The sequence below is a fragment of the Lygodium microphyllum genome, chromosome 19, assembly GCF_053477565.2.
Source record: "Lygodium microphyllum isolate KBCC chromosome 19, Lygodium_microphyllum_v1.1.10, whole genome shotgun sequence".
NCBI classification, from domain to species: Eukaryota; Viridiplantae; Streptophyta; class Polypodiopsida; order Schizaeales; family Lygodiaceae; genus Lygodium; species Lygodium microphyllum.
The window spans coordinates 6,135,801-6,279,979 of record NC_141153.1 but is presented as its reverse complement, the minus strand read 5'-3'; the positions used below and the strand labels follow the sequence as shown (position 1 = coordinate 6,279,979).

At 41.2% G+C, this 144,179-nt stretch overlaps 1 protein-coding gene across 2 annotated transcripts; it reads left to right on the top strand.

Moving 5' to 3' along the window:
- Nucleotides 1-32,728: 32,728 nt before the first annotated feature.
- On the top strand, nucleotides 32,729-128,177 carry LOC148019525 (uncharacterized). Of its 2 annotated transcripts, XM_087701018.1 has the most exons (6): nucleotides 32,729-33,213; nucleotides 33,292-34,120; nucleotides 34,220-34,319; nucleotides 123,528-125,064; nucleotides 125,289-125,357; nucleotides 125,443-128,177. In XM_087701018.1, the coding sequence occupies exons 1-6, from the start codon at nucleotides 33,042-33,044 to the stop codon at nucleotides 127,869-127,871; spliced, it is 5,136 nt and encodes a 1,711-aa protein (XP_087557144.1). In that variant the 5' UTR covers nucleotides 32,729-33,041; the 3' UTR covers nucleotides 127,872-128,177. The 2 variants fall into 2 exon arrangements, with proteins under 2 accessions (XP_087557144.1, XP_087557142.1); XM_087701016.1 differs by having other exon boundaries at nucleotides 32,730-34,120.
- Nucleotides 128,178-144,179: the final 16,002 nt, after the last annotated feature.

The following is a 144,179-nucleotide window of genomic DNA, read 5'->3' as shown; positions in this document are numbered from 1 at the left end:
CAAGACATTAGAGCTGCTAAGGATAGGCAGAAAGCCTATGTAGATCTGAATAGACAAAAGCGGCTCTTCAAAGAAGGAGATATGGTTTTTATATGTATATGACCCGAGAAGAGCTCCTTATCATTGGGAGGGTTTAAAAAGCTAAGTCCAATGTATTGCAGGCCCTACAGTATCCTTAAGTGCCTAGGGCCTAATGCCTACAAACTCCAACTCCTCGAGAATGTAAAGGTTCACAATGTATTTCATGTTAGCCTACTAAAGAAATACGTATCCAATCCTAGCCATGTACTCAATGATCAACAAGTTGTAATGCCAAGCCAAGGAATCCTTAAGCTCTAGCCTGATAGAATCTTGGACATTCAGGAGAAGTGATTGAGAAGTAGAACTCTCATAGAGTACCTCATCCAGTGGAAGGACTATCTAGAAGAAGATGCCACATGGATTGATGAGAGTACTCTCAATCAACAATACCCCCAATTCCTTTTGAGATGAGGACATCTCGATCCCTTAAGGGGGGAAGGATGTAATAACCCCCCCCCCCTTTTTCATGTCATAGGACCCCCCCAACATAATTAAAATTATTTCAATTTTTTTTACTCCCCCTGTTGACACTGCCAACTAGCAGGAGGGAGGGAAAGTAGAAGACGACGATGAGGAGGAGGGGCACACGTGTGCCACCTCCCTCCCCCACTATCCCTCCCCCAACTTGCATTGGTCTACATGACAGCAGCCGTTCTAGACCGCCCAGGTGGAGGGTGGGGAGAAGGCCACTGTCACCCCCCCATACCACTCCTCCTCCCTATAAAGACCCCCCCTGGAATGGGGGATACCCTTCTCTCCCCCCCTCCCCCTGTCAAGCTAGGCAGTGAGAGAGAGAGAGAGAGAGAGAGAGAGAGAGAGAGAGAGAGAGAGAGAGAGAGAGAGAGAGAGAGAGAGAGAGAGAGAGAGAGAGAGAGAGTGAGAGAGAGAGAGAGAGAGAGAGAAGAAACTCCTAGAAGTTTCCAAGTTTTTTCCCTCCTTGAGAGGGGTTCCTATGCACTATCTCTCGTAAGGAGCAAGCTTCCATAATAGTCAGTGCGCACATCTGTTGAAGAAGGCCCGAGCTAAACAATTGCTCGAAAGTGAAAGAAGGTTCAAGAAAACTCTAATCCGGCATCAAATGATGGAGCTACAGGTCAAGGAACCGCAACACTTAGTAACCAAGTGCATTCAATAAATTTTACTCTAGTAGAAATCATCTTAAAGAAATAGTAAACACAGATCGATTACATTAAGTAGAAAAAATTTATTCATGCAAAAAAATCATGATAGCAAGCCACCAATCATGTTGCATTAAAAATCATGTTGGAGATTCTATTTATATTCACCTTAGCAAAAATTATGGATTTTATTACACTAAAGGCATATTATAGAATTAAAAAACTTACATGATAGACTTCGCATTGGTGCACACAGAGATTAGGGATTTTGTATTGGCTTTTTGTTTATAGAGCATTAAGTTTTATGAACTAGCATTGGCATGCATGAGAATCGATAGATGTTTGCACTCGAGTGTGTAGAAAAATGATACGGACTCAGGGATTGACGTTTTACATCAAAAATATCATGAAGGAGACTTGCATCTTTAAAGTTGCATCTTATGATTGCAAGGCAGGAACCTAAGCATCTTAGTAAATAAAGAAAGATTTGCATCCATTTCTGCAAGAAATAAATGCATCCATGAAAAGCATTAAATTCTTGCTTCACTGCATGTGCAAAGAGTTAAGTTCTTCTTAGCTTGCATAAGTAGTGTATTCAATTTCCGCTTCACTTGCAAAGAGGAAAGAATTGAAGGAGATAAAAGTGTTCTTTCTTTTTTCCACAAAATTGTGTTTACGCCTGATGATTGGAATGTGCATGAATTAGGTTAATTGCATTCACTGAAGCATTAAAAATGTATCTACAATAATGAATACTTGAAAGACATACAAGCTCTGATATGCTTGAGATAATGACGCAAATAATTAGACTATTTAAAATTTTCCAAATAAGAAGGTCAACTTACTTAAGTTATCCCAAGGATTCCCGATCAATAGGTAAACCTTAGAGCGATAGTTATGATCCAACTATCAAGATAATGGAAACACTGTGCTGACCCATAAGACCACTGATTTCTCTTCCCACACTCATTGGCAAGAGTATAATTGCCCACAAATATCTGACTATTCATAGCAAACTAAGGTTTGCTATCGTGGAAAAATAAAACCCCATGATAGTGGAGGTCATCCAAACTACGGAAGAGTTATTCTTATCATACATGAGGTAGTGATTTCTACAAAGTAATCAAAGGAGTGGGATAATGACAATAGGAGGGACCCTAAATAGAGCAATCTAGGATGACTTAATGTGAATTATACAAAAACTCTAATCCTAGAGGATTGGGTAGGGTTACATGGGGATAATAATGGGGATGGTAATGCTTACTAAAGGCCAATTGCAATTCCTATTGCAAGGATAATCAAGGGTGAAGCGTAGATTACTCATCTAGGAGTAAAAGGACTTGTACCTAAGATACCTCTGTCACACAAGAGATATGGATAATAACATCAAGGATTCGATGCTAATGCATCATGGCCAATCTCACCGAGGCAAGAAAAATTCGAAGGTTGAATGATAAGCGTTCAAAAAGAAATTCCACCTTAGCAGGTATTCTAAGCACCCACCCACATTATTGTTTGTGCTTGTAATTTTTAGGAGCATTGTTTGTGAATGGATTGTTAGGCCAAAGCTCTCATAATAATCTTGTATAATAAATCAGGTTAAATTCCTAGAGGGGTGCGCCAGGCCACCACCCCCAATTGTCCATCGACCCTATCCAAGGGGTTCTAAATAACCGTGATGGAAATGTGGACCGAACCCACTATGAGAGGTCTCTCCATGGATTAGTTTGATCGTAGGAGGACACTTGGATGTCATGGGGCGCTCTGGCTATAAATTCCATGCCTCCGGGTACTACTCAAATGGTCTATGTGATTGGAGATGGATTGTTAAGGCCATGTTACTAGTGCAAGGGTGAAAACTTGGAGGAAAATAAGACACATCCTTACATATTGTGGGAATTGTTCTATGGATGGGATTTGTATCTCAGTTGAAATTTTAATATAAAGCTTCTTTTCAAGAAATTTGTCTAAACTATTTTCATGTCAGTGCACAAAATTACGTAAAGGAACGTGTGACTAATAGGTTAATTAAGGAAGCAGCTTGTATGTGTTACCACTAATGTGCCCTTAGGTAAGTAGAAAACTAAAGCTATCAAGGGAAGTGGGTGGGCAGAACCCCCGACAGGTTCGTCCTACAATAGGGTGGTCCCAGAGAACTGGGAAGCTTCTCAACATTCAAACCACGATGATGTATTGACCTTAGTTAATGTAGGGTAGAACCCTAGCTCATATCGTTTTAGGGGACTGGAATGGGACTTTACCCTATGGGTAGAGAGGTCGAGCGATGCATCCCTCTTGTTTTCCCATTCTATTTGAACCAAGTGTAATATGAGTCCGCTTCGGTTCAAATGCTCTGCACAAAGGAGATCGTGTGAAGAAAGGATTGTTTTCAGTGCACTATTATGCCTACTTTATGGTTTTGCTTACAAGTTAATAAGAAGATTTAAAAGGACGTGTGGCTGCTAGATTTGTGGGACCAATTGAAGCCACAAAAAGTTGGACTTAACTCGACCTCTTTTTCTAGCAACTATGTGCATAGGGACCAATAGATGGTGCATTATAAGGACTTGCTTCAAATCTGATATCTTTCTATTAATATAGTCATTATGGGTTGATCCAAAAAATGGAGATCACTAAATTGTAGCTTCTCTAGTCATACAATTTAATGATCTCCATTTTTTGGGTCAAACCATAAAAATGGAGATCACTAAATCTGATATGGCCCGTTCAAACAGGTAATAAGAAATAAATTATATTAATTATAATGTAGATTTATTGGAAATGGAAATTCATATAGTTAATTCTACACCAGTGGCTTCAACTCATTTAGAATTTTGTGAAGCTTGTAGCCACCAACCACTACTGCATTATTTTTGTAAGGGAATTTGTAAATCAAACATCTAGCAACAATGTTCTAAATCTTTCTTGGACTACTACATCAATTGACCTAAACCACAGACTTAATAAGGTTCCTTACTTTTTCAATGGCTACCATTGATGTTCCTAGTTGCATGTTGTGCATGTGTGTTCATGCATAGAGTATCAAGTGCTCCATGGAATACGTAAAACAGAGAAAATAATCTTTTCTAAGACCTCTCCTTTATCCTTCTATGCATAGAGATTCTTACTATTGTCTTTTCCATTGTAAAAGTTATTGGCCATATTTGTACCATGGGAAAATGTATAGTAAACCTTACAAGCACAAGTTTCAAAGCACATCACTACATCCTTGCAATAGTGGCAAGTGATAGAAGTTTTCTTCACTTGCAAGAAACCCCTTCGAGCTATACTATTGAGATGCCATTTTTATAGCACCATCATACGTGAGTAGAAGGATGGAAATGAGGCATCTATTGTATTCCCTTGGAATCTCATTAACATAAAGAGGTCCATGACTACTTTGTAAGAGCACCTTTAATTTATTGCCTTCCAAAATCTTGATAATCCATGAAGTATCTCCTTTCTCTCATAAATAAATCTCACAAGATTTAAACAATCAAAAGTAACTCGAGGAGACATCATTGAGCACTAAGACCAATTATCGATCTCCAAGTCAATGATTGGGCTTTACTTGAGTTTTTACACATTATCAAATGCTCCAAATCCTCTAATGATGAACCTGAGAAAAACACAAAGCTTTACTTGAGTTTTTTCACATTATCAAATGCTCCAAATCCATGATTCTCTAATGATGAGCTCAAGAGAAACACATAAGCAATGTCCACCATTAATGCAAGTAATAATGGAATGCTTACTATAGCATGTGTTCATTTGTTAATATTGTTACATGTATTTTTATTAACCTTTTATGTATTTAATGTAAAATATTACATTTTATAAGTGTTTTAGACATTTTTAAAATTAGATATTACGTAAAAATATCTATAATTTCAAACATAATGTAGTAATGGATTTATTTTCTTTGATATAGGTTTCATATTCTTAACAAAAGATAATATGAGCTTGCAAAATTTCTCTCAAATTTCAAGGTATGATGTCATTTTCTTTGATGTTTCTTACATAATCTCTCTACTTAAACTCCATATAATTCAAGCTTGGACCCCTACCCTCCAAAGTTGCAATATAATAATTAAAAAATGTGGTAAGTAGTCTCCAGAGCCACATGGCCTGCCTCTGCCAAGCCCCATATTGGCAATGGGATGGGGCCCCCTAACTAGATGATGGGGCTCAAAGCCTCCCACCTCCGATCTTGATTTTGTGATGCCAAGGTGAGGGACCATAATTTTGAGTAGAGGAAGAAGGCACCCACCCAAAGATGGGTGAGGGGTACCATAGGGCCCCTTGCCCCATTGTGTCACTTCTACCACCATCAACATCAGCCATATGGCAAGGAGATTGGGGACTTGAGGTCCCCCACTTGTCTATACTCAAATAGATGCGTTAGGATCCTTAAGGCCCACTGTGGCACCCCTTAGTGCCATAGCATATATGGCTAGGGATCATCTCCCCCAACCCACGGTGGCAAGTGGGAAGTCCATAACATTGAATGGGCATGGGGTGCAAGGGCTCCTAGTAGCATTAGGAGAGTTTTGAGGTCTCAAAAATGCCATGTAAGCGATCCTAGAGAAGAAATATATTTTAGAAAATAAAATATTTTTTTATTTTTAAAAACGTTTATATTTTGGTAAGTAAATATATAACAATTTGTTAATAAGTCATTGTTGTGATATTCTCGTGGTCACATCAAACCTAGAAATCTAGGCCGCCATAAAGGTAACAAAGATTGTCATAATGAAGATCTTACTCATCCTCATTAAAGTGAAAACTAATATTCAATTTAACCTTCTTTCGACATTTGATTACTTCCCTCCATTCTCACTCTCTTCTTCCTTTCCCATCCTTATTAGTTTCTTCTTCATTTTCCTTCTTGTTTCTAATTCGTATACTTTTTCAATCCAATCTTCTAATCACATCCTTAGTTATGGATTAGTCATCCAATGATCTCTGTAGCTCTAGTAAAAGGCATCTCTATCATCTTCATATTGAGTTTGATAGTGAGTATGAACCAATAAGGAAGAGAACAAAACCCATTACTATTACAAAGTCTACGAAATATATACTCAGGTTTGAAGTAAAGAAGAATCTTGATCTTTGGTTAGATGGCAGGCTATATCCCAAAGATCCTAGCAAAAATAGCACTCTGTCTTTCTATAATAGCTCTTCATTGTTGAGGTTCATTGGTGATGGTTATAATGGGTTTCTAGGCTATACACTCAACTTGGTTGCAGAAAAGGATGTCCTCAAATTGGAGAACCATCTTTTATCAAAACATAACAATGAGTTACTGTAGAAGCTAGAAGGCTATCAAGAAAGGATTCATTTGTTGGAGAAATGCATCAAATCTTATCAATGAAAGCAAACTATTTTAGAACTTTGAAATCGACAAAAGACTCTTAGAAATATTGAGAGTCTCAGACAAGGAGGAGGTGGTTGTAGTAAAAGAATCCAAGTAGCAAGGTACATTTTTTTCCACTTTAAAAAAATGACATGTGGCTTTGTTTATAATTAATTGTATTAATTTGTGATGTTGATTTTGTTTAGGCCTCTTCTTCAACCGAATGTAAGTGAAAGAGATTCTTTGAAAGCATCTCAGTTTTATTATCATCTTCTCCCTTCAGTAGTTTCAAAAGATATTTTGGAGAAGAAGAAATTTAAAAACGAATAGAAACAATGCTTGGAGTCATTTATAAAGGATCTCTCTTTGGATACTGAGTTAAGGCAGAAGACACTAGATAATATTGGTATCAGTCAAGATGCTTATATACAACTTTTCCAGGTTTTATAGTCAAATATAAAGCAAGGATAAGTACATAATTGCATACTTCCAAGGCCATCTGTGATTAGAACTATTAGACAAAGAGTGAATAGCAAGGTAATGGAGATTTTGGGTGAGCATTTCAATATCAAGGCTAGCTTCAAGGGCAAGAAAAAGGAAGTTGTATTCAATGAATTTAGCAATATTTTCCTTGGCTTGCCCACCCTACAATGCTTAATGATTAGATTCTATGACTTGTCACTAGAAGAGGCACAAGGAGTGGCTAGATTTATGGTTAAACTTGATGAAAGTGAGATTCTAAAATGCACAAAACTAGAGAGGTCTCTATTACTTGATTAATAGAGCACTTTCATCATATCATTGCAATCATTCAATGTTATTTAGTGTTCAATTGAAACACAACATCTAGTGGCTAGGAGCATTTGAAGAAGATACATAGGATTTTGATATATTGTATTGGGTTTTTCATCGGACACCAATACCTAATGTTATTAAGTGACAATAAGCAAGAGAAGAACTATTTGTTGAAGGATTTAAGAACTATAAGATTGAGTGGCACATAGCTAATGACTTAAAGGCACTTAAATGTATGTACAATGTATCAAAGGGAGCCAACTCTAGATCTCCTTGCCTATATTGCATGTCCCCAGCCATAGAGTTGAACTCAAGCAATTGGAATAGAGCTCCCTCTAGGCACAACAATGATCCACAGTTTAAGCTACTCCTAGATATTCATTCAGTGAATGCCCATATCTGTACACTTCATGCGTTTTGTAGGATAATTGAAAAACCTGTTCATCTTTATATAGGATTTGCATGGAAGCTGAAGCCATTATCAGCTAAAACAGATGCTATAACAAAGATTGAAAAAGTCTTATTTGCAATTGGTTTGAATGGTGGTAATGTTGTTATTGAACCAGATCTTCAAAAGTCGAAGGATGGCAATTGTGTCCCCAAAAAGCCATCTATTGGTGGAGTGAAGGCTAGAAGATTCCTAGACTTTCATGGGAGACTTTGTAAGATAAACTCTAGGAATGGTGGCTCAACTATTAGATACAATTAATGGAAGTGCCTACATAATGTAGTTAAGGATCATGTTGATAATGGACAAGCTCGGAATAGAAAAGCCAATGTTTGGGAAACACTAGACAAAGTGTTCTTTTATTGTGATAAAATAGAGTGGAATGATCATGATCTCAAATACTTCAAAAACCAATTGAACCTTTTTAAAAAGGCAATGATAGAAGCTTGGAGTAATTAACACTTCACTTACTAGATGGTGAGAAGTTTGCATATGTATGTCTCTTTATTATCTTACTCGTATAGGGTTTTCTAATTGAATTTTTTTATTTGTTAACTATACATCATATTTTATAAAACCAATGCTTCATATTTTATCAAGAAATATGGATCTCTATCTATTTGGTCAACCAAAGGTATGGAAAAATCACATTATCAATCAAGAACAAAATACTTTAAACACACAAGACATGGAGGTGGAAGATACAAAGCAAACAATTTATTAGAGGTCTTTCAATGGTTCTATAGACAAATTTGGCACAAATTCAAGCTCAAAGACACAATTGCATCATGTAATATATCATCTTTGGCAAGGACTATATCCACTATTACCCAAAGAAGAAAAGAGGGATACTTACACTCTTATACAAAGCAAAGATATTTTGAATGGTTACGAACTAGACAAAGACATGGAAAAAGATGGATTTCAAAAAACCCTTAACATCTTTTAGTCTGACTCTATTGCCAAAGAGTCTTTAGTTTCAGGGAATTCACTAGGTCCTCTAAGGGAATCTTTTATTTCATCCCACTCGATGAGACCTCTACATTTTAGGAACTCTTGTTTCCTATAGCCTGGAAGGAGCTTCAAATTCTTGGCATCTCCTACATGGGAGGTAAGAACTCGAAAGTATCCTACCCTAGATCCATTGTATCTAGGCATGAAGCCAAAAAACTCTTACAGCTTCTTCCTTCTCCACCAAAATTATCTTGTTTGAACCTCTATTGAAAGCTTGGGATCCAATCACCTTGGAGATAGCTTTCAAAGCCATTATTGGTAAGCTTGGAGAGCTTTGCAACCTACTATGATAAATTGCAACTGTTTGATTATTTAAGCTTCCAATATAATGACCAAGGCCTTGACTTTTGCCAATCTTCAATGGCCTTGAGCCCTTGGCTCTTCCAAGAAAGTTGTCTACATCTTCAATTTCTATCTGCACAATAAACCACGATAGTATAAGATGTCAATAGATAAATATCCAAAAATATTTGTCTATAATGCATAACATGCTCTAATATAAATCACAATAGATATCTTAGAATTATCTTTCATACCTTAGGGTTTTCATATTCTTGAAAAAGACTATCATCATATAGATTTATTGAACTTTTTGGTTTCTCCTCTAATGGAGACTTCAATTTCTCTCATACCCCATGTTATCAATACCAAGTCTCTGTTGAATTTGTAAGTATTCTTCCTCTGTAGGTATCCCCCCATTTTTATATTCCATAATCTGATTAATATAAGAATCCAAGGCTACAGAATTGTCTTGAAATTTCTCTCCCTCGACATCAAGAGTTGCTAGCAATTCCTCTTCATAACCTATAAAATTCTTATCATTTTGACCCCATGCAGCAAGAATTGCCAAGCAGTAATCTTCTCTAAGATCAAAAAGGTGTTGAATATCATTTAGCAATACATATCTCTTTTTGTTGATGAGATAATTGGGAAATGTTGTACACATTCAAGAGGACTGTTTCAATCTCTACACTCAACTCTGTCTCATTTTCTTTCACTTTTGTAATGTTCTCACTTTTAAACAAAGCAACATCAAATCCCTATACTAACTAGTTCTCAATGTCCTCCTGAAACATTTCACCCTTCTCTTCAATTTCTTTGTCTTTGCATACAATATCCTCCATCTTCTTCTCTTATATTGTATCTGAAGAACAACTATCCATATATTGAAGATATACTAGAAATCCAACATCTTTCTGTACAAGAAGACATTGTTACTAATTCTGATGAAAAGAACAATCTACTTTTTACTTCTTGAATTCTTTATCAATAAGGCTAAACCTTGTTTGCAAAGTTATTCTAGCAGCATTGGAGGCTTCCATTACATCTCTATATTGGACAAATCCCTCAATCTCTAGGCCTTCCATATGTCTATCATAAAACTCCCTGAAATCCTTCAATTTATCTTCAAGATACTTCAAAAGCTCTTGCAAATCAAAGGGAACATTAAGCATATCTCTGATGTAAATAAATCTAGATGAATTTCCAATTGCATGAAGAAAATCAAACAGCTTTTCATCACATGTAAACAAAAATAAAAATAAGGGGCATAATATAAATCCACATTTTCTCATATCTAGTAGACTAAAGAATGATTGCTAAAAAAATTTAGGACATACAAGATGAAAGAAATGAATTAAAACTTTATGTAGTAGAGAAAGCATGAAATTCCAAGTCTCATCGATCAAACTTTGTTTAACATTTATGACTCATGAAATGTGAAAACAATGATTTAGACCCTCACAGTTCACAAAATCGTGTTTCACATATCACTTATAAAAAAAACTTGACGGACTCGTGTTTTATACATTCGAAAAAATTGAACAAAACAATCCATCAAGAACATCAAAACCCCATTGTTTAACATGTGTACCACACCAATGTTGATAGAAAAACAAAGTAAAACCATTACATAATTTCTAAGTTCCTGATGTATCTTTCTCCTCTTAAACCAACTAACAAGATGGATCTTTCTCCTCTCAAACCAACTAAAATCTTCAATGCCTCAAAATTCAGGATTGTAGAGAAAAATGTTAAGAAAAGTGTGATACCTGGTATTTGCAAGCCTTGCTCTTGAGAATAAATGGTTTCTTGTAAGAATATGCTTAGTTTGGCTTGTGATGCTTACAAGATAAATAGTTGGTCGAAGACAAGACAAGATACGTGAAAGAAATAGTAACCAAAACTCGAACATGAGTGTTCATATATATATGCCAACAATCATCGCACGTTTGATCAAAAAGAACGTTGCACTAATTCAGAGGAGGTGCACTTAAAATGAAAAAAACTTAAAAATCGAAGCCATAAAAGCGTTATCATGCCAAAAAAAAGTGACACATGGCACGACTTCCCAGGTAAAAACGGTATGCAATCGCATATGTGAAATTAACTACGCATTACAGTAGCCACATGTGTAAACCAACATCCTTATAAACTCGATTTCTGAACTACAAAAGAGTTTTTTCGATGACAAAGCTCTGTCTATACTCAACCAGGCCAACACTAATTTGATCGTAGTGCAAAATTATTCTTTAGTGCAAGGCTACTAAAGAAGGCTTCATCACCTAACATACACACCAAACCCTCGAGAATGTAAGTTTTTTTCTAAAATATAAGTAAGCTCTGAATCGCTTGTTGACAATTCCTACCAAATCATCCCCAAAAATGTTGAACGTATGAAATGCGATGGGTGCTAGGTTTCTCTTGTCCATGTGAGGCCTCCTCACGTTTCATACAACTAAGGCTTGCATTGTTTCTATTGTGACGTGGGTGTAAGCTTTCTCTTATCCATTTAATCCATCCTCGTGTTTCATATGTCATGCACATGCACATGCAGGTTACAAAACTTTGAATATCCTCTATGACCTTTTACTTCAAGCTTCAAGTAAATAAATAAGTTGAAGTGAAAGAATCTCTTTGAATCTTCCAAATGCATGTGTGTCTGTTAGAACAACATATATTACAAAGTCGAAATGTTTAGGGTAAATAATGTTGCCCAAAAAGTAGTCTAAAAGCTGAGTCGAACAATAAAATTTCAAATATAATTTCCTTGAAATATAAATTTTGCTACCTGATAATGAGATGGAAAATGTTGCTAGAAGGTACTAGGTGAAGGTACTAAGTAATTGGATACCACATATTGTTCTTTGAATGTTATAGCGAGAATATACACGTATGAAATGTGATGGGAGTTAGGTTTCTCTTGTCCATGTGAGGCCTCTTCGCGTTTCATATGACTAAGGCCTACCATTATTCTGCTATGGTGTATGAAACGTGATTGGTGTTATGTTCACTTTTACAAGTAAGGCCTCCTCGCATTTCATACGACTTGAGCCTACATTGTTTCCCTTGTGTCGTATGAAACATGATATGGTGTTAAGTTCCCTGGTCTAAAAGGCCTCTTTGCGTTTCATACGTCTTGTGCATTGTTTTATTGAAATTGGATTTAGACTATGTGATTAGTGTTTGCTTGCTACTTAGTGATTGTATATAAATTGATATAAGGGATTAGGAGATCTTTCCTAATTTTTTTGTATTATTTGTTTTTTTGGATGTTTCACATGGCTAGAACTAAGACCACTGCAAGGAAGCAAAAAGTTAATCCTAAAGGTCTTGCTTCAAAGATCCATCACTCCTCCAAGCCTTCCAAACTCACAAGGAAATCAAAGCCAATAAGAAAGTTCTCCCAGCATGTGAGGTGCCTTAAGGAGATAAGAAGTGCAATGAAGGCTCTGGATTTTGCCTTGAAGGTTGAGCCTATGGCCCAAACATGTTCCTAGAAAACACAATGCCATGTCCAACATTCATTGGTCACAATTTACCAAGATAAAGGGTTGATTCTTCTCCTCTAGTGTATCCAAGTTGTAAGGTTAATAGTACAAAACTTGATTTTATCATTTTATTTGCATAGCCTCTAGGATCATTGAGCTCCATCATCACTTGTAGCTAACTTACATGTCACATTGTTCCTTCCTAAACCTTAAGAAAATTCTATGTTTAGTTCAATGACATCAATGTACATTTTGTTTAGGTACTACTTCAATTGGCAACTTGTAAGACATCAACTACATCTCCTTTAAAACTTAAAGTTCACTTGACCCATTGCCAATGAGTGCTTGATATAAAGGGACTCCTTAGACACACATCTTCATTGCATGTCATGCAATTTTGCACATTGAACAAGTTCTCCATGCAACTCTTGACTACTTGGTGCACGAGCAAGTGATAAAAGTCAACTTGTAACCCCTAGGACATAGTCCTCATTCTCCCCATGCACAACAATGGAAGCATGCATCTCACCTATAGTAGGATTGAGACACCACCTTTTTAGATTATCTACACTTCTTGGATATCTATAATTTTTATAGATCCTCATCATCCCATTTGGATGGTCATTAGCAAGCTTGAAAACAAGCTCGCACTTGTTGGAGGAGAAATTGGCTACAGATCCATAATAATGAGATAAACTAAGGCATGCACTATTTAGTCAAAAGATAAACTTGGGCCACCAAAGGCACTGTGTATGACCAAACCAACGTAAACTATGCACATATAGGTTTGAATGACCTCCACAACATGTACATATAGGATGCGATGCTTCTAAAACCGGTGAACCACTTTTCTTGGATAGTTACAATTGTATCCTTCAAAGAATGGTGCCCATTAGATAGGGCTGCTAGGATTGTGGCATTGCAATCCTCCACACATGAAACTTAGGGATTGGGAGTGTTCAAGCTACCCCATAGAGCTAGCCACATAGCCACTCTTGGTTACACACAATATAAATACCACCTCTTTAAAGATTGATTAGCCCTTGATCCTCGTATTTTATTAGCATGTCCATGTTTGTTTCCTTGTTGAAGGAACACTAGTTTGTTGGGACAAAGGGCCAAGAATTAAGTACTACTCAATGCATAATTGCAAGCATTGTCTATCCTTGAATAGATTTTCCATCTCCATGTGGTTGCTAGATGCTTTGTCTTCATTAGACCTAGTGGATGATTTGCCCCAAGCAATACCACAAGTGTGCATTACATCACATTATGGGCTGGGCACAACCCATCTCTGATACTTGTCATACTATTTCTTCCCATCTTAGCATAACTCATTGAGATCCTATAGCTAAATACAAGGCATCATGTAAAAGCACATTCAACATAGTTTGGTTATTGTTGACCCAAGACACATGCATAAATTCTAACAAGCACATGCGAGTAGTTGGACTAGTGTAAGTATTGAGAATAACTTTCTTTTTATTAGGAAAGTCAACATGAAGAATACTAGTTCTAGCACACTTACAGTGTGTCTAATGCTAGGGGAATCTCTCAAAAGAGAAAAGTCTAGAAGCAAGTTTCTACATGATTCTTATATGTTTGTTGTAGATTCATATGTATGATACTTTGATAGTGGTGCCACAAAGCATATTTATTATCTATGCAATTTGTTCAATTCTCTTAAGCTTTCCCTTGAGGTGGCACTATAACGTGCCAATAACTTCTCTTATTCTATCAAAGTTGGAAAAACTATGTTGACTACTATTAATAGCAATACTTTCACACTTATGGATGCATTGTATGTATTAGAGAATTTAAAAAAATGGTTATCAATTTCTACACTTACTAAGATTAGCTTGATTGTAATGTTTCTTGATGACATATATGTAATTCATGATCTCTCTTGTGGTGATACAATTATTACATCTATTTCACCATGTTGTGGGTTCGATTGGCTCAATAACTATCATAAATGTGTGAAAAACATGTCATACGTAGTTGCAAATTCAAAATGCTATTTCAGAATTGAAACTTTGGTGTATACATTTTGGTCATCTCAATTTTGTTGGTTTAGTGTATATGTAGAAATTTGATAAGGTATCTTCATTACCTAATTCTTGAGGGACCTAGAGAGCACATTTGTGAAAGTTGCATATTGGGTAGAATGCATCGTGCTTCATTTCCAAAATGCAGTTTAGTGAGAGCCACTCACAAATTGTAGCTTGTACATAGTGATGTTTGTGGTCCAAGGCAAACACCCTGTTTTGGCAACTAGTATTTGTGACTTTCGTTGATGATGTTGAGCCAAACGCACCAAGAGTCAGACTTCTATTGTTTTAGAAGTTGCAACTCAATTTGGCAACAATCTCTCACCTTGTCTCTCAATACTCCACTCTAACTAACCAAGCATCCTTCTCTCTAAACCAAGAAAGCAAGTACACAAGAGTAGCTTCAAGGTGTAGTGAACTCACCAACTTACCTTCCTGCATTGTAGTCCAAAAGCTTGAAAACTTGAAGATGGTTCCATGATCCAAGAAACACGATCCCATACCATCACTCCTTTGCATCTGCCACCAAGCACACCAACGAGTTGAGAAGCTAGTAGAGAAGAAGGGAAAAGAAAGAAAATGACAAAGAGCTTCACTTGGCTCAGTCCCTCCTCAATCAACACACATCTCAATCACTCTCTCTCATTCAGTCTCAACCATGGAGGCAAGATAATAGAATAGAAAAAGTGAATAGAAAACTTCCATAATTACACTACTAGAGCTTCCGTAACATGGATGCACCTAAAGGATGAATACCACTAAGACCTCCCACCCCTATGTAGACACCAATTAGGGTTAGGGTGGTTAGGTCATCTCTCTAGGATGGCACACCTTTTTAGGGTTAGGGTTTGCACCCCTTTTTGTGGTTTAGGGTTTGTGTCTCTTTTATGTTTTAGGATTTCCACCACTATGAATCAGGGTTTATGTCCTCTTTTGGGCATCCTACACCCTTTGTGGGATCTAGGCTAGTCAATCCTCATATCATCCTTGTACCTTAGTCTAAATAAACCAAGTGTGTGCCAATCTAATCACAAGTACATGTGCACAACCCATGCAACACTTGTGGTGCAACAAATATGATATGGGAGATAAATATAATATGCACAAGAGTGAGCTCAAAAAAAATAATATAACTATAATAATGTGATGTGAAAAAATAATATACAAGTGCCCAAAATAATATAATAAAGCTTCACAAAATAATAATCTACCATTAAATATATTCAACACTTATATTATGACCTTGCTTTGACTTTGCTTGACTTTAGCCTTTAGAAAATACTGTTAACATTAGCTCCCTTCCGAGAGAGGAGTGCCGGTCCCATGGTACTCATGTCAAAGATAGATGTGGAATGCTAGAAATAGTCAGTAATAAAGTACTTTGGATGGAGAAGTGATTAATGTTGCTAACAAAGAATTCTGGATGATGAGAGTGATATGCATATTGATGTGAAGAACTGGTATTAAAGAAGATGATGCTCCTACGGATGCTATAGATGACAACCAAAAAGATGTGGTGACTGATGGAAGATGATGTCTGCATGAAGAATCACAGATGGCACTGTAGAAGAAGAGAAAGGAAGCATGAAAGGATGAGGATGTAGAGGCCATCAATGTTGATAGGTCATCAATGCTTCAAATGATCTTCTATGAAAGTCTTGTAAGCCAACTTGTGCTTTCCCTAAGGGGTGTGTCTACTTACTTGTGTAGAGACTAGTGCATATGTAGGTGGAATCAGAAGATGGGTAACTCCAAGCAAGCTTGAAGTGTTGTCCCACACTTGAGGACCCAAAGCCGTGAATAGGTTATGGTGCAAATATTATGTGAGTGCATGTGCATATATAATCTAATACATAGTTAGAAGACTGGTCCATGGACTCTTCTCTTGATGAGGGCTCACAAAGGAATCTTGCATTATTGAAGATGGAAAAAAGTGCCATTGTTGCTGAGAGAAAATGAAGTTATCGAAGAGACATCATTGGGGAGATGGACAAAAGGTGGAGTCCAATCCAATAAGCTCTTGAAGCACATGGCTCTCCATAGAATCAACACAATGGGGAGTGGATGAAATTGGTCCCTTTTTGAATGAAGTAACTTTTCCTTCTTATTTGAAGTTAAGTGAGTAGCACTGGGATGAATGAAGTGGAATGGAAAAAGTACAAGTGACTTAGGGGGATAAGTCTAACCAAGGCAAGCTAAGACTCCCTAGGTATGTCGTGAACTTGATGTGCCCTAGGTAAATGTGGGGAAAAATGGAAAAGGGGCTAGGGGGTTAAAGACGAAGCCAACCAACTGAAGCCACTGGATGCATCCGACTTGAGGACCCCTAACTGCAGCATAGTGTATGTATCATTTTATTTTCTCTTTTTTTTTTGTGTTTTTCCTCTACTCCCCTTCTTGAATAATACAATGTCACAAAAGTTGGCTAGCAACCTTATAAAATCAAAAGTGGAATTATGAGAGATCTAAAGGCTAATTGAGAATAGTAGACTTGGATCAAAGAATGGAGTTTTGCACCAAAGTGTACACTTGGAAATGGAAGATTGAGCCTTGACCCTTGAAAGCACCTTACCTCATTGTTGATATAGAGTTGGTGAAGAAGAACTAGTAGTAGGTGATGAAGACTTGCAGTATTGATGAAGTAAGCATGACTGCCCCTCAAGAAGTAGATGACCATTGTATGTTGTAGTCAAGGGCTGTGATGGATGAAGGAATTGGGATGTCGATATCAATGGTGCTCAGATATCTTTGTCCTTGTTAGAGTCTCTCAGATGATCTGGTTGTCATGATATTGCCATATCTAGGAATCTTCAATGAAAGATTCTAGTAGATGACGTTGCCTTAAAATAGGAAGTGCATTACATTGGTGTGTCACCTATTATTTTCCTACATTCACTTGGTGAAACCTTGAGAATACCATGTAGTGTATGCGAAGTCAAACGATATAAAGAATAACAAAAACTTTGTGTTTTCATATCACTAGTGTATTGTGAGCAAAAGTTCTAATCTCATACCTTGATTGTCAGTGCAACAAAATAAAATTACATACAAGGAAATAGAGGCTACAAAAAAAGCATCCAAGTCAGTTTGCTTGGTAATGAGTCCACAAATGTAAGTAATTAGATCTTCAAGCAAAGATGGTCCTACAAAGCAACTGTCGATGTGTAACTCCTCTTTAATCAAAATCTTATTGAGTAATGGGTGATAATTCAGCCGTTGTGATAGCATGTCTAGATTTTGAGCTCGGATGATAGAGTGCAGTGAAGTGGTCTTAGAGTAAGTTGGATTATATTGAAGTGTATTGATTGTACGACATTTCTCAACTAGTGTCATAAGGTGAATACCATTGCAAGCAATCTCAAGTTGATGAGAAAACTAATTCTATAAGAATGGACTTGAGAAATTGCAAATTTGTCGAAGCTCATCAAGTATTGTGACTGGTCATTGATTCTGTTCATAGCAATATAAGAGGGAATAAGTCAATATGACTAAAATTGCTTCTAAGGAAGGGTTTTAGCATATTCATCTTGAACCAAGAGGCTTTTATGGTAGAGGTGTTCACTCTCTTCCTAGTGGGATTCCATTTGGAAGCAACTTGTAGCATCTCACCATCAGCACAACGCCTAAATTGATCATTGCAAATAGCTTGGCAAAAGTAGTGAATATGGCATCAAATTGGAGTAGCCATTTTGTTTCAAAGGAATTGAATTTCTTGGCCAAATGAACATCCATGATGTTGAATGGTTGACAAACAAGCAAAGGCTAGAGACCAGGAGGATTGCGTTTAGTAGGGTTGATTTGGAGGTGAGTCTAAGTAGCCTCCTCTAGAGCATCTTGCAGTTCAACTAGCTTAACTTGGTTGAACTGGTGGTGTGGATTATTAGAGACCTTAGTAGTTTAACGTTCAATATCTAAAGTCTTAACCATGCTCCTTTGAGCCACTATGTCTATTGTAGTAGAAGGTTTATGTACAACACTCTACTTCACATCATGGGATGAAGAGTCATTATGTGTGATACTAGAAGCAAAGGAAAGATGAGGTGTTGCATCATCCACCCATGGGATAAACTAGTCAAATAAATTGGGATTGTGTTGTAATGAAGCATGGCCATCAAGAAGTTATGGGTCATGAGTGAAGTAGAAAATATATCTAATGACATCAATCATCGTGTTGCTTTGTTCCAATCAACTTGGAATGTGTAGCTCTTCCTCTAAAAGAAGTTTTTCACATAAAGGATCTAGTTTAGCAAGTTTAGAAATGTTGACATCGTGGATAGTCACAAGCACTCTCAGAGATATACATGCTACATATGTTGGATCATGCATGGAAGTCTAGAGTTCGTTTCTCTAGTCAGTAATAGTCATTAGATGGCTGCCATACCTTCTAACTAAACCTTGAGTAGAATACCATTTCCTTTCAAACTCACTTTGTTCTTTTGCTTTCTTGGCTAATGATGCAACGTCTTCCTTACTTGCCATGCACTATTTGAGGTGGAACACATGATTCAAGCAATCCTTCTCTTGCTCAGCCTTGGTCATTTTCTTCATGACATCTCCTACAATTGTTGGATAACACCAACACATTTGTGATTGCTATGATAGTGTTGGAGGCCTTTCTAAAAGCTTCTCATCCTCAAAATTTCGAATTCCAAATTCGCTATGATCGTGAAGTCAACAGTGTTTCATCTAGTTTACTAGAGCTCGTAACCTTGGATTGATCCTTTTTTTGCCCCATATTTTCTAAAGTCTCCATGAGAGGTCTCTTAACTAGCTTTAAATGCAATGGAGCTTTTGGATAAGAAGAACAAGACTTGTGAATCATTTGATTCATGATACTATTTAGGCTAGAGTTAGTATTCTGTTGTGAGATGGAAGTACTAGAGGCTTGGTCCTTAGCTAAAGTGACAAGTTTGGTCATAGTCAAAGGCTATGCATATGTGGGCTTCACCTCAAAATTGGAAATAGTAACTTCTAAGGTAGTGGATTGGTCTATCATGTTAGTTAAAATGATGCCTAGCACCTCACTTGCACCATCTCATTCGCATCACTCATTTGCACCATCACTCACTCCCACCACCTCATTTGCATTGCTCATTTGCACCACCACTCACTTGCACCACCTAACACCTCACTCACACCACCTTGCTTGCACCACCTAGGCTTGCACTTGCACCACCATTCATTACATCTCACTACATCTAAGAAACTAGCCTTGCATTGTGTAAGTGTTCTCTTGCATTGTGGCTGTACAACTATACCTTGCTTTGAAAGGAAAAAAGGCTTCTTTTGCACCCCCTCACTTCTTTTTTGGAGTTTCAAAGTATTTTAACGTGACTTAAGTGCTTGAGTGTTTTAAGCCCATCATTAGAAGGAACATCATAAGTCCCTTAAGATTTCAACAAGCCACTTGCATCAAGTACACATCAAAACACTTTCTCATATCACCTGAACCAAATCGTAGCCAACATAGTCCTTCAAGGCCTAGGCTATAAGATCTAACTAATTTCATTGTATGCACTTATGAAACGACATGGTTATCTCCTCTCCTCCTCAAGAGTAGACCCCCTAGTTTTGAATCCATCAAAACAACATCACACCTACATTCTCTCTTGACACAAGTTCAATCCTCGAGACCACACCCCTCAAGGATCTCATTGATCAAATGATTGACCTAGTCAATTGAGAGACCTTAGGTCCCCAACCTAACACAATGGACGAGGCCACATTTCTAGACTCTCTTCCACGAGATGTCCAAGAGTCCTTGGATAGCTACCAACAAGCTGCATGCTTTGATCATGATTGACTCTCCCCTATAGACTTAGAGGAAAAATTCATGGCCCTTAAAGACCAAGGAACTAATACTTTTAGTAAGATCCTCGAACACACAATGGACACAAAGGAAGAACTTTTAAACATAAACTCCAAATAGGATGGGATCAAGCACATGTTGTTGAATGTTGGAACATCAAGATCGTCCATTGACACCCCAATTGACCTCGTTCAATGTAGGCTCTTTGATCACACCAACTTGATCACTATGGAAGCACACATGTCCCAAACATTACTAATTGGGATGGGTGATACATTGCCCAACGAGACCAAGCCAAAGTACCCATAATGTCCAAGCAAATTGGCAAGTATTGTGTTGGAGATGACCCATACAACTTCATAGAGAAATTCAAGAAAGTTTGTGAGGCCAATAACCTTATGGAAGATGCCAAGTAGTCTCAAGCCTTTGGGCTTTGCATAGGCAGAAAGGGTCATACTTGGTTCACTGGCCTCCATGTAGCTGAGAAGGCTTCCTTTGCAGCCCTTAAGACTCTCTTCATTAAGGGATTTGCAAAAGCAGGCTACAAGGACAATTTAATTATTCAACTCATGAACATAGAGCAAGAGGGTGAAGAGAGCATGTGAGACAATGTGTTTAGACTGATAGAACTATACAAGCGAATCCCATTGGCAAAAAAATGAGTTTCCAAAGCAATTACGAAGGCTTTCATCAAGGGTATCCATGATGAAAAGATCTACGAGGTGTTGGTTGGCAATTCAATGCTAAATCAAACAAATCTCAATGGCGTATTAGATTAAGCAATCCAAATTGAAGAGCTACATGAGGAGAGAATTCCATACAAGAAAGGAAAAGGCCTAAAATTAGAATCCCGGTCAAAATCTCATTGATGCAGGTTGTCTTGCTGGTTGTACAATAGCAAGGGGCTCCTCTTGAAATATCACCCTGCATACCTCAACAGCATGCTAAAGCTCCTTATGCATTTTTCTCCTCATGGCAAACAACATCATACCTATGGATAACCTTCTGAGCTTATAGATCCCATAGTTGATACCCCATCTTACCTACATCTTCATAACTAAGAAAGATGCATTTCCTAGACTTAGGATTCAGCTTATTATGCTTGTCCTTGGGAACATGGCAAAAAGCCTCACAAACCAAAGGCAAACAAATGAGCATATGAGGGAGGTTTTCCTAACCATACCTCCTCTGCAACCTAATAGTCAAGAGCAGTACATGGAGACCGATTTATCAAGTGTATGGTAGTAGTAATTGTCTCAGTCCAAAAATGATGTGGTAAGCTTGCGTGGCTAAGCATACTGCAAACTCGTTCCTGAATTGCCATTTTCATGCACTTAATCATACCATTCTAGGGTGGGGTGTAGGGGGCGATCAATTGACGCTTAATACCCCTCTCATCATAAAACTACTCAAAGGCTTTAGTGACATACTCACCCCCATTATCTAACCTTAGGCATTTCAACCTATACCCAGACTGGTTCTCAACCACAACAAGCCAATGTTGAAATGTAGCCAGACTGGTTCTCAACCACAACAAGCCAATGTTGAAATGTAGCCAAGACTTCCAATCTCTGCTTAATAGGATATGCCTAGACCTTATGCGTATAGTCATCAATGAAGGTAATGAAATTGTTCAGGCAATCTAATGACTTGCAAAGCATGGGACCACATACATCTAAATGAATAATAGCCAAAGGCTCACTCATGCGTGTCATACCAAACTTTTCATGCATATTAGATGCCAGCCATATAAACAATGATTACAAGACTCAAATCACTTATAGTTAAGAGGGACAAAAGATATTGCAAGCCGGTAAGCATTTTCATTTCTTTCAAAGGCATGTACCCAAGGTGATGATGCCAAAGAGATACATGTGGAATTGCATCCATTGCCAAAACATGGTCAACTAACCCAAACACAAGCAAGGTACAGAGAGTATTGGGCTTAACACCATGTGTAATGACAAGATGTCCACGAGTAATCTTCAAGAGTGACTATCACCTCTACACGTGGCCTCATCATAAAGTATCACCAAAATAAATTACACAATATGTATCTTCCAAAGTGTCAGCAAATATAAGGCTCTTCATGAGAGTTGGTATATGACACTTACATCATGAAGAGTAAACATGTTACCTGAAGCAAACTGTAGCTTTGGAAATTACAAATACCAATGATATCTAATACCAGGTCATTACCCGAATGGACGGATCCAATCATATTGTGATAGAAGTGGAACCACTCTCTATGAGGGGTCGCATGAAAGGAAGCCCTTGAATCTATCAACCAATACTAAGTATATCCTAACAAAGCATCAATCAACTATGAAGTATCAAGTAAAGAAGCTGTAAGTATGGAATCATCATTAGAATCAGTTTGCATGATATTAATCTCTTCAATCTTAATGTTGGACTTCCTAGGGACAATGTTGTGATCATCATTTTTGTCATGTACTTTTACCCTTTGAAGGAAGAAGCCTAAGTAGAAGCAAGAGAGGTGTGAGTTATGGCGAATGGAGTAGAGAGCAAGAGAGAGAGAATCAAGATGTGGGAACTTCAACAATCATAATGTGTGATTGGCCTTCCCTTGATTCAAATGTTATTGAAAGAATAAAGAATGAAGTGATAATGATAGGCACCCATCGCCTATACTGTACATGTGCAGATACTATCAGTGTAATAATATATGGACGACTAGGCACAAGCACCTTTACCCCCAACAACCTCCCACTTAAAGGCAAATGTGCCTCGAGTGAAGAGGAAACAAGAAAAAATAAAAGACAAAGTACAATGTGTACAGAGAGGACAATAGGATGAGGAATAGAGGCCATCTCATCCAACACCCATCAACTTCCTAAGGAAGGTAAAACACTCTATTGAGAGACTTTTCATGAGTAGACATGCAGGATTTTGGTTAGTTCAGATCTTAACAAGGTCAACAGACTTGTCCTCAATGTCCTCTTTGATAAAGTGGTATTGCACCTCAATGTGCTTCGTCTTCACATGGAAGATTGGATTTATGGCTAATTGGATAGCACTCATAGAATCCAAATAAAGTGTAAGGACCAGTCAGTCATACACCAAGGTCTGCAACCACCAAATGGCCTAACCACTAGAGAGCCTCACTGGTGGCTACAACATACTTGGCCTATGCAATAGAGAGGGCCATGCATTTCTACACCCTGGATATCCAAGAAACAACACCCCAGCAAAGGTAGACACATAGCAGAGGTAGATTTCCTACTGTCTACATGTCTTGCATAATCAAAGTCTGTGTATCCCATGACACTTGTATCCTAGCCACCATAATATATGCATATATTTATTGTGCCTTTTAGGTATCTCATAATACCCTTGACAGTATCCCAATGCCACGTGCCAAGTGTAGCCATATAGTGTGCTACAACTCCCGCTGCAAAAGCTATGTCAGGATGAGTGGCTATCATGGCATACATCAAACTTCCCACTACGGATGCATAAAGGGATCTTGGCCATCTTGGCCTTCTGCTCATCAGACTGCAGACAATCGACTTGGCCCACCTTCACATGAGAAGCCAAAGGATAGCCAATATGCTTAACATCCTGCATATGAAACCGCTCAATGGCCTTTTGGATATAGTCCTTTTGTGACAAGTAAAGGATCCCCCTAAGAACACGTAATGCGCATCCCAAGAATATGTGAGGCATGTCCCATGCCTTTCATCTCAAAGCTCTTCTTGAGTTAACTTTTCAAAGCATCTAGCTAATTAGGAGCTCTCCCAACAATCAACATGTCATCCACATAGAGTGCCAAAATCAAAAGGTTATCACTGTGAGCCTTTTCCATGTATAAACATGGATCCATATCACTGCGTGTAGAGCCCTGTGAATGCACAAAAGCATCAAACTTGTGGTACCATTCCCTAGGTGCTTGCTTAAGGCCATAAATGCTCTTTCTTAATCTGCATACTAAGTATCCCCTGCCTTTTTCCTCAAAGCCCTAAGACAGCTACATATAAATCTCCTCATGCAAGTCCCCATGTAAGAAAGTCGTCTTAATATCCATTTGGCAAAGGTCGAGATCTAACTGAACAACCAATGCTAGTACCAGGCATAGGATAGTCATCTTAAATATAGAAGAAAAGACTTCCTCGAAGTCAACACCATGCTATTGTTTAAAACCATTAGTGATCAATCTAGCCTTATAGGTAAGCTTGGGGGTTCCAAGGGTGCTCTTCAACTTGTACACCCACTTGCATGGCAATACACACTTTCCACTAGGCAAAGGAACCAACTCCCAGGTATGATTTTTCTATAAAGAGTCGAACTTTAACTGCATGGCCCTCACCACAATGCATGGCCATATCATAAGCGAGAGGCTCACTTGCATATGTCACCATCACATAATCAACAGAGGTCTCAAAATGCTCAAGAGAACATTTGGCTCTAGCAGGAGCATTAGACTAAGGAGCCTACACATTCTATCTAACATCATGGTCATGGGCACTAGAGCATTAGTTAACTGTTGTAGGCTATCTAGTTGGATGTATGGGAGCAAGAGGCTCCTCTTGAAATATAACCCTACATATATCGATTATCCACTCGAGCTACTTATGCATCTTTGCCTTGTGGAAAACTACATCATGGTTGTGGATGATTTTTCAAGCCTGTGGATCCCATAAGCGATAGCCCATCTCACCTACATCCCCATAACCAAAAAAAAATGTATTTCAGAGACTTAGGATCCAGCTTTGTGCGCTTGTCCTTGGGTACATGGCAGAAAGCCTCACAACCAAAGACACACAAATGAGCATATGAGGGAGGTTTTCCAAACCACACCTCCTCTACAACCTGAAAGTTAATAGTACTACAAGGAGATCGATTGATCAAGTGTATGGCAGTAGTCACTACCTCAACCCAAAGCTGCTATGGTAAGCTTGCCTGGCTAAGCATACTACAGACCCTTTCTTGTATTCTCTTGTTCACGTGCTCAACAATACCATTCTGGGGTGGGGTGTACGGGGTGGTCAACTTACGTTTAATACAACTCTCAATGCAAATTTACTCAAAGGCTTTAGAGACATACTCACCCCCATTATCTGATCATAGGCATTTCAGCCCCTATACCCAAATTGGTTCTCAAGTAGTGCAAGCCAATGTTGAAAGGTAGCCAAAACATTAGATTTCATATGTATGGGATATGCCAGACCTTATGCGAGTAAACATCAATGAATGTAACAAAGTACTTGCATCTCCTAATGACAATTGACATGGCATAGATCCACAAACACCAGAATGAACAAGAGCCAAAGGCTCACCCATGTGCAAAGTGTCAGACTTCTTATGCATACTGTGTGTCTATTTGCCATACAAGCAATGATCACATGACTCAAAACACTTATAATCAAGGGGCGAAAGATATTACAAATGAGTAAGCATTTTCATTCCCTTTAAGAACATGTGCCCAAGGCAAGATGCCAAAGTGATACATGTGGAACTATAGTAAAGACAAAACATGATCAGTGGATCCAGATATAACCAAGGGATATAAAGTGCCAGACTTGGCACCACATGCCAGAACAAGGTTTCCACATGTGATCTTCCAAGAAGAATCCCCAAAGGAAATAAAGTAACCCTCATCATCCAATGTGCCAATAGAGATCAGACTCTTCATGAGAGCCGGTACATGTCAAACATTATGCAAAGTAAACATATTGTTTGAACCAAACTACAGTTAGATATTACCAATACCAACTATTTGCAATGCCAAGTCATTCCCTAAATGGACAAATCTAGTCATACAATGATAAGAGTGGAACCACTCTCTATGAGGGATCACATGGAAGAAAGCCCTCGAATCCATCAACTAACACTGAGTAAAACTTAACGAGGCATCAATCATCTATGACTCATCCAAAGAAGAAGTTGCAAGTATGTAATCATCATCAGAGCCATGTTGTTGCACAACATTGATCTCTTCGATCTTAACATTAGACTTAGCAAGGGCAATGCTGCAATCATCAAACTTATCATTCACTTTCCCTTTGACCTTTTTCCTTGTGCTTGTCGCGTGTATTTTAGGGCAGTGAGTCTTGATATGTCCTACTTTCCCACAATAATGACATATCAAATCAGACTTATGTCCATGGGACTTACTATGAGATTGTCCACATGGCTTAGAATGAGACTTCTGCATGTCTCTACCACGGTGGTCATTCCCACTCTTGCCATCATGACAACCTCAAAGAGTCAAAGCATGAGAAGTACGAGAAGCATCCACCTTCTTCCAATTGATCTCCTTTGTTAGGAGTGTATCCTCTACATCAAACAATTTCAGCCCATTCTCGGGCATACTTGCACACATAGTAGTATGGAATGTGTCCCAATATTCAAGTAGTGCGACAATAAGAACAAGATGGAAGGTTGTCCTGAAAGTCGATACCCTGTGATGACAACTGGCCAATGATAGTATGAAACTCTCTCAAATGCTAAGAAACACAAGTACCTTCCTTCATACAAAAGTCCATAAGTTGCTTTAGCCCAATACATTTGGCAAGCAAGGCTCTACTTATCATAGAGATTACATATTTTCTCCCAAAGATCCCATGCAAACTGCCTATCTGTGACACCATTATAATAAACCTAATTGTTGAGGGACAGGATAATCATGGACCTACAAAGATCATCTAAGTCATCCCATATATCCTTATCTTGACCTTTAGGCTTAGAGAGCATTTGATTGACATAATCTAAGATTTCTGCACCGAAACCTACTAAATTTGGGTCTTCCAATAGCCATAATTGCTGCCATCCAACTTTTCAATGTTGAAGATAGCATTGTCATTTGAATGACCAGCCATATTGAAGGAAAAAGAGGCCTAAATATGCTGTTGTAATACCTGCGAACAACCCCAAAACCACCATCAAAATAAGCTAAAAACAAGAGGTACAAACCAAATAACGAGCTGTCGACAAACAATGACCAAAATAGCATCAAATGGAAGGGAGTAATCTCATAAATAACACAACAGACTACAATTACAACATGGTGAAAATGAGGTACAACTGTAAGAAATCAATGTCAAACAAGGGCAATTATTGATACAAAACAACATGCACCACGCGAGCAGAAGTTGAAGTAGCCCAAGCTCAACTATAAATAAAATCCAAATCTCAATGTAACATCCAAGTGTCAAGTAAGTGGCTCCCACTAGAACAAAAGTCAAGTGCTAAATGAGCAAACAAAGCTTAAATCCTCATGTGAGTGGCATCCAAGCATCCAAGATACATCAAGTACATAGTCAGAATCATAAGACCTAATAAAAGCTTCAAGTCCTTAAGGTCATAAACCTCTAAAGAAGCATCCAATGAAGTAACTGACAACCAAAGCTTCAAGTCTGCGAGGTCATAGACCTCTAAAGAAGCATCCAATGAAGTAACTGACAACCAATGTCAAATGTCCTAAGCTCAAATGCATTCAATAGTATAACCAATCACAAAGCTTCAATGTCATGCACCAATACATTTGATAGAATGTCCGAATAGCATGAAAGAGCATTAGGCATAGTCTGTCCTTGTTAAAAGCTTGTTGTCCATTGTATGTACAACAATAAAATGATAGTCAAGTTTGAGCAAAAGTGAGCTCAATCGAAGTGCAAAAGCATTCTGGGGGCATAGCCAAGCATGTCCATTAGCCATAGATATCAATGTATCATCCTAAGTAGATGGGAAGTATCAACAAGCAATAGGCATATACTTTAACCGATAAAATAGCCTTTAGTCCTACTTATTACAACAGTAAATATGAGCCAAATATGGGCTCAAATAAGTCCAAAAGCATTCCAATACGTTGGCCAAACATTCATCAAGTGTCCAGTATCAAATGAGCATCCCAGGAGCATCACATAAACCATGAGCATGACATTTTTCAAACAAATAACATTCAGCCCTGTTATGACAATAGTGATATATATGAGAAAGTTGAGCTAAAAGAGTGCTCAAATCAGTCCAATAGCATCTCAAACAAATGACATATGATCCCCTAAGTATCCGGCAACAAAACATAGGTATACGGGCATCCCGAGAAGCATATATGAGCTCCAAATATTGAAGATATGGATGTTCCTATTTAATGACAACATGCTGCCCTGTTTGCATAGCTAATAGTTGAAGCTCAATGACTCAAAACCAATGCTCAATGTTAATGGTCAATGCCATGAGGAGTGGAAAACAATGCCAAAGCCTTTATCCAATGCTAGAGAGTGGTTTAGCAAGCACAAGTGCTTCAAAATGGCCAGAGCTAAAAAAACGTTTTTGTATTTTTAGCCCTGGATATTAAGCTAAATACTCTCTAAAATAAGCTCAATATAGGCTTAAGAATGCCCTGAAATAGCCCCAATAAATCTTAAGAAGTCCTAGAGCAATGAGAGCTCAATATGAACCTCAAGAGGTGGAGCTATGGCTGCCAATGGTGAAACCCTGCTATAGGTAACTCGAATGAGAACTAAAGCAATGCCAGATTGAGCTCGAGCTCATGGAGAAGAAGGCTTTGATACTAGTTGAAGGGAGAAGCCCAAGTGGAAGCATGAGCAAGCAGAAGCAAGAGAGGTGTGAGCTATGGTGGATGGAGCAAGAGAGCGAGAGAGACTCAAGATGTGGAAACTCCAACAGTCACAATGTGTGACCGGCCTTCCCTTTATTCAAATGTTAGTGAAATAATAAAGAATGAAGTGACAATGATAGGCGCTTGTTGCCTGCAGTGTGCAAGTGCAGGTATGGTCAATGTAGTAATACACGGGCAGCTAGGCATAGGCACCTTTACCCCCAACACCCTTGCTCTTTTCCTTGTGTTTGTCCTTGTACATTTTTATGGCACTGTGGCTAAATATGTCATGCTTTCCCATAGTAATGACAATTCAAGGAGGACTTATGGCTATGAGACTTATTACGAGATTGTCCATGTGACTAAGAATGACACTGTTGAGAGTCTCTTCCATGCCAGTCATTATCAGTGTTACCATTATTGCCTCTAACTGTCAAAGCATGGGAGGTGTGAAAATCATTGATATTTATTAACCTCTTCATTCAAGAGTGCACCCTCTATAGCCTATAACTTCAGTCCATTAGTAGGCATGTTTACACACATAATAGTATGGAATGTATCCCATGGTTCAGATAATGTAACCAAGAGGAACAAATAGGGGAGATTGCCCTTGAATTCAATCCCTTGCGAAGACAAATGGATGAGAATAGAATGAAACTCGTTTAAGTGGGCTGACATGGAAGTGCCCTCCATGCAAAGGCCCATGAGTTGCTTCAACCAATACTTCTGAGAAGCAAGGCTTTGCTTCCTAGACATTGTGAATCTAATCCCATAAGTCCCATGTATTCAAATAATGTAACCAAGAGGAACAAGTAGGGGATATTGCCCTTGAATTCAATCCCATGCGAAGACAAATGGCTGAGAATAGAATGAAACTTGTTGAAGTGGGTTGACATAGAAGTGCCATCCATGCAAAGGTCTATGAGTTGCTTCAATCAATACTTCTGAGAAGCACAGCTTTACTTGTCAGACATTGTGAATCTTATCCCATAAGTCCCATGTGGACCGCCCATAAGAGACAATATTATAGAAAACCTACTTAAAGAGCGACAAAATGATGGTAAACTTATATAGCTCATCCAATTCAGCCTAATCCACTCCATCAATATGTCCGGGCTTGAAACCCTCATGTTTCAAAGGGCTTAATTTGCATTTTCTACACTAAAGCTTACCGAATTTAGGCCTTCCAATAGATGTAGTTAGTACCATCCAACTTGTCAATATTAAAGATAGCACTATCATTGGAACCACTAGTCATACTGAGACCAAGCAAATGCACAAAAGGACAAAATAGGCTGCTATAATAACATGCAAATTAGTCCCAAAAACATTACCGGATCAAGCTAAAAACAAGGGATACTGACTAAGTAATGAGCTGTCCACAAACTCGGTACAAAAGATTGTTATATAGCTCGCATAAACAATGTAGCAAACTACAATTAGAGCATGTTGAAAATGAAGTACAAGAGTAAGAAATCAATTCCAAAGAGGGGCAATCGCTGATATAAGATAAACTACAACTACCAAGGAATAGTTGCAACAATTGGCAATGAGTGAATATACGATTGGCACTGAGAACAATCAAAGAATATGTGATTGGCACTGAGAATTGTGAAAGGGTCAATGTGTCAAATTGAGATACATCCCATAAGCATAACCATCATGCATAGAGCAAGTCTCATTGATAACAAAAGAGATCGACCAAAGCCACAACAAAGTGAGCCATGTAACAGAAGCTCAATACATAGCCAATCTAGATGCATAGGTCACTAACAACATCGTGACTGAGATAGTGCCCACCCAAAAGCCATGTTAGATTAGCCCACTAAGTATCAACTACATACATAAAGCATGATGAGAGCATGTACATGTCATCAAGTCCTATGATCTCACTGTAAGACCTCAAGCTTAACTACATAACCAAATGCTCAATGTAATATCCAAGTGTCAAGTAGCAGCTCCCATTGTGAACAAAAAATCGAATGCTAGATGAGCAATTGAAGCTCAAAACATCATGTGGAAGGCATCCATACATCCAAGATCTAAGTAGTATATATCCAAGAGCATTCAACCCAAGTAACTTGCAAAGCTCTTAATGTAGTATCAAATGACCATGCATAAGAGTGAATGATAACTAATATCAAGAGTCAAAGCTCCAATCTCAGCTCAAGAGCATGTAAAGAGCATAGCCAAGCATGTAAGAACAATGGTATACCCTAGTGTAGCATCCAAATTACTCGAGAAGCATCAATAAGCAATGGCATGAAGTTTGTATGATAAAATAGCATTCAGTCGTGCTTATTACACCAGTAAAAAAAACCCCTGTAAAACTGAGCAAATGAGTGCTCAAATCAGCTCCATAGCATTCCAACTCATTAGCACAGTATCCCCGTATGATCCAACATCAAATATACATGAATATGCGCCACATGGTGATGTTGGAGATGTGATGTAAAGAACCCTTCGAAGAAAACTTGCCAATGAAGCAACTTCTTTGCCCAACCATATGGGGAAGGCTTGAAATGTAACTCTAGATGAGTATTCGTGATGGAGGACAACTTTTGGGGAAAGTCATAGTTTAAGGGGAGACAAGACGCCAAATTGCCATTGTAGCCCGCTATACAATTTAAGGTTTAGTCTCTCTTTGAGGTTGAGTTGAGCAAAGGCATGTGAAAGCCCTTTTCAACAACAAAATGGAATTGTTGTAGTATTGCTTTTCTTTAGATGATAGCAAAGAACTAACACTCAAACTCCATTTCATTGGGGGTTTGCCCATGAAGTAAAAGAAGATGCATCTAGTAAAATTAGCAAAGTGCTATTTAATGCGGGTGAAGGACAAAGTAAGCTACAGCCCCATCTTGGTGTGCTCACATTGATTGACCCTCTCTCACAATAGATTGCCTTCTTTGCTTGCACCAAGTCCAAAACCATGCCTTTCACGTCCATTGAATAGTACATCTTCTAGCACAATGTTTTCTCTCAATTGGCCATTCTCACTATCCAGAGAATAAGGTTATTTGCCTATAGATCCACCTTGCATGGATGTAGAGGGAGGGGGTGCAATATGGCAGCCCCTCAAAGTCTACATTAGAGCTAGAACACGCTTAAGTCGATTGAGTGGAGAAAGTTTGCCAAGTAACTAGTTCAATGGGGTACCACCTCCATTTTTGGAGGTACTTCATTGACAACTGCAGATAGCTAGTGGCATGTGGCAGCTTCCAATTTGTTATTGCTACAAGTTTAATGCTTCTCACTCCATTTCAAGCATGGAAGTGTATTGTCTCTTTCATCACTTTTCCTCCTCTCTCGTTGACTTGACATTCGATACTTATGTATGGCATTGAGATGGGTACTTGATGAGGTAGGGCTCTCAAATTCTTCCACTTGAGAGGGGCACGACTCTTAATGGTCCTTAAAAAAGAAAAGCAGTCTCCCACAGTCCACTAAGTAAGACACGTCCACCTCCCTTTACTCCCTTAACGAGAAACCACCACAACCATTTCTCCTATTCTTAAGATTTGTACGGTTTTAGGTTTCTAGTATCCATTTGTGGGTGCAAACACTGCCATGGGAACAGCTCGTTAAACTCTTCTCCACAAAGCAACAATCCTATCTTATAATCATAATCATTATCATTATTATTATTAATATACATCGATAATTGTCATCTACAATTACTGATCAGCATCATCATCCATCACGATCTTTCTTCTCTCTTGTGCGACTCCTCTCTCTACGGCGTTATTCTGCGGTCGCTTCTCTTTTATCGCTGTCTCTTCCCTTCTTTGGAAGCTTCACGTAATCATTGGATGGAGTCTGTGCGTCCGCTTTTCCTCCCTCCTCCCTTAATACTCTTCCACTTTTCCTCACCTTCGGCTTGAGGGCCATGACTGCGTCCGGCATGCGCGATAATCACAGAGTCTCGAACTATCACGATCTCAACCACAGAGCTTCGCGACGGAAATCGACACTACAGATCGCCTTGTCATTCACCGATTCGAATTTCTAGAACCTTGCCATGTTTGACCTGAACGAAGTTCCCGGTCAAACTCGACCAGCAACAGAGAATGGCGGGAATGCTTTCGCCGCATCGGAGGAGAGAACGGGAGACGGCGTTCTGGACACTGTCGCGGAAGAAGTTGCAATCTGGAATGGCAAACTTTCAGTGAGAGCGGAGAATTTGTCGACTGGTAGAGAGATCATAGCATCTGTTTTATCAGAAGCAGCAAAATCGGGTAATGATGTCGATGATGGTGGCAAATGTGCAGGCGATCGGCAGTCGATCTTCACAAAGTGCCATAGCTTGCTTGCGTTCGAATCACTCTCGAGTAAACGCCAGAGCGTCGCCGGATCTTCACACTGCAAGGATGCAGGCCTTGAGACCAAATCACTTCTAGCACGCCCGTCGCTGCTTTTGCCTCCCACGCCTGCACAGAAGGAGGAAGCTGCTTTAGCATCGGTTTCCTCCCCTACTCCCCGTAGTGAAGAAACAGCCGTTAACACACATCTGCTTCTCTCCCCGGCTTCATCTGGTCCCCTTAAGAAGAGAGAATCAAGTTTGGTCGGAGGACTACTGCCATCCTCCAAACAGAAGCAACGGGACCTCGAGGTTTTGCAGGAGGCACACACCTTTTCCTACGAAGAAATAGATTATCTTAGAAGGGTTGACAGGGGCCAATCAGCCAATGGGCCTTCTGTTGTTGACCAAGAATCTGAGGATCGATCAATTTCTTTTTCTCCATCGAAAAAAAATTCATCTGGTCCTCCAAATCATCTTTTGATGGATATAAATCGATCATCAATTGACGGATCTTCAATTCTCACCACACTGGCTTTAAGGAGCAGCTCTCACGATCTAAAATCCTGCAAGTCCATGAATGATTCGTCTGAACTTGCTCTATTCAGCAAGGTCACTGATTCTGACCCTTGCTCGAAGAAAGTCACAGATCTGTCTCCATGTTGGCAGGGGAGATTACGAACAGATGGTCCTTTTTTGACTCCAATTTCAGCCTATTGCCTCGGAGAACTCACACCTGTGTCAACGCTAAGGAAGCTTCCTACCATTTTGAGGTTGCGGAAGCATGTGAAGTTGGAGGAGTACGTTTTGTGCTTCTTTTTGAGTTTGGGGCTGATGCTACCTTTGCAAATACAAATTTGTGCTCATAGCAGAAGTATAATTTAGCTCTCCTGTTGCAGGTTAGAGAAGGATTTGCAGCATGGATTGACTGAACCTGTGCTAAGATTTATGCCCTCAACAGAAGCTTCTATTGAGGAAGTCGAATTGTTCAACTCTTTGGTAATCAAGGGCGTTACCATTAATGTCTGGGTTGTGCTTTGTGTAGGGTTTTCTGCAGTTTGTTTTTTGTTTTGTTTTTTTTCTGGAAGGACTTCAAAGTCGTTAGACTAGATATAAATATTTATATCAATTTGAGGGACCCAGCCCTTTTGAAAAAGATATCCCTAACTAGAAGACCCTGGTTTTCGAGCTAGAGCATATACAAAACACCTAGTAGAGCAGGCATTAACCCCTCTTACAGTGGTTTTTACGGTTCTATTCCTGAAAAGAGGTTGCTAACTGAGGATAGCTTTCTTGCACAAAACCGTTCCATGGGAAGAAGGCTATCGGTTCTGTTTAAGCTTGAGCAGGCTCCAAACTACTACTTCCTCTTGGCTAGCCATGAAGTTGTCTCCTTGTTCTTTCCTCAGGTGATCTGTGTGCAGCAGATCATGGGCAAGTGTTGGCACCTGAGAAAATACCTCAGAAGTTTGTGTTGGCTAAAACGAATTTCCTTCGTATTAAATGTCAAACAGGTTCAGTTTTTCTGCAATATGTTGAGGTGGGATAAGAACGAAAATGGGGAAGACAAAAAAGGGGCATAACTTTTGGGCAAATGTCATGCGCTGTTCATCTGTACCCTAAACCATAAATTCTAGGTGAGCTAGGCATGCATAGGTTAGGCTCAGCTGGTGGAATCTCCATGTTCCTGTAAGATAATTTAACATTACCTCTTACAATTAAGTGGATCGTGTAGCAAATCCGCTACTATCTGCTACCATGCATTTGAGTTGGAATATATGTGCTAATGCTGCCTTATTATATGACCACAATGGGAGTGGAGGGGCTTCAAATGCCATCCTTTCTTGATGGTTTACCTATTAACCAGTTTTAACATAATGGACAAGTATTGAATGAGTAAATGTAGATCCTGTTCAACTGCTTTCACGGTTAGTTTAGAACTTACCTGAACGGAAGTTGTAAACGCCTGAATTGCAATCGCCTCATTTTCTGCTTTGATTAATGCTCCTTTGTTTGAACATTTTAAATAGCTGTTACTTGTGTTTAAATAAAAGGTGCACCTCCAAGAGGATATTCGTGTACTTGGCCTAGGGTTGTACTCATATACATTTGACGTCATGTCTCATCTATCTCCCAAAAAGTGCTCAATAAACGACTTTGCATTTTCAATGTCCTTTTTGTTTTGGTGAATGTGATTACTCCTTGTATTTTTGGGGAAGAAATTGTTAGCTTGTATTATTTCATCCCTGGTCATCTCCTGGTTGTGAGCTCCATTTGAGTTTGACCAAAACGGAGGAGCTCTGATTGTTTCAATCCCTTGCATTAGTGTGCACTACTGTTTTAGTCAGTTTTTTAGTGTGGTCACACTAGCTGCCAGTTGTCCAGTTTAGTGCACATCAGTTTTAGCTGCCCAGAGGTGGCGTTCACATTGGAGGAGCCGGTGGTCAGCTTTTTGTGCAGACAAATGCAGCCACCAGGATGCAGTTGGCCATATTTTTGGCCTATTCGATGTAGTCAGCCAGTTTGGGGGATGCACTGCTATTTATAGCAACCCCCTTCACAATATCAGCCCTCTTGTCTTGCAGATTTGCAGCACTCTGTTTGTCAGCCTGCATACTCCTCCATCGTCAGCCTGATCTGGTGCTCTCACTAATGCTGGGGGTTATGTGTAGGGACTGATCAGTCCACATTGCATTCAGCATTCCTTTTTCAAATCAATGCAGATTTCTCCTTCCATTTTCTGCCTTCATATCAGTCTCTATCTTCTCTCTTCGTGTTCATGTTTTTCTTTTGTTGCATGTGTTCACATGGTATCATCACCAAAAGAGAGGGCCCGGATGTTCTATGAAGAAGAGACCACATATCCTTGCTATTGTCTACAGATTTTACACGTCAATCAACCATCCAACTGTGGGCCACTGCTGATCACTATCGGTGACAGCATACTCTAGCCTCAGCTACAGATACATCTATGATCTTCTCTCAAAGTTTGGGGTGAATTAGTGTAAGCCCATTTTATGCCCTGTGGACCCAGAGTCCATTTCATGCCCCACGGCTATAGATACATCTACGAGTTTCTCTTGGAGTTTGGTGTGAATTATTGTAAGCCCATTTCATGCCTGATGGACCCAGAGTCCAAGTTGTCTATTGCAAATGATTCCCTTCCAGTTGCAACTCTTGTTATAGGTGCCTTGTTGGCTTGTTGATTTAGCTTAGTCACACGAGCTCCGATATCTCCTATGTGGTGCCACTTTTGTCTTCTTTCATGAAGGCATATTTGTAGAGGCTCACTAGAAGGCCACTTTGCATGTCTTGCGCTATTCATAGGGAATGAGATCCTACAAGTTCATGTATGGAGAGGGAGCCATTCCAATAGGTTGGAGTTCCAATTGGGTTGAAGATATTGACATTCGATGCTTCACTATAGGCTTTGCTTTCTTCTTTGGATTGGGAGCTATCTCATTAGTGGCAAGAAGTAGCCTAATGTGGCTTTATCTTATATGGAAGATGAGTATCATGTCTACTGTTCTACTGTTCAGGAGGTAGTTGGGCTTTTGCTGGATGCTGGCAGAGATTGGCTGTCCAACTACAGATAGGATCCATAGAGCTACATCCATGTGGATAACCAGAGTGCCTTGGCTCTAGCGAAGAACCTTGTCTTTCATTTCCACATGAAACACATAGAGATAGTTACATCCACGTGGATAACCAGAGTGCCTTGGCTCTAGCAAAGAACCTTGACATGAACTTTCATGTCCACACGAAACACATAGAGGTTCAGTACCATCATGTTCAAGAGTAGATTGTTGATTTTGAGCTAGCAGTGGTCTACTATCTCATGGAGGACAATATATCAGATCTCTTCATGAAGTGTGCATCTTAGGCTTCTATGCTCCATTACATGAGAATGTTGGTCTTCAAACACTCCCTTAGATTTAAGAGGGGGCGTTAGCCTGTATTATTTTATGTTGGTCATCTCTTGGTTGTGAGCTTCATTAGAGTCCGATAGAGATGCAGGAGCTCTAGCCCTTGTACCGGTTTCAGTTTGATTCAATTTTTTATTCTGTTCGTGGTGGCTGTCAATTATCTAGCTAAATGGAGGAGGTGGGGATCAGTTTTTTGTGCAGGTGGCGGCATTAATTGCAGTTGGCAGGATGCAACCAACCTTATCAATGCAGTTGTACAAATATGGTTGAAACACAACTATGACAGTAACGCAATAAACACAACGCAAAATGCAAAAACGCAAACATAAATAGAGAAGAGAGAGAACTTTGAAGTGAACGAATCAATGTCGTAAATGACTGAGAGAATGTACAAAATGCTCAAGGGCAAAGCTGTCCAACAGTTGATGCCTCTTGTGGGAGCGCGTTGAGGGAGTTGTCGATGTGTGCCATCCACCGGAGATGGATCTCGAGTGCAATAATCATGAGTCAAAGCAGAGGTTGATAAAGGAAAGCGTTGAAAACACAAAAACAATCTATTGTAGATGCAAACACAAATCAGGCTGATGTTGGTAATAAAAGGGTAGCAGGCTGGAAACTGGAGCGCAATAGTCTTCGGGGTTGGAATTAGTAAACACAACAATGTAACTGCTTGAAGATGATGGTAGCTAATCATCAGCATAGCAGTGGGAGATTGGGTGACAACTGTAGACCATGTAGCAGTAGTCGTTGGTTGGATAACTAATGGAAGAGGGCTAATGGCTGAAATTGCAAGGCAAGGATAGGCTGAATGATGGACAACTTTTCTATTTATAGATGTAGAAGGAACCTCTCAGATTAGGGTTTTGCTTATGGGAGAGAAACTCTCTAGGAGCACACACCGTTTAATGAAACTTTTGGTAAGTTGTGTGTTTTGGGGCTGTTTTAAAGAGTTAATCAATTTGTAATGCATTTTTAGCTCAACACCCTCTCTTAGGCCCATAACTGGAACCAAAAAGGGACTAGAAGAAAAGTTCAAGCCTGTTTTACCCCAAAGCGTCCTACCCCGAAGTAGCCAAGGCATCGGACAAAGGGTGCATGTTGGCTGCCTAATTGTCTACCGAGACTATACAGGGGATGGTTATCTTACCAAAAGAGCCCAAGTGATTACCCTAGAGAGGCCAAGGCATCGATAAAGGGTGCTCATTGGCTACCCAGTGGCAAACGAGGACTTGCAAAGGTGGATGGAACCGCATCAAAATTTATTTATTTTTTATTTTGTTAAAATAAAGAAGATATGGTTTGTAGCCGATCAAGTAACTGTGCCTCGAGGGAAAAAAGGGATGGTTAGATCCAACACATCACAAAACAAACAAGCTATCCTAACCACTTGTGTGTTTCGATGACAAGGGGTGGAAATAATATGATGATGTGGTGGTAAGGTGGTAGAAGAACCGTCAGTGGAGGTAGTTGAAGAGCCGCTCGGGGTGCTTTGCACAATGAGATGCAAAGGAATGTGCTATATGATGAGAATTTGCATACAACAGGTGCCACTTGGATAGTGTCTCTTGTGGGGAAATTGTTCACTTGCCCAAGTGCCCTTTTACATATGATGATGATTGTGCAATGCAAAGGGGAAGGGATATCGGTGCCGATGGGGGAAGAGGAACCTGATGTCAGTCTTTGTGTGGTGTTGAGAACCATGATGAATCTGATGATGAAGATAGGCTTAACATCCCTTAGCCAAAAATCAACCATTTGGATATGTAGAAGATGCTCGTACTCCATCAGGACAGAGTGCTTCAACATTGATCAAGTGGTATAGGCAAGCCCGAATCTTAACCTCAGGAGATGGCTCCATGATAGTCACAAAAGTGCCAGGATAGCAGGCCACCATGCAAACAAATCTAATGGATGAAGGAGGAAGACCTGACCCTCCCCAACTAGAAGAGCATGGAAAAGTTAGTTATTAAGGTAGTTGGAATGTGCTCGTGCTTGATCTTGGCAGAGGGTTCCAATGCTAACCAAGTGTCGTAGACATGCTTTGAACTCGACCTTGGAAGATGGCTCTGATGCTAGCCAAGGCACAACCACCAAGGTAGTACTCCACTTGTCATGGAAAAAAAAAACTAGAACTATAGAAAATGATGGTGAATTGATAAAAACATCTCAACTGAAAGGAAAGAATGACGGATGCCAAGATAAGGGAAATTGATGCCTGATCTCGAGAGAGAAGATACTATCTTCGTCTCCATGTTGATGAAGGTAATACTCGCCAAGGAAAAAAGCAAAAAAAAAAGATTTGAGAGTGAGATGCAGTAGAAGTGAATGAAAAAAGGAAGTGTGCAGCGGAAGACATGGAAAAAAAAAACTAGAACCATAGAAAATGATGGTTAATTGATAAAAACATCTCAACTGAAAGGAAAGAATGACGGATGCCAAGATAAGGGAAATTGATGCCCGATCTCGAGAGAGAAAATACTATCTTATTCTCCATGCTGATGAAGGTAATACTCGCCAAGGAAAAAACCAAAAAAAACAGACTTGAGAGTGAGATGCAGTAGAAGTGAATGAAAAAAGGAAGTGTGTAGCAGAAGACGTGGAAAGGTATAGCTAAGCCTAAAGGAAACTAGCCTAAGCTTCCTAAGAATGACTTGGGACTCCTAGGAGGCTAGCCTAGGGAAAGATAATGACCAAACCAATCAGAGATGTTTTGGGGCATTGATTGAGGGGGAGATTCAAGATCTTTCACACTAGTGGCCAGCCATACTAATGAACATGGATACCAAGGGGTGGAGAAACTGTGCTACCTGCTTGGGGAAGACCCCTCTCCCAACCTTCTTGAAGTGGCACCACCACTATTGGAAGGGATTGAGGACGGTTGAGGAATGGGGATTGGATTTAGCTTTGGTGTGGATGGAAGACCTTTAGTTGGGGATGGGGTGATTTGGGGTGTGAGTCTAAGTCCCTTGGCCTTTGAGCAACAATTGTCATCTACATGGTCTGGTTTCTAGAAAAATGTACAAAACCTATTCTTTTTAGGCAAGAAGTGCTAGGAGGAACTTTGTGAGGGTGTGAGTATACTGCTTCCTTTTTCCTTCAAAGAAGGAGATTGACTATCGGCACTGGAACATGGTCTGTGTTCAGGCTTAATGAGGAAAGGCAGAATTGGGTATAAATGTGGAGGTGATTTCTTTCCACTCCTCATTTCCTTCAAAGAAGGAGGTGACTTATTAGCATAGATGAGGATTCATGTGTTTGAGCAACCGAGGAGGGTGGTACAATGTGTAGCAGGGGGATTTTCCACACAACAAGACTAGAGGACAGAGTAATGCACTTGCGGGGGTGTGTAAGGCAGAGTGTGAAAGGGTGGCCTTCTTGCTAATGATGTACCAGGGTACAAGTTGTATACTTTTGAGCGTCTAGTGATGGCCTAAAACCTTAGTGTGCATCAAAGACAATGTGCGGTAAGACTAGATAACTTATTGGAGGTCGAAAGTGATGGTACTTTGTGGATTGAGATTGAGTGAGCTAGGATTGAGAGTGCTGGATTGAGTGCAGGGAGAGGCAAAAAAGGGTAAGTAGCAAGAGTGTAAGCACGACACAATGGGTATTTGGTACAATGACGAATGCACCACTTTTTAGGTTTAGATAATATATAAAGTACAAGAGTGTAAGGGTGTGTTCACACCCGAACATTGTACAAGGCACACTGAGCCTTTATTTTTAACAACCTCCCACCTAAAGGCAACGTGCTTGAAGGAAAAGAAAAGAATCAGCTAAGTCTATGTATGTACAAAGCTGAAATACACATATACTATCCAATCCCCATCATTTGGCGGCAATGAGGAAACTGCTCTGGTGGAAGTCCCTTTGTGAGAAGGTCTGCAGGGTTATCATCTGTATGTACCTTGACTAGCTCAATGCTCTTGCTATCAAAGTACATCTCTGATAAAGTGATACTTCACCTATATGTGCTTTGTCTTTGCGTGAAAGATAGGATTTTGTGCTAGCATGATAGCACTCTGATTGTCACAGTGGAGGATAGGAATCTCTGTAATGCCAAGCTCTCTCACCAGACATGAAAGCCATAAAGCCTCTTTGCATGCCTTAGTGGTAGCCATATACTCTGCCTCTATAGTAGACAATGTGACACACTTTTGCAGCTTGGATATCCGAGAGACTGCTCCAGTTGTGAACGTGAACACATATCTTGAAGTAGACTTCCTACAGTCAGGATGGCCAGCATAATCTGCATCCGTGAATCCAACAATAGAAGACTTCTGCTTACCAAAGCAGATACACAGATCCTTTGTGCCCTTAAGGTATCTCATGATACCCTTTATTACTTCCCAATGCTTTTTGCGAGGATATGCCATGTTTCTGCTAACCACTCCCACTGCAAATGTAATGTCAGGACGTGTAGCAACCATAGCATACATCAAGCTACCGACAGCTGAAGCATAAGGTATGTTTGCCATTTCAGCCTTACCATCATTAGATATAGGGCTGTCATTTGCACTAAGTCTCACATATGGAGGCAATGGTACACTAATGGCTTTTCCCCCCTCCATATTGAAACGCTACAAAACTTTAGTGATAAACTCCTACTGTGACAGATAAAGAAGACCCGTCGATCTGTCTTTGAGTATATGCATGCCAAGAATGTGATTGGCTTCACCAAGATCCTTCATATCAAAGCTATTGTGTAAACTCTGCATCAAGGAGTCCAAGGCATGAACATCCTTGTTTGCAATCAGCATGTTATCCACACATAGAACCAAGAGAATAAGGCTGCCATTTGCTACCTTCTTGGTATATAAGTAATGATCAACTTGAGAATGATGAAATCCTTGAGATTGCATAAATGTATCAAATTTATGATGCCTTTCTCGCGGTGCCTGCTTCAACCCATACAAACTCTTTTTGAGTTTATATACCATGTGCTCTTTCTCCTTTGCAGCAAAACCCTCAGCTTGTTGCATATAGATCTTCTCATGCAGATCACCATGTAAGAAAGCGGTTTTTACATCCATATGTATGAGTTACATGTCTTCAGATGCAACCAAGCCCAAGATGGTTCGCAAGGGAAGCCCAAGATGGTTCGCAAGGGAGTCATTTTGACTATAGGAGAAAAGATTTCATCAAAATCAATTCCATGTTCTTGCTTGTACCCTTTAGCAACTAGGCGTGCCTTGTACTTTGGCGGAGAACTAGAAGTGACTTTCATTTATTAAACCCATTTGCATGATAGTACTTTTTTCTCTTTTGGCAAATGCACCAAATCCAAGTGCCATTTTTCATGAGAGATTCCATCTCTGACAGCATTGCTTTATGCCATTTCTTACTATCTTTTCTGTCCATTGCTTCCTGGAAACATGACGGCTCACCACAATATGTCAACATGACATAATCAGCCATATAGTTAACACCAGGAACGAATCTATTGGGCCGTCTTTATACTTCGGTCAACTTACGGACTAAATGGTCAAGATTTGTTGGCTGCTCAGCCTGCAAATCTGCATTAATAGCTTACTGTTCTGGAGGTTCAACATGCTGTATAGCTGGTTCTGGTTGTTTCAAAGGCACATGTTCTTGTTGAATTTATGGTACACCATGGGCAAGATCTTGCCGATCATTTTCAGCATCATGCCATGCATTTTCAAGAACATTCACAGCAGGTATTTGCTGCTGCCTAATGGGTATTCTTTGTTGTCCTATCGGCACGTCCTCCCGGAATATAAACCTTCTGAACTCCTCTGTCTTTTCGGGCTGTTTGTGCATGCAATCTTCCCGAAAGATAACATCATTGTTTGTACTACTTTTCTTTTCTTAGGATCCCATAATCGATACCCCATCTCACCTTCATCACCATATCCTAGGAAAATACATTTATAGGACTTTGGTTCAAGTTTGTTGCATTTTTCTTTGCGAATGTGCACAAATGCCTTGCGGCCGAACACTCTCAAGTGAGTATACAAAGGTGGCTTGCCTGACCACGCTTCTTGAGGGACTCCCTCCCCCCTCCCGCCCCCCCAAAGACTTGTCTTGTGATCGATTAATCAAGTGTACAGTTGTCATGATAGCCTCTGCCCAAAATCCATGAGGTAAAGCAACATGTGATAGCATTGTACGGACCTTGTCTTGAATGGTCTTGTTCATATGCTCTGTAACACCATTTTGGGGTGGATTATGAGGAGCAGTGAGTGCCCTTTTAAACCCTTTACTATCACAAAAGTCCTGAAAGGCTTTGGACACATATTTCCCACCATTGTCAGAGCGAAGGCACTTTAATTTCTTGCTGGTATGATTTTCAGCAAGTGCCAAGAATTTTTTAAATTTATCCAAGACCTCGTCTTTGCGACAGATTGGATAAACCCATATTTAGTGTGTGGCATCATCAACAAAGGTAATGAAGTATTTCTTCCCTCCCAGAGATAATCCCGGCATTTGACTTACATCCGAATGTACCAACTCTAAGGGTGAAGACTTTAGAAAAAGAGATTTTTTATGTGACGTTTGAGCATGTTTACCATAAATACAATGATCACATTGTTCAAAATCAGCATATCTTAAAGACAAAAAATAACCCAAGTGAGAAAGCACTTTCATTCCAGTTGAACTCATGTGTCCCAACTAGCTATGTCACAAAGAAACACTTGGCTGTTGGGTTATGGCGACTACATGGTCACGCACACTAGATACATGCAAAAGATACAAAGTATCACTTTTGGAGCCCTTACAAATTTTCCATTTGCTATCCCCAAAGGTGGTGTGATAGCCTTCATCATCTAGCTGCCCTGTGCTTGTCAAGCTCTTCTTGAGCTGAGGTACATGTCTCATATTATGCAAAATAAACACGGAGCCATGCTGAAATTTCAGTTTCACATTGCCCATGCTTGTGGTGTGACATGAAAAGATGCGCCCGAATCAAGTATCCAAGTGTGCATATCATCCTTAGAATTTGCAATCAATGCATGTGTACTCAAAGAAGAAGCAAGAAGTACATCACCATCATTGTCATTCTCATGAGTGACTACATTAACCTCTTCTATCTTTAGAAATTCCAACATTGTTGGCTATTACAAATGACTAGCAGCATTAAGAATCGATTTGTCCCTTGATTTGGTTATGGTGGTCCTTGAACTCTTGCATGCAAGCCAAATCAAATGTAAATAGACAACACTTTAGATTGGTTGTGAATTCTTCTATCATAGCTGCTACATTGATCAATAGGCCTTTATTTAATGGGACGGCTTCCGAGGTGGTTGAGAAATGCTAATTTTCAGCACAAAATTAGGGTTTGTATAATAGTGAACATCATTGTTGCTCACCAAAAAGTTGTGCCGAGTATGGCTGAGGGAAATGTTAGGGAGATGATGAATACTTGAGGAGAGAGAGAATTATAGATTTTTGTGGCCGGAATTTGCCTTGATGAACTGTTGCCTGCTATCTACAGCCCTTGAATAGGCCGGCTGCAGCCTTGGAGCTTGTACATGTTATTACCTATAACCCTGAAACCTCTTGGAGCACTCACTTATAGCTGGTGGCCTTCTTGATGGCTGCAATCCACTTTCTAGTTGGCATCTACAGCCTTGGACAATCTCTCTTTACCTTGTCGAGCTTGATGGATAGATGCTCTCACAATCTATTGAGTGGTATATATTCCAATGCAAGACTTTGCTTGTGAAATTAATTTTTAGCAATTATTAATTGGCTAGATATTAAAATTCCTTTTGATCCTACCCATTAATTGGCAGTCTAACATTAAATGTTCAATATTTGCTTCAGCCATATGCATAGTTGCCTCCGTACGTGGTACGAAACGGTCGTACGATACGATCTGTATGGTATGATTTCGTACAAAAAAACTGGCCTATTTCGGCCACCTGGCCTGCGCGTGCTCTTTCCACGTATTTCCCTGTGCCCCGCGTCCCGCGTTTCATGCGCTCCCGCATCCTGCGTTTCCTGCGCTTTTCCAGTCATCATCCACGCAAAACCTAATGCTCCTCTTTGGATTCCTTTTAGGCTCCAACTTGCAGCCCTCCCTTTAGAGTCTAGACTTTGGATTCCTTCTCTCTTTAGACTTTGAATGTTTCAACTTTGAACTTTGACCCTTCTCTCATCTACAAAAGGTGCTCCTCTCCTCCATGCTTCCACACCAATTCAGCAACAAGCACTTACAAGTTACCATTCTCATCTTTCTCTTTCCTGCACCCTATTGAAGCATTTGCCATTCTCAAAGAGTCAAATCTCATATCCCATTCCCTCTATCCCGTACCCTATCAAAGCATTTGCCATTCTCATCTCCCATTCCCTCTCTCTCACTCTTGCTCTTTTAACTTTACCCCACAACTTTATCCCAACCCTCGGGCCTCTCGAGTCTCCCTTTCAACTTTCAAGACTCAAGTTTCAACTTTCAAGAGTCGAGAGTCAAGACTCAAGCATCTCTCTCTCTCTCTCTCTCTCTCAGGCCTCTTTATTCGTCATCGGCACCATGACTTGTGAGAAGCACTAGGCCTTCAATTTGCATGCGATCCATGTGGAGAGGACACAAAGAAGTCCAACTCCCACCATTGGACATGCAAGTATTGCGGGAAGCTCTATACAAGTGGTGCAACTCGGCTTCTCCAACATCTTTCCAAGACGGGGGGGCAAGTTGCTCCATGCAAGGAGATCTCTCCAAACATTGTGGAGGAGATTCTAGCCAAGATGAGAGGGGGATCCAGAAGAGGAGGAGGAAGTGGCTTATCGGCACCAACTCCTATGCCTACTAACGAGGAAGCATCCAATGTGGGCGTATCTTCAACCGATGCGGAAGAGGCCTCTACCATTGGTGGTGGGGGCTCCACATCCACATCCGGCTCCGGTAAAAGACAAAGAGTGGAGGCTCATGCGGTGCCAGAGAGAGAATCGTCTCTCTCTCGAGCACCCGGTCATGTGCGTGGATTGGTTGCTTTCTTAGAGAAAGGCAACGACTTGCGGACATTGAAATTGCACGCATGGTGATTGAGTGCAATCTTGCATTCAATGTCCTAAAGCAAGAGCAATGGAAGAAGATGGTAAAAGCCATTGCCAATGTGGGTTCATGTGAAGGATGGACCGGTGTCACATACAACGACATGAGGACGAGAAAGATTGATGAAGAGGAGAGGATTGATAGAGCCCTTGATCCTATTCGGGCCGCATGGATAAAATATGGTTGCTTCATTCTTACCAACGGATGGAGTGATCGTAAGAAACGGGGCATTATCAACGTACTCGTCTCATGTCCACTTGGCACTTACTTTTTGCGGGCCATAGATACTGGCAAGAGGGGGAGAAAAACGACGGACACATTCATCTACCGCCACATTCGACAAGCTATCATTGAGGTATACATTGCAATTTGCGTTTTAAATTTGTTTCACTTTCTTTCATAATGATAAATCATAATATCATCATTCACGATTCATAATTGAAATTTGATTTATACATAACTTGTAATTTGTAAATTGTGGTTGTAGGTGGGCCCCTCAAATGTAGTGCAAGTTGTTACCGACAATGCATTGAATTGTCGGCGCATGGGCTATTTGCTTGAGGCCGAGTTCCCTACCATTGTGTGGACTCTATGTGCAAGTCATTGTTTGGACTTGCTCATGGAGGACATTGGGAAGCTCAAGTGGGTGAAGAGGGTGGTCCGCAAAGCTACATCAATTGTCACATTCTTCACGGTAAAGGTAAAGGTGCTTGCAATGTATCGTGAGCATAGCACACTTGAGTTGAAGAAGCCTTCTTCAACTCGCTTTGCTTACATGTGGTTATTGCTGGAGCGCCTTTATGAGGTGCGGTCCGCCTTGCACCAGACAGTGGTGTCCACTCTATGGAATGACTGGGATGAGCATGAGACAGAGGAGGCCAAAGCCATGCAGCGCTTGTGCCTTAATGAGCAGTTTTGGCAAAAAGTCCGTGCCGTTGTCATTGTCGTGACTCCCTTTTATAGGGTGTTACGTATGAGTGATTGCGAGGAGTCCACCATGGGCCTTCTCGTTCACTTCTTTAGAGCGGCATTGGCGGAGGCACGTGCTTGTATAGTGATCACAGAGATACAGCGTGCACATGTTTTAGAGATAGCAGAGAGGAGATGGGCATGGATGCATAAGCCCATCCATGGTTTTACCGCATTGGTACATTCAGCCTACAAGTCACCGGTGGTCATGGATGATAGAGAGTTCCGTTTAGACCAGCTTGCTTATTTGACTCGTGTGGTCTCTGTTGATGACCACAATGCAGTGCTAGAGGAGCTAGGATGCTATGTAGATCAGAGAGGGCATGTGGCTTTTGCTTCTCCCACTTGTTGGAGGAGAGAGTCACTTGTGAAGCCTTTATTTTGGTGGCAAAAATTTGGATACTCATTGAAGACCCTTCAGCCCTTAGCCATGAGGGTCCTTGCCCAGGATTGCTCTTCGGGTGCATGTGAGAGAAACTAGAGTGCCTATTCTCTCATTCACACAAAGATTCGCAATTGGCTTAGTACACGATAGTTAGAGCGGCTAGTCTATTGCCGCACTAACTTACGCATGAGGGTTATGATGAGCATGGGTAGTCCAAAGCAGGTAAAGTTTAAACACTTAACCATAACATTTAAAATTTGTTGTTTTAACTTTTAAACTTTAAACTTTGAAGTTTAAACTTTATACTTTACAATTTAGACTTTAGCATTTAGTATTTACAATGAATCATTTTCACTCTTACCTGCATCACTACATTGATGATTGTGTAGGTGAATGTTGATACATTCAAGTTGACGGGCGACACTCTTCGGAGTTACGTAAGGAGGTGGACAAGGAGGAGGAGATGATTTTTGCAGAGCTCTATAGAGAGCTTATAGCAGCAGATACTCGTGACACTCGTAGTCAGCGTGCTCGTGGGCGAGGAGTTCGAGTAGGTGGTAGCAGGGGCATGGTCATTCGACGCCCTCCATCATCGAGGAGGGTGGTTCGAGTGGCTTGCAGACATATGTAAGGCGGGGCTCTAGTAGCTCACATTCTGTGCCTTATGATGACATCCCTCCCTTGCCTACACAGTCGCCACCTAGGGAGCCATCATTTAATGATGATGGTAACCTCATCAGTAAGGATGAGTATGAGTCTGTCTCATCATCGGATGCCGAGGAGTCATCTTCAGGCTCTCTTGATGAGCACTCAGATGGTTTTGATGATGATGATGATGATGATAGTGATGCCTCATGATTCATCATAGATTCATCATTCATATGACATGTCACATAGGTCATCCTTTTTTTTTTGTATCGGATATACTAGACTGTAGTTGTATCGCATGTTTTGCATAGCCCATGCGACTGCAATGGTCATCCTCATGTATTCATCTTATTCTGTAATGAAATGGCTATTTTCACTTTAAACATGTATTTTATGATCTATCATTTAATGATTTATGGTTTTTGTTATTTAAAAAATCATCTTAATTTTTTTCGTACTAATATCGTACTGTACCTTATAAAATCATAATGTACCAATTAGTACTGTATTTCATCGTACCGTACTGTATCGTACCTTTCGTACCTGACAACTATGGCCATATGACACCACAAGTCATTCTAGAGACCCATTTAATGCTCTAGGTCAAAACTTACATTTGACATTCACAAGTATTTCTCTAGTACAATTTATCACAACTTTTGCCACTGTTCTCTACCACAAACTTAGGATTTTGGATTATTACTATGCCCCAAAAGTAACTTGTACTTCACATATATACGTTCTCATGGCATTTGCTATAACCTATGATTACTCATCAGCAGAGCCAACTCTAGTATACTTTCCTTGATATTTAGTAATTACAAAGAAAACAAATTCAATATATTACTAATCATGCAAATTAAATAAAAAAATATAAATTCTTCTTTAATTATGCTATTGTGATAGTCATCCGACTATTTAAAATTGTCATGAGTTGAAAAGCTTCTTTGTATAGCTAAGGATGTTTGGGCAATCTTGTATGAAATTTTAATCTATCTGTTTTCTCAAATCTTGAAATTTCAGTAGTAGTTTTCATGTTGCAAGGCAATTTCTTGTGGTTTGATCCTTGTGAAATAGTATTTGTTTTGGTTCTAAGAGTTATTCTATTCCTTCAATTTTCGAGTGTTCTTTAGTAATACATTTCTCTAGTTTTAGTTCCACATATAACTTGAACTAAATGGAAAGCATTGTGTAGATTTCAATGAGTAGAAAACTAAAGTTAATAAAAAATTGAACATTATTTTAGTGTGCTTTTATCAAATGTTAGAAACATATATTAACAATTCTTAAAATCAAAATGTCTTTTTCGTTTGTTTGCTTGTTTTTTTGTCACTCTTGGGGAGCTTTGATAGTGGCTTAAATTTGATTAATTATTGTTTTTAAATAATGAGCAAACTCATTAGTAGCAAAAATGTTTAGTATGAATAATTAGAGGATGAATTACTTTACCATGTATTATCTCATTTGTAGCTTTTCTTGTTGATGAGTGCATTATATTGTTGTAAGTAAACTCCAATAATGGAATATATTTATCTCATTGTGACTTATGTTCATTAATATAAACTTTCAATATATTCAAAAAACTGAGATTCATCATCTTCATTTGATGGTAAGCTTGAATATGAAAAAATGAGAACTTTAAATTGGTTTTCAAGTTTTAAAATAAAGCACATCATAAGTTATTTGCAAATTTAGAATCTTTATTTGAGATGAATTCAAAAATATTATCATGTAATTTGAAGATAAGTTGAATGAAAAGTCTTACAACTTGTAAGGATTTCAACGTTTTATGACTTGGAATAAAATCTATTAATTATAATCTGAATCATAGCATGACCTTGAGGTGTGCTTGGAATGCTTGAGATGAAATGTACTGTGATAGATTTTCATGGAGCATTAGACATTAAAAAAGATTGTAGTAATTTTGAGTCTTTTGTATGTAATAGATTTTGATATGCTAGACAAACCTAAATGAAGTTATATGTATGTATTTGTAATGTTGATCAATTAAAAAAACACTCAATTGTACTTAAAAGTGACTGCCCTTTCTTTATGTTCTATATTTATTCATGACTTTCTTTAAGCACTTTTTGTCATATAAAAAGAGTAATACAGAGACAATTATTCAAATCAGCATCTTGGTCATAAGTCTTCCTCATCGCTTGGAAATCTTTATGATGAGCCACTATAATAGTTGCAATGTGAGGTACTCTAGAAAGTGTATCAATAACTATATTATGTTTCCTAGGAGCATATATACTTTGAAAATGAAACATAGACAAGAAGTTTTTCTATCTTGCGTATTTCTCCAGTAAATGTCGGGTCTTTAAATACTTGAATCTCTGATGGTTAGTTTTTATAATAAAATCATTGTCTAAAAGAAAATGCTTTCATATCTTTACAGTATGACTATAGCTAAGAGCTTCTTTTCATAAGTGTCATAATCTTCACATCATTTAGACGATAGCTTTCAAAGGCTATATTATAATTTTTCTTTCGACTACTGGTTGATGGAGCAGAGGTAATAGAGACATTAGCTAATAAAAGATTGTAGCTTACGTACATTACAAAGAATAAGCCTCAAAGATTGAGTACCATGTCCTTTATTCCATAGCTATGGAGGCAATTTGGCTCCACCAAATATTGACGGAGATTAGCTTTTCCTAGATAGATTCCACTTAGATGTGCATGAATAACTAGAGAGTGTTAGCTCTAGCAAAGAATCCTGTGTTTCATGCTTGCACTATCACGGGGATGTAAAATTTTAAGATGCTTTAATCTTGTCGATAACATTTGACTAAGTTATCAATCAAATGTGCAAGGTTGTTTAGCATAGGTAATGCACATCGTAGTTATTTCATGGGATTTACAACCTACATGACCTTCCTATTTTAATTTTGGTTTGTTTTTTTGCTATTTTGTCAGCGTTTTACTAGCTGGCATCTATGTTTACAGTTTATTGGGTTGTTTCAAGGCTAGAAACATATTATTAACCCTTCCACATCTGTGTTTTAGGGACATCAGGTTGAGGCGACCTGTTTTCTTAGAAGTTGATTGCATTTATTGCAGTTTGTGACCGCGTATTGTCATTAGTATGTGCATTTTGTTCTTTTTGGCTTTTGTGTAGGGATGGATGACAGGTTTTAGGCTGTTTTTTGATTGTGTTTGATTCATCTTTTCGCTTTGTGATACACTGCTCAGCTTTAGAGAGAGCTCATGTACATCTGATTGTCATATTCTTACCTCTATACTCTAGTTACTGTAGATTTTCTCTTATGTGTTTTCTCTACTACTTTGAACTCGTGCGATCCTTGTGAGTCTGTATTTTTGGTATACTTTTCTCCTTGAAGATCCCTTATCTTTCTTTATCTTCTCTTCCTCATCAAGGCTCCTCTTGTATCTCCTCTCAATGGTCAACATGCAACCATTCTTTACTCATCCACAAGTGTTATGTTGGAGACTTGCTGTGTTCTCAACTTCAGATTTTTGTGAGGATGCTATCTCTTGGTGCTTTAGATGTCTCAATTACAGAGAGGGGTGACATACAGAAGAAAAAAAAGAAGTCTCAGTGCTATTATTGTGGCAAGAAGGATCATATTCTGAAGGATTGAAAGACATTAGCGGCTTTATGGCAGTAGGCGGGGATGGTGACAAAGGGAGATGACTCTCTTGGTGAGTCTTCTTCATTTTTCTAGGTCAATGTTTAGGCTTCAACTATGTGACTTGAGTGATGGCTATAGGGGCCTCCCTTCCAGATTGCTAGTAGAGGTGATGTAGTTGTTTCTCACAAATTTTCAATGAGAGAGAGAGAGAGAGAGAGAGAGAGAGAGAGAGAGAGAGTATGTACATTGACCTAGAAAAATGAAGAAGACTCGCCAAGAGAGTCATCTCCAACTATGTGACTTGAGTGATGGCTATAGGGGCCTCCCTTCCAGATTGCTAGTAGAGGTGATGTAGTTGTTTCTCACAAATTTTCAATGCGAGAGAGAGAGAGAGAGAGAGAGAGTATGTGTGTATGTGTGGTGCAATGGGGCAGTTGTACCTAATCTATACGGGTATACAAGTATATAGGTTCCAGAGAGGCATTTTCTTGATGTATCAATCAAAGTCTAGCAGGTTGAATTGTGAAGCTAGGATTGATATGCAGATTTGTGATGAGTTGGTTATTTGATAGAGAGTGGGATTGACTCTTGGTCTAAGTTCACATGAGGGGATGGCCATGGTCATATATGTTGAGAGGCATTTTTGACAGGATGGTCTTGTATGCTACTGCGATACATTTTTGACAGACATTGAGAGTTGCTATGATTCTTCTCTATTTTTAGGAGCTGGTATGATTGACATTGACATCAGATTCTCTGTGAGGCATCTTGGTGGTGGGTTGGCCACTCACTTCTTAGCTATTCATGGGTCACTTTTGGTGTTTATTATTGTATAGACTTTGATGGGTTCTTATCATTGTATCATTATATTGTACAAGATTAACCATGATCTGAGAGATGGTGTTAGTAGATATGTCAGTTTGAGTCTGTGTATGATAGAGAGCTGGGCACATTCTAGATATTTTAGGCATTTTATATTTGTCATTTTGATGGTGTTTAGGGTATTTATTGTTGACCAATTAGCATTTATTGCTGGCCAACTCGACATCATTTATGTCATTGATTTAGTCTATGTATTAGGTACTCCTTTACAGTCATTCTCATCATCTGTCAGTCACCTACAGGTTCTGGGGTGAGAGCGTGTAGGTGTTGGTGCCTTGATAATCAATGACTCACGTTGGATTTGTATTGTCTCATATCTTGATATATGGATTTCCTTTCCCAAGCATCTCCTTACTTCGAAGTTCTTTGTGCAGTGTCTTTTTTTTTGGAAGAGTTTCTCTTTTCTTCGTCTGCTGTGCTCAACAGTCTATTACAACAGTTTTCCACGCTTCCATCATTGCATTCACTTCTAATAGAATGCTCTAGGGAGATCTTTAGAAAACAATCTTTATACTTTTTCAAGAGTCTAAGTTGCTCTTGGTTTTCATCATTCATGTTAATTTAAATCTTTTCTTTTTCTTATGATTCTCATGACCGTATAAGATTTGAAATTTACAAATAAATTTAAAAAAAGATCAATATTTGGTGCCGTTACATACATTGAACTTGATTTTCTTTTGAATCTGAGATAGTGACTTGGTTTTCTTTTTGTTGTATCTTCGTCCATGTCCAACTCTTGAGGCTTGATGAAGTGGTTGATGGCAATGAAGATGGAGATGAGACTGAAGAATGTTGACACCTTTGTTGATGATGAGGTCCTCCACAAGAAGGATGTGACTCCTTGTCACTTGATGAGGGTCTATCAAAAAAGGCACCGAATGACTTTGAAGAAGAGGATGGGCTTTGATGTGATATCTATATTTTGTCTTGAAGTAGAATGGGACCTTTCATTTGTTTCATTACGCCTCTTGGAAGTAGTTGGGATTTTTGACTGGCTCATTTTATTTATTTCACTATGCCTCTTGGCTTTGTCTCCTTGAAGTAGATAGACTTTCTCTTTGAATTCTTTGGGCTTCTTACCTATTTCTCCTTTGAGAAGTTGCTCATAAATATATTGATTCTTCTCTCTAAGGCCAATGGCTTGAAGGATAGCATTCGACTTTTCCTTTGGAACTCATAAGAGAAATATAGTCAAGTAGTCAATGAAAGGGCTGAAAACAAGAAAACTTAGTCTTGAGTACTACTTGTGTTGGGGTGAGGATTGAGCCAACGTTCTAATACCACTGTAAACATTTGATATAATGTAGTATGCTGAACAATTATAATATTCGCTTGTTTTCGAGGCTTAATATTTGAGGAAAGTGGAGGAAAACGAATACATAAAGTTGAATATTTATAATTATTTAAAAAATTATACCCATGGAAACATGAAAAAAATGAAGACAAGATTGAGGATTGAAGATGAAAAACACACCCCTTTCCTTACCCCCATCTTTCCCCCCGGAAGGAATGTGTTTTTGCTCAACCCAATTTCCTTAGGGAAGAATTTAGTTACAATCAACCTCAGAGTGAGGAGAAGTATTTCTCACTCTTACATGATTATGTGAAGAATGAAGATGTACACATGCATGACATATATAGACTAACTATGCAATAAAAACAACTCTTCTTTTAATAATATGAGAGTAGAAAGAGAGAAAATCAACCTTTCTCCATCGTTGATAAGTAATATATTGATTTGATTTTCTTTTTGTTTTTGAAATAGAAAAAGAGCTTAAAAAGGAGATGCTGTAATGAATTATAGGTTGTCCTATAAAATAATAGTGAGGGAAGTGGAAAAGTTGATGAATTTGAAGATGAAAAAGATGGAGATGGGTTTGAGACTAACTTTGGGCTATCTTGAGCTATTGTATATGAATTTACAAGAAGCAAAATTGATGTAGAATGAGAGGAAGTGAGCTATTTTTATAGAAGAAAGGAAGACTCAATGCAAAGAGAGAAAGTGGAGTAGCTCAAGACAAGTGTCCGATTGACATCTCATGATGTGGAACAAGTGATGGGACACTTTGAAGCGTGGGTATTTATGGCCTTCCTTTTTAGGTTACGAACCATTAAGAAGCATTTTAGGGCCAATTCGAGGCTCCTAGTATTTGTGGACCTCCTAAAATTCTAAGGTAACAATGAAGCACGAAGAAGACCCAATAAAGAAAAGTCGAGTACATCATAAAAACAATGGTTGTGTGAATAACCAATCTGGTGGATGATAGTCCCAAACCATATGAGATGCTAGATGAAAGCATGTGCTAAATTTCCATGACCGTAAAATAACATCTCTTCTCCTCTTGATCCTCTCAGAACAACCATGTAGCCTCCTATCTCTTGAAAGAATATGAATGATCTCTATGTAGATCCTAGAAAGAGTTTTTGTGGCGTAAACATCTTGAAAATCTATAGCATGGCTACATTTCGCAGTCCAAATGTACCAAGCAAATGATACTAGCAATTAGCTTCCTTATGTGACAATGTCCTTGAGTCCATTGTGTGTACGAGTAGTTTGAAGTGGGTATCTTGCTTAGATGCTGGCCAACAGTAAAATAAGAGTGGCTTCTGTGAACATCCTTAGTAAATGTTTAGACCCTATTTGCTTAATGAAGAAATTTTGACATTACCTTCTTAGTAAAGCCTTTGTATTCCATCTCCACTGTAAGGCATCCTTGTACTTTGGTCGAGTAGTATCCAAGATTGTCAGATATCTTCAAAGGCAATTGATGTTCTCTTGTTGAAGGGGGCACGAGCGGAAGTACTTAGGTAGTGTGCACATCAAAGGAGGTGTATTCAGCAGTAGAGAGTGTGCAGAGATTGGAGACTCGAGATGGTTGTGTATCAGTGTGGTACACTTAAAGAATAAAAGAATGTATTTATACTTAAGGTATGGTACACTTACACCCGCAAGGATGGGTTCACATGTACAAGTAAATATATACACGGCAGTAGCGAAAGGGCCTTTGCACCCAACAACCTTCCACTTAAAGGTCCAAAGTGAATCTTTAACCAACTCCCACTAGTCGAATGTAATGCTTATATTGAGCCTTTTGAAGATTCTTAGCGAGAATATCTGCAAGGTTATCCTGTGTTTTGATCTTAGTTAGTGTGGCTAGACCATTATCCATATACTCTAGCTATCACATCTAAGTATATGTGTTTTGGTGGGCAGTCCGAAATCCTTGACCAAACGAAACAACTTCTTTCAAAGCTTCAGTGGCTAAAATATATTCAGCCTCAGTGGTAGAAAGTGCTACTATCTTTAGCAATCTAGAGCACCAAGAAATTGCGCCACCGATCAAGGTAAATATGTACCCGCTAGTAGACTTGCGAGTATCCAAGCCACTTGCAAAGTTTGCATCACAATATCCTTGCAGATCTAGCGTACCCTTTCCATAGCAAATACATTTTCTTTGTGTGCCTTTAAGGTATTGGAAGATGCATTTTACTGCTTCTCAATGTGCTTTACTAGGATTTGACATAAACTTGCTCACAACTCCCACTGCATGAGCAATGTTAGGTCTAGTGGCAGCCATAGCGTATATGAGTGACTCACAAGCCGAAGTATAAGGAACACCTTTCATAAAACTGGTTGCCTTATCATCTTTTGGGCGATTTGCTTTGCTAAGCTTAAGGTATGGTGGTAAAGGTACACTAAGTGGCTTAGCATCTGCAATAGAAAAACGGTCAAGTATTTTGCTAATGTACTTTTCTTATGAGAGAAATAAGAGCTTGTGCTCTCTATCTCTCGTCACACGCATGCCCAAAATGTGTTTAGCTACATCCAAGTCCTTTATGGAAAAGGCTGAATTCAACTGTCTTTTTAGTGCATTAACTTGGCTTTTATGCTTATTACCAGCAATAAGCATATCATCCATATAAAGCACAAGTATCGTAAGGCTTCCATCATCAGCCTTCTTTATATATAAGCAGTGTTCTACATTGCTTCTTTTAAACCCATGTGAGATCATGAAGGCATCAAATTTTTTATACCACTGTCTAGGAGCCCGTTTTAAACCATACAAGCTTCTCTTAAGCCTACACACCAAGTGTTCCTTTCGTGGCATAACAAAGCCCTCTAGATGTTTCATGCACAACTCTTCTTTTAAATTACCATGTAGGAATGCAATTCTAATATCTATCTGATCAAGTTCAAGATCCATCGATGCTACGATAGCAAACAATACTCAAAGAGTGGTCATTTTAACAATAGGTGAAAAGACTCCTTGAAGGTCGATCCTCTCCTTCTGCGTGTAACCCTTAGCCACAAGCATGGCTTTGTATTGGGTTTGCCATCCACACACTTGATTTTATAGATCCATTTGTTAGGAATAGCTCTCTATCTTTGGGCAATGGAACCAAATCCCAAGTATCATTTTGATACAAAGGGTTTATTTCTTCTTGCATAGCTAGCTTCCACTTTTTCTTTAACTCATATGATAATGTCTCTTTATATGTGAGGGGCTCACCCTCATCTGTGAGTTAAATGCAATCCAAAGAGGGATCAAACCTTTGTATAGGTCTTCTGACACGTGTAGACCTTCTCACCCAATGATCTGTGTTATTAGGCAATGGATCCACATCCTAAGGAATGTCAATGGCCTCATTATTTGGCTGTTGAACTGCACTTTCAGGTTGCTGTAATACATTTTCAGGCTGTTGTAATCCATTTTCAGTATGTTGATTTTATTGCCCAATCCGATTTTCAGCATCAATAAAAGACACAAAATAATGGAAACCACTATGACTTTTTATTGACATGGTACATACAATTTTCCCTCTCGAGCATTCTCTCTCATCCTCTAGCCTATTCTCATTCCTTTGCAATTTTCAGCAAAATCAGCTATTGGAGGTGGAGATTTTGACTAATCTTTGTTATAAGCCCTTATTTACAGGAGAAATTAGGGTTTGACAACTGACTCAAGATGTGTGCTCAAAATTTAAGACCTAGGACTCGAATTTAAGAGACTTCTAAAATTGAAGGATTTTAGGGAGATTTAAGAGGCCAACCAGCCAATATTAAATTTGGGACTAAACTTGTCTTGCAAGAAGAAGGGTGAAGGCTAATTTTCGAGCAAACCATGGGGTAAATTGGTTTGAAGGCTTGCTGGTCATTCATGACAAAAAGAGGCACTTGGATTAGCGGAGGAGATTAGTGAATCTTAGTTGTACTTCATGACAGTAAGAGACACTTGGATTAGCAGAGGAGATTAGTGAATCTTAGTTGTACTTTATCCATTCGCAATTAAAGATAAAGAAATACCACAAGGGGTGCTAGTTTTCGGGTCAATAGGTTGTCCATTATCCAAGATTAAAGTGGTAAAGTGTGCATTTCAGTTTATATGATTTGTTCAGTTGGTGTAATTATTGTTAAATTAGGTTATTACCACCCTCTTTGAGGATGAAGGCTAGTTTTAGCAGAGATGAAGTGGACATTGGAGAGAGTGTTGTGCTTAGAATGGATCTTGAATTGTAGCAAGCAGCTCAAGAAGACAAGCAACAAGCAAAAGAGAGAGAAGATTATGCAAGCGGAGATGTATGATGAAAACACAGCTTGCTGTATCCTCTATAGATGCTGTTGATAGATGATGTGTTGCTGCCTTGGAATGACTTGCATACTAAAATGTAGCCTATAGAGGCTGGTGATAGTGGAAAACTGTGCCTAATGGGTTGAAAATAGATCGTTTGTTGTAAATGCAATATGCATAAGTGCCAGGGCTGGTAGATAGGAGTTGGTTGATGGCTGGCTGAACCATGAACTAAGGTATCCACGAATGGAGGGGTGTAGACAATAGTGGATGAGGACACCAATTGATGGATAAATCTGCAAGGATGAGGCTGAGCGGAAGGGCAGCCTTCCATTTATGGATGTGGATTCTCCTAGATTTAGAGTTTTGGCTTACGAGACACAGATACTTTCTAGGAAAGTTTGGGAATTTGATATTTTGGGGCTGTTATAAAGAGCTAATTTAATGTTTTAAGTTTGTAATGTATTTTTTAGATCAACACCCCCTCTTACATTCAAAATAGAAACCTAGGAGGGATTGCAAAGCATAGGTCAGCTACCCCAAAGTAGTAAGGGCATTTAGCAAAGTTTGCTCGTCAGCTGTCCCATGGTCTACAAAGACTACAAAGACGATGGTTATCTTATCTTAGGGGACTAAAGGATCAACCTAGAGAGGCTAAGAGAGAGAAGGTACTAGCAGGTGCAGCACACAGGATCAGAAAGCTGACATCTTCACGTTGGCAAAGGGTGCTCGTTGGTTTCCCAAAGAATGAGAATCAAGAGGTTATCCCCATCTTTGCGGACATAAAGTGTGATTTCGATATGTGAATTACTAAAGCAAAGAGTAATTAAATATGCTTGTATCTTTTTGTACCATGCCCTAGGTGCATGCTTCAAACCATAAAGGTTCTAATGCAACCGACACACTTTGCTCTCTGAGGCTTTTTGAACAAAGCCAAGGAGTTGTGTGACATAAACCTTCTCATGAAGATCACCATTTAGAAAAGCAGTCTTCACATCCAATTGATGCACATGCCAATTAAAATGGACAGCCAAACACAACGACATTGTGAATAGTGGTTGTACATAAAGTGGGTGCAAACGTCTCATCATAGTCAATCCCATGTTGGGCATACTCTTTGGTAACAAGACGTGCCTTGTAGCGATCGTTGCTACCATCAGATCTTTGTTTTAAATTGTAAACCCACTTTGTGCCAATAGTACTCTTGCCAATAGGCAAGTCACTTAACTCCCATGTGCCATTTTTATGGATAGAGTCCATTTATGACTGCATAGTTGCCATCCAATGCTCATCTTCTAAAGCATCATGTAAAGAAATAAGTTCCTCGTTGCGTGTAGTAGCCATAAGTGCATGTGCAACCAAGTTACCATGTGCATGGCGAGTGCTGCTCTAGTTTTAGTAGGAAGTGGAATGGACTGTTTTCTGTCCCATAATGTATCTGACAGCGCTCTAGGGACTCTTTTAGCTTTTCGAATAGTGACTCTCTCATCGTCCACTGCATCATCAGCAAGGCCTTGATCAATGGGCATAAAATTAGGCTGCTGTTCCGCATGTGTTTGCTACTGTAAACATTCAATAGGTTGCTGAAATTGACCAGAATCGAGTGCTCTTTGCTGAAACATTTGCAACACATTGTCAAATGTATCCATAGACCTAACATTGGGCTGATTTTTGCAGTCATGAAGGGATGATGAGCATGTTTAGTGAATTACCCTATCTCTACTGACAAAAATATTGTTCATGGAGGGTTGGTATAGGTGGCACTTTTTACTTTTTGCACTATAACCAATGAAAATGCATTTCACAACCTTGTCGTACAATTTGTATCTTTGTGGTTATGGCACCAAAGCATATGCCAAGTAACTAAATAGATAAACGTGTGACACCACCAAATTTTTGCCATTCCAAGCCTCATAAGGTGTATATTCAACCAATGCTTTAGTGGGGCTACATTTGAGCACATTCATTGCACACATAATAGCATCAAGCTAAAACTTTAGGGGCAATTTATTGTGTGAAAGTATACAATGTGCCATTTCCATCAAAGTGCGATTCTTTCTTTCAGCCACACCGTTTTGTTAAGGGATGTAAGGCATAATACATTGATGTGTAATGTTCCTTTCAGCCCAAAAAGAGTTAAACTCTCGTGACATATATTTCCCTCGATATATACGGAGTGTAATTAGCTTGCATCTAGTGTCATTTTTAGCCAAGGCCAAGAAGGCTTTGAAGCATATGAACACTTCAAGTATCCTTTGATAGATTTAACACTCATGGTTCCATAAACATCACTATCCACAAGTAACAATTTTTGATTAGTACGCATAAATCCACCTTTGAGAACGAAGTGCGGTGTATTTTGCCAAAGTACACAACTCTCATATATATTATGAGTAGGTGTTTTCAACGAAGGGAGATTAAGCACCATATTTTTGCCTCTTAAGTGAAGTAAACTACCATAATTAAGATGATGAGACCGAGCATGCCATAATTCGAACATTATTTGCACATACAACAGACGTGAAGAAATACTTGACAACAAAAAATAAACACAATTGCACAACAAACTCAAAGGCTGATACAGAAACACAGTTAGGGTTATGGTAACTCAGAGATAATGAACATAGTGAATAATGAAATGAATGAATTTGAATAGAATATGATGCTCAATGCAGCAAACACACTATGTAGTGATGAATATTGAACCTTAAACTCCCGTGTCTTAGCGACCGAGGTAGAGATAATGAGTTGGAGAGAGTGTTGTACCCTGATGGATCTCGAAACGCAATAGGTAGCCTTCAAAGGTGTTTGGCAATTTCAAACACAGCTCAAGTGTGGTTGGATCAGTGAGAGGGGGGACTGAATTAGGGAAAAATCAGAAAAATGCAGATGTGGTGATGATGTGGTAGCACTAGCGGTGTTAGAAACAGTAAGATATTGAGCTGGCAGGTAATGTTAGCATTAGACGTAGACTGCTTTGTAGAGTAAATGCAAGCTGCACAGGATAGATAACAGTAAACACAGCTTTCTAGGATTGGAGGTAGTGGGAGGCAGTTAGTACGACAATAGACAATAGTTGCTCTGTTGTACAACAATGAGATAATGGTTGGAAAGAGAGAGAGAAACGGTGAGAGAAGGTTGATAATAGGCACTAGTTGATGGACAACAATTTTGGGCAGCTTCGGTTGAGATCTCGAAAAACGGGGTATGGTCAACAAAGCTCTAGTACTTGTAATCAGCAAAGATGAGATTGGGTTGAATGGAGGGAAACTTGTCTATTTATAGAAAGTTTGGGGTCTTTTAAATTAGGGTTTGCGTGTGGGACATAGATATTATCTAGGATCATGTTTCTTTTAATAAAGTGTGGTTAAATTCTTTAATTAAGCATGTTTTGGGGTTGTTTTAAAGAAAATTGAACAATTGATCCCTCCTTTTGTACATTTGCATATAATACAAACAAGTCATGAAAGGATGTTATGTGCTTGGAGGCATTGCTATCAAAATACCATATACTACTGTTTTCATCCACTCATAAGGCATGCGCATGTGAAGAAGAATCATATAAACAACTCACAACAAAAGCATAAGACTGTGATCAATGTTCAAACTTGCTAAATGTGCTGTTGCATCTTTTATAGTTGTTGAATTTTCAATAACAATCATGCCCGACTACTTTCTCTTTTTACTTGCAATTCCTTTTCTGCATTTCTCAATAACATACTCATTTTTTCGGCAATAATTGCAACTTATTTTCTTAGTATCCTCATCCTTGGTGCTTGAAGAGTGTGTGAAGAATCGGATTTGCCTTTACCCCTTGAGTTTAATGGTTGCCATGACTTTCCTTTGTTCCTATGACTGGTTGCAAATGCTTGATTCTTCGTACTTATGTTAGAGCGAGTCACCCATGATTGCTCTTTGTACAATAACAATGAAACCAACACATCAAATATGTATGCATCGACATCTCCTTTTACAAGTAAGCTAAGTGTAGTGGCAAAACTTTGATAAGTGTTAGATAGGTCAACTAAGACTGTAGAAACAAAATTTTTCTAAAAAAATTAGACCGAAATAAATGTCTGGTACAAAAATCCCTAAAATTATGCTTGGATGGGGTTGCATGTGAATAGGCATCAATGGAGATTGAAGTAATTGATGTGATTAATGTTTGAAATTAACCTTTAGAGTTGCTACGTCTGCAGTCAACAAGTTTGCTTGCCTTTAAAAAACAATGGCTAGACAGGCAACAAATAGGCTGCTCAGGATGTCTGCCTTCACGCAGAGGGTTGCACAATTGAGAAGAGAACTCGAGCAGGTTGAAGCAATCAGTTTAGTTGATGTGCAAAGGGCAATCAATGCATGAGGAGTAAGAGACGTTGAGTTTAACACTCAATGATGGTTGAGGTGGCAGTTGAAAATAGGCACGACTCTGATACGATTGTTAGTTAGGATTCAGCAACATGCACACTCATGCATACTTAGAGTGAATAAGTGCATAACAATAGAGAAGAGAGTGTTGGAAGGTCACATCCACTATGCGAGAATGATGTTGAAAGTACAATCCCTAAGGTAGTAACTGCCACATCCATTGATGGGTGTTCACATGGGGGAAAAAACCTTCTCCAGCTAGAAGGTAAATATTGCCTATGGATAAGGGAGCATTCACTCTCGAACTTCAGAGGAACATGATAAGTGTGACATGAATAATGAATGATATGATGCTCAAAGTAGTAAACACTATACAAGAGTAAATATAAAACCTCAAACTCCTGTGTTTTAGAGTGGGCCGGGGTAGAGATAAACTGGAGAGTATGTTGTGCTCGGAATGCATCAAAATTACAGTAGACAGCTCTGGTAGACATGCAGCAGGGAGAAGAGGGATAGGATGATCTGGATGGCAGTTGTATGATGAAAACACAGCTTGTTGTACCCTTTGTGGATGCTGGCGACATATGATGTGTTGACATAAGCTGCCGTGTGATGACCTGCACAATAAAATGCAGCTTGTAGAGGCTGTTGACAACTGAAAACTGCTCCTGATGGGGTGAAAACAGGTCATCTGTTGTAGATGCAGCATGCATAGGTGTCAGGGCTGGTAGGTAGGAGCTGGGCCATAATGACATGGAATGGCCATTTTCTAGCTTTCCACTGTCCTAGTTTCAGCATATCCTTAAACTGTCCCAATACTGTCCCCTTGAGGCTTGTTAGAACCCCCTTTGATGGTGATAGGAGTTGGCAATTCTAGTCTATGTTCCCGCTCCAATTCACATTCCCAAAATCCGTCCCATATCACTATGAGCTGGGTGATGGCTGGTTGCACCACTAACTGAGGTATCTGCCAATGGAGGGGTGTAAACAGCAGTGGATGATGGTGATAGCTAATGGAGAAATGTGTAAAACAAGAATGAAGTGCGTGGAAGGGCAGCCTTCTCTTTGTAGATGTGGATCCCCTCCCAAAGTAAGGGTTTTGGCTTATGGGAGACAGGCACTCTCTAGGAAAGTTTGATAATTTAATTGAAAGTTTGGAAATTCAATGTTTTGGGGCTGTTGTAAAGAGCTAATTTGATGTTTAAAGTTTGTAATGCATTTTTTAGCTTAGGAAGTGCTACCACATTGTTGCTCTTAGATCAACAAACTTTAGAAGCCACAACACTCCAATTTCTCGCAAGAATTTAAAGGCCTTATAGGAAATTGTATCGTGGTAAAAGTGCATCTTCCTATCTTCCAAAACCATTTATTGATGTGTCCTCATGGGCCTCCCTCAATTGGTACAATATTTGAAGAAGAAGAAGAAGTCCCTTCCAAATTGTCACATCACTTTGACTAGACCCCTCTTCAACTGATGGAAAGATTGGGACAAATACACTAGCCAATATTGTTGATGAATATGTAAAGGGGATCGAAGGAGTTAGGATGAGGTTGAGACTTTGACTAGACCCCTCTTCAGCTGATGGAAAGATTGGGACAAATACACTAGCGAATATTGTTGATGAATATGTAAAGGGGATCAAAGGAGTTAGGATGAGGTTGAGACTTGTATGATAGGAGGTGAGACATTAATTGAATAGTTTTCAGGGATAACCTTTGCAAAAGAGTGAGGTTTAAATAGGCTTGTTGAAGAAGACTGCAAGTTCTAAACAATGTAGTAAAAGCACAATAATAGGTACAATAAAAAAAGCAAAATAAAACACAAAAAACTATGATTTTGCCTCTTACAAAATCTCAATATGCTTGGCGTTGGGAGTCAAGACTTGATAATTGAAGTGTTTTCAGAAATCATGAACAAAGCCAAAAATAGAGCTTTAGCCAACAACATTATGTGTGTGTGGGCATGTACTAGTCAATATGTGCATGCTCTAGAAGGGAAAAACATTGTCGAGTTGCCATCCTTAGACCTTGAGAAGTTTGATTGTACTCCTTTTCATTAATTTAACTGAAAGAAACATGTGAAATGGCACAACATTGGTAACCCTGCAGCCAAATGAGACAATTGGCCATCAACAAAGGCCATAAATGAAGATGTTGAAATGAAGGATGGTATCTAGCATCACCACCTACATTTGAATACGACTCTTACCTCAAATGGAAGGGGTGTGTGCTAGAATAGCTCATTGAAATTGGCCTTCAAAACAATCTTAAGGGCAGTGATCATAAAATAACTTGCACCCACATGAAATAAATCAGTAAACAAACAAATACTCAATAGTAGAGCTAGAATGCTCTTGTATGGTAGGCGACACATAATAGGGCCCAAAGGTTCGCGCCCCTTTCGGTATTTTTTAATCATTATTCAAAGCTTGCACAAACCACAAGTGACTTGCTGTCACAAAGCAACACTCTCGTGATGCTAATGATTCCCATGTGCTTTGCTCTTGAATCAACCGAGACTTGTCTCTAGCATGGCGTTCTCGGTTGCTCTCACTAACTTTGATCGATGCGTGACAAATTTATCCATTTACCTAGTAAGTATAATGCATAAGAATGTAAATTATCCTTAGTCCTCTTGACTTACACAAAGTAACATTGGAGGTGCAAATTTGGTCCCACATTGCTGCCTGCTGCAAACAATGTGTAATACATACAAAACTTAGTTCGGAACTGATCCAATATGCTTTACAAAGCTTCAGTCCTATTCACGCATCAATCTCGGTGCTTTGCCCTGACCTTTGCATATCTAATTTACTACCAAATTGAGTAAATTAAGACCTATACTTCAGATTTGCATTGTTGCCACAGCAAACCAGCATTCAATTCATGCCCAAAAACAAAGGAAAATTGCTCTTATCCTTGCAATATGCATTCCATTAGGTGTTGCCTTGCATTTCTCTAATTTTTCTATGCATTTCTTGTGATAGAATGGTTGAATTTCAGTGATTTTAGATGGTACAACTAATCCATAGGCGCACAATGGACTTGTTATCTTTAATGTTGGCCTCCAATCAACTATATAGTGTTGAAAATTGTACATGAACACTTCCGCTTGTCAAACCCTAAAAATGATAGCCAATATGTGAGTTCAATTTCATGGAGTATTCACCTAGAGAAAATCACATTCTTCATGACAAAATTGTCCAAAAAGTGCATTAAGCCTAAGAACTCAAATAAGAAAAGAGAATCTCATCCCATAGTGATGTAGTAATTTGTTTTGTTGAGAATTAAGTAAAAACAATAACATAGCTTGCTGTAAATGGACTTACAAAATTGCTCAATGGATTCTCCATACTGAGAGGAGAAGATTGACTGTTGTCCCAACTCCATATGCGCTGTTAACTTATGTTCCATGGTTAAAAACTATAACTTCTAGAGCAAAGGAGAGAAGAATGACTCTTCAAACTTGGGTTGTCCCAAAATGTGGGGGAGAGAGAGAGAGAGAGAGAGAGAGAGAGAGAGCCCAAATAGTCAAGTTAGCTTTCTAAAAGACTAATTGATTGCTCCTTAATCCAATCTCGTTTTTTATTAAGGTCTAATTAATGACTTTGCCATTAATCGCAAGTGAGCTACTCATTGGACCTCATGGGTGATAGGGATCCACAGACCACTAGTTTCTTTTTGCAAGCTCTCTTTGAAAATTTGGATATGAAGCTTATTTTTTTTCCCTCTTATCATCTTCAAATAGATGGTCAAAGGAAAATAGCTAATATCACAATACTGTTTATGTTAAAGCGCTATTGCCATGACGTCAACTAACAACAAGAATTGTATTTTCCCTCGGTAGAGCATATCTATAACAATATAGTTCATGTTTTTACAGTCAAAGTATCCTTTGAGATCATTTATGGTAAACCACTATTATTACCTATTTCCAGAATAAAGGAGGAGATATTTCATACCGAGATGAACTCTTACTATCTATTGTCACAATAAAGGAGGAAGTATTTCTTACTAAGGCGAGGTCTTAAGTGATACGGATATAGCTTTTGTGTAAGTCAAATGAGCTGTTCAAAGATCTCAAGAAAAACAAGAAAAAGCAAGAGATAAGCATAAAAGAGAGTTTGATTTTTAAGGAGAAGAGTGTAGCTGAAATTTGACAAAGCTCGTCTAAGAAACTCCAAGAAACTCATCGCAAGTCATTATGCTTGTAGCAAGAAATCGGGCTCATCTCAAGTTCTTAAAAAGATTAATACTGAGCATTGGAGAGTTTACAATGTTTTCTATATTCATATTTTAAAGCCTCATGGAGGATGCCATCATTGGAATCTATAGTAGATTATCCATGTGAAGTATGTGAACAAGAAGAGATGCTCCAATCATAAGAAATAATTTTTAACATGGTCAGAAAAGAAGAAAGGAACACTCACAAAAAGTTTCTTTTGAGATTTCAAAATTACTCTCATTTAGATTCTAAATGGATACTAGAAGAGTATTTCAAAGGCCATTCATAAGTAGGAGTTGTAGGATCAGAAATGCTTTAAGAAATGTTTGAGGACAAGATAAATTTTGAGGGTGGATAATCAACCCTTTATATATAAACAATTGTCAAAATGTATTAGCTCAGTGATTCATATTAATTTGATGTTCATAGAGCTTAAATGTGATTTAAATATCTTTGAGTATTTACAAATATGGTTAAGTGCTCATCTTTTCATTCAAGGGTGACCTATAAAAGAATGCTTAGTTATAATTGGGTCGTCACGGATGAGATGCCTAAGAGGAACTAAAAGCTTAGTTAGGTGGTTAGATTGACTAGAAAGCCTAGATGACTAAGGCTTTTTCACTAGGATGTTCAAATTGAATAGAAGCTCACATGATGAGTGGTTTCAAAAGGCAAAACCAAATGTTCACAATCAAACAAACAAGCCATGAACTGGTGCGATGAATTTGATCTAAATCCAAAATTGGAAACCCCTATATTTTAGGAAGTTACTATTTCTATAAGTTATTTTGTTCATGTCAAAAGCTCTAGAATTTTGCATGGAACAATTTTGTCTTCAATAGCTATATCGAATTCTCAACAAGTTAAGGTACTATTAGAGTAGAAGATTTAGAATCTTTTTCTCTAGAAAACTGATATATGACATCTAGAATATCACGTGTCATTTGAAAGCAACAAGTGTCCTGCACTTGTCATTTTCAGTAGACACTTTTCTTTGGTAGCCTTGTCTTTTCACTTTAAGACCGAATTATGGATTAATGCACCATTATTATATTTGAGTGCATATCCTAATTTAGTGGCTCAGCATAGAGTGTATTTTGCAATTTCACAGCCCATGTGATATTTCTCTTCTATGTTATTGTTAGTATAGTTTGTGCTTGTGACGATTTGTTTCCATCAATGTGGCTTCTCTGGTTATCCTAACATCAAGTTGAGTAGAGATAGTTATGAGATTGTAAAGAGTCCATTAAACTTGCATTGAAGAATGTATTCATAGTTGGAGTTTATCAAAAGTATTGCTCCACTCCTAGATGTGTTGTTGTGGTCCAAAAGTCTCTTGCTATTGAGTAGGTGGCCCTAATTTCCCTCATCCCCCTCATCTCCGAGGTGTTTGCCACTGCAAATAAACACAATAATCGGCCCAATCCCTTGAAATTCTTTGAAGGAAAGGTATGCTTGATCAAATAGCCTTCTTTGTATTCTTTTTCTAATAGCTTGTGAAATTCAAGTTGGAAGGATCTAATCTCGTCGAGTAGATAAAGACTGTCACGAGGACATGAAAATTCAATGCTTTGTTTATGCTTAATTGACATTTGATTATAGGATTAATCAAATGTGCAATTAAAAGATGCACATGTGAGGTGCAAGCTACTTTTTTACAGTTGAAGGTCGAAGGACCTTGTGAAAAAGATGGGTGTCAAAGGCAAAAGTTGTAACAAGTTACACTTGTTAGATTCTAGGTGAATTTTGGTGTCAGATTGCCTCGAGGACCATTAATTGGCCATTAAGTGTCAGTGGGGTGACACTAGGGACTAGGCATTAATTAATGGATTAATGCTTGTCCAAGGGTCAATTAATGCATGGGACCACTTTGGGTTGCAAATGGCCTAGCCAATTAATTTTTGGATGGGCAAGGTCAATTTTTTGGGCATGGATTAAGGGTTGAATTAATTTTCAGAATTAATTAATTCTGAAAATTAATTAAATGGCTGGAAATTGCTGAAAATGGATTAAGAAAGCTGCCACTTGGCAAAACTTTCCCATGTAAGTGGGGGAAAGGTTAAAAAGGGCTGAAGGGAGAGGGAAATCTCGTTTTTTCATTTTGAAGCTGTTGGGAAGAGGTGTTGGACTGTCGCTACCAGCTTTTGGGGCAATTTCCTAGCCATTGGAGACCATTTTGGTGATGGAGATTGCATATTCTTGACCTTGGGAAGCTGGCAGTTGCTGCTGATGCACTTTCTCCTGAAGATCACAGTCTCTGATGCTCCTATTGTTGTTGGTGCATCCGTTTGGGGCTGGTACAGTAGGGCAGTAGCTGATTTTGATCAGTTCTTTGCGACAAATCTCAAAACTTTCTCTCTTTACAGCATTCTCTTATTCCTTCAGCCTATGCTTAGCCATTCTCAGCAATTCTCAGCCATTTGGAGGAAATTTCGGCCATTTTTGGTGGGCTGATCTGTAATTTCTGCAGTAAACCCTAATTTACAGCAGAAATTAGGGTTTAGCAGCCACCCTGGGATCCGTGCCAAAGATTGAAGGCTCAAGGGACTGAAATCAGCAGCTGATAATTGAAGATTATTGAGAGATTTCAGGAGCCAGCCCATCCCGAATTGATTTGGGGCAGCATTTGGCCAGCCAAGGGTCAAATTGGAGAAGAAGTCCTGGGTGAATCAAGGGGCAAATGACCCAAAAGGCTTGCTGGTCATTTATGACAGCAAGAGCAGTTGGTTAGCAGGAGGAGATTGAAGAATCTCAAGTTGTACTCCTTCCAATTGAATAAAAGTTAAAGAAATACCACAAGGGGAGCCAATTTTGGGGCCAACATGATATCTACTGTTCCAGAATGTTATGGTAAAGTGTGTATTTCATTTTATGTGCATTTATTTATTGCTGTAATTAACTCTTAAATCAAGGTTATCACCACCCATTCCAAGAAGGAAGGTTGGTTTCAAAGACTATTTAATTTGATGGGTCCACTAGAGAAGGACAATAAGACCAACTTACATGATGGATATCTTATATATGACATATGTTATGCAATAATAGTTGGAGTCTTCAGACACTTTCAAGACTACCAACATTATACAATTGAATTTACCAAAATTTTTAGCATTTCAGAGTTAGAATTGGTCAATTATGTGTAGTTGAAGCCAGCCTTCCTCCTTGGATAAGATGGTAAATAATCTAATTTAACACTAATTACAACAAGTTTAAAATTCACATAAAGTAAAAATGCACACTTTATCACTTTAATCCATGACTTTGGACATCCTATTGGCCTCAAAATTGGTGCCCGTTGCAGTATTTCTTTATCTTATATTGCAAATGAAAGGAGTACAATCGAGATCCTTTGATCTCTTCTGCTAATCCAAGTGCCTCTTGCTGTCAAAACTAACCAACAAGCCTCTAAACCAATTTATCCCTTGGTTTGCTTGGAGATTAGCCTTCACCATGCTCCTTGAAAGACAAATTCAGTCCCAGATCTGATATGTGGTAGTTGGCCTCTTGAATCTCTTTGAAATTCCTTAATTTCAGTTGCTGGAATTCAAGTCCCAAGCCCTCAATTTTAGGTACATATATTGAGGTAACTGTCAGATCTAAATTAGGGTTTACAGTAGAGATTGTGTGAAATCTCTTTCTCAGATAACTCAAACAGATAGAACATCTTAGGCTCTCAATTTTAAGCACATATTTTGAGGTGACTATTAAAACCCTAATTTTTGCTGTAAATTAGGGATTATAACAGAGATTGATTGAAATCTCTTCTTTTGATGGCTTAAATCACTGGAAAATGTTGAAATTACTTGAGAGATGGTTGGGGGATAAGAGAAAATGCTATAGAGAGAAATTTCAAAGTTTTATTGTGAGAAATGCTGAAAAATTGTTGTTGCCTGCTCAAACAGCCATGGAAGCTGTCACCTACAACTTAGGACCATGAGAGAGACTGCTACCATCTCTTGTATGTTGTCACTTGGACCAGACGAACCTTGGGCTATTGTCACTTGCTTCTAGAGGGCTCTAAATTACAGTCATTCGTTGTAGGACTGGTCTATGGTGGTTACAAATTACATCAGTAGCATTTCCTTGCTCTCTAACAACCTTTTTTTCTCTCACAATGGCTGGAATAGACTTCCACTAGCCCCTAAAAACGTTTTCTCCACTTGCATGGGCAAGTTTTACCAAGTGGTAGCCTTCTAATCCCATTTTCAGCATTATCCAATTTATTAAATTAATTTTCAAAAGATTAAATTTGAAAATTAATTTAATAATTATTTTAGTGCTCAAAAAATTAATTTCACCAGCCAATAATTAAATTGACTAGACTAATTTGTCTTCGAAGTATCCCTGAGCAGTTATTAATCCTCATACCAGTATTAATTAATTAATTAATGCCTAGTCTTTGATGTCACCACCACTGACATTAGTGGCCAATAAATTGGTCTAAGCCCAAATTTGACATCGAGTACCACCTAGTACCTGTCAAGCATAACTTATTACAACTTTTGTCTTTGACATCCACTGCATGCTCAAGGTCCTTGGCCTGTTAGCATGAAATAATATCCATGTGCATCACATGTGCTAAATGACCTTGCACATTTGATTAACATCTTAATCAAATGTTATCTACAAGATTAGAGTATCTCAAAATTTCACATCCCCGTGACAATAGTGTTCAATATTTTAGTGTATTGTGTGGATAGAATAAAGTTAATAAGTTGTGTCCAATATTTTAGTGCGTGGTGTGGATATAACAAAATTAATAAGTTGTGTCTAGCATTAGTTTAACTCTAGTTGAGTTAGGGATAGGTCTAACTTACTTAAAACCTAATGTACTTTCATTCTATCGTTCTAGTATTTGCATCTTTTGAGTGTGAGACTGCTGCCCACTCTTGCTCAATGTCTTGTGTTCACATACACACAGTCTTCCTTCATTTCCAATAGTTGGTATTAGAGCTAGACATGTAGACTCTATCTCGCCACTGCTTAGCTAGTGCCACCTATGCAAAATCCACTCAACCGACAAAGGAAGAGCAGTTGCTATTTTGGACGGAGGAGATACTCTTTTTGAAGAGAAGTTGTTGTGTTAGAGGAGCAACTGTTACTTTTTTCAGCTTGCATATAGTCTTGCTTACATGCAGTTTCTCTCAACCTTGGCTGCCATTTTTCTATAGATTTGAAAAAAAAAAGTAGAAATTCTAACTTTTGAATTTGGGGTTTTCAAAAATTTGCTCAATTTTTGCTCCATCTTACCCATCTCTGCCATTTTCAGCAATGTAGAAATAGTGAAAAATCTTGAAAGTGCAAAGACTCTAATTTTAGATGAAAATTTGTGTAAATTTTTAATCCATCTTGCCCATCTCATCCCAAATGAAATTGAGGCATTGACAATCATTTTTTTGCTACACAATAGTGATTCAACTCTTGATAGTTTTGGTATGGTAAATACTCATGTTTATATTTGGATCCCAAAGAGAATCTTGGTCATTTACATCTCTTTTGTGTTGGAAGTTTTGGTTACATCTTCCATTCAGTTTTTGTTCAGCTATGGTGAGGAATAACAGTGATGTTCTTGGCATTGTTACCACCTGTGAGGACAAATTGGATGGTACCAATTACTCCCTCTAGAGTTTCATGATTTAAAACCTCCTTGTGGCCTGGAATTTTGATATTATGTCATAGTTAATGAAGTTCGACCTTCAATGATTGCTCCTAGTATACCTCCTCTTGCGCAAAGGAGGAGTGGAGGACAACTTGTTGCTCTCGTTTTCGTTACACCTCATTAGAAGAAATGGGATTCTAGAGATGCACAAGCTTTGTCTTGGATAACTATTATCATTGAAAGGGCCATCATACCTTACATTTGGTCTTGCCACTTGCAAAATCTCACATGTAGTTTGGGTATTTTTGGAGTAGATGTTTGCAGCTAGGATTGAGACCCGCATCTCTTTCTTGCGCATTCAGGATTTGCATAAGCAGTTACTCAATGTGGATGAGGTGATTGAAGACGGTGAAATAGTGAACATTACTTTGAACTCTCTTCCAGAGTTGTATTTTGGTTTTTGCACTTCATTAAATTTGTCGTTGAGGGGGGTAGTTGAGCCCCTCACATTTGTGATAGATATGGCTACATGAGTTTTGGTAGTCTCATGACTTTTCAAAGGTGTGAGATGGTTGTTGCTTTGCTTACTTTGGGTACTCCACCTCCTATGCTTGTGAGGGTTGCATTCTTGGCAAAATGCATAGGTTTGCCTTTAAGAAGGATAATGCAATGTGTGTTGTTCGAAAATTACAGCATATACACGGCAATGTATGTAGTCCCATGCAAACTCATGATCTTGGGAGTCATCTTTATTTTGTCACATTTATCGATGACTACTCTAAGTGCACTTGGATGTATGGTTTAACGGCCAAATCGAATGTATTTATGTACTTCAAACATTTGGTTGCCAAATTGAGAATTGGAACTAGTTTGAAAGTGTATACTCTTTGCACAGATAGAGGGGGAGAGTACATGTCTAAAGCCTTTGAGGCTTATTGTTAGACCATTGCATTGCACATCAGCCTATAGATGACTCAACAAATGGGAGTGGTGGAACGCAAAACCATACTCTTATGGAATTGACTAGATGCATGTTGAAGTCCTTGTAGATTTTGGCTTGAAGGCCTTACACGTTTTGAATTGTGTTGCTACAAAAGCATTGAAGACCATTACAGCATATGAGGCATGGTATGGCAAGAAGCCCAATGTGGATTACTTTGGTGTTTTTGGTTACTTTAGATATGTGAGATATGGGTCTGCTTTAGCATTTTTTGAGGATTCTTCACCCAAAATCAGTTAGAGTGCAGCGGATGTAGATGTGTATGGACAAGACTGAAAGACAATAAACAGAGAGAAGAGGGAGAGAGAAAAGAGACAATAGAACACAGAAATGTGCAGTAAATGAAAGCTGAAACGAAGAAGGGAGATGTACAAATGGGCTGTCAAAGTATCTCCTTGAGCCAATCTCTCTCCTCACTTGAAACATATAAGTGGCTAATGACCTGGGCAAGCCACTCAATAAATAGGCCAATAAAATATGAAAAATTTGATTAGGTCGGCCAATAAAAAGTGACTGATTGTAGCAAAAATGACATCACTGAATAAAATAATCAATAATGCTACGTAGAAAAAATCGGATTGGCATGTGGCATCCTACGTGACTTGGCTTGTCTAGTGTGCTCTCCTACATGAGAATGCTGGAAATAGTGTGTAGACTGCAAAGAACTGTCCGACTGAATAAATAGAAAATGCATAATTGTGCCCGAGAGTACTAATTGTATAACAGTAACTTGAGAATGCATGTTGAGGGGATGATTAAAAATCTAACACCCCCTCTTAGGTCTTGGAGGGAGCATAAGGCTGAAGGATTTGGAGTGCCGTGAAGAGCAGTTTGAGAAAGAGCCTTTGTAAACAAATTTTCCAAGTTGTCTTTTGTCTTGCAGTAGACCATATCAATGGTCTCATCCAGGATCTTCTTTCGAATGAAATGAAAGTATATCACAATGTGCTTCAAGCTAGTATGGAATACGAGATTCCATGCTAAAGCAATGTGACTCTCATTGTCGCAATGCAATGTAGTAGGATCTATCCGCCAAGGACAGCCAAGCTCTCCTAACAATCACCAAAGCCGCACTGTCTCACATGTGATAGAAGATGTAGCTTGGTACTCCGCCTCTGTAGATGATAGGGTAACGGTAGGCTACTTCTTGCTACTCCAAGAGATAGCACCTGCACCCAAAGTAAAGCAATATCTTGGGGTTGATGTCCTGTGGTCAACATCTCCAACCCAATTTGAATCTATCCAGCCCTGTAGAACCAAGGTTGAATCTTTTGAACTTGTTGGATAATAAATAGCTAGGTTGGTAGTCTCCCTTGGGAACCGCAAAATCTTATAGCAGCATGCTAATGAACTGGTTTGGGTTCACTGATGAATCCTACAAGCAAAGCTACAGGAAAACAAAAATCAATATAAAGTGTTAAAGAGCCATATCAACGACCAAATCAATTGCATGTAGCGGGAACCATCCGCCACCGGTGAATTTGTATTGGCCGTAGCCTTTCATTTTGGATCCATAGGATTCCTTGAGCTGCATGCATTGACTGATCAATCCTCTTTGCATTTAGCATTCATTTTCAGATTTGTGCAGTATATTCTTTCCATTCTTTGTATCCATTTCAGTCTCTTAGTCTCTTCTCTTCTCTCTCTACGTTTGTGTATCTCTTGTATTGCACACTCTCACAACAATTGGTGGTTCATGCTTCACATTTCTCTTCCTTTATGGCATTTTTAGTAAGCCTAAGGTTAGCCATCTTTGCATTTTCAGGTGCTTGCCATCTCTGATCTATCCATTCCCCTTTCTTTTTCTCCCCTCTTTGGTCAACATTCATTCCTTGCCTGTCTCTCATGGCACCATTCATCTAGTTGTGTGTTTCTTCCACTCTCCTCAATTCTTCAAAGTTGTAAGATTGAGGCTATCCTCGACACTTTTGACCTTCCAAAGTTATTAGTTTTCGAGTTCCTCTGTCTCTCTTGGACCCAAGTGTATTTCTGTAAATTAGACAGCTCTTGGAGATTGGCTCAATTCTTGTTAGATTATTCTTCTTTGCGAATTGCAAAGATGCAGTTATCGTGTGTAGTCAATGTATCCATGAAGCTTTTGAGATTTGGTTCTAATTGTCAAAGCTCTATCCCACGAAGACCTTTGCACATTGAATGACCTTGGAGTTATAATTGAGGCAATTTGTGTCTCTAATTCCCTACCATGAAGGTTCATGAATAATGTGGAGGAGGTTCAGAATGAGTTCGTGTTTCTTCGAAAGACCATCTAGTTTAAGGACATGGATGTGACCCTTTTGTCACATGCACCCCACCCAAGTATGATATTCTTTATACTAGTCTCCTTACCTCTTGTGTGTGGGACACCATAACCTGATAGCAATTGATCCCCATGATCTTGAAGTAGGGCAACTAGCACAAGAAAATTGATGCACAAGGCATAATGTGCTCTTGCCACTGTGTGATTAATGCAAGGACAAAAGAAAAAGAGTAAAGGGAAGAAAGTCAAGTGGAGGCATCTTTCAACTTTGAGTATAACAAAGAGATCATATTCACAGATTTAATAAAGTTTTTTCATTGTGGGGAGATAACTCATCCCCAAGAGAAATCTTGGAAGTCCATGTATCAAGGATGGAGCAAAAGAGTCTACATCCACTTCATTTGCTATGGGCTAGTTAGCTTTCCTTTACATTTATCAAGTGGAGGACCCTATCATATCTTTCTTATCCTTCAAGAAGCCTTGGTTGGTGTTTATTTGTGGTGTGGGTACCATGTTGTTACTGCTCGCCTGTCCTCATTCATGCTTTGTTGTATAGTTATTTCGGGTTGCCCAAAACAGAAATGAAAATGGCTCAAAATGTCTGTTGTTTGAAACACATCTCGAGACAGGCAAGAAAAGACCCTAGTTTTGGGTTGTTTTGGTCATTCCATCTCCTTGCATGTAGTTCTCATCTGTTTTCCTCTGCTTTGTACTTGTGTTGTTGATAGTAGCCCTAAGGAGGATGAGATAGAGGAGATGCTGTTGGATGATGCAGAGTAACTTTCTTTGGATCATAGATGATAGTAGATACATCAGGATTCATACTAAATAGATTTGAGAATCGAGATCATGATCATTTTGGTAGTATATTCTACATTATACTTTGTAGACTTGTTGATCATTTTCATGGATCATTGTCATTTGAATGATGTTGCATGCATTTATTTTTCATGTCATTGTTTACTAATTGTACTCTTTTTTTCTATTTGACATAAATAATAACATGAGTCTATAATTATTTATTGTTGATATCATCATCCATGGCATAGTGTAGTCTTTTATATCAAGCTTTGAATCTTGACCTTGAAAGTTTTTGAAACTCATGGATTGTGATTTTACAATCTTTGATAGAATTATGTATATTTCTCAAATCTCTTGTAATGTTACATACATACTCCATATTGTGAGGAATTCAAGTATTTTAGTGTAGAGATTCAAGTTACAAATGGTATTATCCCTTCATATGCACCTACTAATAAAATATTCCTAGAAATAGACATGGTCCGTTTCCATGTTCCATTGTTTTGGCCAAGCCGAAACTCCATTTTATGACTCCAAAACGCATTTCTGTTTCCCCATTTTAGGAACTTCAAGCAACTATGCTTTGTTGGTGGAAGTCCTTTATGTTTGAGATTTGGGCTTTCATCTTCTCTCCTTTCATGATCTTACTGTTAGAGATCAGATCGCTGTGCAGTCGGACAGGCAGAGTGCAGTCGGACTGCACAGTCGGACTGCCACGTGGCAGTCCGACCTGTACAGTCAGTCGGCTGCATTTAATGCAGCCGCAGCCGACAGGGTATTTCTGGCGCCTATTTCCTGGCAGATTTCGGCTATTTATAGTTGACACTTTCAGCAGTCTGGACACACTTCTTCTCTGACGCAGATTACAGACTGGTGACGCGCAGTCTCTGTCTCTGCTCACAGATTTCAGACAGCAGACAGTGCAGACTGCAGCAGACTTCGAGGTGGACAGCAGGTCGCATCGTCGAGGTGGAGACACGCAGTCCAGCGCACTGCGCCCGTGTATATCTTTGTATCCAGCATTCTTTATACAGCAGATCTTCATTGTCCACTGTCTCTTTCTCTCCCTTCTCTCTCTGCGTTCTCTCTCTCTCAGTCCTACGCTTCCGCACCGCTGCACTCTGACATGGTATCAGAGCAGTATTTGAGGGCTGACTGAGCGCAGAATCTACCTGAAGAGGAGTTTCCATCGCGACACAAATTTGCGTTTTTTGCGTTTAAGGGCAGACAGGAGGGCTGCGCCTTGGAACGAGGCTGAAACGAGTGTGGGCGCACAGGAAAGGAGTACAGGTGGTGGATTTGCTGCTGTTTACTGCTGTTTGACGCAGAGGAAGTTTGAGTTTTTAGCCCACAAGTGCAGGTTTTACTTTTTCATCGCCTCTGGCGGGTGAAGAAGCTTCAGGACGCGGAAGAGCCTTAGCAGGCTGAGTTTTCCCAGTCAGAGGGGGCTGCTTTTGCGTTTGAGAAGGCATTGCAGGTGAAGATGTCTACAGAGATGGACTTGGAGTTCCAGGCGATTATGGACCGGAAGGTGCTTGTCTTACCGGCTCTTCCTACAGATCAGAAGCTCGACGGTGACAACTATCGCATTTGGCGCGTCATGATGTTGGCCATCCTTGAGTCCTATGATTTGGCGGAGTTGGTACAGGAGGAGATTGACCGGCCCTCGGTAAGAGATGAGTCCAAACTCTCTTCCGATGCTCGTGCGGAGTTGGCCAGGGCCTTGTCTCATTGGGACAAACTGAATGCCAGGATTCGATTATTTCTCTTTCTATCATGCACTACAGCCGTGATCGCTCACATCGAGCACTTGACGGTGGCTCGTGAGATATGGTTGGAGCTTGATCAAATGTACAATTGGATGACCCTGATGAAGAGGGTTTCTTTGGAGGTACAGATGCGGACCTTGTCCGTAAATAAGTCTTCTTCGCTACGGGAGCACATTAACAAGCTAAGGCAGCTACAGATGCAGGTTCAGAATGCGGGGAAGCCGATTTCCTCCGAAGACATGGCGATCACACTATTGTCCCAGTTGCCGCCACGATTCGGTACATTTTACTCTGCCCTTATTGCTTTGGGGCGAGAGTCTACTCTTCGCTGGGAAGAGTTGGTTCCTATGGTCTTGGACCAAGAGGAACAGTTAAAGGGACAGAATGCTTCCAAGTCGGAGGCGCTGACAAGTCAAGCCTCTCAGAAGAAGGGGAAGGACCAAAAGAAGAAGAAGGGGGATAACAAGTCCAAGAAGGACAAGGACAAAGACTCCACATGTCATATTTGTGGAAAGACTGGCCATTGGAAGAAGGATTGCCCTGACAAAGACTCGAAGGACACCAAGAAGAAGGACACCAAGGATTCTGGAGCGGTGGTTGCACCCTCATCAGCTGCATTTCTTCATCTAGCTGTCATTGAGGACGCTTCACCGAATGCTTCTGATGCTGCGATGACGGCTCCCCAAGCTCGAGAGTGGATTGTTGATAGTGGTGCCTCACGGCACATGACTCCTTCATCAGATGGTGTTGCCCAGCTGCGACCCTCGCGTGGGCAGGTTCTCATTGGAGACAGCTCTTCAGTTTCTGTTGCAGGTCAGGGTAAGATGCAGCTTATTCCGGATGGACGAGGTGGCACCCATACCTCAGAGGTTTTGCATGTACCAGGATTAGGGTACCATCTCCTTTCAGTTCATAAGATTTGCTCCCTTGGTCTTTTGGTGGAGTTTGACAATTCTACTGTGCGAGTCCTTGATCGTGGATTGAGGAAGGTTCTCTCATCCGGATATGAGAACGGCATTTACAAACTGAAGTCTTCCACTGCCCTCTCTACTCTTCTTTTTACCTCACAGTCACAGTCTGAGTTATGGCATGCTAGGTTTGGTCACCTGAACTATGACTATCTTCGGAAGGCGTCATGTGGACAGCTTGTTCGAGGGTTGCCGGATATCGTGGTGAGCCAGCAGCCACGTGTCTCCTGCATACGGGGGAAGCAGCATAGAGATGCCATTCCCCACACAGCTTCGCGGCGGTCTACTTCACTGATGGAGCTAGTATCTACGGATCTATGTGGCCCTATGAGGAATGAGTCCTTGCGTGGGAGCTCTATTTCATGCTGATCGTGGATGACTATAGCAGGATGACCTGGGCCTACTTTTTGGCACTAAAGTCAGAAGCTTTCTCGCACTTCAAGGATTGGCTTCTCTTTGAGGAGAACCGATCACGCCGGAAGTTGAAGATCTTGCGATCCGACAAGGGAGGTGAATTTGTGTCTAATGAGTTTGCTCGGTTTTGTGCAGATAGAGGAATTCACCAGGAGTTTGCCAATACTAATACTCCTTAAGAAAATGGTATTCTTTAACGGAAGAACCGCAGTGTGATCGAGATGGCGCGCACCATGATGGAGCACCGACAGACCCTTCAGGTTCTGTGGGCCGAGACTGTGGCTACTGCAGTCCACATCCTTAATCGATCCCCTACTTCGGCCGTGGAAGGGATGACTCCATTTGAGGCTTATTTTGGGGCGAAGCCAGATGTTTCTTACTTTCGAGTCTTTGGCTGTGATGCCTATATTCACATTCCCAAGGCTCACCGTGATAAATTTGAAGCGGCTTCCCGAAAACAGGTATTTGTTGGCTACAGCTCCCAGTCCCAAGGCTACCGACTGTATGATCCCGTCAAGCGGGATGTGTACACTAGCCGTGATGTGCGGTTTGTGGAGGTTCCGGCTGCTTCAACGGGTGAGGAGCATCCCGTTCTTGGAGATCCAGGGGAGAGTTGGGCTCCTTCTACAGTTCCGCTGGAGCCTGTGCCTTTTGATTATGATTTTGTTTGTGACACAGTGTCTACTGTTCCCCCGGACACCTCTGAGGAGTTACCACCGGTAGATATTCCTTGTGCTGATGGAGAACGACGAGGGGAGGTTCGGCCTCCTCCTCGCTGGGCCCGTGACACACTCCGTGATTCAGGGATCAAGGGGGTTCCTGAGGAGTGGGGACCGTAGGATGGTCCGTGGCGGTCACGGAGGCACCAAGCGCATTCTTCGAAGCTTGTTTGCTCCAACTGTTGTTTGATGTCCCGTGTTATGCAGGATCGAGAGCCCACCTCCGTGAAGGAGGCTTTACAGTCCGCCCCATGGAAGAAAGCTATGGAAGGTGAGTTGGAGGCTATTGAGAGGAATGGCACTTGGTCACTTGTGCCACGCCCCCCGAAGAAGAAGGTGATTGGAGTCAAGTGGATCTTCAAGACCAAATATCTCAGTGATGGTACTTTGGATAAGCACAAGGCTCGCCTTGTTGCTAAGGGTTTTGCACAGCGCCGAGGAATTGACTGTCATGACACCTTTGCCCCCACAGCTCGTTTGGCAACCATTAGAGTTGTTCTTGCTTTGGCTGGCCTGTTTATCAGTTGGATGTGAAGTCGGCCTTCCTGAATGGTGATTTGAAGGAGGAGATCTATGTGGAGCAGCCTCTTGGCTTTGGTTCTTCAGATGGGAAAGTCTACAGGCTGAAGAAGGCCCTGTATGGCCTCAAGCAGGCCGCGCGAGCTTGGAACGAGAAGATTGATTCGTTCCTCCAGTCTCAGTTGGGATATCGGCGGTCCAAGGCCGATCCGCAGCTGTATGCTCACACTTCCGAGGATGGTTGTGTGCTGTTTGTATTATATGTTGATGATTTGATTGTCACAGGTGATGATGCACAGCAGGTCCAGGAGACAAAGTCAGCTTTACATCGGACGTTCGAGATGATGGATTTGGGTCTACTCCATTTCTTTTTAGGCCATGAAATTTATCAGTCTCAGAGGGGGATCTTTATCTCCCAACAGAGATATGTACAGGAGCTCTTGGTGTATTTTGAGATGGAATATTGTCGGGCCCTCTCTACTCCTATGGATCCGAACTGGAAGGCCACTTCCCATTCAGCTCCTTCTTTGGCGGATGCGTCCCGCTATCAACAGTTGATTGGGTCCTTGATTTGGCTTCTCAACACCAGGGTTGATCTATGTTTTGCTGTTGGGCTATTGGCAGGGTTCATGAGTGAACCTAAGACGGTGCATTGGCAGGCTGCTCAGAGGATACTTCGGTATCTGAGGGGGACGTTTGATCTAGGGATTCATTACCCCGCAGGGACAGATGGGTCAGCTCTTGTACTTGCAGGTTGGAGCGACTCGGATTGGGCCGGTGACGTGGACTACAGGCGGTCTACAACAGGTTACTGTTTTACTTTGGGTGCAGGTGTTATTTCATGGAGTAGCAAGAAGCAGCCCACGGTAGCCCTTTCGTCTACTGAGGCGGATTATCGGGCCGCGTCTTCCACCACATGCGAGGTTGTGTGGCTTCGGAGATTGTTGGAGGAGCTTGGGTGCCCCCAGACTCGTCCTACATTACTGCGATGTGACAATGAAAGTTGCATTGCCTTGGCAAGGAACCCTGTTTTTCATGCCCGGACGAAGCACATTGAGATTCAGTACCACTTCATCCGAGAAAAGCTTCTGGATGAGACCATCACTGTGGAGTATTGCAAGACGGAGGATAATCTTGCGGATTTGTTTATGAAGGCGCTTCCTCAGGCTCTACTTCGGAGACATTCCAGATCCCTCAGGCTTCTGCCCTGCCCAGGCTCTGAGAGGGGGTGTTAGAGATCAGGTCGCTATGCAGTCGGACAGGCAGAGTGCAGTCGGACTGCCACATGGCAGTCCGACCTGTACAGTCAGTCTAAATGCAGCCGACAGGGTATTTCTGGCGCCTATTTCCTGGCAGATTTCGGCTATTTATAGTCGACACTTCCAGGAGTCTGGACACACTTCTTCTCTGACGCAGATTACAGACCGGTGACGCGCAGTTTGTGTCTCTGTTCACAGATTTCAGACAGCAGACAGTGCAGACTGCAGCAGACTTCGAGGTGGACAGCAGGTCGCATCGTCGAGGTGGAGACACGCAGTCCAGCGCACTGCGCCCGTGTATATCTTTGTATTCAGCATTCTTTATACAGCAGATCTTCATTGTCCACTGTCTCTTTCTCTCCCTTCTCTCTCTGCGTTCTCTCTCTCTCAGTCCTACGCTTCCGCACCGCTGCACTCTGACACTTACTCGACTTGGTACCCGAGTCTTCAAAAAGGAGATGGGTGTTATGGAGGATATTATTTGAAGGGCGATATTTTGGATAGATTATTAGGAGCGCCGACTTTATTGATTCAATTCCCTTATTCTCCTCCTTATGAGCAAGGTTCTCAACATCTCTCATTCCTTAGCTTATTTCTCTTAAACTACTTTTCAGCCTTTCAATTTTCATAATACCATCTTGTCCCCTCACAATCTCTTGTGATGGTTTTCTCAAATCCTCTCTCCCTTTTAGAGAGGGACTTTGACATCATTAATGCGATTGCAGACTCCCTAGCCCTTGTAGTTTTAATGGAGACTTACACGATGTTAAGGAGCTCTTTCAATGTCTTCCATTACTACTAGATAGTCAAGTATTTTTATATCCTTGGTAGTTTCTTACTATCGTCTTCCAATTCGTCCAATGATCTAGCTCATCCGGTTTTATGATCGGATAGTGTCTCCTGTGTGACCCTTGAGAGGTCTCTCCACTCCCTTTGGCATTGGCATTTCCTTAGGCTTTTATTTGGAGACGAGTTATGCTTCTTGGCTGGACCATTTCTTCATCAATAGACAATATCTAGATCTAAGGGGGTGTTAATAGACATGTCATTTCTTGTCTCTTCTTGTGTCTATCGATTGGTTGTGAGCCTCAACTTGAGTAAGAAATGAGGATATTTGAAGCTCTATGCGAACATATTTGTCATTGCTTTCATCCTTGTGATGTTTGTCTCTGGTACCATTTACATGTCTACTTGCCTAGCATGTATGTGTTGTCCACTTTTCTTTTTTCTTTTTGTGGCATCTTCTCTCTTTGTGACTTTTCTCTTTAAGATTGATCATTTCTCTTGGGTAGTGGGTTCTCTTTTTCACTTCGAGGGTTTTTGGTGGCTAATGGGTCCTTTTCGTTATTGAGCAGTTCCTCTTTAGAATAGGTAGACATCTCTTATCTTGGGCGACATATTTGAGGGTAGATGAAAGTGGCCTTCAAGAACTCAAAGAGCAATAAATCACATTTTAGCAAATACTTAATGTGGTATAACAACAAATTCAATAAGAAGTTGGAACATGATCATGTTGCTCCATAATCTTGGCGGTCCTTTGTTTGCGTTATACTAGGTATTTCTTCCTGTTTTCTTTAAAAAAATATATAAAAGTGGAATGGGATCAGTTGTGCTAAGGAAAAAGAGTCACTTGATGACTACATAAAGAGGTATTGGGAGCTACTTTTGAAACTCCAACTTTTCAAGAAAATTGGAAGTTATGAAACGCTTAGGAAGTTCCAAGGAGCTTTGCAGCTCAAACTTGGTACTACTCTTAATAATCATCCCAAATGAATGATAATAAGAGAGTGGTTGATCGTGAAGAGTACTTGCAAGTACACAACAAGTTGAATAGATTGATGAGATAGGTTGTGATGAAAGTACAAGTGATGGGGCTTGAATGCATAGCAGCTAAGAAACGTATTTCTCTGAATTTGAAACTTACAAAATGTTTTTGAGAGTAAAAGACGCGGGTGTTTTTTTTTTTTTTTTTGGTGAGCTGGAACCCAAAACATGGTTTTTTGACAAAAACTATTGGGCAATGTTCAACATGATGATAATGATGATGTGTAATGACTCGTGAGGGCTCAAGAGTTTGGATGAGAGACTGATTTTTTTGTGATTTTGTTTAGTTATTGGACTTTGTCAATCTAGTGTCTATTCTTGTCTTGAGAGTTGAATATTATCCGACTTTAGTCTCATTTATGAGTTATTTATGATATATTATGATTCATTCTCGATTTTGACATTTTGTCACTTTGTTTTGAAATGAGAATCATGATGTTGCAACTTGACTTAGTCCATATTGTAAATAGGCTATTTACATGTTGATTTCAATTTTCTTTGTATGATGTGTATGAATCATAATGTTTGAGTTCTAAACCATAGTGTAGCTTGTCCAAAGACTCACTTTGACATAAGTAACAAGTCAATAATGGATCATGGATATGTAATGTATTATTCTCAATTGACTCTATTATCACTCAAGCTCAATTGGCCATTCTTTGTTTAAAAGAGAGTTCCATAGAGGTTTAGAACCTCTTTTCCTAGTCAAAACTATTAAAAATCCCTATATAAAAAAATTCACGTCTCTTAATTTATCCCCTCTTGAAAGAACTTACGAAAAACGTTTCTGATGTTTTGTTTCTAAACGTTTCTGACATTTTTGGCTGCTATGCTTGAATGTATAGGTTGAGGTATCCACCTATACCTTTGACCCTTATTAAATGTTAAGTGGTGTAAAAGGCATTCACACTTAAATAAACACTTATGCAAAAGGGATGGGGGATATAGTGGGAAAGGGAAAGAAAAAGGAGTGCTAAAAATGTAGATGAGGTGGATTGTGTACTAAATTGTGTGTTGGACTCGTGTGAGGAGATGGATTGTGAGACCAACGAGAGAGAGAGAGAGAGAGAGAGAGAGAGAGAGAGAGAGAGAGAATATTAATGTCTCTAAAAGGCCAATGTGGCCTATGTGACTTACACCAGAACATACAAAGAAATGTACTTGTCATTTTAAAAGATAAAAGATATGCCTACGAGATTAGATCTTAGGAGATATACTGTGTAATAATATGTCTGTGGTATGGATGTAAGTGATACTGCAAAGAAAGAAGAAAAAGAAAGATAGAAATGTTCTTTTTCAGCTCAGCGGCACATCACGGCAGGCAGCAGATCTAATGTGGCTTGGTCAGGCGGCAGGTTGATAGTGAGTAGATGACATGTGGAGTAGGGTGATGAACAGGTCAGCCGGTGGCGCTAAGACAAGGCACATGGGCAAGTAAAAGTGCCAAGCATGCGGCAAACATTGACTGCTGATCAGAATGATATGTGGCGTGTTTACCTCTGGGCTGCTTGTCGGACCACAGGCTTCAGGCTCTTGCAGGTCTGAGGCACAGTGGTCAGGTCAGCCATTTCTTTTTCTTCCTCCTCTTCTTTTCTTGCTGGCCTGGGATGGCAGCCTGCACTGCACGTAGGATCAGGAGGCAAGAGCAGCACTTCTCAAGGCTTGAGGTGTTGAACACTGATGGTGGCAGATTCACAAGCTAACTTTGTGCAACAATCAGTACAGGTGGCCTCACTAGGTGGCTGAGGCGATGTTCAGGGCAGTATACAACAAGATGGCTCTTATACTACTGTTGGGTATTGAGCTCATGGCGATGGACCAGCAGGCTGTGGAGGGTGAAGCTCCATGGTGTGCGAGAGAGAGAGAGAGAGAGAGAGAGAGAGAGAGAGAGAGAGAGTATATTAACATCTCTAAAAGGCCAATGTGGCCTATGAGACCAAAGCAATACATACAATGATGGTGATTTCTCATCTGGAACGAGAAAAGATGAAAAACATGCCTATAAGACTGAAAAAATGAAATACTGTCCTATAAAAGGGAAACATGTCAATGATCTAAAAGTGAGAGTAGAAAAAGGAAAACTCTCCATCAATGATATGTTTGTCCTCTAAGGAGGTGTATCTTTGCATGGCTGAGGCGTCTCGGCATTTGTCTCCTGTGGCGCTCAATGATGGCTTTAATTTGTCTGTGGTGTGGATGTCTAGGCCTTCGTCCGGGTGGATGTGGGCGCCTAGACCGGCTAAGTGCCACTGCTCTATCCAAAGGGACACCTACAGAAGATGAGGTCCAATGATGATGTACTCGTGTAGGTTGTGTGGCAGTAGTAGTGGTATCTGCCATACTCTGTTGTGTATCAGTGAAAAAGTCAGTGTGACTGCTCTCTGTCTATGTGAGCCAAGCTGTGGGGGCCTCCTACTCCGTAGAATTGTTGCTCTGCGCCTTTGGAGCTCCAAGCGGAAGAATCCCAAGCATCTCTGATCCTCAAACTGCATGATCTGTCTTAGGGGTCCAAAACCCTCTCGAAACAGACAGTGGTATCTACCTCGTATATCATAATATACAGTGCATCGGCAGATGTAGTGTTCCTCTATCTCTGGCTCTCTGTCGCATAGTGGGCATATGCGTTCTTTTGTATGTATACCCTCCTATCTGCTTGTCTCAATCCTGCTTGTCTGTAGGAGAGAGAGAGAGAGAGAGAGAGAGAGAGAGAGAGAAACGCGATGTCGCCGCCTGAGCGCCCCGTCCTGCCGTCGCCCGTCTGACCTGCGGGCCCTGGTCGCAGTCGTCGCATGTCTGTCCCGCGGATCCTGGTCGCAGTTGTCGCCGTCAGCCCTGGGCGCTGTCGCCTGTCATCTCGCCACAGTTGTCGTTTCCTGCCGCCGAATGTCCGCCTGCACGCGCCCGCCTACCTGTGGAGGCTCAAGTTTTGCCGACGACACCCGCACTTCACAGGTCTGCTTCGTCCCTGCCTCTTTTCCTGCCGTCGCATCCGTCCTCTGCCGTGGCCATCAGGTCCAAACCCGCTCGCCCTCTGCTGTGCGACTGTGGCCCACTGCAAGGAGTTCTGCTTGACGTCTCCCCTCGTCTCCCCTCGGACGTTGCACACTCACCTGGATCTGTGCCCTCAGCTGCTCGCTTGCCTTCACACGCCCTATTCGTCAGGGGTTCACCGGCGCGCGTCTGTCCTGTTCTGCACAGGTGCCCCGTTGCAGTCCTGTTGCTGCAGCCAGGTGGTTCCCTGATTGTGCCGGTCTGCGGGACTTGCGGAGCGAGCAAGAGAGAGAGACAGAGAGCGAGAGAGAGAGAGAGAGAGAGAGAGAGAGAGAGAGAGAGAGAGAGAGAGAGAGAGAGGAAGGGACAGGCAGATAGACATTTTACAAGGACAGATCTGTGCCGAGGAGGCAGCAGATTATTGAAGAGCTGAGACTGTAGACAGTGCATCCTGCTGCTGCAGTGAGGGAGCGAGCGAAAGAGAGAAGACAGCGGTATGGCTGGCCTGGATATGGATTTTCTCGACCGGACGGTGGCAGCCCTTGGCCCTGATTCCGATACCGAGGAGCCGGAGGATATGGTGCCATGCACGGAGGAGCCGCCTCCGGGTTCTGATCTGCCGCCGGCAGGCAAACGCTCTAAGCACACTTCAGACGAGCCAATGGGTCCTCAGGACCGTTCCTATGCGCAGGTTGCCTCCGAACCTGTGGATTCGCAGGAAATAGACTGGGAGCATTTGCTGGACTTTGCCAATACTCTGCTTGGCGATTATGTCCAGCATAATAATGAAACTTTCTCTGCTGCGGCTGCGGATGATGTGCTGGAAGCGACAGTGGACCCAAAATCAGTCTTGCGGTCCTTCTCGGTGTTCTATGACCGCGCAGTTATACTTTTTTTCACCGGCAGGATCCCAGTGCTCTCACATATTCGCCAGTGGATGCACCACTTATTGCAAGGGGAGTATGTTGAGGAGATCTTCCTTGGCCCTCGCGGCTTTTATGAGGTGCTGTTGAAATCCGAATCGCATCGAGCTGAGCTACTGTCCAAGTTGCCACTATTCTTTGACCGCCGCTTGGTCCATGTGGTACCATGGCACCCTATGGTTGACTTCCAGCGTCTGCTTCAACGCGAATGCCCGGTGTGGGTGGAAGTGGAAAATTGTCCAGCGGTATATTGGCCATTGTTGAAAGACGCGATGGCGGTTGTGGGCACAGTGCTGGTTCCCCCTAGCCTCAGGGCTATGAACCGAAACCGTCTATGCATGTTATGGGATACGGCCAGGAAAAGGCCTGCGTGGCTTCGCCTCAATTGCGCTGGCATGCATCCTTTGCATTTTCGCCTGAAATGGGGCAATTTTGCCGGATACTGCTTTTCATGTGGTAAATTAGGGCATTTTGTAGCTGAATGCCCGGAACGGCAACTGTCTTCTGAGGAGGCGTAGGTTGTGCAGCCCAAGGATGACATGGTGCTTGATGCCCAGACACAGGAGACCCTTCAGCACCCTACTGTCATGGAAAAAGGTAAACAACAGGTCCGAGCTTTGGATTCTCCTAGCTCTGATTGGATTGAGGCACGACAAAAAAAAGGTAAAAAGTTGGACGTAGGCCTGGCAGATCCTGGGCCTCATGTTTCCCCGGATTCCGTCCGCACGTACACGCGCAGGAAAGACATGGTCACCCCACAGCAGGTTGTGCGTACCATGGCCCCGTCAGCCCCCCGCAATCCGTCTTCAAGGAAAGTCTATTCCGAGGGCCCCAAGGGCCCACCTGCTAATCTGGCGTTTGATGCGAAAGGCAATGTGATTACTCCTTGGGATAGGCGTTATCCCCGCCCTGCTCCCAAGGTAGTGGATTTCCCTTCTACCTCTAAAGCAGGTCGCCCGAATTCATTTGCAGTGTTGGCTGATTTTCTGGATGAGGGTGTCCTGGATGCCCTCGCGGAAAAGATGCAATCGAGGCAACAGGCGCCTCGTTTCTGACTTCCTTTGTTTGAAAATATATGAAGATTGCCACGTGGAACGTGCGAGGCATTTGCTCTCGCCATAAGCAGCATACCATGTGGTCTGTCTTGCATGAAAATCAGTGGGATGTATTATGTGCAATGGAGCACAAAAGTCATGGTGAGGCAGGAAAGGTTGTGGATTGTCGTGGATTTCGTCTGTTTTATGCAGGGACACATGCTAAGCATTATTCGGGCGTGCTGATGATTGTTCATGAGAAATACCAGCCTGTTCTTGTTAAAAATGATGTGCACGGCCACTTTCTGGTAATCGAAGTTCTATTTGAAGGTGAGATTTTATGGCTGCTGGGACTTTATGCTCCCAATGATCCCACATCCCGACGGGATCTATGGTTGACTTTGCAGGGCTCCATGGCACTTGGCCGCTGAGGGTTTTTGAATGGAGATTTCAATATGCGTGTTGACTCTTCGCAGTCCACCTCAGGGCATTCCGTAATGGATACGCCAGAAAGCCGGGTGTGGAACTCCTTTGCTTTGCACATACTTAAGCAAGATCTTTGGTCGTGGCTTCACCCTTCTGTTTCAGGTTTTACTTTTCATTCTGCGCAATATGCAACCACTTGGTCGCGATTGGACAGAATGTATATCATGCAGGGGGATGATTTTCTTCCCGAGATGCTAGAGATGAAGGTCTTGCAGCAATATGCGTTGTCGGATCATTTTCCCCTCCAGCTTGAGATGCGGGCACAATCTGTTGCACCTTTTATGCAGTTCCTGGATAAGCTCCCTTTACGCTTCAACTCCTCTTATTTGAAGCATCCAATTTTTCAGGATTATATGCAGCAACTGATTGAGAGGTTCTTATTGGACTTCGCCTCTGAGGGCTTGGCTTCGTTTGCACGCCTGCTCTCTAATGTGCAGCGGGTTGCTCGGCAGTATGGGATTCACATTGCCTCTCTTTGTCGCCGCCGTCGACTTGCAGCAGAGGACTTATTGGCCTTGGTCCGTTCCTTGCTCCTGGATTCCCCAGATGATGATTTTCTGCTGTCACTGGAGCGGCGTTTGGCCCATCTTATTCAAGTCTTTAGCTTGAAATCTTATCAGCAGGCCAAGCTGCATAACTTGACTGACACATTGCAAGATAATGCCTGCCAGTCTCATAAGTTCTTTCGCGCCTTGCATGCTTCTCCGGCTCGCGAAAATATGACTCGACTTCAGGACTCGGAAGGTCGCATGGTCATTGATCCGCAGACCATTATCAATATGTGCAGAAATTATTTTATGGATCTTTTTGGTTCTTCATCCTTGCCGTCTAGCCAGGTTACGCATGCCTGCTCGGTCTTCTATCAGCTGGTCCACCAGCAGGTTCCGCTTGATATGCAAGCCTCTTTGGAGGCGGATATTTGCGAAGAGGAGGTTATGGATGTGTTGTTGCACCTGCCTAAGGATAAAAGTCCTGGTTGGGATGGTCTCACTAATGAATTTTTTGAGCACTCAGCCACGCAGTTGGTAAAGCCTTTGGTGGTCATGTTCCAGCAGGTTTGGGAAACAGGGGTCATGCCTTCTTCATGGAAAGAAGGCCTCATCAAACTGATCCCCAAGGTCCCTTCGCCGTCAAAGCTCCAACACTGGAGACCAATTTCGTTGATGGGCGTGATGTATAAAATCTTTTCCAAAGTGCTGGCAAATTGGCTTCACAAGCACCTTCCAGCTCTTGTGCACCCCCTCCAATATGGTTTCATTAAGGGATGCAACATTTTGCACAATATCTTGAATGTGCAAATGGCTATTGATTATGCGAGGCACTCCAATCAGCAAGTGGTCTTGATTTAACTGGACCTGGAAAAGGCGTTTGACTGTGTGGACTGGTCTTTCCTTGCAGAGCTTATGTCTGCTATGGGCTTTGGGATCCGCATGTCCCGATTGATCTACACCATTAGTACTGAGGCTTCTTCAAGAGTTATGCTTAATGGTGGGGTCACAGAGCCATTTCTCCTTGCACGCTCGCTCAGACAAGGCTGCCCTTTGAGTCCTCTCTTCTTTGCCTTGGCGACTCACCCGGTCCTTTCAATGTTATCCTCCATGGCGGCTTCTGCCCAGCTGGCAGGGTTATCTCTTCCTTTGGGGCAGCACTTCATTAGCCAATCCTTGGCTGATGACTCCTTTATGATTTTGCAGGCGGACAGGGATAACATTCGCAAGGCATTAGATGTTTGGACGCTCTTTGGTCAAGCTTCTGGTCTTCGGATCAATGCCTTCAAGTCAGCCATTCTCAGTTGCACGGAGCCTGATTTAGAGTCATTAGGCTGGCAGGGCCAGGTGGTTTCTCGTGGCGCGATTGTCAGGCAACTTGGATACCCATTGGGGGTGGATGTACAGCCAAAGGCCCTGCTGGAGTGGATTTCACACAAACTGGCCGTGAAGTTTATGTATTGGAAGTCCCAAGCCTGGCCGTTCCATGTCCGCCTCAAAGTGGCTCAGACAATTATGCTACCAATGCTGACGTATTTCCTGCCATTACTGCCATGGACGCCCAGTACTTTGAAGGCTCTTACTCATCCCATTCGTTTCATGCTATGGAAGAAAGATTCACTGCAGGCAGGCATTTCCTGGATTTCATGGTCACATGCATGTACCCCTAAGCGCATGGGTGGTGGAGCTATTTTGGATGCAGAAACTCATATGCTGGCTCTTCGTTGGTCTCTGTTTCGTGCCATGTGTGTGGATCATCACCCGTGGACCATCATAGCCCGTTATTTTCTTGAGGACAGCGGCCTCCGCCAGGGTAACACACGGCTTCGAGCCTCATGGTGGCATGTCCTTAATGCTGACGCCCGTTTCTCCAGTCCCTCTTCCTCTTTGTTAGTGCATTTGGTCGGCTCTTGGAAAGTGGTGCTCCAAAAGGCCCGTTGGCATCCTGTAGGGGACCGCGTGCAGACAAATTCTTTTCAGCTGGAATTGTTGGCGGTATCCACATTACTTTCATGGGAAGATAAACATCAGCTCAGACCAAGATTTAACCGCATGGCCCGTTTGGGTGTGACTTCGATTGCGGATGCTACCCTTGCCACTCGCAATGTCCTTGCATCATTTCGGACTGCTAGGAGACTTTTCAGGATCCCGCGCGGATACCGTGATTTATGGGGGAAGCTTTCCTCGGAACTTCAGGGTAGGCAACCCTTTCCTGCCCTGGCTATGGATCGCCCTTGGCAGGACTGGGACCTTGCAGGCCGGTTGAGTCTGGAAAAGGCCTCTACTAATCAGGTGTATCATCTTCTCATTAAAGATCACCAATGGTTGGGCGTGAAAGTTAATGCTGTTTGGGGCCTGCGGAAATCACTGTCATGGTGGCAGGCAACGCTGATGGAGGGATGGCAGAACAAGACACCTTTCAAATGCAAGGTCTTTCTGTGGCGGGTAATGATTGGTGGTCTTCCTCTTGCCTCGGCCCTTTCCAAGCGTCGAATCTCGAATGGCACTTGCTTCTTCTGCACCACTTCGGCGGAATCGGCCCGACATCGTTTTCTTTCTTGCCCGCTCGCCAAGAATATCTGGTCACTCTTGTCACGAATCTGGCACGCGGTGGTGGGGTCTTCACTGACTCCCTTCGATTGGGTTTTTGTGCGCCCGAAGTATCCCACACCACCACCGTTACATATGAAGATCTTATTCCATTTTTTCAGATACTGGGGATGCTGGCACATTTGGACCACCCGAAATGCTTTTCTCTTTGATTCGGCTTCTAATGTACCGCGACATATTGCAAGGCTTAAAGGGCTCTTGCATTGGCAGCTAGATCTCATCAGGCACTCTGACTTGCTCCCTCGGGAGGATTTGTATTCCTGGCATTTGGCAATTGCCTCTGGGTCCTTGCCATGATTGGTGTAACTTTTTAGTACCCTAGTCCGGGGATTTCCCACACGTTGGCCTATGGCCCTTGTGCCTCTTGTACTCGTGTAATCATGTAATCTTGTACTTTCTTCGTAATTAATACAATTACCTTTTACGAAAAAAAAAAAGAGAGCTCTCTTGTTTCCTTCATGTTTGGTTGGCTTGAAGGCCTAATGTAAATATTTCCATACATTAATATACTCTTATTCACCAAAAGAGAGAGAGAGAGAGAGAGAGAGAGAGAGAGAGAGCACTCTCTTGCAAGTACACAATAAGCTGAATAGATTGATGTGATAGTTTATGATGAAAGTACAAGCGATAGGGCTTGAATATATAGGCCGAGTTATCCACCTACACCTTTCACCCTTATTAAATGGTAAGTGGTGTAAAAAATGTTCACACCTAAACACATACTTTTACATAATAATGTGTGTTCACACATGGGGATAAATAAATCTAACATTTTTGCTTCATGCTTGGTAACTTGTGTGTTTCATGGTTGAGGAAGTAGCCTAGTGTGGCAACTTCTAGCTGTGGAGTTGAGTACATGGCAAGGTTGAGTATGTTTGGTTTCAAACACCTTTTGGCTGATTTAGATGTTGGACAATTATTTGCCACCATCATCTTTACCAATGGTCAGAGTGTAGTAGCAATTGCATGGAACCCAGTGTTCCATGCTCGTACTGAGCAGGTCGAGGTGATTATCTTTATGTCAAGGAGAGACTTTCTATAGGAGAGAGAACTTGGTCTATGTCCTAACATCAAAGAACCGTGCAGATCATTACACAAAGGCTTTGCCTCGTCAAAAGCTCAAAACTTTTCAGAAAACTTTGGTCTTTGTTCCTTTTGTGGATTGATCATAGTCCATCGGGCTAAATACTTTTCTAGACATGAGTGCTAGCTCTTGTCGATTGCATCACTGCTAAGGGCTGCTAAGGGCATTCGTTATATATCTTCAAGCGTTCTTGTCATCTAGGTGAGCTAGGGATTCTTGGTTTGTGTTGGGCCTTGGACAATATGCTAGCACCGAATGGATCAAAGGGTGGACCAAAGGATTAAAGGGTCATGTTGTTTCAGCTATGGTCATGTATCAAAGGGTGTATCTTTTGGAATATGCCGATCGAACAATGCAGTTATAACCACGACTGTATTCGTATTTATTCACAATTTGTCATGCGACATATATGCAGTACCAAGCAAGGTATTCGGAGTCATAATGAAGATGACAATTTCTATTCTATCTTATTTTTGTATTTGGATCTTTGTGCTTATTATGCACTATATTATGTTGTATAGTTCATCATGAATCCATATAATAACTTATGTGTTGGGTCTAGATATATGCTAATGTGTTGTATAATGATTATATCTATACCCGATTACACTTGGCGACCACTATGATCTTTCCATCAGTTGTGAGCATACATGCGTACATGTTCTTAAGGTCTACCGATACTTCTAGCTATTCTTGGTGTGAGTAAAGGTCGGCTAGAACTTTGGAGGTTTTGGGTTTATTTACTTCTCTCAATGATGATAAAATGAAGGAGAATGGTGCTCCAAAGTAGTCTTAACCATTGCGGTTGCAATCCTTACCCTTAGTTTGTGGTACACACTTGTCTTTGCGGAGCACTCTTGCAATACTTCTAAGGCTTGTGAGTCAATTCTTTTCCTTGTCCATTTGAGTGGTACTTCCCTCTATCCAACCTTTCGGCAATAGCAATATGGCATCTACAACTTGAGTCTATTTTCCTAAATTACAGGGTTTTCTTTGGAATACCTTAATACTTTTCTTTGGCAATTTTAGGTGGCCTATGCTATTAGTTTCTCGATGCAGACAAATCTAGAGCATAAGGCTGCAATGTTTGAATACACAATGTGGGAAAAGGTTACTACGTGGTTAGTAGAGGAGCAAGGGTGGGTGGATTTTGATGGTGCAAAGTTGGCTTTATCAAAGCGGTTTCAATAAGATCGTATGTATTTCCAGAAAGTGGAATGCCTTCGAATCTTAAGCAACAGGATTTTGATGTACAAACTTAGTACTTACATTGCTCGATTTTAGGTGCTTCTTTGGAGGATCAGTAATGCTAACAATAAGCCTAATGCTGCATTCCATCTATGTCGGGGGTTGGATCATGAGTTCCGCCGCTATAGAGGATATTGCTATCCATGGTCTTTCACATTTCCTTCAGCAAGCCATGCATGCAGATATGACTTCATTGCAAGGCAAGAAAGGGAAAGGAAAGAAGTCTAGCAAATTGGTTGAGAAGAGCCATAATTTTGATGATAGTGACTCGGATAGGGATCTGTACATAGAGAAAAAAAAGTAGCGACAATGAAGAGAACTCTGAGGAGGAGAATGGAAAGAAGCCCACAAAGTCCAAGAAGAAAATGATCCTTTACAAATAAGTGTCGGGGGTTGAATCATGAGCTCCGCCACTACAGAGGATATTGCTACCCATGATCTTTCACATTTCCTTTAGCAAACCGTGCATGCAAATATGACCTTATTGCAAGGCAAGAAAGGGAAAGGAAAGAAGTCTAGCAAATTGGTTGAGAAGAGCCGTAATTGTGATGATAGTGGCTCAGATAGGGATTTGGACATAGAGGAAAGAAGTAGCAATGATGAAGAGGACTCTAAGGAGGAGGATGATAAGAAGCCTGCATAGTCCAAGAAGAAGAAGAAAGGCCGCAAATCCTCAGAGAGTGTGTGGAAGGCTACAACCAAAAGCCTTTCGTGTACCAAATGTAATAATCCGGAGCAGCTAGGCACCGATTGTGGTATCGATCAATGATGGTATGGGGTTTGCGAAACCATAACTCATACGGTGGAGGTTTGTTGTTATAATGTACGTATTTCGATGGCCCAAACAGGGGTAGGGCAAGGCACACAAACAAGTCTTCTTGCCAAGTGGAGTACATTGGGACCGTGTTGTTAGTTTTATACATGCCCTCGTGTGTGAACATACCTTAAATGTGTGTGTGTGTGTGTGTGTGTCTGTGTGTGTGTGTGTGTGTGAAAGGTGTGAACACGTTTTATACCTTCCAGCATTTAATAAGGGTTAAAGATTTGGGGGGAAGGCCTAGGCCTATGTAATGAGGACCTAACCATTGTAGTTTCATCAACATCTATCACATCAATCTATTCAGCTTGTTGTGTACTTGCAAGAGTTGCATCCACCTTAGAGTTTCTCTCTCTCTCTCTCTCTCTCTCTCTCTCGGAGGTGCATCCACCTTGAGTTTCTCTCTCTCTCTCTCTCTCTCTCTCTCTCACCTCATGGTGCTAAACCCAGTAGTGGTAATAGAGTGGGATCACTAGTTCAACTTGAGCTGCCGTTTGTGACATTGCATTCAGTGCCCATTTGTCTTTCTTGACTGTCTGTCCAACACAAGGATCAGATCTATAGCATTTTTGCCATGTTCCTTGTTGTGTCTCTAGGACTGCTTACACTGTGGTGCAGCAGTAGGAGATGAAGAAAAAAAAATTGTCTGCAGCACACCACACACAAGTGGATGTGCACGTTGCCTGTTTCGATTGTCGCTCGTTTCCTCTATCGTGGTGCCTTTCTAGGCAAGCATCTCCTACTCATTGACCTGATGCACACTGCATAGCCCATCATCGTCGCTACCGCTTGTAAATGCCAATCAACTTGTCACACAATCAAAGCATCTACCTGACATGCAGCCGGTGCATCTCAACATGACGACCTTTATTTTTGTCGCACATGCCACGTCAGTGACCAAGGCATGAAGATGCAGAGGACCCCTAAGAGCCAATATTTCCACCGCAAAGGGAACATGCAGTAAAGAGCAGGAGATAGAGTGAACTGGAGAACCCGAAACTCAACCTCGGGAGAGATGCCACTAGCTCCGTATATCCATATTGAAAGGAATACGATGGCCTCGTTACCAAGTCGTGGCTAAATCTCCAAGGTCCCGATCTAGGTGGTACTTGAAGATCCTGGGTACAGTAGAAGAGATGACTGGTCGAAGATAGCCACCCCAAGAAAGTAGAGGATGGGTGAAGAACTGCATGTGAAGTAGGTTCCCCCTCTGAGGTGGGAGGTGGAGCGGCCCTTGCTAAAGTCGAAGAAGAAGTAGATGCCCCCTCTGAGGGCAAAGAAATAACATCCCCCTCTGAATCCCCCACTGAAGTAGATAGGGAATCGAAAAACCCATGAATCACGGGCTCTGAAATGTTTGATGATGAAGAAAGTACCGCCGGTCGTGCTGAAGAAGATATCTGGGGTACCGAAGAGCTCATAGAGGTAGCCTCTCGAACCTGAGTAGTCAAGGGTGGGGAAGGGTAAGGCTCAAAATGAGCAAGAGGCGGGCAATAGCCGCTGTCTCTCAGTGGAGTAGACTAGGTAGCCGAAGAAGAGGAAGGAGTTGAACAGCCACTGTCTCTCGAAGGAGAAGATTGATGAGGAGACGGTATCAAACAATCACTGTCTCGTGACAGAGCGGATTGCAGATCCATAGGTTGGGGAAGCCACTGTACCTGAAAATAAGTGGGATAAGATTGCTGCTGGCATTGCGACGATCTCCTGGAGGTTGTAGCGCCAATCGATTCTCCATGTGCTCAAAAGGACTTAGTGCGCATCGGATGCGTCTTATTGCCTTGAGCATAGTACTCTGATAGCCAATGTAGAACGATCTTTGTGGCCCAGAAAGGTGAGGTGGCACAAGGAGTACATGGTGAAAGACACATATACTCCGAGGGGATGGGGAGCAAAGGTCGAAGTCGGCAAGCATCAGTGGTGTGTCCTGATGCCACAGTAGGAGCACCCGGTAGTCTGGTCATCTGTTGGTAAAGAAGCCATGGGTACCAGTGTGCCTTGCTGAAGAAGGAAGAGGTCAGCCACGAACCATGAACTGCAATATCCGCCTCAAGGGGTGTAAGGGCAGTGTGAAGCACGAACCGCTGTTACGCGAGCGGTGATCAAGAGCAAGCCTCACTCACAACCCGATAACGAGACGTTAAGGAGTGCCGGTTGGGGTAATTGACTTTGTCGAATGCACAACACAACTTTGAAAAATTCAAATATTTGATAATACACCAGGAAAAACAAAACAATAAAGAACTGTCTCTTGTAGCTCAAACAACTAAAACCCTAATTCGGGTAGAGTATCACACAACCACAACTCAAAAAAAAATCCAATAATTTGAAAACAAACCAATTGAAAAAATATTCTCGTACCTTAATAACCATGATCCAACGCTCGCCGCTTTGATATCCAAAGGCTCCGACTTTCAAATTAGCATGACAAGAGCTCACTCTAGCATGCGACCCTCCTCTCTCCTCTCTCACAAAATACAATTGTAATCAAGAGGGAAGGCCCTTAACTCTTCAATCTCCTCTCCTTATATAGTTTTCTATCCACACTCACATACATTAGGCTTTTTTGCCTTCAACTTTTGGCTTTTGCTTTTCTACTGCTTTTCACTATTTTTGTTTTTTTTGCTCTATGCTTGTTTGCAACTTGTTTGGATCATAACTTCGTCATTTGAACTCCGAATATAGTTGTTCGAGTATTCAAAACGATCGGAACGCATTTGGTCGACAAGCCAACGCGGGCAGAATTACGAAAATCCATCAAAAATTGGCAAAAATATTGATTTTCATAAATCACATTATTTTTTCTCCATCTTTTATCTTGGACGACTTATTCCCTTCCTTGGCCTATTGTTCTTGTGATTGCATACACTTTCAACATACATGTCCTCTTTTTCTTCAAGAAATACTCGCTGACGATGTAAAACGTACGATCTTTTCCTTTGATCCTTGAGTCTTCAAAATAAACATTCTCTGGATATGAACCTGTTTTTTATGCAATGTGCCCTAGGAGGAATATGATTTTTTGAAATGAACTCTGTGCTCAATCATTCATGATTTGGAAAAATATGCAATGTTGGATCCATGATATGCAATCAATCGATGCTACACACAAAAATAATGTATGCATTGAAGAAATTGTGCCTAGTCTATCTACATGTGATCGTGCATCATGCAAAATGTAAACAAAATTTCTTGATTAATTTAAAATTCCTTATCCTCACCTCTCAACTCTCATAAAAAAGATATGATATACTCTGCTCCACCCATCCAAAATCTCACAATCACTCTAGAAAATGATGGTCCTCAAGATGTTGACCAGATAAGAACAATCCATCTCACAATTGGTGGCATCCTTCACGACCCTCTAACTCACCCAACCTCCTTACACTCTCAACCAGAGGTTCCTAACTTTGTGGTGAACATCCCAAATATCGTGTGTGCAAGAAATCTGCGTGCTCAATGACAGGTGCTCTCTCATGTGCACGTGCATCTAAGATTTATTGCATATAGTTGCAGCGGACCTCATGCCGTGCTAGTGCTCAATGATGGTGCAAAATGTGCATAATCCCAACCCATGGCATGGAAGTATTTGATAAGAACAGGAGACGACCCTCGAGTGTAGTGCATCAACAAGTGCAACGTGAAGTGCTCGTGAACCCATTATCCGCGTGATGTGCAAAAGTCTCGACAAGAAAACATATCTAGCTCCTCAATGTTCAGTAGCTATTAGCAAACTCCAACTTCAACCTGTCCAAGAAAATACCAAGCTTGACCAAGGCTATCAAGTTTCACACTCAACAAATAAAAAAAAAAGACAGAAGCAAATTCTAGGCTAAACAAACACAAGAAATCCAACTATGAAATAACAAAACAAATTGTCACGCAAATAACTAAGCTAGCAAAAATCAATCCTAACTACAGTTAGACTAGGAGTTTTTAGTTTAAAAAAAACGCTTGATACCGCAATGTTTGCCACAAGGGGTGGAAGGGCAGTGGAAGGGCTAGAAGTGAGTTGCCAGTGGGAGGAGGATGCGACCAGCAGCAAGAGGTTGCAACCAGTAGAAAAACACAAGTGAGGAGAGAGAAATACTAAAAACGCAGGCAAGACAGCTTGGAAGAGAGAGAGAGAGAGAGAGAGAGAGAGAGAGAGAGAGAGAGAGAGAGAGAGAGAGAGAGAGAGAGAGAGAGGTCTTCTAAGAGAGAGAGAGAGTCGCGATGGTGCTCCTGCGTCGTCCCGCCCTGCCATCGAATGATCTGGCGCGCCCTGTGGTCTGCGCTGTCGCCGCCTGACGCCCTGCCAGACGCCACCCCTAGTTCGCGCCCGCCCAGCCTCTGTTCGTTGGTAGGTCGCGCTGTCCATCGTCGAGGGCTACATCGCCGCCTCTGGTTGACGGTCGCGCCTGCTCACGGAGCCGTCCCGCCGCCCTGTTTCTGCCGCCCTAGCCATGGCAGCCTGCCCCTGAGGCCGTGAGTCAGCGGATCCGCCCCTGCCTATCTCGCTGAATCATCTGAAGCCGCCCTATCAACTTCACCTCTGCTGCGGCTCGAGGCGCCGCCTGCGTGTGCTCCTCCTTTCGTGCAGAGGCGCCCAGTTCTTGTGAAAACCCTGAACGTGACCTTCGTCAGAGAGGCAGCGTCCGGGATCGCGTGCCCTCTGCTCTATACACAGAGAGAGAGCGAGAGAGAGAGTGTCGGTCAGGCCTTCTGTGAGACCAGTTCGTCATACACGATGGCTGGTTTGGATCTGGATTTCATAGATCAAACGGTGGCAGCACTTGGCCCGGACTCTGATGCTGAGGAACCCGAGGATATGGTTCCGTGCACTGAAGAATTGCCCCCGGGTCCTGACATCCAGCCTGCGGGCAAACGTACCAAGCACACCTCGGAAGAGATAGGCGTTACTCCGGATCGTTCCTATGTGCAGGTCACTTCAGATCCGGTGGACTCTCAGGAGGTGGACTGGGAGCATCTGTTGGAATTTGCCAACACTCTGCTTGGTGAATATGTTCAACATAACCAGGAAGCCTTCTCTGCCTCTGCTCCAGACGATGTTCTGGAAGCTACCGTCGAGCCAAAAACTGTCCTACGCTCCTTTTCGGTATTCTATGATCGCGCGGTGATACTCTTCTTCACTGGTCGCATCCCGCTGTTGTCCCGTATTCGCCAATGGCTGCAGAGTCTGTTACAAGGGGAATGTGTGGAAGAGATTTTTGTTGGATCCCGGGGTTTTTTTGAGGTCCTCTTGAAAACAGAGATGCACCGTGCTGCGCTTCTGTCTAAACTGCCTTTGTTTTTTGATCGCCGGTTGGTTCATGTGGTTCCATGGCGCCCGATGGCAGATTTCCAGCGCCTCCTGCAACGTGAATGCCCTGTGTGGGTAGAAGTGGAGAATTGTCCGGCTGTTTATTGGCCGCTATTAAAGGATGCTATGGCCGCTGTGGGTACGGTTCTGGTCCCTCCCAGTCTCAGGGCGGTGAATCGCAACCGCTTGTGCATGTTATGGGATACCGCACGGAAACGGCCTGCATGGTTACGCCTCAATTGCCATGGTATGCATCCGTTACACTTTCGTTTGAAATGGGGCAATTTTGCTGGCCATTGCTTTTCCTGTGGCCAGTTGGGGCACTTTATGGCTGAATGCCCCGAGCAACAACACGTTTCAGATACAGCTCATGTTGCTCCGCCCATGGAAGATCTGGTGTGTGATGCTCCGTCGCTGGATCCTACCCACCCGCCCCACGTCCTGGCCAAAGGTAAACAACAGGTTTCGGGTCAGGACTCCCGTGCTACTGATTGGGTTGAAGTCTGTGCCAAAAAAGGCAACAGGATTGGTGCTAGCATGGACAGTACTGAGCCTACTACTTCACACGATTCCATGCGAACATATATGCGCAGGAAGGAAATGATGGCGTCTGAGCGCCCTGCTCCTGCGATGGTTTCTTCAGCTCCTCGTCATCAGCCCGCTAGGAAAATGTATTCGGATCGTCTCAAGGGTCCACCTGCACAGCTGGCTTTTGATACTTGAGGCAACGTCATTACCCCGTGGGACCGCCGTTACCCACGTTCCAACCCCAAGCAAGCTGATATGCCGTCAACTTCCAAATCTGGTCCTCAGAACTCTTTTGCGGTGTTGGCAGATTTCTTGGATGAGGGAGTCCTGGACATTCTCGCCGACAAAGTCAAATCGAGGCAAGCTGTGCCTCGTACCTGAGTGTGTTTTGTATACACATGAAAATAGCCACGTGGAATGTGCGAGGAATTTGTTCTCGACACAAGCAACATGCCATGTGGACTGCATTGTATGAGAACCAGTGGGATGTCCTGTGTGCTGTTGAGCACAAGAGTCACAGTGACGCCGGTAAAGTGGTGGATTGCCATGGCTTTCGTTTGTTCTATGCGGGAACACAGGCCATGCATTATTCGGGTGTGCTCATGATTGTACATGCCAAATATCAGCCGGTTCTTATTAAAAATGATGTTCATGGCCGCTTTTTGGTGGTTGAAATCTTATTCGAAGGGGAAATCCTATGGTTACTTGGCCTCTATGCTCCGAATGATTCGTTATCTCGCCGGGAGCTTTGGCAGACTTTGCAGACTTCCTTGTCACTTGGTAGACGCGGCTTCTTCATGGGGGATTTCAATATGTGTGTTGATTCTTCCCAGTCTACATCGGAGCACTTGGTCATGGATACGCCGGAAAGTCGTATGTGGCACGACTTGGCTCTTGCTGTTCTTAAGCAAGATCTTTGGTCCTGGCTACACCCGTCTGCTCCAGGCTTTACTTTCCATTCGGCCCAGTATGCCACAACATGGTCGCGGTTGGACCGCATATATATCATGCACAATGATGATTTTCTGCTGGAGATGCTCGAAATAAAGGTGTTGCAGCAATATGTCTTGTCGGACCATTTCCCTCTGCAGTTCGAGTTGCTTGCACAACCCATTGCCCCCTTCAAGCAATTTCTTGAGAGACTCCCTTTGCGTTTTAACTCCTCTTACTTAAAGCATACAATTTTTCAGGGCTATATGCAGCAATTGCTTGACAGATTCTCCTTGGACTTTTCCTCTCAGGGCACTGCGTCATTTGACCGATTGCTCTCTAATGTGCAGCGGGTTGCTCGGCAATATGGGATCTATCATGCCTCTCTTTCTCGCCGCCGTCGACAGGCAGCAGAGGACCTGCTGCTTTTGGTTCGCTCCCTGCTGACGGACACTCCGGATGATGCATTTCTGCTTGCACTGGCCCTGCGGGTGGCTGATCTTGTTAAAGAATTCCAATTAAAATCGTACCAGCAGGCCAAATTGCAACATCTAACAGAGACTTTGCAAGATACTGCATGTCAGACTCATAAGTTCTTTCGAGCTCTCCATGCCTCTCCTGCTCGAGAGAATTTGACCAGACTCGAGGATGCACAAGGCCACCTTATCCTAGATCCACAGACTATTGTGCATATGTGCAGAAGTTATTTCCGTGACCTTCTCGGTTCCGCTTCTCCTCCTTCAGCCCAAATTACTCAGGCCCGTTCGGTCTTTTATGACCTGGTCCGCAATCAGCTACCGCAGGACATGCAAGCTACTCTGGAGTCAGATATTGGTGAAGCGGAGGTTATGGATGTTTTGTTACACTTGCCCAAAGATAAAAGTCCGGGTTGGGATGGTCTCACCAATGAGTTCTTTGAAGCTTTCGCTACCCAATTGGCGAAACCATTGCAGGCTCTGTTTCAGCAGGTGTGGGAAACAGGGATCATGCCTCCCTCATGGAAACAAGGACTTATTAAACTGCTTCCAAAAGTTCCTTCGCCATCTAAGTTGACACACTGGCGCCCCATTTCTTTGATGGGTTCCATGTACAAAATCTTTTCCAAAGTAATGGCGAATCGGCTCCATAAGCATCTCCCTGCCCTTGTGCACCCTGTCCAGTACGGTTTCATTAAAGGCCGAAATATCCTACACAATGTTTTGAATGCCCAATTGGCCATTGATTATGCCCGGCATTCTAATCAGGAGATGGTGTTGATTCAACTGGACCTGGAAAAGGCTTTTGACTATTTGGATTGGTCTTTTGTTGCTGACCTTATGTCCGCTATGGGCTTTGGTGCTCGGATGTCTAGTCTGATCTACACCATCAGTGCTGCGGCGTCTTCACGAGTCATGCTGAATGGAGGTGTTACTGAACCATTTGTCCTTGCCCGTTCTGTCAGACAGGGGTGTCCTTTGAGCCCTTTATTCTTTGCCCTTGCGACACATCCAGTTCTTTCCATGTTATCACATATGGCCGCCTCTTCCCAGCTGGCCGGACTGTCGCTTCCTACAGGACAACATTTCATTAGCCAATCCCTGGCGGATGATACTTTTATGATTCTGCGTGCAGACAAGGATAACCTTAGAAAAGCATTGGATGTTTGGGGTCTCTTTGGCCAGGCGTCAGGCCTTCGTATCAATCCGCTCAAATCAGCCATTTTAAGGTGCACGGAGTCGGATTTGCAGTCCTTGGACTGGCAGGGTCTGGTTGTTCCTCGAGGTTCCATCGTCAGGCATCTTGGATACCCATTGGGTGTTGATGTTCCCCCAAAGCAGCTTCTGCAGTGGATTTCTCAGAAGATGGTCGCCAAGTTTATGTACTGGAAGTCTCAGGCCTGGCCTTTTCACGTTCGCCTCAAAATAGCCCAGATAATTATGTTGCCAATGATCACATATTTCTTGCCATTGTTGCCCTGGACTCCTACGACTCTGAATGCTCTCACTCAGTCTATTCGCTTCATGCTTTGGAAGAAGGACTCATTGCATGCAGGCATTTCCTGGATCTCGTGGTCGCATGCGTGCACCCCCAAAAGCATGGGTGGCGGAGCTATTTTAGATGCCCAAACTCACATGCAGGCACTCCGTTGGTCCCTTTTCCGCGCCATGTGCTCGGATGATCATCATCCATGGGTCGCTATCGCCCGTTCTTTCCTTGAGGCTCATGGGCTTCGGCATGGCAATACCCGACTCCGGAGTTCTTGGTGGCACGTTCTTAATGCGGATTCATGGTTTTCCAGTTCTTCTTCATCGCTGCTTACTCATTTGGTGTGTTCCTGGAAACACGTCCTTCGAAAGGCTCAGTGGCACCCAACGGAGGATCGCCTGGCTACTAACTCTTTTCAATTGGAATTACTGGCAGTCTCGCGTCTACTTTCGTGGGAAGGCAAACACGAGCTTAGACCACAATTCAACCGGATGGCACGTTTGGGCTTGTCTTTAGTTGCAGATGCCACCCTTGCTAGTCGCAATGTGCCTATCTCGTTTCGTACTGCTAGGAGGATTTTCCGGATCCCTCGTGGATATAGGCCTTTATGGGAACAGCTTGTGACGGTGCTCCAGAACAGACAACCCTTTCCTGCTCTTGCTTTGGATCATCCCTGGCAGGATTGGGACCTACAAGGCCGGCTGCCCTTGAGCAAAGCTTCTGCTAATCAAGTGTATCATCTCCTGATTAAAGATAATCAATGGCTAGTTACTAAAGCAAATGCTTTATGGGGATTGCGTAAATCCCGCTCGTGGTGGAGGGTCACTGTGATGGAGGGCTGGGTCAACAAGACACCCTTTAAATACAAAGTCTTTCTTTGGCGAGTGATAGTTGGGGGTCTTCCGCTTGCTTCGGCTCTTTCCAAGCGACGAATCTCCAATGGCACCTGTTTCTTTTGCACCACTACTATGGAATCCGCCCGCCACCGATTTATTTCCTGCCCCGTCGCTAAGAAAGTCTGGTTATTTTTGTCGGCCGTTTGGCGAGGGGTGGTTGGTATCACACTGCGCCCCTTTGAGTGGGTTTTGGGCCAGCCCAAATACCCTACTCCCGCACAGCCACATATGAAGCTCATGTATCACTTTCTTCGATACTGGGGCTGTTGGCATAACTGGACCATTCGGAATGCTTTTCTGTTTGACTCCGCCCATGATGTTCAGCGGCATATTGTGAGGCTTAAGGGCCTCTTGTATTGGCAGTTAGATCTTCTCCATCGTTCTGATTTGCTATCTACGGAGGACTTCCGTCCGTGGCATATGGCAATTTCCTCCGCATCCTTGCCATGAAATTGTAACTTGTAGTACTTAGCACCCCTTCACATGATGACTTTCATTGTCGTCATGTATCTTGTAATCAAGTAATCTTGTATTATTTTTTTCGTAATTAATACAATTACCTTTTACGAAAAAAAAAAAAAAAGAGAGACTAAAAACGCAGGCATGACAGCCTGCAGGAGAGAAAAGACTGAAAACGTAGGCAGTAGGACTGTGATGATGTGGCAAGCTGTATGGCAGCAGGTCTGCACAGGAACAGTAGTCGCCTAATTGAAATCAGCTCCAAATTGCATGAAGAGGGCTGGAAATCAGGTGCGAATTGATGGAGACAGCAATGGACAGCTTGGGCTAAGATGTCCTCCGCGAACGGGGTGTGGGCAGCAGGCTGAAACACTTGAAATCTGCAAAAACGAGATTTTGATGCAAGGGAAGAAGAAGAGTAGTGGAAGCCGAACCCGCCACTGGTCTTTGCCTTCACTGGAGTGGAGGATCTTCGTTGCTAGGTGAGTAGATCCAGCTCTGATACCATGTCAAAAGATAACGTACCAACGAGACAGTAGGGTTTGCGGAGAGGAATATGGAGTGAATTCGGCAAACATGGAGAAGAGAAGAGAAGAGAGAAGAAACTTTGATGAATGGAAGGCTGAAGTTTTGAAGCATGGAGTGAACGTGATACAAGGGAACAAGGGTGCCGTAGCACAAGGAAGATGATGATGACAACCATGAACCACGAACCGCAATGTCCTCCTGAAGGGGTGTGAGGGTAGTAGAGAGGCTGGAGAGAAGAGGTGACAGACTGAATGAATCAGCCGTAAGGAATGAATGAGAGTGTGGCGTATAAATAGGCACAGTCAGTCTAGGATGGCGCCCCTTTTTGGGGCTACAAACCCTAAACGCAAAACGCAGAAACACAAACTGCGGGTGAAGGGTTTCTCAACAGTCATGACCTGGTAGCTCTTCCTACCCACATTCCTATCCGATTGACCAATTGACCTTTCTTATCAAGCTTCAGCCTATGGCTTCTTAATCGCACCGATAAGATTTTCAATTAAACTTTAGACAATTAATGTTTAAGCATTGGCTTGTAAGGGGTTGTGCACATGCATTTGGGGCTTTTCAAATTTGAGCCGGGTTTCTTCAAATTTCATCATTAAAATTTGGGGCTTTTTAAATTTGAGCCCTCTTCATGGTATCTACCATCTGGATGTCAAAATATGGCATCATAATTGAGAAATTCTCGGCCTTTGGATTCTCCATTTGGAAGACAAAGATTCAGCTCATACTTATATGGAAAGATGTAAGGAAAGTTGTGTCCACTAATGAGCAGAATGGTTGGGACTGTTAGCCTGCTCTTTATCATTCTCAGTCTGTCATCTCCTGGTTGTGAGCTCCTGTCAGAGTCTGACAGGAGACAGAGGAGCTCTGTCAGTTCATTTTGTGGCTGCCCTGGTTAGCCAGCAGCCTTGGGTGTCATACAGCCCAAACTGGGCTGTTCTTTTGTCCAGACTGCCCATTTTCTGGGCAGTCGGCCAGATCTGGCCAAAGTCGGCCAGATCTGGCTGGTCGGCCAAATCTGGCCAGGTCGGCCAGTTTTGGCTGGTCGGCCAGTTTGCTGGCCTGGGGGCTATATATAGCAGCCCCCCCAGTCATTCCAGTACTATGCTCTGCAGGTTCAGCACTGCCTCCGTCGTCTTCGTCTCTGGCATTGGTGCTGCCACTGCTTCCAGTCTGTCCTGGTTCCCTCACTGACGCTCCGGGCTGCGTGCAGGGACTGTTCTGTCCATTTCAGTGTATTCAGCATTCATCTCAGTCAGTGCAGACTTTCTTCCTTCATTCTCTGCTTTCTCTCTCCTCTCCTCTGTGTTCGTGTTCTTCTTCCGTTGCGCACTCTCACATGGTATCATCGCCTGATTGAGAGCACAGAGGACATACCCTCAAGAGTGGGATACCCTACTGCTGCTGCCAACAGATCCACAACAGCCAGGCGACTGCTACAGGAGGCTCTTCATCCTGCGTTTTGCTGCCCACGCTGACTGCAGAGGCTGCCACGTCATCCAGCGACGCAGCAACCCTTCGTTTTCCACCAGGTTCTCCCTCCTGCTGCTGGGCGACCTCCCTACAGGCTGCATTTTACTGTTCTGCAGGTCGCTTCCACTCCAGGCGGCACTTTTCCTGCTGGCGACCTCTGTCCGGGCTGTTTCCTGGTGCTGGTGGTCTCTTCTCTGGTGCTCGACATCAGTTATCTTTGCGTTTTGCAGATCCAGGTGTTTGTAGGCACTCTCTACTTGTGTCTTGGTGGTTGGTGACCACATTGCTGGTCCTATTTCGACAGCGGCACAACTTTCTTTGGTATTTTGCAGATTGGAAGATGTCTTACCAGTTTTCAGGCTTTGAAGACTCAGAGGATGAACTTCTCTCTCATCATTCCTCTGAGCGGAGGCGGGATTATCGTGAAGTTCGACATCGGGAAGACCCTCCTCGCACTCGTCCTTCTTCAGTTCATGCATCTCAGAGGGTTCCATCTACCGCGAAGGTTTCTTCAGTGAAGACTGCTTCAGATGTGCGGATGCCTTCCTTGATTCCCTCTATTCAGGTGCCGATTCTCCCTTTCTTTCCGAAGGAAGATAAGTTGGATGGTTCCAACTACTCCCTATGGTCATGCAAGGTGGCCTGCATCCTTGATACCTTTGACCTTTGGGAGCTTGTTTCTTCGCCCATCGACCGACCCCCCGTGGATTCGTCCGATGGCACCTCTATGGACCATGCAGCCTTATGGGATAGGCTCAACTCACGAGCCCGTTCCTTTCTTTTTATGAGTCTCCATGATTCTGTTCTTGTACATGTTCACAAGTTACAGACCGCGGCGGAAGTGTGGACGAAGCTTGCATCTTTGTATCAGCACAAGACATTTGCCCACAAGATTTCCCTGGAGAAGAAGTTGCGGATGCTCAGTCTTGATGGTTCTTCTTCCATGAAGGAGCACATCACGAAGATGGAGGATATGCGAGGTGAGCTAGCCTCTCTTGGTCGTCTGATATCGTCTGAGGATATGGCGATGATTCTGTTGACTCAGCTGCCATCACCCCGTTATGATGTCTTCTACACCAGCCTCCTCACTTCGAGGACCCGTGAGACACTCCTGTGGGAGGAGCTTTCCCCGCTTGTCTTGGAGCATGACGAGCGACTCAAAGAGGTGGGAGCCAGTGGCTCCACCAAGGCATTTACTGCTGGCACAGGTGGTGGCAAGAAGAAGAAACAAAAGAAGGAGAAGGCCAAGGACAAGGAGCAGGACAAGAAGGATGCGAAGGAGAAGAAGCCCAAGTGTCCCCATTGTGGGAAGGGCACTCATCCCGAGGAGAAGTGTTGGCAGAAGTATCCCCATTTGAAGCCTAAGGAGAAGGACTCGAAGGCGGCCCCAGTCACAACAGAATGTGCGTTTGTGCATGTCTTTGTTGAGGAAGACACTGCCCTAGCTTCTACCACACAGGAGAAGCCTTGGCTCGTCGACAGTGGAGCATCTTCACATATGACCTTCCGTCAGGATTGGCTTCAGGATCTTCGTTCCAGAGGGGGTACAGTCACCATTGGTGACAATTCTACAGTTCCTGTTCGCGGCGTGGGGACTTTACCTATATTTTCTGACAGGCGGTCTTCCTCCACCCAAGTTCTCTATGTCCCTGATTTGGGTTTTAACCTATTATCTGTGCATGGCCTTACTCAGTTAGGTACCCGCGTCATTTTTACACAGGATGCAGTCACAGTGGAGGATGCTTCTACAGGTGATGCTCTTTGGACAGGTGCACAGGAGGGTGGGCTTTATACGCTCACAGCCTTGGCTGCGCGGACTTCCCATGAGCTTGGGCTGCTTTGGCATGCTCGGTATGGTCATTTGAACCTCGATTCTCTTCGCCGGGCTTCTAGGAGGAAGATGGTGGAGGGACTTCCTGATTTCCCTCCTCTTCACACTTTGTGCCCTAGCTGCTTGAGGGGCAAGCAGCACCGGCAGCCTCACCCGCAGGTTGCTTCTAGGCAGGCTACTTCTCCGCTTGAGTTGGTTCACACCGACCTTTGCGGACCTATGGGCACGGCCTCCCTTGGGAAGGCCAAGTATTTGATGCTGATTGTGGACGACTTTAGTCGTTATGTGTGGCCTTATTTCTTGGAGTACAAGAGCGAGGCGTACTCCCGTTTCTGTGAGTGGCAGGTGTTTGTGGAGACCCAAACAACTTCCAAGGTTCGTGGCGTTCGAGCTGATCAAAGTGGCGAGTTCACTTCTCACCTTTTCTCTCAGTTTTGCAGGGATCATGGTATTCGGGTGGAGTATTCCCATCCGAACACACCATCAGAGAATGGTGTGGTGGAGCGTGCGAATCGGACCATGATTGAGATGGCCTGATCTATGCTGGAGCATAGGAGTCTTCCTCATTTCCTTTGGGGTGAGGCGGTGGCTATAGCGGTGCATATTCGCAACCGCTCTCCAACTTTGGCGTTATAGCACATGACTCCGTATGAGGCTTTCTTTGGGAAGAAGCCTTCTGTGTCCCATTTTCGCATCTTTGGGTGCGATGCTTTGTCCATGTGGACAAGAAGAAGAGGAAGACGAAGTTCGACTCTAAGTCGCGTAAGCTTATCTTCGTTGGTTATAGTACGACCACGAAGGGATATCGGCTCTATGACCCGACAACGCGGACGGTTGAGGTGAGCAAGGATGTGATCTTTGATGAGGCTTCGGCCTCTGAGGATCCAATTGATGGTTCCATTACAGATGTTTCTTCATCATCGACGGACCCTCCCCCACCTTCTCTCCCTTCACTTCCTTCCAGGATGCCCCTTAGCACCCCCCCTATTCCTCCTCCTTCGGCTTCCCTTTCCCCTTTGGTGGATGTGCCTTCGTCTATTACGAGCTCTTCTACCGCCACTTCGGGATCTTCACGGGATATACAGCCTTCTTCAGATGCGGAGGATCTACCTTCACTCGGTAAGGGGGATTCCCTCTTCGATTTGGGTGCTTTGCAGGTTCCGAAGACCCCCCGGTCTCCCTCTCAGCAGCAGCAGGAGTCCCTCAGGATTCCTTTATGGTATTGCCGGCTCATGCAGGATTCAGGTGTTACTCACTTTCCTGCTTCTTCTACAGGTCCACGTCGATCAGCACGTTTACAGGCCCAGCGGGACAGTTCACTATGTGTGAACTATGCTCTTATGTCACAGATTCTTCAGGATTCCGAGCCTTCCACTGTGGAGGAGGCTCTTGCACAGGATATTTGGAGACAGGCTATGCAGGCTGAGCTCGATTCCATCGAGCGAAACCATACGTGGGAGCTTGTTCCGCGTTCCGCGAAACGGAAGGTGATTGGTGTGAAATGGGTCTTTAAGACCAAATATCTTGCCGATGGCTCCTTGGACAAGCATGAGGCTAGGCTTGTTGCCAAGGGTTTTGCACAGCGTGCAGGGTTGGACTACTTTGAGACTTTTGCTCCTACAGCCAGGATGTCCACCATCCGAGTTCTTTTGGCTCTTGCTGCTCACCACCGTTGGCCTGTCTATTAGATGGACGTCAAGTCTGCTTTTCTGAATGGCGTTCTTGAGGAGGAGATTTATGTTTCACAGCCTCCTGGTTTTCTTGTACAGGGGAAGGAGGATCATGTCTATAGGCTGCGGAAGGCTCTTTATGGCCTAAAGCAGGCTCCTCGTGCTTGGTACCAGCGGATTGACCGCTTCTTTCTACAGAGTGGCTTTGCGCGCTCCGCTTATGATCCCAACCTCTACTTATGGGTTGTGGATTCTCTTTCGGTGTTCCTTATCTGTTATGTGGATGATCTTATCATTACAGGGAGCGACGCTCAGCAGGTGGAGCATACATGGTCCATTCTTCAGCAGGAGTTTGACATGACGGATCTAGGGATCCTTCACTTCTTTCTAGGCCTGGAGATCTATCAGATGGCACAGGGCATTTTTATCTCGCAGCACAGGTATTTCTCCGAGCTTCTTTCGGAGTTTGATATGGCTGAGTGTCGGCCTATCTCATGCCCCATGGACCCCGAGTCCAAGCTTTTGACAGCTGGAGTTCCTCTTCCCGATCCCACCCGTTACAGGTGCCTTGTCGGCTCTCTTATTTGGCTGCTTCATACTCGGCCGGATATCTCTTTTGTGGTGGCTTTATTGTCTTCTTTTATGCAGATTCCTACCCAGGATCACTGGCAGGTGGCCTTGCGGGTTCTTCGCTATTTACAGGGGACTCGATCCTTTGGGATCATGTATGGAGATGGAATTACCCTTTCTGGATGGAGTGATTCTGATTGGGCAGGTGATGTGGATTCGAGACGATCCACTACGGGTTATGCTTTCACCCTTGGATCTGGTGCTGTCTCTTGGAGCAGCAAGAAGCAGCCTACTGTGGCACTTTCTTCTACAGAGGCTGAGTATCGGGCCCTATGTTTGACCGCTATGGAGGCAGTTTGGCTCCATCGCTTACTTGCGGAGATTGGCTTTTCCCAGACCGGACCCACGGAGTTGCGTGTGGATAACCAGAGTGCTCTTGCTCTGGCCAAGAACCCAGTGTTTCATGCTCGCACGAAGCATATTGAGGTTCAGTATCACTATGTTCGAGAGCGGATCGTGGATTCGGAGCTGGTGGTGGTCTATCGTCCTACGGCGGCCAATGCAGCTGATCTCTTTACGAAGCCTTTGCCTCAGGCTTCTTTGCTTCATCACATGCGGTTCTTGGGTCTTCAGACTCTCCCAGGAGTTGAGAGGGGGTGTTAGCCTGCTCTTTATCATTCTCAGTCTGTCATCTCCTGGTTGTGAGCTCCTGTCAGAGTCTGACAGGAGACAGAGGAGCTCTGTCAGTTCATTTTGTGGCTGCCCTGGTTAGCCAGCAGCCTTGGGTGTCATACAGCCCAAACTGGGCTGTTTTTTTGTCCAGACTGCCCATTTTCTGGGCAGTCGGCCAGATCTGCCAGATCTGGCTGGTCGGCCAAATCTGGCCAGGTCGGCCAGTTTGCTGGCCTGGGGGCTATATATAGCAGCCCCCCCAGTCATTCCAGTACTATGCTCTGCAGGTTCAGCATTGCCTCCGTCGTCTCCGTCTCCGGCATTGGTGCTGCCACTGCTTCCAGTCTGTCCTGGTTCCCTCACTGACGCTCCGGGCTGTGTGCAGGGACTGTTCTGTCCATTTCAGTGTATTCAGCATTCATCTCAGTCAGTGCAGACTTTCTTCCTTCATTCTCAGCTTTCTCTCTCCTCTCCTCTGTGTTCGTGTTCTTCTTCCGTTGCGCACTCTCACAGGGACAACCCAGAACTTCATGAAGAATGGCTTGAGAAGAACAAGAGTACACTCGCCATCATTGGGCTTGGCCTCTTTACAACCTTCTTCATCATGTTGATCTCATGAAAATGGCAAAATAGGTATAGGGTGGCCTTCAATTTGGGGGAGATGAATAATTCCTAATTATTTATAAAGATGCAATTATTTAGTATATCCTGCAGTCCTTTAGAGACTCTTAACCAACATCTTGATCATTTAAGTCTCCTTTACCAAGTCTCAATAGTCATCTAGATGACTACGATAGAAAGGTTGTAATTTTTAATAGTTTAATGAAAGAAGCATAGTTCAATGAAATTGTGACAGCTCTTGAGGTGACTTGAGAATTGAAACACTAGGAGATGTTCGCCATCCTTTTGTATGACGACAGACGTAGTAAAGGTGACGAAAGGCATATTAAGATATTGACATAGCACTAACAGCCTTCTACAACAAGAGAGAACCATGCAATTGCAACTACATTGGTCATAGTGTTGATCGATGCATTAAAAAAAAAAGGACAAGCAACACGCCCACTATACCATTGCTCACACCCTATTTGATAGTGACCATGACAAGCCGCCTACTACTTTTGACATGGCCCTTAATATATCTATTCAGTCATTCTCTTGGCAATGATGCACTCTATCAATATGCATTTTGAATTAAATCATAAATAAATAATATAATATAATATATTTTGAAATTAGATAGTGACCATGCCAATGTACGTGTTAAGATCTTTCTAACACATCTATCTATTGCGTGGGGTACTTTGCTCATGTTTTTACTTGAAAAGATTTGAACCTTCCTTTTATGATTCTATTAGGAGTTCTATTTTAGGGAGGAATTGTAACCACTTTACGCATGACCTTTGAGTCGATCTTGAAAGCTATACCCATATATTTGACCGTTGGTCATGTGTCCAGTGCCTCTGAGCTATGCTAGCTTTTGATCAACTTTTTAGCCATACACATGCACCTCTAAACCGTTTTTTACTTTAGATCCAAGAGCTTCTCGGTAGACCATATCATGACCATCCTCATGTTGTACCTCTCTCACTTACATATCTCCTTTTTCAGAATCATTATATGGGACTAGACACTATCTCTTTGAGGTAGGACCTTCCCATTTTCATTTCTTTGTGTTTTTCGTGTCATGGGTTCAGCTACCCATGACCCCAAGGGGGTTTGTTAGTCTTATGTAGGAGAGTGTGTGCTCACACCTTAGGAGAGAGAGAGAGAGAGAGAGAGAGAGAGAGAGTGTGTGTGTGTTGTGGACACCTTTTAAACCCATGATGAAAGGATGAGGTGATGATGAAGAAGTAGAAATTTTGACAGTCAATCCAGAGTTGACACCCTGTATCTAGCGGATATTCTACAGATTAGTCAACAAAACCTTAGTCCATCAGCAGTCCCATGTATATCTTTCTCCTAAGCAAGACAAGGCCAGTTCAGAAGCTGTTTTGGTCTAGGAAAATCTTGCTTTTGGAGATTTAGCACCAGCATCTCACATTTTTGTTCCCTCCTCCCAATGCAGAAGAGCCGTAGTGTGCTTTAGTAGTGCTGGAGGGCCCAGAACCCTCTTTAGCAGCAATGGCTTCTAAGGACCAGTGTGCTCCACAAGAGGCCTCTCACAATTTGACCGTTGCTGTGGATGGCGGTGGGATGCCAATGGTTGCCATTGTAGAGGCCGGTGTAGTGGCTAAGGATATTGTCAGAGTTAAAAAGCAACTTTTTGAGTAGTGTTATGCTTTTTCAACTCTGCAATTTACTCTGGAGGATCAACCTTGGGAATTTAGTGCTTCATATGGTTTGGATACTAGCAAGATGAATTCAAGGCCCATCTGGCTTTATTGAAGAGCTCTAGCCAGAATGTCAAATGTACTAGTGAACTTCTGACATCCTTGTTGGTTGGGAAGCTGGTTTGGAAGACTTAACCTAAATAAGGGGACATTGGGTAGAAGAATGTTGGGTCTATAGATAAATGGCAAGGTGATGTGGAGCTGTGGAGCCCTGAGGCCACAATAGATGTTAGTAAGTACTCTCAAGTGTTGCAACTTTAGGGGGCAGTTAATTGTCTTTGAAGCCTTATCTTCCAAGCATATGATGCCGTTCCATAGTTTGGAGGAGCAGCATGAGTCGGCGGACGTTGTGCTGCCTTGACCATGTAGAGAATATGGCTGCCATGGTTTGAGTGGAGTGGAATCAACATAGCAAGATGTACTTGATACGGCATGATTCATTGAAATGGAAAGCGTCATTAGTTTCCAAATCCCTTGACAAATATGAATTTGTATGCAACCTCTTGAATTCTTTGTAGAATCTTGTAAAGTCCATGTTGCCTTTTGCAAAGCTTTACAAAACGGCTTTCATTTGAACTCTTTCTTGAGTCACACTCTCTTAGACTAAAGGAAAATTAAACCTTATTTTAATACAAGTTATTTTTTTCTTTTTGATGTTTAAAGACAACTTGTAGTGGTAGTTAAGATCATCTAGTGGCAGTTTTAATATATCCAAAAACTGTATCCAAGTCTTGTAACAAGCTTATTAGCAACAAAGGTTTCATTTTTGAACGTCATCTTGGGTAGCAATTGGGGCTTTTGATCAATTCTGGTTTTGCCTATACAAGTGTGAGTAGGATAACCATTCTCAATTATAGCATTTTTCTCTCACATTTGGAGTCATCTCATTGATTACTATATGGCTCGAGATTGCACTCAACATATCAATCTCCATTTTGAGCTTCAAGAATTTTCTATTAAGGAAGGGGATAATCTAAGTTAAGTTGGCCGAATATAGACAGTTACTCTCGGAGTTTGCCATCCACTATTGGCTCCCGGGATTCAGACGACGATCAAGTCACATTCTTCTTGAATAAGTTGCCTGACAAATACTTCCATTTTATTTCAGCACATTATCTCACTCCCTAGATTGCCAACTTTCTACAAGTTTGAGTGTTAGTTTTTATGTTACGTAAAGCTGCACGATCAAGTCCACCAACAGCCATTGACACACATCCATTTAGAGGCACAAGGATTAATTGTCTCTTCTTTGAGAGGAAAAATCACTAGTTGCAAGAACTCGCAAGATGCAAAGGCAAGCCAAACCAAGGGTGACACCACTTCATCCAACGGAGCTTAAGAAACACGACTCCTTTGGTACCAAATTGCTAAGAAAAATAGGTTTTGCACACACTGCAAAAGATCGAGCCATGTGGATATGGAGTGTCATACCAAGGCCTAGGGTCTTCCTCCTAGAAAACCACCACAGACTCTTGCAACTGCCTTCACTTTGGCTGGCTAGTCTAGTGGGGCTACGCTTGCCATTGATGCACCATCTGTTCCAATAGCCATTGGATATGTGACACATGGAGAATCTCAGCAACCTATCTCCTTTACTACTCATCTCTGTGCTTCCAAATTTTGATCTCTTTTGCAGGGTTTTGTATTTCAGTGTAGAGCTAACATACAACCTTACACTAGTCCTTCCTAAGTTGGGGACAAAAGATGCGTATCATTCCTTTCATGATTCCATCTACTTGGAGTTTTGCTATTCTACCAGTATGGAGGTCTTTCCTCCTGCAGCGAATTGTACAATATCTCTCTTGATACTATCATGGCAGTGACCTCTATTCTTACTCTTCCATATGGTTCTCGGCACAAAGACTGACATCCTCGGGCTCCTCTTCCTTCTTCGGCATCGATATCCTAGTTGAAAGGAGGTTCCTATTTTTCTTGGTATTCTATAAGTTTTTGCACTTGTCTTTGACATTGGCCTTTCCCCCCCTATTGTACCTTTTCCTATGCATTGTACGATTTCATTATCTTTGTACTAGGGCACTTAGATAAATAAATAATTTTTTCACGAGCAACATTGTCCAAGTGGTACTTGTTGTATGAGCATTCTTCAACATGTAGCATACTTTGCATCCCATTATGCAGAGCACCCCTAGATGGACCATAAGTTGTTTTCACTAACAGATTACACCACCATCCTTCTTCACATGATACTTCATCACCTTTTCCTCATCATCGACATCCTTGAGTAGTTGGTTAAGCTTGTACTATTTTGTGATGTGTTGGATATATCATCCCTACTCCCGTCTTCTAGGTCACTATTACTTAATTAGCAACCACATCTAAAATTAAATTTTCACCTAAAAAAACAAAAAAAAAGAAAGTTCAATGTGGTTCCATCTGCCTTTGCAAGGCTTGGTAGGCTATAGGGCAGTTGACGATCATCCTTTGTTTGATGCCCTATCCTCTTCAAGATGACTACTTGGACTCCCTTAGTAAGATTTGAGAGAGTTTCAATGGTTCCCCAAAACCTTGATTTTTTGTGGCACCCTTTAGTATCTATAAATAGACAAGTTGCCCACCATTCAATCTTATCCTTTGGTGCAAGTTTCTCTCTATCGTGTAGATTTCAGTCATTAGCCACCTACTATCTATTGTCCAACCATTACCGACTACAGCTCATCACTATCCATCCCTAGGCAGCTTATTTTCAATCATCGCCCTACTGTTTTGAGGTCTCCATCTATTACATCATCATAGCACCTGATCAGCCTGTGTTTTCAGCATCTGGTGCAAGGCGACACGCTGCTGCCATCTCTCCACCAGGGAACTGCCGCAGTACCTACGTTTTTGCTCTCCAACAGACCTTCTACATCAACAAACATCTCTCTTTTTGTCACTGACAATTCTTTGCCTTAACATTATCTCATCTTCGAGTAGTGGTTACTATACTTGGGATTTGTCTCTAATGGACGTCACTCACTGACATTGCATTGCTCTGCCCTTAGAGATTTTCTACACTCTTATATTCATTTACAACATTCATTCACTTCAAAGTTTCTTCTCTCTATATTTCTTTCTATGCTTGAGTTTTGAGTTTTTGCATTTTTTGTTTTGCGTTTAGGATTTGAGTTTTGCTTGTCTCTGTCGTCTGAGTCAATGTTTCAATCCTGGTTATAGTGCAAATCCTAGCATATCTTCACACTAAGAGTTGCATGTAGTAAAAACAAAAAAATATGAAGAGGCAACAAAGAAGTTGGTGGAGCTATATAACCAACTTCATGTAAAGGGTTCATTTGTACCCACAATGAGGTTCCAATGTCCTTGAGATTCAAGCACTTGTTGCATGAAGTTTGACCACATGGTGAAATTCGACCCTTTAAAACGTATCTTATTTGTAAAGGCATTCTTGGCTGTTGCAATAGGAGTGGTAGTGCTAGGATATGGCGAAAGTGTATAGTGAGGATAGGGTGAATAGTGCGGATAAGTTGGGGGAGTGGAGTACTCTTGGGAAGCAATCCTAGAGTGCCTACCATTCATATGAGAGTTGTGCATAGCAGATCCATATGTGGGCAAGGGCAGATTGGGTATGGGCACGGTAACCGCCTATGGAGCCCAAGGAAAAAAAAGGTGCATGAGACATTATGAATCAAAATCAAGTCGTGTGTGAGTCTCGCACAAAGACTAGCTTTCACAATTTCTCAGGATACTCGTTAGAAGAGCATTGGCTCTGATACCATGCAAAGATATACTAAGGTTTGCATTGAGGAAACAGAGCAAGTACGACTAAGACTGAAACACAAAGACTAAGACACATATAAGTAAAACTCATAGCCAAAATGCAAAATGCAAAAACTCAAAACTCAAACACAAAGAAAAGAAACTCTGAAGTGAATGAATGCAAGAGTGTACAGAATGCCCAAGCGCAAACGATGCGGTGTTAGAGAGTGACGTCCACCAGAGACGGATCCCAAGCTGTAGTAACCACTAGGCAGAGATGAGAGAGTGCCAAGGCAGAGACCTATCAGGCGACAACAAGAGAGATGTTTACTGAAATAGAGGGCTTGTTGGACAGTAAAAATGCAGGTACTGCAACAGTCGCTTGGTGGGAGAGATGGCAGCAACTTGGTACTAGATGCTGAAAACGTAGGCTGATCGGGTGCTATGATGACGCAGCAGGTGGAGACCCCCAAACAGCAGGGCAATGGCTGAAAATAGGCTGCCTAGGGCTGGATAGTGATGGGCTGCAGTTGGTGATGGCTGGACAGCAGATGGTAGGTGACTGATGATTGAAATTTGCACAGTAGAGTGAGAAACTTGCACCAAAGGATACGGCTGAATGGTGGGCCAGAAAATTAGGGTATTGGGGTACCACCGAAACTCTCTCGAAACCATGTATCAAATTTTTTATTAATTAATTGTGTTTTGGGGCTGTTTTAAAACCTAATCAGCTGTAAAGCGTGTTTTAGCTCAACAGTTAGTACCTTTTACATATATGGATCATAATGAAAATGAAAAGTTGAGTTTTGTCCTTGTATTCTGAAATAGTATTTTGCCCAAATAAAGTGGTAGCCCTAGGATGTATATATCAGAATGAGTCCCATTGCTGCACTTATCCATGATGTTTTATATAGCACTATACCTATCATATAATTTTGGCAATTGTATGAGGAAATCCATAGCAATGCCTCCCAAGTTTCAAAATCATTGGAATTGACTGCAACAAGTTTGTAGTCCTATGTCTGTCAAAGTTTACCGTTTTACAAACAATGCTCTCAGACAACGGCCTTTGTATCCTTGCAAAGACTAGGGTAGAAGTGATCTCTGTCCAAACCTTGTATACTGTCTATAATCCTTCTATAACAAGCAATTGCATGATATTCTTCTATAATTGTCAGGTGAAAGTCTTTTGACGATAAATGATTGCCTCCAGTGCATGTAGATGTTGTGTATATGTTGGAAGCCAAGCAAGAGAAATGTGTTGGGCTAAGCTACTTTGTTCAATTACAGATTATGTACAAAGCACAAGACAGACCAAGAAGATTGAGATATATCTCCAAATGTTGTATAGTGTCAATAATCCCTCTACAACAAGGAATTGCATAATATTTTTCCATAGCTTTCTTGCGAAGGTATTTTGACGATAGGTAATTGCCCCTTTTGCATATAGATGTATCATGTTGCTTATGTGTTGGAATTCAAGCAAGAGAAAGGCGTGGGCTAAATTACTTTGTTGGAATCCAAGCAAGAGCTTTAAAGTTGTTGGCTAAGCGACTTTGTTCATTTACAAAATATGTATAAAGCACAAGACAGACCAAGAAGATTGATATTTGTGTCCTTCAAAATGAACCAGTAGGTTCTCTACATGTGTTTCAACCTTTAAGTTAGCCTCCTGCTTGGACAAAGGCTTACAGTCTTTCCACATTCTTATCATTTTGACTTTTGGGACGTAATGTCATGCTCAATTTACATGTTTGCACAATGTTACATGATTTACTGATTGATCGACTAACTTCCTGTAAGTGATGTTATCTTTGACAGAAGTCACAAATCTTACATTAGCATGGAATGTCCCTCTCACAACATTTCTTACTGGGTTTGAAACCTGTTACACTTGTTACCAGACTTGAAAACCTATTTGGATGCTGACAATGGCACCTGCCAAGCAGAAACTCCATTATTGCCTTGACATAAATAAACTTGCTTACATATCCCCTAGATCTACTGGGACCTTATACCTCTTGGCTTTTCTTGGAGAATGTATTGCAACTGACAAGGCTGTGGAAGATGTCAGATAAAGCTTGGCCAACCAGATGAAGTCCTTGGCTTGATGATGACTTCTGGTCTTATGCTACTAAAATCAGCTTCCTATTTTCCAATATGTGTACACTTCTTATTGCCAATCTTTACTGTCCACTTCCTTCAGTATGGCTGATTTTCCCCCTTCGTCTGCAAGATGATGCCCCGTTCAACATTCATTGAAAGTAGGACTAATTGGGTACACCAGATAGCATTTACATTTTTCTCAGACTACATCGAAGAATGGGGCAGTTTCTAGCAATGGAAACTTTGCAATGCTTGCATCTTGTGGTCTCCCTTGTCTCTATTTGTGGAGATCTTCCAGCTGTATCGGCTACTAGCGTTTAAGCTGGATGATGATATTTAATGATGGGCTGACCTGAGTTGGTTGGTACTTCATGTTTGTAGTCCGGGTGATTGCCATGTTCTGCATTTTGGTCGTTGATTGTCTGTTATGACTGCACACTGTAGGCCTTAATCCTGCAGATGCCCGTTTTTAACTTTACGATTCTGGATAGGCACTCCTTAGTCTATTTGAGCTACTAGTCTGCTTCTCTCATACATGATGAGAGCCTCGGATCTGTTGTAGTCTGCTGCATTTTCTACTCTTGGATACCTCTCTGCAGAAAAATACAGCTGTCCCCTTTTTGTCCCTGGGTGCTGCACAGCAATGAAAGCAAGATAGAAATGTTGTGCCAAACTACTTTATGTATATTGCATTCCCCCAATCGTGGTGGTGTGAGAAAGCCCCATCCCTGTGCACTTTTTACTCTCTTGGATGGAAGGGTATTTTTCCTCATGAACAACCACTTTGGGTGTAGGCTATAAACACTATGGTTTGTCCTTTCTATTCATTCCATCTGCTATTAGAATATACATTCTTACCTTTATGATCTGTGGTCGTCCCATTTTGGGTCTTCTACTCATGCACCTCTTCTTTTTGTCATTGCTTCACAAGTTCACCAGGGTCAAATTAAAGTCATGCATTGCTGTCACCAAGCTCATATGAATTAATTGGCTTTGGTGCATGCACGTTGTCATGATCTCTAGACTCTCACATGTTTCAGCCATCATATTGCACGCCTTCAAATTCAGTATTTAGCTCATCATGGCAAATTTGGGGATTGATTGGTACATCCCTGTTCAGACATCCTCGTATTTTTCTGAGTTGTTTTGGTGCAAAACCCCTTGATCAGGGCACTTTTTTTCCTCTTGGAGGTTTTATTTCCTTTCTTGGGTTGCAAGGATCGAAGCTGGCAGCATAGCTGGAGCTTTCAAATTTGTTGGCTCTATATGGTCACTCTAGACATCTTATAGATGGAGTAGCAGACTAACCAAGGATGGAAGATCATTAGCGGACTGTTGAGCTACCAAAATGTGCCTTCTAAATCGTCATATTCTTCTTGGCTTATTAAACAGCCCCAAACAAGCATTTTTCCATTTTTGTATGACATTATAGACTTCTTCTTTCTTATGCCCAGTTCATTCAGTTGCCACCTCTCCATCTTCATTATCATACCCTCATCAACGGGTGTTCACCTTGCTTGCCAAAGCTGCTGGCCTGCTTCCTATCGCTGCCACCCAAACTTTGGTGGTGCTGCCCCTTGCTGCCAGCCTGTTGCCTACCTTGGACAGCTGCTGTCAGCTTGCCCGATGGACCTTTCATTCGTAAGCTACTTCAGGACCTGTAGGCAGGTGCATTTCTGATGCAGCCGCTGTGATTTGCTTTAAGCGGAGCTGCACTCAAGATCTGTATAAGAGGGATCACTCTCCGACACTCCCTCAGTCCACTCCCGTGAGAGACAATGGCTGTTGGATAGTCTTTGGATCTTGAGCTCTTTACATTTTGTGTCACACTCTCTTCACTCATTCATTCATAGATAAGAAACATCTCCCTTTTTGCGTTTTGCATTCTTGTCTGAGCTCACACTGTTTTAGTTGTATATGTACACTTTATGTTTTCTTTGTGCTACTGTAGCATATTTTCTTTGTGCAACCCTAGCATATCTTCACATGAACTCCTTTGACAGTCAAGAGTTCAGAAATTTGGCTTGATATTATTCACCCTTGAAATGGTTAATAGAAGAAACTCCATGGATACTAAGATTCTGAGGGAGAGGTATGGAGCTTTTTAGAGGTTTGGCAGCTGGGTCCTTTTCTTTGTGACAAAAGAGGAGAAATTCAGTTGCTTTACAAACCACCAGTGTGGCTTTTTATTACCCGCACCTTTTGTGCAAGGATACTTCCCTTTAACACGACCAGCTTCGGAACTGTTTTTTATTTTATCTATGTTTGGGTCCTGGGAGACTTGGTTGCACCCTAGCCTTCCATGCCCATAAAGGGAAAATTTTGTAGCCTGATGGGCCTTTTTAACTGATAGAAGTACCAAAACAAAAAAACTTGTACTTGTGTGCCACTTTTTCTTTAAGCTTCAGTGGATCAGATTGAGTGGGTAAGCTTGATGAGAGGTAGACTTAGGAAAGTGTAGATCGAAGTAAACATAGGAAGGTCTATTGTGGGATATGTAAGTTTTAGGGTTTGCTATTTCTTAATGTCTTTCATTGATCAATCAACAACCCAACAGAACTCCAACAACAAAACTCAAACTGAATAAGAGTTCAAAAAGCATGTTTTGCTTCAGATGGTGTGGGTTCACTTTTGATGTCGGATATGAGTTTCACTTCTTTAGTGTGGATGTGAGTGGATCTCACCTTCTTGCTTTGAACACCTTGTTTGCATAAGGTAATCTTCTGTGGTAGTTACTGTAACAGTTGCCCGATATCTGTACTCTTTGTACATTTGTTCTTTCTTTTCATGATATATTGATTCTAACTGCAGTTGATTTTCTCTAAACAGGTTAAAGAATTATCAGCTGGATTAGGGATGATAGAAGTCCCTCATGTGTTGAACTCAGAGCTGTCTCAAAAAGGTCAAATCAAGAGTTCAGCTTCACCTTGTGCTGCTTTGATTTCTTGGGATGAGGATGGAGATTACAGTCTAGATGCAAAGCTCTATCTCACATCTTCTCGTAGCTTTAGAATGATTCAATTGAGACAGCTTGAAACTACATCCTGCTCTCTGGAGAAGTTAACTGAACTTGATCTAGATTCACTGTACGGGTTTTTCTGTCGCAGCAACTCCACCAGTTCTCTGACTGGTGCTCCAGGAATGGTTCAGTCAGGTCAGCAGGATTTGCATAGGGCTAATCTTGAAATGGGCAGTAACCCACACCCTCCCACTTTCAGTCCCTATATGAGCTCTTCAACGTACTCAGAAACAAGTCCATTCATGAATAACATAAGTAACAGATTTGAGAGGAAAGAGACAAAGAATCAGGATGCTGCTAATAACAAGCAAGTGGAAGACACAATCACAGATAATTATTGTATCAAGTCATGTACAAATGAACTAGATATCAACAAGGAGAAGCTTGACAGGAAATTGATGAAGGAAAATAAGTTTGAAGAAAGAGAAACTGAGAGTTTTGGTTATGGAAAAACTGAACAGGAGCAGGGATTGTCCAGTGGGAGGGCTGATCGATGGAATGAAGAGGTTTTACACTTAAGCCAAACGCAGGCCCAAGACAAGCACCAGAGATTTTCTTCTGATATTGAATGTCATAAGAATTTGATAGTTTCTGAAAGAGAACAGGCATGGGAGGAAGGCCTAGAGCAATGCAAAGAGGAGTGCTCAAAAGATAAGTTTTTGCAGGTGCTGCAACCTGACCATGTGATGGGGAAGAGAATGGCTGGATCAGATGCTGGCTTGCCATTTTCTCATAAGGTTGGATCTGATCATGGCATCGATAGAGTACAAATCAGAAAACGGGACCGCGAGAATGTGGAGAGCTTTACCCTAATTAAAAAACTCAAAGATTCGAGACAACTTAGTGAACAAGCTAGTGAGCATGGTTATGAGGCAGATGAGAAAGTTGGAACTAGAGAGTTGCTCTTTATGCCAGAAGTTGAACTTGGCAAACTACAAGATTTATTTCCGTGCACGAATTTGAAGGAATCAGAGAAATCATTGATATGTGAGGATGGGCTAGAGCTAGACCAGGGAAAGAGCAAGCACCCAGACTTAAGCTGTGTGAGTGTTGAAGCCATTCCTGAAACAAGCAAGGGACCGAACAGAGCAGCAGTGCTGTCATTTGAAGTAGAACGCTCAACTGAGATGGAAGCAACTTTTGTTCCCCTTTCATTGAGATCAGGGGAAAATAGAGGTGTGGAAGACATGGATCCTTCACATTGGGATAATATGCTCATTGGCTCCCCCCATGCCAGTGTAGAAAACAAGGAAATAATCTTGGAGTTCCGTTTGGATGGTAATGACAAAGAGACTCAGACATGGCTTTCTTCAAAGCAAACTAACTTGTATCTACAAGAGGAATATGGTATGTCAGCCACGACACTTCAAGAAAATATGGTTATACAGGTTTCATCACATCGTGTTAATTATATATTCGAGGGTTGATGGGTTATGATTAGTCTATTCTCACCTTTGCTTATGAGCAAATTATGGTGATCAGACCTGTGCTTGAATTATGGGGAAGAGTATTGATGTTAATTTATTTCGCTCAAGAATCAAGCAGACTGACTTGAAAATTCTTTTGCACAGGTGTGAATGCTACAATCAAATCAGAACTGTCTGTGCCTTACTTGAACTCAAAAACAGAATCACAACCTGGTTAGTCTTGTAATACTCTTTTTTGTAATCATGAGTCATTGCTACAGTTTTAATTTCTTGTTTGTTTTTGGGTTATCATTTACAGGCCCGCTCCTTGTGAAGATCTCTATGCCTGTCCTGGACGGTTGCGATGCTACAGAAGCAAAATGGTTTGTTGACCAGGCAGCTTATATGATCAAGGCCATTGCTTCTCGAGGAGTGTTTATTAAGTGCCTGTGGTACAAAGGTCCAGTCCAGCTGCAACCAGGTTATGGACCTCTGTCGATTCCGGCTGTTGTGAAGAAAATAAAGGGTGATGATGGGAAAAATCTTGAGAGAATGCAAGATATTACAGGTGTCATGATTGGGGTTGTTTTGAGAAAAGGTGTAGTTGCTGCTCCCCATGAGCCTAAGCCTCAACCTCGGCTTATTGGGTTACGTCTGAAGTGTATCAGGAGGAAGGGTTTAGTGGAAGCGTCAAAGCAAGCTGAGGCTCTTCTTGCATGTGTCGCAGACCACTTTTCTAAAGAACTAGCCAACCTTGCAGATCTGCGTGAAGCACGGCTACAACAAATTGAGTCAGTTTCCAACCAAAATTCACCATCAACACATGCAGCAACCAAAAATCTACTTCCTGACCTATCAGTCAAGGGGGAAGATGCTGGAATTAACAGTCCTGCAAGCTCTCTCAAGTTGGTTGAGAAATCACCTTTTGCTGTCATGAGAGAGACTGATACCTATTTTACTTCCAAAACTGCTCCTATGAAGAAAGATCCTGAGAATGACATACATATGGAACCAAGGAAAGTTTCCTCTAGACCCTTGTATGTGAGTAACTTACCGGATAACATCACACCTATCAAGATACGCCATATTTTTGAGAATGTAATAACAGATAAACTTGGCATTGTTGCTGGAGGTGAGAGTGGTTCTGATTTGGTTGTGGATGTGAGATATATTCAAGATAAGTTTTGTGCTTTTGTGGAACTGGCAAGTGATGACCTCCTCAATGCTTGTTTGAGATTGTATAAAGAAGACACGTCTGTATTTCAAGGGTTGAGTGTTGAATTAGGGTTTGCAGCAAATACAAAAACAGAGAGGCAGAGCTCGTTTTCAAGGATTGGACCGAGAAATGGTCATGCAGAACATGCCAGGTCTACTTCCATGGGTAGACACAAAGTAGAGGATTATGATAGAAGACAGTATGGAGCCCTTAGCAATGAAAGTGATTCTGATTATGGCCATGATTTATGGTTTGATGATAATGATGGAGGGAGAGGCGACCATCCTGTTGACAAACCTAGACCTTTGTTTTTGAGTGAGTTAATGAGGAACGCATCAGGCGCAACCATCAAAAAGCTGTTTGAGGACATTATCACTGAATATATAGGCCCTTCTTTAGTCTGCTCGAGTGGGAGACAACTGGTCCTTGATGTAAGATACGTTCCATCACGAGGGTGTGCTTTTGTTGATCTGGCTACTCCTGAACTTGTGGAGTTCATGCTGGATCTGCACTCTCGAAGGCCAGAAGTTTTTATGAATATGAAAATGGAACTTGGTAGGAGGCCAGTTCCTTTCTCAATAGAAGCTGAGAAAAGGTCGAACATGAATGCTCGTGATGGGTTACATGGCAAGTCTTTGAAGTATGGATACGGATACCGTTCCTCAGGCTCTCACAAGAAGACAGAAAAACGACCTCATGGTGGTCAGAGTCCTCTAGAGTATAATGAAGACTCCAAAAGTGATGATTATTTCAGGCAAGGTTCTCGGGCTAAAAAGCAACGGTCTGATCCTGAGAAGACCGTCTATGCTGATAGGCTCCCTGGGAACGCGTCAGAGGGAATGATAAGGAGAATATTTGAGCGTGTCTTGGTGCAGCATATGACTCGGAAAGAACTTGATGCAGTGGGTGATACCATGATAACTGAAGTTCGACACATCCCACCAAAGTATTGTGCTTTTGTGGTGTTTGCCACTGAAGAGCTCACCAGATTAGCACTGCATTTATACAATCAGGATGAAGAAATTTTTGAGTGCATGCGTCTAAAACCTCATTTTCATTCACGCCTGGAGGACTTGTACAGTGATGATGTGCCGGATCAAGATACTTGTCGGCCCCCTTTGTTCAAGGACAAGGGTTCAGATCTGGAAACCAGTGACCATGTACGGTACCGGCAATCTGATAGCTATGACGCGCGAAGCAGATTGGCTGCTCACCGAGCAGTTACTGCAACTGCCTTCATCGAGGTGGACCGGAGAAAGTCTGTTTACGTTGATAAGATTCCGGACGGCCTTTCAGAATTTTCGATGAGGGAGATGTTTGAAAAGGTGTTTCAGCACAGAAGGCCTGGATACGATGGCCACATAGTTTCGCAAGTTGCATACTTTAGGGACAAGTTCGATCCCAGCAAGTTGTGTGCATTTGTGGAACTGAAAACTGAGGAAGCGACGCAAGATCTGGTAGACTTTTACTACGCAAACCAGGATGCATTCGAAGGAATGAGAATCAGGCCGGGATTAAAGTATAGCAACTGACTAGCTGTAAATAAATCAGTTTAACGGGCAGCGTCTCCCGAACAGATAAGATACACAGGACAGGGTAACGGGGGCTCGCCTGTGAGTTTGATGTTCACGACTCCAAAGTGGCGGATCAGCCTGCAAAAACGGCTTGGCAGTCGGACATTTGTAATTCCTTGCAAAACACTCAAGTCAGCTTTCGCCATGCACTTGAGTACTACCCTCTTCTCTTTGTTGTAGGAGGGGGGGGTATCGCTGGCTGTGCATGAAGCTATCTATGTACCTTAAAATCGAATGATATGAGATGTTGTACTTGTTCTTGCCTGTGTGGCCACCTAATCGTACCTATTATTATTGAGTCAAAGCTTACCCTTTGCCTTTGCATTGGATCGGTGACCGTTGCAACATACACCTCCATTTGATTGGCCAAAGGTTGATTAGATTGGTCGCAATCTTTTTGTGCGGCCTTATATTCAAAAATGCATCCATGCTAAGGTCCCGCTCCGTATCTATCTATCTATCTATCTATCTATCTATCTATCTATTCGATCAAAGGATTAATAAGGAGATGATGGTGGAGTTTTAGGGCTCTCTCATCGGCCAACCCCAGCAACGTTTTCGAGACTAAAAGGGAGCGTGTCCTTTGGGGGCTGAGCTGCTTCATATCGATAGTTTGACCGTTAAAACGCATTTTTACGGTACTCACTTGGAAAAACAAGGTATAATGGATGGAGGAATGTTAAAGAGGACACTTTGTTGGCCCCTTTACCTTAATATCGATGGCCATTCAAGTAAAAACTAGGAAAATCAAGAGTACAATAATAAATATCTTAAAGTTGAAAAGTGTCAATGTTGTAATCGTCGACACTTTGGTGGGCTATAATTGAGAGCTCATGAGTTTAAATCTCATTTTACCAAGTCTTATTTTTTTCGTCTATTTTGTTTTTCTTGTTGCCAAACCACCCTAAAATGTTGATACACGTGTCCCATGGAGTCCAAATAGTGTATTGTAGAAGTCCAAACTCCTTCCAAAAATTTAGGGGGATATCTAAAAATCTAGGAAAATATGAAACACGTCCCTATAACGTTGAGCATATAGTCCTGATTTTGAAACCATTAGCTTGCATTCTATACATGAGTAAAAGCTACTTCTAACTTGTGCTTATGTTTCAATTTTTCGGACACTTATTTTTTGATAGCCTTAGCTTACTTATGTCGTAGTTTACTTATGTGATGGGACATTTCAAGGAATGCCCCAATTCGATCCAAAAAACACGCCTCCTTTTTAGCCATTGATCCCAACTCTCTCATATCTTAAATGCTCATGTGAGATAATCACGAGGCTAATCAACGAAGGTATACATTATCCTAGAGTGACAAGGCTGCCAGAAATTGATTAATGCAGAGATTCAACTTAAGAATAGAAAAAATAATACCAAAGGTAGGTAGCAAACGTATGAAGTTTTTGTATTACTTGTCAAATCTAAGAGGAAAGCAAAGTCTAAGAAGGCATTTGACAAATAAGCTTATGCAAATGAGGACAACTCCAGAACATAGGAAATGTTCTCATTTAGAGTGCCACATATATGAGAAGCAAAAAGACCAAACCTTCTAATGGCTAGCTTAGATTCCAAAGGAACAACATCAAGCATACATTTTCATAGAAAAGCAACTCCGTATGTGATAATTTGTTGGACCAAGTCCTACACAATATTGGATACCACTTAATAAGGGAATCTATATGATGCCACATGGAACCGAATTGTTTTGTATTGTTCCTCTCTTGAAATGAGACATTTGAATTGGGAGGGGGTGCTTCCCCTCCAAATATTGGTTGAGAGAGGGGGCAACATTGAGGTGGCTACATCCAATTAAACAATTGAAGGTGAAGTTAGGGAAATAACTAATGAAGTACTAGAGGAAGTATGAAAGAAAATCGAATGAAGTAAAGAGGCATATCAACAAGTACAAAAGGCAATTGAAACAAGGGAGGCCTTCCTAAGGGATGGTATGGAAAAGCACGAGGAACTAATTGACGAGGAACACCACATATAATTAGAGTCATTCACGCTAGAGACAAAACCATGGGCAATGCTAAGATGATAAGGGTTCAAGTGCATGATATCCTAGAAAATCACCAAGGAAAGAATCAAGCAACTTTGGAGTTTGGAAACATGGAAGATAAAGTTTAAGTATTAAAGCAATCAAAATGTTCAAAGGGAACCAAAGTATGGATCATAGATGAACTTACACTGACACAACTCAAAGTGTGACCAAGTGAAATTGCCAAGATGAACATGGCTAGAAAACAAAGCAAATGTGTAGTAGGATTCTATTAAGCCTAAGTAGTATGTTACTTTCGGGAGAAATGGATACTTTATCGAGGTAGCAAAGTCATTGTAGAGGATTTCAAAATACCTAACTCCACGGTCATGATGTATTAGTGACTTTAATGAGCTTTAGTAGTTGGTTTTCTTCTTTGTGCTAGTGGTGCCTTGGCATGGGTTACTTTTTGCATCAATGGCTTCCCAAGGTGAATTGTAGCTAAAAGCTTGTGTGTATCTCTATGCCATGTATACCTTTGAGGCTTCTAAAAGGAGAGCAATACATGTGTGTGTGTGTGTGTGTGTGTGTGTGTGTGTGTGTGTGTGTGTGTGTGTGTGTGTGCGTGCGTGCGTGCGCGTGCGTGTGCGTGCATGTGTGTGCGTCACAGGCGATTTTAATTGTAAAATTTCAAAATGGTTACGTCTATATTGAATTTTGAAAGCATAATAATTAATGATACCAAATATCATAAAACCATTTTTAAAAAGTTAAAAAATAAAATGAAATGATGGATAATAATAGTCAAAGAATAGCATGAAATCAAAAGTTTGACTTCAACGGGATGCTATTGATGTAAATAAAGGAAGCTAATGTAAAATTTTAAGGAAATTTTAACAACTTTAGGTCATATCAAATGCTCATATCTCTCAATCATGCATTAGTCAAGCCTTGCCAATAAAAAGGAGCATGTGGCATGGCACAACACATCAATGAACGTAGTTGATCGCTCTTATCATATTATAAGCTTATAACTTAGGGTGGTTACACACCAAGTGGCAAATGCCTAACCTTACTAAGAGTGTGGGCATGCACTTTTTTGAAACTAGGTGCAAACATGAGCACAATACCTTTATACACCAATGTGATATGTTTTACAAAAAAGTAAAAAATAATAAATTTATATTTTTTAAATTGGTTGCAAATGTAAAAAGTATACATTGTCCATCACTTTATAAATTAGGTAGAGAAAACTCCCCATCCAAAACTTGGTAGGGAATTCACCTATTTAGTAGATAAACAATAAGTTGTGTGCTCTTTAGTGTGTAAAGAACTATGAATGCCCAACCCTTAAATACATACTTTGATTGGTTAAATCTTATAAAATCTTTCATTTGGTGTGTAACCACCCTTAATACAATCCTAGTCGTTTAGCAAGAGATAGAGTCCTATTGCCTATATAGGCCAGAGTGAAGTGGAGGTACGTTTGAAAAATATAAGGAGACCATGTGCTAAGCCTTGCATGCTTCATTGCAAGTTAATGCATGGATGTGAGGTATCTACATGTTGCAATGGCCTACATAATTGCATAGTGGAATCATCAAATAATCAGGGAAGGCGTGCAAGAATTATGTGGGGTCAAAGAATTGACCATTGCAGAGGAAAAAGATGATATCAAGAACATGAGTTAGACAACTAATGACAACTCAGATCAAGAGAAGAGAAAGAATGAGTTGCATATGATCATAAATTAGAAACAAGTGTCACTATAGAACTAAGATAGTGAGGTCGTACTTTAACATTAGTTATCTCTATTAGGATAACTTCCGCAATGTTAAACAAATGAGAATATGGCACTTATCTTTGAACGTTCTAGAGGGAATAGTGGTGGTGAACTCTCGTCATATATGTTGTATAGCACTCATATGAGTATGCAAACTATACATTGGCAAGATGCTATTTTATATTTTCATTGATTTTCTTAGTGATTTACTACTTTGTGTTTTTCCTTCTAAAATATGTTGTTCATATCAACAAGGATGCACTCTCGTGCACAAGAGCATCGCCCTTTTTCCTACACAAGAGAGAGAGAGAGAGAGAGAGAGAGAGAGAGAGAGAGAGAGAGAGAGAGAGAGAGAGAGAGAGAGAGAGAGAGAGAGAGAGAGAGAGAGAGAGAGAGAGAGAGCACCCTTTTTCTTTAATTTTCTTAAATAAACTCTTCTTTCTCGAAAAGTAAGATATCCACACATTTCAAGGCTAAGTGGACCAGTTAACTAAAGTTAATAGTGGGTACTTCTTTTGGGACCTAGACCACCTTATCATTGCACCATTTTATAAGCATATGCCCTAAAGGCCCAATGCTAACAAAGGTGCATGTGCATGCCTTAGTGGCATTGTCCTTTTTTTTGGGGAGAGGGGGGTCGTGTTGGTTCTCAAAGTACAAACAAAGATGGAAGAAAAATACATTAAAAATTTAAAGTGTTTATGTTTGATATCTAGGTGCATCTCTCTCTCTATATATAAACATGATCCTCGATACGAAGGAAGGATGCATTTGACTAAGTCCAATCTCATCCAATTCTCTTACCCATATAAATTTATTCATGTTCGTAATGTTTATGTAGTGTGCAAGAGCATATTGAAAAAGGGCATTACTTATTTCATGGCAGAATGCAATCGATGTAGGGAGGGAAAGGTATGGCGTTAGGTGCAATGAAGGCATTCCACTTGATCCAAGTAGTATCTTCAACTCTTGATTCTTAGCATCATGAGGAAAAGAAGTATTGAAAAACTTAGAGCACGTGTCATTCCCAATATTACAAGACTTGAAAGAAAGAAGATAGGGTTCTATGATCTTTAGCCATTGCACTAGCTCTAAGCAAAGATAAGAGTAGAGCATATTACCATAAGATAGCATATGGGTCATTAATAGGATTTTTGACATTTTTTGTTTGTTTTATGAAGAATCTAGTAGAAATCATCCAATATCCTCGCATCCTCCATTTTCAACACCATCCACATCTTTCTTTGTGCCCATATTCCTCCTTCCCCTCTTCCTCCATTGTAAACCTATCTTAAACCATTGCTGTAGAGCATCGTAGGCCAAACACTTTAAGCTCTATTCCAATAATTCAAGTCTCCTAATCAAAGCACAAGTAGGCAGTACTCACAATATATAGATATTCTGTTGTGTATGGAGATACTGAATAGTGAAAAAAGAAAGTTATTGGCTACAAATTGATCTAAAGTAAATGATGGAGAAGAAGCAAGGACCAGAGAGAGACAAAGCATCGAGGATTGAAGAATGTTAACATGTGTGTTATGCTAGGAAGAAGGCCTTTGCTAGTAGCACAAAATAATCTAATAGAAGTAGGAATAAAATTCAAACAAAAAAACGATACCGCTTGTATTGATGGGGACATTTTCCCACCACCATACTGGTTCCCAACCGATCTAATCATTGGATGGGAATCCAAAAGAACTTATTTTCATGTGTGAATAAATTTTAATACACAAACTGTAATCTTCAAAGCATGGAAACCAATCCCATAGAAGGGAAAAAAGAAGATAAATCTGAGAAAGGTCCGCATGTGCATGCTAGTTGTAAACTTTTCCTACCACCATAATGGTTCCCAACAAGTTTAAGTACTAGTTGGGAATGCATAAAAACATATTTACATAAGTGAATAATTTTTTATACACAAAATATAATCTTTGAAGCATGGAAACCAATTTTGATAAATTTGAGAAAGGTCTGCATCTGCATGCTAGTTGTGAACTTTCATGTAGCATGCCTTCACTTATGGCACACCCTGCTTTCATGTTGAAATTTAGTTGTTGGTCAAGACACCATGGAAACCTACAAATTTGCAAACTTGTTCACATCCTAGATGTGAAATAAGCCCTAGTGAAACATGACTGATATTGCCACTTAAGCCATCAAATGATTGCTAGTTGTGCCATTAGATCAACAAAAAATTGCAATTGACAAAAAATTAGAGTGATGAGTAGAAGCAAATCATATCCATCAAGAGAGAGTCACATGCTACGAAAGTGTTGCTACTATTGGAGGCTCGTCATTGGGAAAGTGCAACTCTTCTACTAGTGTTGCTGCTATTGGAGGCTCATAATTGAGAAATCACAACTACATCAACCTAATCTATGACTCAAATTTGTTTAATTCCTTGTTAGTTCAAGCCTTAACTTCATTGCCATTTGTGAAAGATTATGCTTCCAAATCCAACAACTATGGTGTGGATTGCCAAGATACTAAGGTTGGGCACCAAGCCTAATTTTGAGATGAGTACTAATGATTAGATGAATGTGCAATCCAAAGAAGCCATCATGCTATCAGGATTGATACTTGTGGCACATTAGATAAATAAACTATTCTATCATAGCAACAATGGGTGCAATTAGCAATTACTACAAAACTAGTGTAGCACAACTACATGAATGTGATAACTAGTATTTTTGCAAATAAATATATCAAAATTTGCTTATAATGGAAATAATTTTTGTATAAAGACTCATTGCTATTGTAACTCTTGTCAAACATAATATATGAACCAATGTAAAAGCATGAACCCAAATCTCATAAAATATTATGAAAGGAAAAGAAAATATCAAACACATTTTGTCTCGTTCTACAAATCGAAGGGTCTCTAGGTCCTTAGTCCTATGAATGCGAATCTAATATTTGAATGCAAGAAAAGGAAAATGTGGTTTTGTGCTGTGGGATTTGAGGAGGTGGGTTGTTGAGTTGGTTACAACCTCTCTCTTCCTTTATCTCATTTCTTCACTGTTCATCTCCCTCTCTCCTGCTTTCACACAACTTTTGCTTCTTATTCCTTGTGCTTCATTGTTGCAAGATCTAATGAAGAGCAAGGAAGAGGAAGATAGTGAGGATCATGATACTGATACTGATAGATATTTTGTGTGCCTTCTTCCTTGTGTGTTTCGACGGTATGGTTTCATAGTGAGGAAGAATGTTTTCTTGCAAGTTTTGTTGCCAACAACAAGTAGCCTCTACTTAGCTGGTTCGAGCTTCATATTGTGACATGGAAAGTTTCTTTTCATTGATGCACTAGTTGGGAAAGAGGTAGTAGCCATGGAAATTGCAATAGGAAATGTTTGGAAAGTTTTATTCGTAGTTGAAATCTCAAGAAGAAGAGGTGGGTGTTGTAGTGCAATAATATGGAAGGTTTAATCATTTCCATTCTCGAAGCAGAAGAAGAAGAAGACAAAAAGCTATCATTTCTTATGCTTTCCTTCCCCCTTTCCTCTTCTACTTCTCCACAGCTAGATGACCTACTACTTGCAACTGTCACCACTATCTTCAACAATTTCATCGTCTTCCTTGAATGTATCACTATAAGGCTAAACAACATAAGAAGAAAAGGAGGAGGAAATGGAGAAGTAGCAACACCCCTTTCTCCTCTTATGTCTCCCCACTCAGACTTGAGTTCTTTGCCTCCTCCTATCCTCATTGGCTTGGTCCCATCCAATTTAATGGCCCACCTCCCCCCATGCTAATCATTCCTTCTCCTTCCCCCCTTCAACCCCCACCAACTACTTTGATGCCCCTATCCAACCAAGCAACTTGCCTTCCCTCTCCTCATTCCAGCCCATCTCAACTCATCACTTCATATCAGCCCATACCAAAAGGTTTTTGTAGCTACATGCTCCAATGGCATGATGTGAAATTTGGTGTGCATACCTTTTCTCCCACTTTGGCACAACTCTTGCTTCTTGTTCTTGTTTCTTTCTCCCTTGTGCTTCATTGCAAGATCTAATGGAAAGTTAGAAAATGAAAGAGAGTGAGGATGGTGATAGTGATAGTGATAGATATTTTGCATGCCTTCATGCCTTTGTGTTTTGAAGGTATGGTTTCTTGGTGAGAAATAATATTTTTTTGCAAGTTTTGTTGCCAACAAGCTACTTACAACCTCTACTTGGCTAATTCGAGCTTCATTTTGTGCCATGGTAGGGTGCTCTTCATTGGTGGGTGCACTGGCCTAGAAAGAAGTGGCCATGAAAATTGCAAGACAAAAGGTTTGGAAAGCTTTATTCATAGCTAAAATGTAAATAAGAAGATATGGGCATCATAGTGCAATAATATAGAACTTTTAATGGATTCCATTTTTCAAAGAAGAAGAAGAAGAAGAAGAAGAAGAAGAAGTTGTCATTTCCTATACTTTCCTCCCCCCCTTTTTTGTCTACTTCATCCACAATTAGATGACATGCTAACTACAACCATTGCCACTACCTTCAACTATTTCATCTTCTTCATTGAATGGATCACTAAAATAATAAATATTATAAGAATAAAGAATGAGGAAATGGAGATGTAGCATCATGCCTTTCTCCTCTTTCATATTCCCGCCCGAACTTGAGAGTTTTTTACATTCTCCTGTTCATTTCTTATGCTTTCCTTCCCCTTTATATCTTCTACTTCTTCCACAATTAGACGGCATGCTACCTACAACCATCACCACTACCTTCAACATTTTCCTCTTCTTTGTTGAATGTATCACTATAAGAATAAATGGTATACGAAGAAAATTAGGAGGAAATGGAGATGTAGCAACATGCCTTTCTCCTCTTTCATCTCCCCACTTGAACCTAAGTTTTTCACCTTTTTCTGCCCTCCTTGCATCCAATTCAATAATTGTGCCTTCTCCTTCCCTCCTTCAACCCCCACCAACCACTTTGTTGCGACCACCTTCAATAGTTTCCTCTTCTTCTTTGAATGTATCACTATAAGAATAAATTGTATAAGAAGAAAAGCAAGAGGAAATGGAGATGTAGCAACATTCCTTTCTCCTCTTTCATCTCCCCACCCAAACCTAAGTTTTTCACTTTCTCTGCTCCCGCTAACCTTGGCCCATCCAATTCGATAACCATGCCTTCTCTTTCCCTCCTTCAACCCCCACCAACCACTTCATTGCCCCTATCCAACCAAGCAATCTACCTTCCCTCTCCTCATTTCAACCCATCCCCACCTATCACTCCACATTAGCCCATAGCAAAAGAGGCCCCTATCTAACCAAATGGCATGCCTTCCCTCTCCTTGTTCCAACCCATCCCCGCCTATCACTTCACATCAACTTATAGCAAAAGGTGTTGTAACCATAGGCTCCAATGGCCACTTCTATGAAATTAGGCACCTCATCCTCTTCTCTTCTCACCTCCACATTAGTGCAACACTAGACTACCCATTCTCTTCCTTATATTCTCCATGTGGCTGCCTTTTTCAGTCTTCCTCTTCATTCATTTTCTTAGTAAGCTTTAAACCTTATTGTTTTAGCCTTAAAAATAAAAACCCTTTAAAGATCATTTGCTTGCATACCTCATCTTATGTTGAACTACTCTATCTCTTTGCAAAAGGCTGCTCTCATACACACCATTATTTACCTTAGGATCTTTCTTGCCTTTTAATAAAGCTTACCTTTCTTTTCTCCAAAAATATTTTTAACGAGTGGAGTATGTAAATGAGATATTGTTTGTGCAAGTGTGCTTCATGGTGATATCTTTGTCGAGTTTATTTTTTGTGCTTCTTTTGGTGGTTTTCTCTCAACCTATGTTGAGTGTGGTGTTTGCACTTGTGTCCAAATTGTTGAAATTTTTTATTTTTCTATGATATGTGATTTTATTTTGTGTGCTTTTAAACGTAGGCTCTACAAGCTAGTTATGTGCTTTCTTTTGTGTGTGGTATGTATTCAAAACTTTTTCCCAAACAAAGGCAATTAAGAAGATGACAATCAAAGAAAAACACTAAAGATGAAGATTTTTCCCAAGAGCTAATTATAGTTCTTCTCCAATTTGTTAGTGGGGATGCTTCATGCAAGTGTGAGAGGAATGATTACCACCAAACTTGTTCAAATAACGATATCAAAATTTGCTTATAATGAAAACATCCGTTATATAAAGACTCGGTGCTTTTATAACTCATGTGAAACATTATATATGAAGCAATGTAAAAGCACATTCCCAAAGCTAATAAAATATTGTGAAAGGAAAAGGAAAGGTCAAACACATTTCATCTCTTTCTAAAAATTGAAGGGTTTATAGGACCTTAGTCTAATGTATGCAAATCTAATATTTGAATGCAAGATAATGAAAAGGTGGTTTTGTGCCATGGGACTTGACGATGGGTTGTTGAGTTGGTTACAATCTCTCTCTTCCTTTATCTTCTCTCTGCATGGTTCATCTCCCTCTCTTCCACTTTTGCACAACTCTTGCTTCTTGTTCTTATTTCTTTCTTTGGTGTGCTTTATTGCAAGATCTAACAATAGTAAGCAAGAGGAAGAGAGTGAGGATGGTGATAGTATAATGATAGATCTTTTGCATGCCATCTTCTTTCTGTTTTTTAAATTATGGTTTCTTGGTGAGAGGAAGAATATTTTATTGCAGGTTTTGGGGCTAGCAAGCTACTTGCAACCTCTACTTTGCTAGTTTGAGCTTCATTTTGTATTGTGGTAGGATGCTTTTCAGAATGATGTTGATTTTAATGAGAAGAAGACTTTAGAAAAAATATGAACTCAAAAAGGGCCCTTTAGTTTAGGATTTAATGACTTTTGGTATTTGCAAGAGATTTGAGGTGACCAATAGAGGTGAGGTAGTTGTGTGCATATTCCATTGACATCCTTTTTTCCCATGGGCCTACTAGTTATAGACTTGTCTCTCTATGTTCCCTTACTCTCCCCCTCCCCTGCCTTCCCACCATCATCCCCTCCTCTGCCACACTAGTTTTACTACCCCTATGTCAAGTGGGTCCCATTGGATGTCCAAAAATGAAATCGAAAATTTTGAAAATTTCCCTCCTCTTAGAAATGAATAATTTTCCTCCCCAAAATCTCTTTTTATCTCGTGTATAGTCTAGTTTTATTTATTTTTTGTAAGAAATGCTTCTAGTTTGGTCATTCTCTTATCTCCATTCTACAAGTCTTCTCACCTAATCCCTGATTTATGCTCACACAAACGTAGACACAAAGTCACCAATATCTTATACATAGCCCCCAAGTTTTCCCTTTCTTCCATCTCTATTTCTATTATTATTTTGACATCTTCTTACTTGTTTCTAAGTGGCATTTCTCTCCTCCAAAGTAATATTCATCTTAAATCCATTCAAATGACATCTAAGAGTTAGCAAATGCAATCTCGTGATTTCACCTTTGCTATCTATGTACACAATACGAAGAATGAGCATAATAGATGGGAAGGAGAAATGTTCAAGAAGGATTCGTGGGTTTACATGTAGCCCTCAATAATTGGGCTTCATTGAGTTCGTGTTGTGGTGTCCTACAAAATCATTCTCGAAGGGTAAATGTCTTGGCTTTTGGAAGGCTCAAGATGGTGGTCTTATTGCATTAATTCAATATGTATATAGTGTAAACTACTTGAAACTACCTATTGGGATTACTTGACACATCTTCCCTCAAAACTGTAAGTCACCACTTTCACATTCTAGTTTTTTGTTTGTTATTGAGGTTTTAGTCCCTCTCTCATATCAGATATTTTTCCTTCAAACATTATCGAGGATTAGTCTTTGAGAAGCTTGATTGGGAGATACAAAGCTAAAATTGGATGTGGGTGGAGATAATGATGATAAAAAAGTAATCACAATAACTTTTACATTACAAGATTTTCTTCTATAAATTCATATATATAGTGCCTACATCGGTTAATTTGTATGATTCTCTTGAATTACTTCCTTTCCATCTCTCAATTCTTTGGAATGGCCTATTCTAGATGAGTGGTCGCTTTAGATATTGAAGTCAAAGATCAGACATGATTACTTATCTTCAAAACCAATAATACACAACATTATCTCTCCATTATATCTTTTTATGCAAAGTCATGGTCTCTAGTGTTGCCTTTCGTTACTTAATTGCATGTTCATCATTGTACATGTACTTCTATTACTAATGTTGAATGAAGAAGGTAGGCCAATGGATTCCCTTACAGTCTACTAATGAACACATGGGACAAGCCTTTGATCTTAAAATTTATATGCCAGGTGTGGAACACTTTGAGTTAGTCACACAGTGATGAGTGATTTTGTTGGAGCTTGCTAGATTTAAGGGAGCCTCATTTACTAATGGGAAGCGTACATATGGAAAGCTTTAACTTATTATTTCTTTTTAGATAAGTAAAAGAATGGAGAAGAATTATATGGTACTAAGTACTTTGTAACAAGTCAGAATTTGTTGGAGATAAAAGATGTATCATAAATTCTCAATGAATAGATTGATATTTTTTATTTTTGTTTATTTTTTAATATTTTTATTAGCTAACACTACGTACTTTGGGTTATTTTTAATTTTTTAATTTAATTATTAAAGTTAATTTTTTATATTATAAATATTTAAAATATAGTAAGTAAATCCATTAGTTATATAAACTTATAACTAGCCCTCATTTTAGCTTTTTGACTCTCCAACCACCTCTCTAAAGCACCCCTTACATTTTGCACTATCCCTTGTCTTAATGGAATCTACCTTTGCTAACTTCCTTTGTTTTCTCCAAGCGACAAAGTTTGCAGCGAGTTCCCAAGTCTTTTATCCCTCTATCAATTATTATGACACCATATTTTGGCATGCCCCTAGCTTGGACTATTTGCACTACATGAATGACCACATTCAACAGTATATTGTGGTCTTCCAAGATTCTAACAAGGATTGGGTACTATTTGACCTCGGGTACATCAATAAAGATTTGGCCTTTCGCAAATGACTTAGTCATTTTTGTGATAACCTCTCACCCACCTTATTTAAGAGGCTCACCCCTCCTGAGGCCAAAAGATACGAGTATGATAAGCAGGTCAAGAACTACCTCTCTTGGATGACCAAATTTGTTTTTTTGGTCAATTAAGGTGAGGACCCTTGACTTGTAATTGTAAGCGTTGAAGAATAGGTAGGAGGATTTCTAAAAGATGCCCCTTGTCCAAAGCCCTTACCAATTGACGTTCAACCTTAGTTTAGGATACGATGGATTTGAAGATGTTCAAGGTATATAATGGCTATTGAGGATGCCATCAACTTAGTAGAGCATGCTACAGTTTTGGCAATCAAGAGTTTGAAGTAATGCAAGTAGATTAGGTATCCCCAAAGGATATACAATAGCAAGCCCCCCATTGACAAGTCTAAGTCTAGTCTAGACTTAACCATAGCCTCAAGAGGTTGCTACCAAGGAGGCATAGGAAGTAAGTATAACAATGGTATATTTTGAGATTTTCGTTTATTATGCACACTATTTTGAGTAAGTATAATAATGGTATATTTTGAGATTTTCGTTTGCTATGCACACTATTTTGAGCTAACTTCTTATCAATGAGGGATGTGATCAATCAACATCAATGATTTTGCAAGTCTCCAAAAGGGCTAGTGACCCTTGTAATCCATTTATGAATATAAATATATCTTTCATGCAATCTCTCTACATTGTAAATAATTTGCACATTTTTATGTAAGGTGAGCGTAGTATTAAATTTTTTTATGGTTCATGATTACATGTCTGACATGGTAAAGATGTCACTCATTATCGACATCGAGAAAAGTAAATGAAATTTTTTTCACTTTTATGTGTATAGATTTCATGGGAGCATATGAAAGCCTAAAATGTCTTTAAAATATTTTTTAAATGACTAAAATGCTTGCAAGAGAGCTTGCCCACCATGGCACGTGATCATGCAAGATAACATTGATTGGTCACGTGCCTTGGTGGGCAAAACCTTCTACATGCTCTCCTTTTTTGGGGGGAATTTTAGGCCTACCTAGGCTCCCACTGACCTCTTTAGCAATTGAGTGCCCATCTTGTTTAACTATACCATATCATGTTAAGGTTCCATTTTTGTATACTAAATTAAAACTAACAATTATACCATTATCAACAAATATTGTATGAGACATCTGATATTGAATTAAAAGCAAAGGTCTTTCATTGCATGTCAAAATACACAAAGTACCTAACGTTGCAATGGGCATTAATAAAAATGATAAGCACTTGGCATCTCTATTTTTTCTCCCCTCTTAGACTTCTGGCTAATTGCATGTATTTCTACATGATTGTGATCCACATGGCATGAATTACACACAAATACACATCGTCAAAAAGACAGACAAGCTTTTGAGGCTTCCTAGATAGCCTCCAATGCTAGTCCTTGCATGCAAAATTAGTCTCCATAAGACCAAGTTTTCATCATTGTATGTGCGAAGAATGATTTTATTGTCAAGAGCTTTGTGCTCTTCTAGTGCTTGTGTATTTCCCTAAGTGCTACTAGCAATATTTCTTTCTCCTCTTTATCCTTTTCCCTAACACTTGAGCTGCTTAACCTCATCATGCTCATTGGTCCTACGCTTGTTCAAGCTAAGACCATTTTGACCTTTCCCTTTTCCTCATCATGCAGTACATATATATGTTGCAAATAAGTTTTTTCATCTTTCTTTGTTACATGCTTAAATTTTTTGCTTAAGATATCTATCCAATGTGGTAGCCTTTACATTATCCAATGGATGGCCAAAGGTACATGTGTAAAACCAATTATCTCCATGGCAAGTGTTCTTGAAATGTGTACCGTGAGTTTGATAATGAGACTTCTCCAACATTGGATACTCCACATTTCCAAAGGCCCATACTTCTCAAAAATTATGATCCATGAGTGTATAATATATGCTATAAAAATATGGCCCATTCACATTAGATTTAGAATGTTAAATTATACCAAAATAAAAAATAGCTAATAAAGTTGAAAAGGTAGCATGGAGTGGATGATCTTGGTTTCTCCCATGCATTGACAACTAACTGTCTAAAATTGTATGGAATTTAGCTTAGAGTGGAATGATCTATTGATGATTTTAGATACACACCAGCTTATCAAAAGAATACCTATAATGAAGCATATGACTTAGCGATAGAGTGACATGTTCATTATCTTTTTGCCATTAATCAATATTTCTCTTGGGTCTTCCTTGTGTGGAGCTCACACCATAGCTAAGGGGTGAGTATATTGCTCCACCATTGCAAGGGTTGAGTTCCTTACTGCCTTTATAAATTTCCATGGTGTAATACTTCATATTAATAAGTGGATCATAGGCTATGATAATCTTGATCATGGCCTCCACATTTTCTTGAGACTATTTTTGTATTCTTTGGCTATGGAGTTTGGCTCTTTTACATTGGTATCAGAGCTTAAATTTTGGTCATGTTAGAGAGTCCCTTTTCATGTCAACATTTAGTTGCAATCATTATAAACAAGGAACTAGAGCTAGATCTTTGTCACAAGGTATGGTCACATCATAATTGTGGCTAGACAAGGTTTTCCATTCTTAACCATGATCATTTTGGAGACTATTGACAAGGTGTGGAAGACATGGTGATTGGAATGCTACTTTAGTAGGTCATGAACTTTTTGGAGACTAATCAATGTTCTACTCATTCTCTTCATTATGACTCATAAAAAGTTTCTACGTTGAGCATGAAGGACTCCATTCACCCTTGGGGCTTGAATCTTCAACGGCATAGAAGTTGAGCACAGGAAAACATTTTGTATCTCTATTAAATATTACCTAAAGTTTGAATACACTTTCTATTTAGCTTACATCAATCCTTCTTGAAGCATTGGATAAGATTTGTTTCCTTCTTGATGTTTTTAGGAAGCTTCAAAACCGTAGACATGGACTTTAAGGATAGCAACCAATCTTTAGTTTAATTTCTGTCATTTGAAAGGGCTTTTGGCCCAATCACTTCTTGGATGTCCTCTTGAATCTTCAACATTCATCAATGGTTCAAGATTGAACCATTGACTTAAAATCATTTGAAGTTCTCCAATTTCCCTATGGTAAAACTGGACAGTATGAGTCTTGGCTGAAATTTCAGCCAAATCTTGCTTATTTTCAAGAGTTTTATTTAGAGCTCAATCACTTCAACAATCACTCCCTTCATTATGCCTTCAAGATTTAGCAAGGATTTTACCATGGCATCAAGATTGGTTGGGATTACTCTTCCTTAAACCTCATTACAGTAGGGTACCATAAATTTCTTTTGAAATATTGGGCCATTTTGGTTCTATTCATGGGACTTTTGTCCTATTTCACTTCTTGAATGTAAGGACAAGCTCTAAAAACTTGTTATTGGCTAGCATTATAGATCCATGAAAGGATATTTTGAATTTTCACTCTCTTGAAATAGGGATGATACGTGCACTATTTAGGAATTACATTACATTTTTTATTTCGCTTCATCAATAAATATTGTATCAAGGATTTGGATATTGGACCAGCA

Coding starts and splice junctions, on each gene's coding strand:
- LOC148019525 (XM_087701016.1), top strand. CDS start 33,042: ATGTTTGACCTGAACGAAGTTCCCGGTCAAACTCGACCAGCAACAGAG. Junction 34,320..123,527: donor TCGAATTGTTCAACTCTTTG/GTAATCAAGGGC, acceptor TTCTCTAAACAG/GTTAAAGAATTATCAGCTGG. Junction 125,358..125,442: donor AAAAACAGAATCACAACCTG/GTTAGTCTTGTA, acceptor TATCATTTACAG/GCCCGCTCCTTGTGAAGATC.